Genomic DNA, 144,179 nt, shown 5'->3' on the forward strand with positions numbered 1-144,179 from the left:
AGGTGGGCATTCCAATGCTTAAGTCAGCGAAATGGAGATTTTGAGAGAGCTAGAAAGCTGCAAGAACTAAATTGTGCATACCTTCTCTTAGGAAAATGGTGCTTTTATATAGGTGTGAGGAATTAGAGACCCCCTGTAATAGGTCCTAGATTCCTAAAGATATGTTTCCACTAAGTTAGGAGAGAATATCTCCGTCGGTCATGTAATCTGCTCATAAATCTAAGGTCGAGCGTTATTACTCTGGAGAACTTGGTCTTGATAACGGATCTATGTAATAGGTCGACGAGCACGCCTTGTAGGTCATCACTTATACCCTACTTAACTCAGCCGATTTCCAAAGGAGGTCGCTCCTTAAGCGGAGGTCCTTTAGGTTGGCTAGACTGAGGTACTTTAGGTCGGCCATAGGCGAGGTGCTACTAGTTGACCTGCTGGGGTGATCTGCTTACTCAATGCCAAGGTGTCACTTGGGTGCCACATGTCATGTTGTTATTCAGAGGTAGGTCGTCATGTCTCCAGTAGGTCTTCGGAGGTAGGTCGCTAGGTCTGCGGAGGTAGGTCGTCAGGTCTCTAGTAGGTCTCCAAAGGTAGGTTGCCAGGTTGGTAGAGGTAGGTTGCCAAGCCTCCAGTTGGTCTCCGGAGGTAGGTCGCCAAGTCGGTAGAGGTAGGTCGCCAGGTCTTCATCATTTTGGCTAAGGCAAGTCATCACCTATGTGATGCCGAGGTGTCATCCAACTATTCTGAGATGCCACGTGTCATGATGTCAGTGGAGGGCCAAATCTACCATCATTAGTAATGAACCCTATATGTAAAGACTAAAGAATTGCAATGGTAATGATATAGGAAATGTACGGACTACATTTGACAGTGGAATACTCAGAGCAAGCTTCATTGTCGCCTGGTAATTTGGTCTCCCCGATGGATTGCAAGAGCTTGCTTTGTATGGGATTCTTTTGTGATTAGAATCCGATCTTTGTACATTAGTTCTTTTCAACTGCTTCCACTTTATTTGGGGTTCACATCTGCGCCCCACAAGGGGGCACCCACAACGTCCCATAGCACATCCCTACTATGTATTGGGAACATCTCCCAATGATAGTACAGAAATGATGATGTCATCATCGGGAGATGTTCCCAATACACAGTAGGGATGTGTTGTGGGACGTTGTGGGGCACCCCCTTGTGGGGCATAGATCTGAACTCCTTTATCTGAGGATGCTTCGGTCATGTCAGAAATTCAATAGAGAATAAGGGATATGTTGGAATCCCGCATATCCCCTTCGGTCACACCGGAAAGCGGAGACAGAGGCGGTGATGGAGATGGGGATAGATGGAGCAATGATCTACTTCTTATTCCTGAAAATTTTCATCAGTTGGATTTTATTTTGATAACTTGAAGAATAATTGAGGGCAAATTCGTCATTTTATTTTTTCCGTTAATAATTGTTAGAAACAGTAAAGGTACATAGAGTGAGTTATGAAATTTGCCCTTTCTAAATTTACAATCAATAAACATATAAAACACTAAAAAAAACATTAATACATCGACCATCCGATTGTATGTTTAATGTGGTCAAGGGTTTTGCCACCATGCATCGGGATACCTAGTCCTGGAGTACTGGTAGTACTAGTAGTCCACAAAGCGCGATCTCCGTGGTGAGTTACAAATCATATGATTCAAAGTCTCATCTCATCATATAAAGATTTCTCCTAAATGAGACCCATCTGACGTAGGTCAATTCCAGGTGTCTCAGATTGCCACAAAATCTACACATGTTGTGGTGTTGTTCATGAAATCATGCTAGCGCAACTAACTAATTTAAGAGAATAACCGTCTGCAGTTCCTTTGGCTTTCCTCATTAATCATTGATTATATTCAACTTGGACAAAAAGCTTGGAATGACGATTAGTATAAGAAAGGAAATTCAATATTGTTCAGTATACTCACCGTTAGACATGGCCGGGGGCAAAGGTTTTCCGGTGCTTTCTTTATTTGTCTACGTCTTCACATTGTCCCTACTGCAATATTCCACCATTGCCAAGACGACCGGCTTCAGCTTGGAGCTACTACATAGAGACTCTCCACTCTCTCCTCTGTACCCAGGAAACCTCACTCGGCTCCAACGACTCCAGAGGCTGGTGAAAATTTCCGACGCTCGGATGAACTATTTGAAGTCTGCAATGGCGATTGAAACATCCAATACAACAGTGCAACCCGACATGATCCGTCCAAAGGTTGGAGCTGACACCTACCCTTTCCTCTATGTGGTGCGAATCGGCATCGGCACCCCCTACAAAGGCTACAACTTGATCATGGACACCGGCAGCGAGCTCATTTGGACTCAGTGCCAGCCCTGCAGCTCCTGTTTTGCTCAGAAAGATCCCATTTTCGACCCCAGACAATCCCAGTCCTACCGCAAGCTTCCCTGCCAACACCCTCTCTGTAAGAACCTTCAATGTGTTAATGGAGAATGCATCTACACAAAACAATATGCAAGTGGGTCATCAACCAAGGGAGTTCTCTCTTCTGAAACCTTCACTTTTCTGTCTAGTAATCAGTCACTTGAGGCCAAAAATGGTTTATACTTTGGTTGTAGTAATCAGAACCTTAACTTCAAGTTTGATGGTGGAATTGATGGGATAGTGGGAATGAACAGAGGCGTCGTTTCCTTGGTAGCTCAGCTGCGTGACCAAATCAATCGACGCTTCTCTTACTGTTTGGTAGAATCTGCTCTCTCAATGAAGGTTACCAGCTATCTAAGGTTCGGCAGCGACATAGTCATCAAGGGTGGAAAATTGCAGAAAACCCCATTTCTGCAATACAAGAAGAACCCAAATATGTTCGCACTGGATCTGGTAGATATCACTGTAGGAACCCACCGTATGAATTTCCAGCCGGGAACGTTTGCGTCGAAACCGGATGGCAGTGGCGGCTGCATCATAGACTCTGGCTCTGCCTTCACTTACATTGATCAGAAGCCTTACGACAGCGTGAAGGGGGCATTGATGGATTATTTTGCGAACCAGAAGCTGAAGAGAATTAACCAGAGGCCTTTGGGTTTAGATCTCTGTTATGTTTTGCCGACTAATTTCAATCTTTTTCCCAACTTTATATTCCACTTCCGAGGAGCTGATCTAGAAGTGATACCAGAGAATGCCTTCTACGTTAGTCGAAAAGACAGGTTTTTCTGCCTAGCGATGAAGCCAGACCAAGGGCTTACAACATTGGGGGCAATGCAGCAACAGAATGTGCGGTTCATATATGATGCAAATAGAAATGCACTCTCCTTTGTTAGCGAGGATTGCTCTAAAGATGTATCTTGAAGTGTTTTTCTTTTTTTTTTTTTTGGAATAAATTTCTGGTTAAATCTGGCATTTGAATGCACAAATTTATGTTTTGGGGGTACTGACGAGAGGTTCATTATCATTTAGGTAAAGAGATTTAAAGCAAAAGGAAATGAGGAATGAGAATAGAAAAGGGGAGCTGACGTGGGGCCTAATTGCTTTATAATATTAAGTATTATCAGACCTGTGTAATCCACGGGCTTTGTTAATCAAGAGTGACTCAATTAAGACTTATAAACAAATTAAAAGAATCAAAATAATGGTTCAATCTATTTGACAACAAAATTAAATTAAATTATAATAAAAATGTCCAAAACAAAGCCAATTGCATAGTTTATAGAAATAATCATAAACAATATAATTCATGAAAAAGAAAGTTAATATAATTCATTAATGTTCACATAAATGATAAAGTCAATTAAGCCCTAAATTATTAAAATAATGTTGAACCATTTTAACTCTCATCACTATTGTTGAGTCTGCAACAAAAAATATTGTAGTCATTGTTTTAAAAATATAAATTAAAATAAATAATTAATTAATGCAGATATAATTAATAAATACATTAATTATTAAAATACCGTTAATTATTAAATACTATTAATTAAAATACAATAGTTATTGAAATTACTGTTAATTATTAAATTAATGTTAATTAAGAATACTGTATTGAAATTACGGTTAACTAATACCATTAATTACTAAATACCGTAATTAATAATACAGTAATTGAAAACACTGTTAATAAAATACTGTATTTATTGAAAATACTGTTAATTAATAATACAGTAATTGATTAAATACTGTTAATTAATAATGTTATTAAAATACTGTAATTATTAATACTGCTTTTTAGTAAACACTGTATTTATTAAAATACTGTTAATCATTAAAATACCATTAATTATTAAAAATACTGTTAATTAATAAATACTGTTAATTAATAATATTGTTTTGAAATTACGGTTAATTAATAATATTATTTACTAAATACTGTAATTAATAATACAGTAATTGAAAATACTGTTAGTTAAGAATACAGTAATTGATTAAATACAGTTAATTAATAATGTAATTAAAATACTATTTTTTAATAAATACTGTATTTATTAAAATACTGTTAATTATTAAATACATTATTTTTAATAATGTTATTGAAAATACTGTTAATTAATAAATACAGTAATTATTAAAATACTGTAATTATTAATATGGTTTTGTAATGGATACTGTTAATTAAATAAATTACTGTAAATTAAAAATACCATTAAATACTGTTATGTTTTTAAAAATACTGTAATTATTTTTAATACTGTTTTTTAACAAATACTTTATTTATTAAAATACTGTTAATTATAATTCTCTAATTATTAAAAATATTGTAATTAATAAATACATTATTTTTAGTAATATTGTTCATACTGTTTTTATTAAAAATACTGTTAATTACTTTTAATTATATTGTTTTTTGTTATATTACTCTTAACCATTATTTTTTGGTAATTTTTTAAAATTACCATAATTTTTAAAATTAATGTTAACAGGTAATTACTGTTAATTATAAAATAACCATTGTTTTTGGTAATTAAATACTGTAATTTTAATTTTGAAAAATAATTAATACTGTAATTTTTTGTTATTTTCTTGGCTAAAACTAATTTATGACAGTTTTTGGTAATTAAATGTAATTTTCTGATAACTACATTCATGTTAATTTAAGTATAATTGGTTAAAACAATGGTTAATAATAATAATTTTAAAAAATTAACTATAACTATGAATTATGATTAACTATTATTGTTATGATTATTAATTATAATAATAATATTGTCATCATCATTATCATAATAATAATTATTGTTGTTATTGGACCTGTATTGTGCACGGGTCGAAGTACCCGTACTATACACGAATCGAGGGGACCCATATCATACACGGGTTGGGTCTGTGACGACCTGCCTACCGGTACCTGCAATCGAATTGTCGAAAACGGGTCGTCATAAACCGTTTTGATCGTCTTCTTCGCCCAGATTGTGAAAACGGGTCTTGCGTCGCCAGATTCGTATACAACAATTTTTGGACGCTTTTTCCTTTTATTAAATCCATTTTTCAATTGTTTATACATGTGTTTACAATATAGAAGTGGTTTGAACTCCTACTTGATGTTTGGAAATGTCTGAAAGTTGGAGGAAAATCTGAACTGCTGAAATAGCTACAGTCGGTGCATCCGAAGCATCCCAATAAGAGATTGCAACCTGGAGGATTTGAAACGTCCTAATAAGAGTTTGGAACATTTGTATATCTGAGATGGGAAGAGACTGCAAATGTTTGAAAGAGAAGAGATTGCAAGCGGTCCTGAGATGTATATCTGAGATGGTTTAAAGATTTGAAACCTGAAACATTTGAGAAAGAAAGAAAGAGGATTAAAAGAGAAAGATTTAAATGACAATTAATCTTGAAGCGCACATAACAGAGGTTTCTTTGTGTTCCCAAAGAAACCTTTGGTTTGGAAGACCAAACATATTAAACCTCTCATCATGGAGGCAGCATAGGTGGGCGAGAGACACTTTGGAAGTCCAAATGTCTCTGCCTTCACATTGATTGTTGCTGGAATAATTACATGGATTTAAAAAAAAAATAAGAAAAAAAAAAAGCAGAAAATTAGAGATTTCAAATCAGCCTCCCAAAGATTGCCCCCACAACGTTGCAAAGTACATCCCCGCCGTGTATTAGAAACATCTCTCGATGATATATCAGAAATGATGATATCATCATTGGGAGATGTTCCTAATACACGGCAGGGATGTGCTGTGCGACATTTGTGGGGGGCAATCTAGTGGGGGCTGATTTGAACTCAAAATTAGAATGAATTTCCTGTAAATAGAATTGATATGGCACATTCGCTTTTAGTATATATAGATGTGTATATGTGTAATTTTTTAAATGGGCTTGGACTAGGGGGACTTTTTCTTTTAATAAAAAGCAAAGCCCAATCCAACCCATGAACAAGTCTACTTAGGACATAAAATGGATCCACTTGGATCAAAGCTCCTATCTGAATAACCCATCTTCGATCTAGCTAGATCCCTCCATATACAATATTCCATTTCACTTGGATCATTCCTCCTAAATAGCCCCTTGTTGATACATACAACAACAAGTGAATTACTCCCGATGATAAAGCATAGTGTGTTGATGGATTTAAATTTTGTGTTCCATTTCCATTCTTAGTAAAATTACTTCTTATTTATTATATTTATTTCTATTTAACATGATAAATATTATATTAGAGATGTGCACAATTTTTTACATTTATTTATATTTTCTGTAATTTTGATTTACATTTATTTTTGTTTTTTTTTATAAAACCAAATGGGGCTACACAAGGCAGGGAATAGCATGTCCCCACAAATCGCTAGAACAAATGAAAGCAAAAGGCAATGGAAGCTTACAGAGATTAGTTGAAACAAAATCTGGGTTAGGCGTCTGAGCTTCTGGGCTCTATGAGCCAACCAATCAGCAGTTTGATTTGCTTCGCGGTAGACATGCCTATGGGTGATACATTCCTCACATTTCTCATTCAGCTCCCAACAATCAAGAATGATCCTCCTAAGGTTCCATGGGGCCGTTGTCACACAGTTAAGGCCAAAGATCACGAGCTTGGAATTGCCTTCAATAACTACAGGGAAATCACTGAAATTCATAACCAAGTTATAGGCTTCCCACGCAGCCCATGCCTCAGCCTTATTAATGGATGTAATACCTAGTTTATAAGCTTTGTAATCCAACACCTTACCAAGATGGTTTCTAGTTAGAGTAGCTATGGTGCACAAGCCCCCCATTCCCACATGATGCATCAAAGTTAATCTTAATTGTTCCAATCTGTTTTCATTATATAATTATGACATGATGGGTTGAACACTCGAACCACTTAAAAAGAAAAACAATGATTTCATTTTGGGGCGGTTTTAATTTTCTTTTCCATTGTCATGATTAATTATAAAATAATATTATATATCAAACATGTGCCTAGAAAATTTGATAGTTGTTTTGTATTTTCAATATTTTATTTTATTTTTAAATTTGTATTATTTAGTATCATGGGTTAACCTGCATGACTTGTATGGTTGAACCACTTATCTGCCACTTGGACAAAGTAGAGCAATTTCATCTAAGTCATTTAAACATGTAGGTTATATATCTTTAAAATTATTGGATATGGATTTAATTAATAAGATTTATTGGTGAGAAGGAAATGAAGGAAAGAATGAAAATTAACATTTTAAATATAAGACTTAATAAGAGGGAATTGAATTAAGTGAAAAGTAGTAGTTTGAATTATATTTTCTGCCCTCATAGTTATATAAGGATCAAATTCAAAAGTAGTGATATTTTAGTCAAGAAAAAGTTCACAAAGCTTATTTATTTAGTATACCTTTATTGGAATTTAATGAGAGGGAACAAGAGTTGATATACCCTTTTTTCATTAACACCTTGAACATGTGATTCAATGAAAAAGAACATATGAATTTAAAATAGTTGTTTAAACTACATTTTGTCCTTACCATAAAGAAGGATTACATTCAAAAATAGGCCTATGGTAGTTAAAGAAAAAGTCTATATATATAGGCCTATGGTAGTTAAAGATAGGGTAAATTGCAATATTGCATATTAGTACCTATACTTTGGGCCTAGTCTCACTTTGGTGCCCAAAATTCAAAATGTGTCAATCTGTACTTGAACTCCCAAAACATTCCAATTTAGTCTTTATTGTTAGTTGTATGTTAGTTATTTGTATCACACGATGATATGTGTGACTTTAAACTTTTAAAAATGTCAAAATTACCCTTTAAAATGATACATTGTTCATCATTTTCTTCCTTAGGAATCAAAATTTAACCAAAGCAATGGTAAACACCCACCGCCAATCCAAAGAGATTTGGGCATTTGGATGGTTGATAAAGAAAACTAAATAACATCTGAAGGGCATTTGCATCTAATGAGGGGTAATTTGGTCTGATCAATCATGTTGTGACATGTGGCCTTTGGGGTGACATATCGACATTGAGTAAGCAAACTAGCTCGGCAAGCCAGCTTGGAACACCTCGTCCAGGCCGGCCTCCACCTCGGTAGGACCAAATTGGTTGACCTCGTAAGATTATGACGACCTGTCCTGGGAGCCAGCTGAGTTGTAGGAGTTTATGGCAACCTGTGAGGAAGAGCCTATTGACCCGGTAGTACTTTACCAAGTCGAGATTCCCGAAGTGCTGATACCTTGACCGTTAGATCGACCTACCGCATTGCACGCCACGGAGTTACTTGGGTAGATTGTAACCTTGTGTGGATCTTGTAACTGTACATTAATGTACTTGAACGAAGCAAAAACGGTTCCGTGAGAAGCTCAGGCCCGTTACAAGAGGGCTCTAACCACTAATGCCTATAAAAGGCATTCACTTCTACCTGAAAAAGGTACGCGTGTGATTATACACTCTCTAGCTCTCTCAAGCTCTCAAAAGATTTCACAAAACCTCTTTAACTTAAGCATCGAAGTGCTCTCCCTAGGTAAAGACAATGGGCACTCTAATTCTCTTATTCTTGCAGTATATATCAGCTCGGCCCTGACTAGGAAATATCCAAATCGGAGTCCGAGTCATCAGACACGAGGGAGCTTCCAGATTGCGTGACATCAACATCCTTTTGCATACCTTAATAATTTTGGAGTAAATGGAAACGTTGTGAGAGTTTAGGTACTAGATTAATATGTTTTGAAATTCAGGTAGTAAAATGAGACTAGGCCCAAAGTATATGATATTAATATACAATCAATATAAATACTTTAAGTTGGAATGTGTAGAAAAGAAGGCAAGAAATGGAATCTAATAGTAAATTTTGCCTTTTTCATTTCAAATTACAAGAATGCCACTCTACCAATTCTCTCTCTTTTGTTTTTTTCCTTTCAAATTACAAGAATACCACTCTTTCCTACCAACTCTCTCTCTCTCTCTCTTTCAAATTACAAGAATGCCACACTCTCTCTTTTGTTTTTTTTCTTACAAATTACAAGAATGTCACTCTCTCCTTATAAGTTACAAGAATGCCACTCTCTCTCCAATAGAGAGAAACCTCAGCTCGACATCTTGGTTGCTAGGGGACCTGCAATCAAAGGTAGTTGAGCAGAGCCTGAGCTCGAGCTCTAATTCGAATCAAGCTTGAACTAGACGACACCTCAACCACTAAGGGAGACCTTGGCTTAGCACCTCGACAACTAAGGGAGACCTTAGCTCGACACCTTGCCTGCTAGGGAAACCTCAACTCGACACTTCATCAGTTGAGGGAGACTTTGGCTTGACACCTTAGTTGCTAGGGAGAACTACAATCATAGGGTGTCTCCTCGGCTCCGACATCCTGGTCATTGAGGTAGATCGACTCAGCACCTCAACAATTGAGGGAGACCTCATGCTCGGCACCTCGACAATTGAGGGAGACCTCATCTTAGCACCTTATCAACTAATAGAAGCCTCAACCTGACACCTCGCCTACTAGGGGAACCTTAGCTCGACCTCGATTTGGCACCTTGGCAGTTGAGGGAGACCTTAACTCGACACTTTGGCTGCTTGAGAGACCTACAATCAAATGTAGCCGAGCTCAAACTTCCAAGTTTTTGACTCGAGCCGAGATCGAGTTCGAACTCAAGTCTTTAATTCGAATCGAGCTTGAGCCTGATAGTTTATGAGCAAGCCCAGCAAAGCATGACCCCCTTTGCTAGTTTACCCTTAAAAGAAGGTATTCATTTTAACTCATAAATGGAAGTTGTAAATTTGTAATTGATGTGGACTAAATTTTTGTGTATGTGTGTTGGTCTTTCTTGCATGGCTAATTGCCTTCTAATTTTCACCCATTCACCTGCTCCATCAAAAACTTAATAAGATAGGCAATTGAATGAACCTACGGTGCTTTTACTTGTGAATGAACGTAGAGTGCAGGAAAAAGTGCAGCACGTCTCGTCTCCCCTCATAACCTTAACCCGCCCAAGGCCCAACCGTGGTGATTGCCTGATTGGTGAAGGCGGGAGTCTCAGCTACACTTTTTGTGAGCGTATACATTGTTTTCGTTAATTCCGCGCTCTTTTATCCATTTATCAGTTAGTTCAGGTAAAATCCCTTGGTGTTTAACAAACTGAATTTTCAATGTCGGTCTGAGTCACAGACAATAGAGAACTAAAACGGAAGAACAGAAGAAAAGAAAACAGAAATTCTAATCACGTCGGGAGATGGCAAAACCAGTCAATCGAGAAAAAGACTGGGAATATCACCTCCAATTGTTATCTATTAGTACCAGAGATTCCTCTTCGGCAAATGACCCTGCTTCCGATTCATCTATCCGTGAATCTGTAAGTTTTTACTCTCAGAAAATTTCGATTCTTCCTTCCTTCTCTAAATAGATTGTTCTCCATATGTATGACCATCTATTTATGGGATTCTTTCAGGTGAAAAATCTCCATGAGATGTGTAAGTCTGAGAAATCGGAGGATTTGATAGCTAGGGTGTATCCGCATATAAACAAGCTTTTTCAACGGTCGGTAGCGTCGTTGTCTCAGTCAAGGACATCTAATGGACTCCTCTTGCTGGTATAATTTCATTTTCTTGGCTATTGCTACTGTCATTGTTGTGTGTAACTGGAATTTGATTCTTTTCTGGCTTGAACTTTTAATGGAAGTATTGAGGGTATAATGATCTTGGATCTACCTTGGACGGTTTTTGCTCGAAGCCTGGTTCAATTTGTTTTGTTTTTTATAAACATGTTGTATGAATTTATTAAGAGAAAACGGTGAAAGGCAAATAATTAGGAAACTGAACCTGGATACTATATGAAATGCCTAGGGCATGATCTAAACAGAGGTTACTAGGGTATACAGCTACATGGGGGACATGATCTAAAGAGAGATTACTTTGTGGACTTATAGAGGATTGCTAAGTAAAGTTTTTATAGTTTCATAAGTTATCACTACATTCTGAAGATTATCCTTTTCCTGCCCTTATTCCATTCTCTATTGGGTGCTTTAATGCCACCAAGAATTAATGCTTTAATTGAGCATGTTGTAATCGGGACTCTCACTTATATGGATATCTAAATTTGTTGTCATGACTCATGACTTATATTGCTTTGATTGTCAGATGGTTTCTCTCTTGAGAAAGGATAAAGTCTCACAACCATGTTGCTTTACTAGTACCCACCATTTAGCTTCCAATTTCTCATATGCTGCAAAGTATGCTATTTCTCTTGATATGGATTTTCCAAAACTCATGCCCAATGTTGTAATTGCCACTCATTTGGAAAAAGCTAGTTATAAAGGTGCTCTTTCTGTTTCATGTTGCTTGCACTTACTGGCTTTGATAAAATCCAGTTCACTATCAGTTTTCTCATCTCCAAACATAACATTCCACAACCCTTCTGATAAAATCCAGTCCACCATCAGCTACCCTTTTGGCAGCATGAATCCTACCCCACTGTTGTGCTCTATCAAGAGCTATGTAATACTTCAGTCTTTGTGTTCATATTGGGTTGGCTAAAGGTTTTTATTTTGGCTGTGAACCTGAAACTTCCTTCCTCCTTTATGGCTTTATCTGGGCTTAGGACTGGCAATGTAAAACATGCTACCATTGGTGGAGTTATGTGATACAGTATTTCTCCTGAAAAAAAATCTACCTATGTTAGTGAATTTTAATTTGATTAGGTAATAATTCTAGTGGAAGAAAGCAAAATCCAATTTAGGCCCTAATGGTAATTGGAAAAAGTTTTGGACTGAAAAGTATCTCATAAGTTCTTTCTTGAAAAATAAAGTTTCCTTATTTGGATATGTGTAGATCTAGTTTGGGGTATTTTGATTAAAGTAACTCGAAGGCCTTAAGTCCTGCTATCATTTTTAGCTACTATGTTTTTATCAACCATGATAGCTTAGCTTTGATCAATTTCTGTAAGGTTTATGTTTCACCAAGTATTGTTTTTTTTTGTTTTTTTTTTTTTCTAAACTATGTAGAAGTTTATGTAGTTCTATTTCATATACCTTGACTCTTTGTCTTACTTTTGGCTTTCATAGCTCATTTAATGGAAGGGGTATTGGTTCCACTATCCTTTTCTTTCTCATTTTGTCTTATGTATGGTTTCTCTTTTTATAGTCTAATTGTTTAAGGGATAATCCTTCTTAACACTGTTTCTGCCATACTAAATTTTGATTCGTTCTCACAGCCATGTTTATCAAGTTTTGACCAAGTACTGTCATTTAAAGTTGTGTCTTTTGGTTGCTTGCTTAAATTTCTTTATTTTGGCTCCTATTTTTACGATTTATGTTAATTTAATCAATAATTCTAATTTATTTATATTGCCTATTAGGCCATTCTTCAATTTTTTCTTGACTTTGGGGAGGTGATCCTGCATGATGCTGATCCTAGCCTAAGGACTTTTTTCCGTTCATGTTTAAGCCGGTAATGATACTAAAACATTTTAACAAATTTCCTTGAATGCTTTATCGTTTAAACTGATTGAATTAAAACATCCATCTATATTATGTGCATGCTTGTTGACTTGCAGCTTGGATACATCAAGAGTGAATTACATCAAGTTGAATCTTTTCTTTCACATATAAATAGAAGCTAACATTTCGTTAAGGATGGTATTGGAGAGGTTATTGGCTCTACATGGTTGATAAAATGTGTGTAGCTGAAATGCGATATTGAGATGGATGAGTGGGAAAACCAGAAAGGATAGGATCAGAAATGAACTTATTTGAATGAAATTATGAGTAGCTCCAATAGGTGATAAAATGAAGGAAAGTATACTAAGATGGTTTAGCCACGTACAGAGAAGGCCATCTACAGCACCAGAAAGAAGAATGATCTATTACTAGGGCTGTCAACGGACTCCAAAAGTTCAATACCCAACTCAACATCCGATCTGATTATCCTAGATTTGGATGTTAAAACTTGCATTTTATTAATAATAGGATCAAATGCGGATTTAACGCCATATAACCCAATTAAAATCCAAGTCCATTTAAATATTATAATATATGTAATATAAATATATAATTATGTATATGTTGACATTATATATACAATTATATAAAGTTAATGACTAATTGAATAATTTATATTATATAAATTTATTATGCATGTAACTCTTTTTGAGAAAGGTAAAGTATAATTGGACTTGGATTAAATCCGAATCTGACCTGAGTCTGACATATTGGATTTTGGTTTGGATTTAGATTTATCCGGATCCATTCCAAATCATCTGACCTGATTACAGGGCCCTATCTACTATAAGTTGAAGGGGCTAGAAGAGCTAAGGGCAGACCAAAAAGGACATGTGTTGGAACAGTGAGAAATTTTGTAAGGGTCCATTGTTTAACAATGGATATGGCACTGAATGGAACAGAATGTCAGAACAGGATTCATGTAGCTGCCCCTATATAGTCTGATCAAGGCTTAGATGATGATGATGATTTAAGGGTCCATTTTTTAAGAATGGATATGTCACTTAATGGAATGGAATGGTGGAACAGGATTCATGTAGCTAACCCCATATAGTTAGGTCAAGGCTTAGATTCTGATGAATATGATTGTCTTTATATGGTAAGAAGGTAGGTCTTAGATAATATATGATTATGGTGGAAAGAGATTGTATTGGAGATTAGATATGGTAGTAGGTGCAAGCAAACTTTATAAAATATTTAGTTCTCTGGCCTTTTTATTTTGTAAAGACATAAATTTATATATGTGTACCAGGTTAACCTTCAAGAGAAGAAAGGAGGGTGGGGCAGTCTATGGTATAAGTATATATCAACTTCACTCAAGAAAATACATATTATGCATTTAGGCTAGCCAAAAAAATATTATGCTAAACTAATCAATCAAATAATATTTATATGCCTTTTGGAACCAATGTTGTGTAACCTTTTCAGGATTTCCTACTAACCATTGTTCTTTGTAATTTTCTTAAGTAAACAGAGATCTCATGATCCATATAAAAAAGCAGTTATTTAGTCTCATTGGAAAGGGGACTGCAATCTGGTCAGAGTCATTCCATACTTCAAGGTCTAAGACTAGGTTCCTCTTTGGATTGTTCAAGTTTGAAAGTAGAAGGGGATTCACTGGTGGTGATAGGTTGGTTAAGGGGAGGAAAGGAGGTTTCTTTGATGCACAGACGTGCTGTTAGGGATGCTAGATTCTTGTCTAACAGCATGGAAACCTGCTTCAGATAGGTCAGAATATCTTCTAATGCAATAGCAGATCAACTTGCCATGGGGGGTAGTTGGACACTGTTATACTAGGTAGTTGAACCAGTGTGGTGTGGGTTCCCCTGCTGGTGGGCAGAATCAAAATGAACTTTTGATGGTTGCAGCCTTGGTAATCATGGGGAGTCAGGTTTCAATGACATGTTCAGAAGCCATCCAGGGGATGTAATGCTTTCTTTCTCTGGACCTATTGGTGTTGGGTATTCCATCATGGCCGAATTATTAGCTTCAATGCAAGGTTTGGAACTAGTAAACACAGCAGGCTACTCAAGATTACTAGTAGAAGGGGACTCAAGATCAATTATAAGCTGGCTAAGGGGTGAATCAGAAGGACCATGCACTCTAAAGCACATGATTAAGGAATCAAGACAGCTATGCCACAAGAGCTGCAGTCTTATGGTCAGTTTGGGAGGAAAGAAACAATAGAATCTTTCAAGAAAAAAGTAAATCGAGGGAGGACTTGATTGATTGCATCACTGTCAAGATAGTGCATTGGGTAAAATCTGATGAGTTATTTAAGGAATTCACAGTGGATGATATAAACAGGGGCTGGAATACAGTAGCAAACTCTTCAAGATATAGCCCAACAATTCAAGAGAGTTGGGCAGCCTCTACACAACAAAAAACAAATTTCAGTTTTGATGGAAGCTCCCTTGGTAACCTGGGGCCCTCAGGTGTAGGGGGAGTCTTTAGAGACAGGGCAGGCAGAATTCTAGCTCTATTTTCAGGTCTATAGGAGTGGGTGATTCATTAAGAGCTGAAGTATTAGCACTGCCTGAAGGTCTGAGACTGGCTAAACAGATGGGACTACAACAGATTGAAGTAGAAGGGGATTCAAGATTAGTAATAGACTGGATGAAATCTGGAAGTTTGGGAATCTGGAACCACAGGCAAGTTATGAGAGAAGTCTGGTGCCTTGCAAGGGAAATTGGAGCAAACTTCCAATGGGTTAGAAAAACAGCAAGTGGGGTGGCTGATACTCTAGCCAAACAAGGATCAAAGAGGAGTGAACTTTTCTGGGATGCTTTGTAACAGTGGCTATGAATGTGGGTCAGGAGTTGTAATTATCTTGTTTAACTTCTTAATTTGTTAATGAAAGTGACCATTTCATATCAAAAAAAAAAAAAAAGAAAAAAGAAAAAGAAAGCTAGACAGATATGCTAAAGAGTACAAGCAAAAATTTCTTGGATCCCAAGGTATGCCAACTCTTTGGAAGATTCCCTTGCTCATGAAGGGGTAGGTGGACAGCAACTATGGTGGATGAATACTCTTTGGGTTAATATTATCCTATGTATGGGGTTCTTACCACTAGTTTGTGTTTCTTCTCAAAGTTGTTAAATTACCTCATCTATAAAAAGAGTTATTGAATTACCTCCTAGAAAGGTGCAATAACTCGTAGTGGTAAATTACCTTTCCAGGATGTGAGAATGCACATTCTGGCCAAGAATGCCAACAACAGGGAGCTTGATTGTTTCGCTTCAAAATGTGATGCTAAAAGCTTCTTCAAATTCTGAAAATGACTCCCAACTCCTTGTAATAACAATGCCATCCACAGATCTGAGGGCATTCTCTATGGGAAGAAAGAAACTCTAGGATATTCTCAGAAACTCAGAGAGGAACAGAAGATTTGAGGGCTATCATACATTTTAGGGCGGTACAGTGGCTGAAATCTTTGGAAATATTCACAGATTACACTGTGGATGACATGTTGAGGAAGTGGGGTGAAATTGCAAATTGCATGCAGACCAAGTCAGTAATGAGTGTGGCTTGGACCCCCCCACCTAGTGGATTCTTGAAATTAAACTTTGATGGATGCAGTAGGGGAAACCCGGGACAATCGGGGATTGGGGTGTTTTTAGAGATGAAAATGGGGTCATCTCTGCTATGTTCTCAGGCCCAATTGGAGTGGGTGACTCCCTTAGAGCTGAGATATGTGCAGTTATGGAAGGAGCTCGAAAAGCCAAGGAATTGAACATCAAGAAACTTATAATTGAAGGGGATTCAGAGGTGGTGATAGGGTGGCTGACTAAAGATCAAAATGATTTATGGAAGTATAATAATGAGAAGAGGAAATTCAAATGGTTGGTGCGGGAGATGGAAGTTAAGATATGTTGGATTAGAAGATCAGCTAATTCCCTAGCTGACGGTTTAGCAAAACAAGGGGCAGAAAGGGATTCTTTGTTTTGGGCTAAGCTGTAACGTTAGTGTATTTGTATCTTTGTTTTTTCTTTTTTCATTTCTTGAAGTTCTTTGTGACTCTTGGAAGATAAGTGTGTTTGTCTTCCACTTGTAAATTTTCTACTGATGAATTAATGAAAGTGTTATTGATAAAAAAAAAATAACAATGCCATCCACATAAATTACCAGGGTAGACATATACTTTTACTCTTTAACAGGCAATATGCGATTAGATGGGCATTGTCTAAGTCCTACTTGCTGAACAACTCTATTGATCTTGTTGAACCATGCCTTTGGGGGTTGTTTTTGCTCGTACAAAGGATTTCTTTTAGCAACATAAATTTCCATCATTACCTGGAGGTTGAAATCCCAGTGACTATATTATGTATATTTCTTCTTTAAGTCACCATTCAAGAAGGCATTATTGATGTTTAACTAATGGAGTGGCCATGTAAAAATTGCTACTAAGGATAGAAGAACCATTATAAAGTTTATCTTGGCTACGTGAGCAAATATTTCAGTATAGTCAACCTTGTATATTTGAGTAAATCCCTTTTTTACCAGCCTAACCTTGTATCTCTCCATCGATCCATTAACTCGATGTTTTATAAAAAAGGCGCACTTGCATCCTACTGCCTATTTCCCGCCAAGAAGGTCAATTAGCTCCAACATGTGATTTTTATGTAGATCAGTAATCTCTTCCAACATGTCTTTGTTCCAAATCCAATATTTTAAAAGTCTCTATAACACTTTTAGGAATAGAAATACTATAAATACCAAAAACATAAGCTTGATAAGAAGTATAGGAGGATTAAGATCATTAATAGTAAGGTCAGAGCCTGAGCTGTAGCTCTTATAATAGGTGCTAAGTCTGGCCCAGCCCATGATCATCCCTATCCCTCAATCTTATTATATGGATCCTTGCCACTAACTCAATCCAACTCAACCACAATGTCATCAACTGGCCTTTTTTTCTATTTTTACTTTGTTTCTTTTTGTAAGTAACATGAGATTTTATTAAATAAACATGGTATGTACAAAGTTTTCATACACTCCTTGGAGAGGATACTTTCTACTACCTATCCCAGTCCATACTTTTCACTTCACAATTGATACCTAGTGACCCCTTGCTTGGCTAATGCCTTAACCATACCATTTTCCAATCTTTGTACCCATTTGATTTTTATTTGCTTGTTCCTTGTCAGCCATTTAATCTTCCTTAGTTCATTTTTAGTGGACCATACTGCTTTCTCACTGGTCATCAGCCTTCCAATCACCACCTTAGATCACCTTCAATTTCAGGTTCATGTCTCTTCTCCATTGCATTCCTTGGAGAACATCAAGGAGTTCAGCCCTTGTGGAGTCCCCAACTCCAATTGGGCCTGAAAACATCATCAATAGGCATTGTTCTCTACTTGGACTTATGATGGTCCTATGCCCCAATTATGGAATAATCTCTCTATCATCAATAGTGCAAGCTGAGATAAGCCACCCCTCAATTTGAGAATTTCCACCAGCGTCTGGATGCTCCAAAATTTCAGTATCATTTTCTGTCCTGCTTCCCTCAACTTTTACTTTGAGTTCTGCTTCCCTCAACATATACTTCTGAGTTCTGATGAATTTTCAACAATAGATTTTGTCTCATCTAAAAGTGACCTATCAGCTACTTTGCAGAACAATCTTATCCTACCCTTTATTTTATACATCATAAAGTTCATGTGATTCTTGTAAGATCAGCTCCTCAAAGGCTGCCTTTCACAAAACTTCTAACTTGTATCAACTTCTGACTTTTAATAGACTTAATTCTTTGTGAGGCATCGACATTTTCCTCCCTCTAGTTCCTATGGTTGTCTTATCCTTCATACCTGAAGTTAGCTGCTTAAGAAGCTATTTAACCATCCGTTGTCTCGTGTGCTAGGTTTATTTTGGTGTCAGGGGAAAGGTTTATTGGACACAGATTGAGGGTAGGGGTGCAAGTTGGGCTGAGTTAGGTCAGGTCGAGGTCAACTCTAACGCATCCCAAGTTGTTGAACCCCCAAAACTAACCCAACCTGACTTTTTTGGGTTGGGTTGGGATTGGGTTGGCCCAGTTTCTTCCCTTAGTTTTGCTGAAATGTTCTTATGCTTAAGATTAACGGATCAGGGTTTACTGGTTTTGTCATTATTATATGTACAAGGACAGAGCTATAGCGCTTTACACATTTACATATATTCATGGAGGCCTCAACCCTAAACCAACCCAAAGTTAAAGTCAGATTCATATTTTTCGACCCTAACCTGATCTTCAAACCAACCCAACCCAACCTGACTGTTTTGGGTTGGGTTGAAGCTAACCCAGCCCATGTTGCTTCCCTAGTTAAGGGGAACTGATTATATCCTGCACAGATGAGAGCCTGAGAGGATACTTAAATACATGCTAACTTAGCTGTGCCAATTGTCAATGGCATATCATGATAATAGCTAAATATTATCCTCTGCATCTCAACACCATAAGTTCGTTATTTTTTGTGACGGCTAATTACATGCCAATATTCATGACATTTGCACTGGATAAATTTTAGTTTGTTCATTTTTTTTAAAAGATCTGCATCTCTAAATTTAATAAGAGGAGAAATAATTTAGACTCAAAATGTTATTTTTCTTAATCAAAACAAGAATAAAAGCCATTACCCAATTCAGGTCCTAGGTAGCTATCTGGGGTCTTAGGAGGGGTGGACTTGATACATACCTAACCTTTGGCTTTTTTTTTTTTGGGGGGGGGGGCACAAAATGGCCGCCCCCAGACTTGAACATGCATACTGTGTGCTTGTCAGTCCCCGATTTTACCATTACACCAAGCAATGTATAAAGAAAATGGAGTTTAGAAAGATAAAACTCAACCAAATTGTGCATTATATGAGATGTATTAGTCTAAACTGTCCTCTCCCCTCGTTAGCATTAGCTTGTTTTGCTTGGTTTCTGCTTCATTTTGTCACCTATCTTCTGACTGTCTTTTTTCCCCTTGAGATAAGAACTTGGAAATTTAGGGAATTGAGATATAATAATGCTCACAATGCTAATGTTCTTTTAATAATTTAAAGCTGATGATAAGTAATTGCTGACCTTTTCCGTATGTTGTCACAGTGAGTTTGCAGATCCTACTGTTGCTGAAGCAACCCTTGGTTTTCTAAATATGAACAAGAGAAAACTCCTAAATTCTTTTCCGACCTTGCTCCCGCAGGTATGGTTATTTTGCATGAATGCAAGGGAATATTTTAGTGCCAAACAAGAGTTTCAACTGAACTGAAAAAAGCCTTATTCTAACATGTACGTCGTGAGAAGTTAGGAGAATAGTTGATGATACAATGGGGAAAGGAAAGTTGTATACCATATCTGTCCATGCACTTATGCAGTAACCAGTATGTATATGTGTGACTTATCCTATCTCTGTGGATGTTGAAAGCATGATGAGAAATCGTATTTAACATCTGTATATAAATATGGATGAGGAGATTGTAACTGAGGATTCTAGATTAAGGGTCCGTTTGGTTCACAGCCGGAATCAGAATCGAAATCCTTTGGAATCAGAATCAGAATGGTCCATTCCCATAGTTTGTTTGGATGGGAATTGAAATCAGCAGGAATGAGATTTCATTCCCAATGGAGGGGCAGGGAATGGTCATTCCCTCAAATGGGGGAATGCAATTCCAGCAGAAATGGGAATGGGATTCCAATTCTGCCCAACCAAACAGTTGGAATCGGAATAGCCCATTCCGATTCCGATTCCGATTCCAGATCCCTATTCCTGCGAACCAAACGGGGCCTAAATATGTTTCCTATCGGTCACCATGGTTTTGTGTTGGAGTTGCATATCCTCTAATCAAATAATTGATTAAAACTGCTTGATAGAGTAAGACAAAAAGCATTTATTTTTCTAATTCTGTATCACTCTTAATTTTTTTTGATAAGCTTTATGCATGTTGGTCCTTTCCTGAACTTCCATCATTTATTTACAGTTCTTTCCACTGTTGCTAAAGCTGATAGCATGGAATGGAAAGAGGTAGCTTCTTCTTTGTTGGTTCTTATTCATTATTATATATAATATCATAACCTGATTGTGGTCACTTCATGCGTTCTTTATCCATTGATTGTTTGCATTATCATGCAATCATGAGCAATTGGATTTTGTGTAGCATATTGTATGCACCATTAATACCTCATCTGGTTCCTCAAATTGAGAAGACTCTTTTCTCCACCACTGCTAATGGGGTTTCTGTCGTTTAGATTTTATTGGTCAACTGGTATTTTTATTGATGTTCTCAGAATATATAGTACAGATTTAGAAAAAAAATAATTTTTATAATACATTCATGTATTACTTCGATCCAGCCCATCACTGCTCCCTCCACTCCCAAAAGAGCTCCACAGGGTCAAAAGCATAAACATTTTCTTGACACATTGTAAATTCGTAATTTGTCTAGTAACACCCTCTTGGGCTAATGAGTCAACAAGGAAGTTGCTGAAGAGAATCCATGAGTGTTTTGTCTGTACTGTATGAGCCAATTGCCTTGCTTGTCCTGGTCTTTCCCATTTCAGCCAGCAGATTGTGGTCCTGGAGTCCCTTTCAACAATCAAGCTCTGAAACCTACTGAATTAGCCATCTCAAGTCCCTGAAGTGCAACTTGTTCTGCTCTTAGAGTTTACAGTTCCAATTGGTCCAAGGATACCAATAAAACATCTCCAATATTGTATTCTAAAGGTGCTACCTATACCTGAATCACCAGGTGCAGCCATCAAAATTCATTTTTATTCTTCCTTGAGGGAAATTCCTAACTATGTCACTTCTACCTCTACTTCTAGTGACCTGACATAGTTGCCACCACAGACCATCTTCTGAGAATATCATCTTTAGAGAAGCATGAGAATTCCTCCCTTGATAATTCTGATTTCAATCTAGCTAATTATTGATTCTTTAGACTGATACTTGTTTTGGAAGATCCTACCATTCTGTTATTTATTTATTTATTTTTGCACAGAAATCTTGTTTGGGTCTCAAAAACATGCAATCAAACTCAATTGGTTACAAGCTATGCCTTGAAACAATTCAAAAATAGTATTTCAACAATAGATGGCAATTCATATGGGTTACTGTTGAATAATTATCAAAGGAGATTATGGATTTATTGGATCCAGGATGTAGGGCTGTACACAGGTTGGTTTGGTTCAGTTTCATGTACTTGGACCAACCGAACTGACCCTATCGGGTTATCTATTTAACCAACCAAAATCGACTGAGAAGTTTGTAAAACCGCAAAATCATTTTTGAATGTTTTTTCTCGGTTCAGTCAGTTTAATTGGTTAAACAAAATGGAGATTCAGCGATCAATACTGCCACTGTGTCAGCTTAATAGCCAGTGGGACTCAATGTGATTATGGCATGCTTAGGGAGATGGGACAGTTTTATTAGTCAAACTGTCAAAGTTCATTTGTTATAACATAAAGGTTTGGTGGGACCCACTATCATAATTGGCATTGGGAAACCCATGCCAAATTGCCAACGCATAAAGGGGATTGATTGGGAAGCTTTGTCAACTTATTTATTGTTAGCTGACAGTAAGACCCAGTGGAAGCCAGTGTAATATTGTGAAATGAACTGCCGTTATATCCCACCAATATTTGATGTATTTAAACTACGGTTTGATTTTGGTTTACAACATAATAAACTTCAACCAAACTGAAGAATTGGGTTTTGCATTTTTCAAACCGAGACCAACTGATTTTTCTTGAAAACCAACCATCTCAGGTCAAGTCGGTTTGGTTTGTTGGTTTATAACATTTTCTGAACAGCCCTACCAGGATGTAGCCTTCCAGGACACTTCATCTTGTAAAAAAAAAAAAAATTCCTTCTCTTGATATTTTCTGATGCTTTCTTGAATCCATTATAGCTTATCACGGTGTGATTTTTATCCTGATGTCAGACCTTTATAATTTCATGATTATTGTGATAAATTGCAGTGGGGGGGGGGTCAGTTACCTGATGATTGTTTTTGAGTCATTGTACTTTTAAGCTTTCTGTACTAGTATTCCACTGTTTATTACTTAATAAAATGCTTTTAGTCTTGTTATTCATCAATATGTATGTCTTATGTATGTCTTATGTAAACTCTCTAATGGAATTCTTCAAGGGCCAAAACTGATTCTGATTCATTTCTTATTTCCTTTTATCCGTGCAGATTGGAAAAACCATTTATGAAGGTTTTTCCAGGAATGATGTCTCCTGGATCATTTCTTCCACTTTTTCCATCAATAATTGACTTGCCAAGTGAGTTTCCTTTGATTAATTTTCTTCTCCATGTAATTATTTATTTCCATATTTCCTTAAATGATGCCATGATCTGCTGAACATCTATGGAACCTTTGCCCTTGCTTTTCTGGCTGTGGCCCATATGTGTCTTCCCCCCTCTCTATCTCTTATCAATGCTTCACTATCATTTTCTATTTGTATTTTGGTACTGATTCTCTTTCTTTTCTTTATTTTTCCCTATATATATGAGCTAATTATCTATTTGGTTGTTTTGACCTAAATCATTCATTTTTTAGTCCCCAGAAAAGGGATTAGTGGACTTGGTTGACATATATTGGGTTATGTTCTTCTGACTCACAAACCCACCCTCATTGTCAATATTCAATGTGGATCACCATCTCGTGATTGCCCCTTAGTTATGTATTTCGGGACTTCATAACTTTGAATCGCATCACTAATCAATTATTTGACTAAGCTAACCAAATCCTTCAGATAGGAGGGAATTTCCTTCAAACATATGGCTAGTCTCTCGCTCAGAAAATGAAAAATAAATTTTAATTCAAAAATAAAATATATGCAGAGTGAAGTGGGCCCCACTCTATCTTTCAAATTGTGTTGTTTCCTTCTTCAACTTAAAAAGTTAACTCATCCTTTAATAACAAATCAAATTCTATCTTCAACTTAAAAAGTGGGCCCCACTCTATCGTTGTTGCATTGGTGTAGGTCCATCCCATTCCTCTAGATAAAGTAGTTTTTTCTTTTTTTTTTTTTGGGGTGAGGGAGGTAAGGTATTGTATTAAATATAAACAATAAAAGAAGATACAACTATACTCGTGTACACCCCGGGATCTGTTAAATGTTTCTGTTAAGAAAGAATTAACATTGAAAAGCAAAGTATTCCCTGTCAATAAAGTTATTATAATCCACTCCTTTGAAATGCCTGTGTACACAAATCCAGGAGCATAACTTTCCTTTTGTTAGCACCTCTTGATGATTTGATACTCTATTATCAAATGCCTGAGCATTTCTTTCCTGCCAAACACAGAAAAACACCACCAGCAGGATTAATCTCCACAGTACCTTCACCCTCTTGCTCATCCCTCTTGAATGCCAGCACCTTAGAAAGGATAAAATGGAGAGAGGAAAACATCCTACCCACCCAAAGGTTGCAAGAACTAAAGTCCAAAGCCTTGAAGATTAGCAGATTCTACCTCCCAAGAACAAAAGGCACACTCTACCCCTGCTAAGCTGATTATCCCGAGTGAGACACTTCTCTAAGGCTGCAGACCATACAAAGAATTTTGCTTTGGATCGGGTAGCAGATTTCCACGTTACTGGCCCCTCATTACCTTGGATCAACCTGGAATAAAAGGATTTAATAGAATATACACCACTTCTTTCCCATCTTCACCTCCTACAATCTGCTTGGCCCACCTGAGGAGAGACCTGCTGAATAGTCTGCAAAAGTTCCTTCATTTCATCCAGTTCCCAATCATTTAGATAAAGTAGGTTATTTAATTATAATCAAAACTAAATTAGTTTCCTAAGTCAAAAGGAAAACTCAACCTAAATGTTTTCAAAGTTACTGCTTAGATAGGTCTCAATAAAAATACGAATGACACATTTTTCTCTGTACTGAGTATGGGGTCATTCACTAGTTAATTATGTATTGGAGCCAACCTTTCCTATGTTGGCTATAGGTCATTTGTGGGGTGCTAAGGGATAAGCCCGGGATTCTTTATTTATGTTCTCTTGGTCTGTATCTTACTACCTTATGCCCTGTGATATTATATTATACAACATTTTTTTGATTATTAATAAATTCCACTGATGTTTGTACTGGTAAAAATACCCCTCATCTCCCCAAAGGTTAGATGGACTGGATGGGTGAACTTTTTGAATTATGAGTTGCTGGCTCCAGTTGTAGATGTTTGGTTCAGTTTTTCTTTTTCTTTTTTTTTACCCAGATATTTACAAAGAAAAGGCATGAGGATCCTCTAGGAAATCTCTTTTCCTCGTGCCTCTTTTGCCAGAATTTCTCAAATTTCAATTAGGGTCTCCCAATCCATTTCTTTGGTCTTCGAAATTTATGCCCCATTTTAGACAGTTGATCTGCCATATGTATGTAACCTTAATTTCTTCAAACCGTGTCATTAATGTATTTAACTTTGAAGGTGTTCAAGACTGCGATCAGTCTTGGACACTAAGAAAATTTAGGTTCGAACAGAAGAGAAGGTGAAGAAGAAGAAGAAGAAAGAGTAGTGAGAGAGCAGTAGAACACAGGTTTGAAAAAGGAAGGACAGATTCTCAATGATCTGCCGCCGCCACTTCAATTTAATATTTATATGTTATGCTAGTTACATGAAAGGACATATCTGCCCTTGGTGTTTACATCATAACACTTAACAATATAAAAAAAAATGAAAAGTAAATAACAGAACTAGAATAACAGAATAACATAACAAATAGACTAGATACATTCTACCCTACGGACAGAGTGGCTCCACAGCTGTGGGGCTCACATCAGTTTCTCTACATTCCCCCTCAAGTTGGGAGTAAATGTTTATCATTCCCAACTTGGAGAGATCCGCTTCTAGCTTCTTTCTTGATACATCTTTAGTGAGGATATCTGCTAGTTGCATACTGGATGCGATGTAAGGGAGGCATATTTCTTAAGATGAGACCCTCTCGTACAAAATGTCGGTCAACTTCAATGTGTTTGGTTCTGTCATGCTGAACTGGATTATGTGCTATATTAATGGCTACTTGATTATCACAATACAACATCAAAGGCTTCTCATACTCAATACCCAACTCCTCAAGTAGAGATCTTAGCCATAGGATTTCAGCCACTCCGTTAGCCATGAACCTGTATTCTGCTTCAGCACTAGACCGGGAGACAACAATTTGTTTCTTACTTCTCCAGGAGACAATGTTTCCTCCCACAAGGGCACAATATCCTGAGGTAGACCGTCTGTCATCAACACTCCCAGCCCAATCGGCATCTGTATAGACCTCCACCTTCATGTGGTTATTGTTCTTGAACAGTATACCCCTACCCAGTAATCTCTTCAAGTAGGCTAAAATTCTTTCTGCCGCAAGAAGATGTGTGGTTCTAGGAGAATGCATGTATTGGTTGATAACACTAACAGCATAAGTAATATCCGGCTGAGTGAGGCAGAGATATAGGAGCTTTCCTACTAATCGCTGGAACATAACCTTGTCTTCAAGAAGCTCCCCACTCTCTGCACTAATCCTGTGGTTCTGTTCAATTGGGGTATCTGCAGGCTTGACACCTAACTTTCCAGTTTCTGCCAACAGATCTAGGACATATTTCCTCTGAGAGATAAAAATCCCCTGTTTGGATCTAGCAACCTCAATACCCAAGAAATACCGGAGTACACCAAGGTCTTTCACCTCAAATTCTTGATGAAGGAGTTGTTTAAGTGTCTCAATCTCATGGCTATCATTCCCTGTAACCACAATATCATCAACATATACTGCCAGTAGTGTCAAGGAGGATTCCACCCTCTTGATGAATAGAGTATGATCTGACTGGGCCTGTACATAACCAAACTTCACAAGGGCTAGTCTGAACCTATCGAACCAAGCCCTAGGTGACTGTTTCAAACCATACAAAGCCTTGTTGAGCCAACAAACCTTCTTACCTATTTTTGCATCATAGAATCCAGGAGGCAAATGCATGTAAACCTCTTCCTACAGATCTCCATTCAAAAAAGCATTTTTCACATCCATTTGGTATAAAGGCCAAGTGTGACTTGCTGCAAGGGATAATAGGACTCGAATGGTGGTCATCTTGGCTACTGGGGCAAAGGTCTCCAAATAATCTATGCCACAAGTCCGTGTAAACCCTCTTGCAACTAATCGAGCTTTATACCTCTCAATGGATCCATCTGCATTATGCTTCACAATAAATACCCATCTGCATCCAACTGGTTTCTTTCCTTTGGGCAGATCAACTACCTCCCAGGTGTTATTTTTCAACAGAGCATCCATCTCAACCTGCATTGCATCTTTCCATTCCGGGACGGATAGGGCCTCTTGCACTGTTCTTGGAATAGGGACATTGGAAATGGAACTAAGGTAAGACCTGTAGGTACGAGATAGGCGACCATAGGATAAAAAGTGGGAAATACAGTGGGCTGTAGATGTGGTACAGTGTCGTTTCCCTTTACGGACTACAATCGGAAGATCAAGGTCATCTGTAGGAGGTGAAATGGCAACAATAGAGGAAGTCTCTGTGGGTCCTGGGACTGTAATGCCTGGACCTGGAGCCGTAGATGAGATTGGAGCTGGCCTGGACTGCTGATGATCGGGATCAACCTACCTGTACCGCCTGTGATAGACCCTCAACTCCTGACCCCTCTGACCACCCTCACCATTGCAGCTCCCCCTCAACTTCTGTTCCCTCTGGCCGCCCTCACCATTGCAGCTCCCATCACCCAATGGAATAGGTAAAGGAACTGCCCCGCTCTCACTGCTCTCCCCCTGAGGACAAGGACTTAAACCCCTACTCTCACTACTCTCCCCCTGAGGAGAAACCCAAGGATAATAGGGTGTCTCCTCAAAGAAAGTGACATCCATGGAGACGAACTTCCTCCCTGAGACAGGATCATAGCAGCAATACCCCTTTTGAGTTTGTGCATAACCAAGGAAAATGCATTTGGAGGCCTTGGGTTCAAACTTGGAGTGATGGGGTCTGAGAAGCTGAACAAAGCAGGTACAACCGAATGTTTTAAGGGGAATAGAAAACAACTCCTCATGTGGGTATAGAAGGGAAAAATGAGATCTCAAATCAAGAACCCAGGACGGAATCCGATTAATAAGATATACCGCCGTGAGGATAGCATCACCTCAGAAGCGAATAGGGACATTGGAGGTAAACATAAGACTTCTAGCCACCTCCAAGATGTGCCTATTCTTCCTTTCGGCAACCCCATTCTGCTGAGGTGTATGAGGGCAAGAGCTCTGATGGATAACCCCATGATTAAGAAGGTAAGATGCCAATGGCTTAGCAAAGTATTCCTTTGCATTATCAGATCTAAGAACTTTGATCTTGGCATCAAATTGGGTCAGGATCATTTGGTGAAAGTTTTGGGTTAGGACGGGAAACTCATCTCGTGAACGCATAAGATAAACCCAAGAAAACCGGATATGGTCATCAACAAATAACAAAAAATATCTGTACCCACCCATAGAAGGAATGTGATATGGCCCCCAAACATCCGTATGCACAAGATCAAAAGGACGATTACTCCTTTTATTACTCAATGAATAAGAGTTTCTACAATGTTTAGCAAACTCACAGCTTTCACATTGCAACTGGGACAACTCAACAGACTTAAACAAATTAGGAAATAGACTCTTTAAGGACCGAAAAGACAAATGACCCAATCGGTTATACCAAAGCATAACCGAGCTCACACTCTGGGAAACAAGTGACCTCTTACCCACGGACTCTTCCCGACGAGAACTCTCCCCGAGAAAATAGATCCCATTCGTCTCATGGCCAGTCCCAATCACCTTCTTCGTCTCAAAGTCCTGAAAAACACACCGGTCAGGAAAGAAGGTTACTGAGCAGTTCATGTGTTTGGTAATACTACTGACTGAAAGGAGGTTACTATCAAGCTTAGGAACATGTAAGACAGAAGACAAGGAGATCGTATCTGATAACTTAATGTCCCCCTTCCCAGAAATAGGAACCAGGGAGCCATCAGCAATAGATACTTTATCCCTACCAGATGATAAATGGTAAGTGGTAAATAGTGAAGGTAAGCTAGTCATGTGGTCGGATGCACCTGAATCTATTACCCAACAAGTTTCAGTAGTACCTGGAGCTGAGGCATGGTAGGCTGAAGCTAGAGTACCTGAATTTACGGTTGTAATCTGACCACGCATCTCAGAAACACTACCATAACTGATGTTCCCAAAGCTGCCTTCTGCCTGATTTTTAAACTCCATCTCGGTCAAGTCTTAAAACAGCACTTGGACTACCAATCACAATCAAAAACAGTATAGGCCTGATCTGTATTCACAGTGTATGTGCACAAAACTGGGATAATTCTGATCTGAAATCAACTAGCAACCACAACAGAAGCTGTCCGTAGAGCTCTAACCCCTTAAGAGGGTTCGAAAACCCCAAAAAGCTCTGAAAACAGCTTAGAAGTAGGTCTGATATGCTTGGCAAAATTAGGGTTTTAATCAGTCCTTAAAGTGAATTCTCAGCCGTACACTTCAGATAGTACCGTACAGATAAGGCTTGTATTAGGGTTAATATGAAACCCTAAAACTGATCAATGTTAAGGAGATAACTATTAGGGTTTGCTGCAGTATTAGATCACAAGGTTCAGTCCTGTACTAGGGTTTGCGTAGAGTTAAGACAAACCCTAGAGAATAGAAAGATAAAACCCTAGAGTGGTTCAGCCGCCCTTGCTAGAATCAGTGGCTACAAACTGTTAGAGCCACTATACCAGAAAACAGAATAAAACAAGCAGGTCTGAAATCTGATCTGAAACCAACACAAATCTGATTTGAAACCAACCCAAATCTGATCTGAATTCAATCGCCTATCACAGTATATGCAAGAAATCAACTCAAATCTGATCTGAAATCGATCGGCATGCACAGTGCCAGGCAGCCTGTCACTCTGAGATGCTATTTTCTGAAATCACTACTGTGGGGCCCACTTCTGCGAGAGCAAAATTAGGGTTTTAACTGTAGGTCTGAAATAAGTGCTCAGCTGCACTCTCCAAGCAGTCTGCACAAGTGGGACTTGTCGTAGGGCAATATGAAACCCTAAAAACTAATCATCTCTGAGAGGGGGGGGGGGGTTCGGCCCAACAGTCAAACCCTAGAAACAAACTTAAAACAGTTCGGCCTCTCCTTCTAGATAGGTCCAACCTATCTCGACTGATTGCAGTCTCTGAAACTTAATAAAAAAAACTTATGGATTTCGGTTTACTGCCTTCCAGGGTTACCTAAACCCTATAACCTTCGCTGCTTCTTCCTGATTACCAATTCTCTGCAAGCCGTGGCAAGTCTTCAACTGCTGCGAACCTCTCTTGGTAATCTCCAAGATTCAGCCACCGAATATTTCTTCATAAGCTTCCAGCCCTAGCTAGTCCTCATGTGGTCGGCTGGACTAGACACACATGAGAAGCCCTAGATAGGCTCTGATACCATGAAGGTGTTCAAGACTGTTATCAGTCTTGGACACTAAGAAAATTTAGGTTCGAATAGAAGAGAAAGTGAAGAAGAAGAAGAAAGAGTAGTGAGAGAGCAGTAGAACACAGGTTTGAAAAAAGGACAGATTCTCAATGATCTGCTGCCGTCACTTCAATTTAATATTTATATGTTATGCTAGTTACATGAAAGGACATATCTGCCCTTGGTGTTTACATCATAACACTTAACAATATAAAAAAAACTGAAAAGTAAATAACAGAACTAGAATAACAGAATAACATAACAAATAGACTAGATACATTCTACCCTACGGACAGAGTGGCTCCACAGCTGTCGGGCCCACATCAGTTTCTCTACAAACTTTTTCACCATTTCATCCAATCTTCTATCTTGTGCCTTTTCTTTGTTGATGGCTTCAATTGGGACTTTTTGAGTTTCCTTGAAGGTGTAATCTCTGAATCTTTAGATCCATAGCAAGTTGCACTCCAACCATGGCTGTCCATCCTTCTGACACATATACCAAACATGATCCAATATGTTGTGCTTGAACTACAATGACTTTACCCTTGTGATCTCTGATTATCATTTTGTCTGTTGCTTTCCTCATACATCTCCTTCTTAGTTTGTGTTACTTGTAATATGTCCCGGTTCCTCATTGTTGAACACTTTCTTTTTCTTTTTTATTAGCAACAGGAAAGAATTTAGTGGGAGAGGGGAAAGAAGAAGGATTCTGCTGTAAGGTGGAGTCTTTTGGGAAGGGATTTTTTGAAAGAAGTGTTCAATGAAAATCATCAGCTGGAATGTGAGAGGATTGGGAAGTGAAAGAAAGAGAAGGGCTATTAAAGACTTACTAAGAAGAGAGAAACCGGACATAGTGTTGATATAGGAAACCAGGCTGGTAGAAATGGATAAAAGGTGGGTCAAAAGTGTATGGAGATCAAGAGGAGTTTGTTGGACCTTGGCCCCTTCTTGGGGAGCCTCTGGAGGTCTAGTGACATTATTGAGGGAGGGTGCTGTAGAATCAATGGAGGAGCTAATAGGGAGATTCTCTATGTCTTTAAAGATCAGGAATGTGGGGGATGGATTTACGTGGGTTCTAACCAATGTCTATGGGCCAAACACTTATAGAGAGAGGAATGAGATGTGGGAAGAATTGTATGGAATACGAGGCTTATGGGAGGGTCCTTGGTGTCTTGGGGAGGGATTTCAATGTTATTAGGTTTTGTAATGAATCTAACAACCCCCAAAGAACAGTTGCAACCAGCTTGAGAAAGTTTAATGAATTTATTAGTAATTGTGGTCTAAAGGATTTACCTCTCATACAAACCAATTTTACTTGGTCTAATTTCCAAGAAAACCCCCCTTGTTTGAAATTAGATAGATTCCTCTTTAATGAAGAATGGGAGAGTCATTGGAGGAACCTGATGGCTAGAGCCTTACCCAGAGTCACTTCTGATCAACTGCCCTATCTAGTTAAGTCCTGAAACAATAGCCTCTGGTCCACGTCCATTTAGATTTGAGAATATGTGGTTAACTCACTTGGATTTTGTGCACCTGATTGGGGAGTGATGGAGAGATGATTTAAGAGGGGTGAAGTGGGAGGGAGTGAGATTCCACAAAAAGTTGAAAAGGTTGAGATCCAAAGTCAAGGAGTGGAATGAGGAACAATTTGGAAGAATAGAGGGGCAAAAAATTAATTTGATGTCTAGGATCGAGGAATTAGATTCCAAAGAAGCCCAAAGGATGATGAGTGAGCAAGAAAGGGTTATGAGAAGAAACTTAAAGAAGGATTTGGAAGAGGTCCTTCTGAGAGAGGAAATTTCTTGGAGGCAAAAGTCAAGACACAAATGGATTAAGGAAGGGGATGGGAACACAAAATTTTTCCATGCGTTGGCTAATGGGAGGAGAAGAAAAAATTTCATGGCTAAGTTAAAGGTGAATGGGGAGGAAGTAACAAATCAAGATGAGATAGCAAGGTTGTTTATGGATCATTTCAAATCAATCTATAGGAAACCACAGAATAATAGGCCAACATTGGAAGATTTGAATTGAACTAGGATATCTGAAGAAAAAGTAAACTGGTTAGAAAGGGATTTTAGTGAAGAAGAGATTAGATAGGCTTTTTATCAAGATTGTTGGGATGTGGTTAAAGAAGATCTTGTTGGGGTGTTTCAGGAATTTGCAGATAGAAAAAAGGTAAGCCCCAGAGTTAATGCTACTTTCTTAGCCCTAATCCCAAAGAAGATAGATGCAAAGGACCCTAAGGATTATAGGCCGATTAGTCTGGTGACAAGCATCTATAAAGTCTTGGATAAAGTGTTGTCTATGAGAATTTGAGTAGTACTACGATCCATCTTTAGTCAAGCACAAGGTGCTTTTGTGTAGGGAAGGCAAATAATAGATCAGATCTTAATAGCGAATGAGTGTGTGGAGGACATAAGAAAGTCGGGGAATCAAGGTTTTACGTGTAAGCTAGACTTAGAGAAGGCTTATGATCTTGTGGATTGGAGTTTTTTACTAGAGGTGTAAAGGGCTGTATTAGTTCCTACCATTATTTAGTTTTGGTTAATGGGGTGGTTAAAGACTTTTTCCCAGCTTGTAGAGGCCTTAGACAAGGTGACCCACTCTCCCCGTTTCTTTTCACCTTAGTTGCAGATGTTTTCAGTAGATTAATCTCTAAGGCAGATAGGGAAGAGGAAGTGAGTGGTTGGAGGATAGGAAGGAACAATGTCCGGGTAACCCATCTACAGTTTTCACCTTAGAGCATTGTTACAACACTTTGAGAAGGTTTCCAATTTGAAGATAAACCTGGATAAGAGTTGTGTGGTAGGTGTCAATATGAATGAGGGGATTATTCAGTCTGTGGCAGATTGTCTAGGTTGTCCCGTTTTCTTCTTGGCCCTTGCAGTACCTAGGTCTCCCTCTAGGGGCTAACCCAAAAGAGAGTAGTTTTTGGACCCCGGTTTTGGAAAAGTTTGAGAAAATATTAGCTTCTTTGAAAAGAAATTATATCTCTATAGGGGGTAGAGTGACTTTATTGAGAGCCACCCTAGCAAACCTACCGGTCTATTTTTTATCCATTTTTAGGATTCCTAATAGGGAGGCTAAGAAGTTGGAGAGATTAATGAGAACTTTTCTTTGGGAGCCAGGGGAGAAAAAGAAAGATCATATAATCAACTGGGAAATAGTTTGTAGGAGCAAAGAGGAAGGTGGACTAGGGTTAGGAAGGTTAACTCTCAAGAATAAAGCCCTCTTAGGAAAATGGCTGTGGAGGTGGCCTAGAGAAAGGGAGAGGTTGTGGCATGAAGTGATAGTATACATGGAAGACTGGAAATGGACGGGATGCGGGCGTATCATGTCAAGCAACGTTGGCATCTTCTTGGAAAGCAATCTAGAGTATCCTCCCTCAATTTCTCAACTTTGTCAGGTATGATGTCAATTCTGGTAACTCTGTTTTATTTTGGGAAGACACTTGGTGGGTATTGTTGCTCTTAAGGATCAATTCCCGTCTCTTTATTCTATTTCCCTTTACAAGAAGAAATCTATCTCTCATTTTCTCCCATCTCCTAATTCACCCTCATCCTTAAGTTGGGATTTTGGCTTTCGGAGAGGTTTGAGGGATGATGAACTTAACAGTGTTTCAGATCTGTTGTCTCTTCTTGGTAGTGTCTTTTTGGACCCTCTTAGTGTGGATGTGAGATTATGGTCCCCTCATCCAAAAGGTTACTTCTCTTGTGCTTCCTTTTTTAAGTCCCTTTGCTCTTCCCTGAGACAGTGGTGTTTTCCAACCAAGGAGATTTGGTCTAGACTTGTTTCACCTAAAATTGTTATTTTCTGCTGGGAGGTGTTTTATAGAAAGATTAATACCTTGGATTTCTTGCAAAAGAAAAGGCCTTTCATGTGCTTGTCCCCTAACTGGTGTGTACTTTGCAGGGCTAGTGGTGAGGATTGTTCCCACTTACTTGTATCTTGTTCCTTTTCTAGTGCTATTTGGAGTTGGATTTTTTCTTTGTTTGGGTCTAGGTGGAATCTGTCCACAGGCTGAAGTCAGCTGTTCGATCGTTTCTTTTTTTGTATGGCCTACAAAAAAAGGAAGATTGATGTGGAGATGTATTAGAGCAGTCGCATTGTGGACACAAGGAATTCAAGGATATTCAAGGAAAAGAAAAGAAACATTCAGGCTGTTGAGGATTGTATCTTGACCAGGGCCATTCATTGGTCGAGAACTATGGACTTCTTTCATACTTTTTCCTTTGATGATATTTGGAGAAATTGGATAGCGGTGGCTAACAGCCATACAAGGAAGGACAGGGAATTTGAAGTGTGGATCCCTCCGCCCGAAGGATGGGTAAGCTGAACTTTGATGGCAGCAGCCAAGGAAACCTAGGCCCATCGGGGATAGGAGGGGTGCTTAGAGATACAGAGAACAACATCTTGGCCTTGTTTTCAGGCCCCGTGCGAATAGGAGACTCTAATGGAGCTGAGATTTTAGTGGCGGTACAAGGTATTCAGATTGCAGAACAATTAGGAGTTCAGCACTTGGTAGTTGAAGGAGACTCTCAGATTGTTGTGGGATGGCTGACAGACCCAGCTTCATGTTAGACAGTTTTATATGCCCTTAGCTTCAATCAGAATGATGTACTTTATGAGTTTATTGTAAATGAATAAAAGTGCATATTTGATTCATGTTCCCTTGGTATGTTTCTGTGTAATACCCTTAAACTAGACACTTAATGAGACTCTTGTTAGTTTAGAATGTTCACAGCTAGTGGGTCGGTCTGGGGAGACCTATCCTGATAAGGCTGACACTGTTGTGTCACCAAGTCGGTTGGGGTGGCCTGTCTCAACTGCCAAGGTGAGACCCTAGGCACATACAGTGTAGGATAGATTGAATCTTTGAACTGGACTAGATTTCCAGTATTGCCCTGGACCTTGGAGATTAATGGGCAAAACTGGAATGTTACACCCGACCCCTAGACTCGATTATGATACTGCACTGGGTGTCTGATTGGGCTGTCTTTGATGTACCAATCAGTGAGATCCTTAGCGGGGGTCAAAACCTGGGTATGTTGGGACAGTCTGAGAATTCATCTGAGTGGGTGATCATAGTGACAGGATCAGCCCCTTTGTCGGACAAAGGTAATGATCGGGGATGCACTCTCACTGATGGAAACCAAGACTGCCGGCAGCCGATTTCAATTGTTGAGATTTGTTTTGCAAAGTATATTTTATATAAGATATAAAAGTATATATATTATGGTTTCTAAAAGGTTTGCAAAAAGGTTTCAATTCCCGGGATCCATATAAGCAGAGAGTGCAACACTGTTCCTTGCAGCCGAGAGAGAGGTCTTCTCTTGTCGGGCAGTGTATGATCATTATGGGCTGAGAGGTTAAGTGTAAGGCCATTGAGGATAATACCTGATGGGCTAATCTTGCATCTGCCCACAGTCTCTGGGTGTTATAAGGTGGCTTGGCCCAGGGACCACTTAGGGTAAGTGTTGGGCCCATAGAGCCCATTTGATGGGTTTCAGGGGGTGCACTGTCCATAACAGTGTATTCGGCCAGGCCTTGTAACAAAAGGCTGGGCCGGACCCATGTGGCTGGTGTGTAGATCAATGCTTGGGTCCCATGCCATACAAGGAAGCCCAACTAGGCAACAGTTAGGAAGGTTAAGTGAGCACATAAGCTTAATGGGCCTAAAGCCCATTTCGAACTGGGCTATTTAATTAGTTAATTATGGGGCGAATTCTGAGATGGATTAGCAGACAGGATAGGTCTTGACCCTATCCACTCAGAGAGTCCAGATCTGAGTGCGATTCAGATCTAGAAACCTCCTAATGAGATTAGGAAAAAGCTAATCTAATCTGCAGATAATATAAGGGTTTATCCTTATCACCTAAAGAGAGGGCTGATCCAAATATGATTTGGATAAGCAGCTCCTAATTGGATTAAGAGCTGATCTTTTAGGTTAACAAAAGAAGGAGGGGGCGGCAGCCTTTAGAAGACACATAATCAGATCCTCTTCAGAGCTGAAATCACAGAAGAAAGAATTAAGCAACCCTGTAGAATTCTTTCTTGCCGCCTCCTTGTTCTTGCCGCCCTGTTTGCCAGTTCGATCTCCGGTTGTGGGAGAAGTCAAGATTGGATCTTGACATCAGTTCTTTGAGAAAGAATTGATAGGAAGCTGTGCTCACGTGCCATCCTGCTGTTTTTTGCGAAGGACAGAGTTTTTGGAGAAAAACACTGCTGATTCTGCTCCGTCCTACACTACGCCATCTTCAGTGGGAGTAGTCTTTGGATCCTTCCTTGGGCGTGAACACCTCCATTGGGAGATATTACTTCTCCGTATCAGGTATAATCCTCTCCTATTCCTTTTGGTTCAGATCTGGTTCAGTTTATGGTTCAAGAATGATCATTGAAAATATGATTTTCTAAATAGGGAATGCGATTCTCAGTTGAAGGGAGAGAAAAATTTTTGAAATTCGCCCCCTTATTCCTCAAGATTTGGGCGTCCATACGATGGATCTCTCATCCCTTCACTTCAGCCATGTGGCGACACAGAGACTTATTGAGGAAAGTCAACTGGCTTACAAGAAACATGACCGTTACCTCTCTTTGGGTGGAAAGATCAGCAAATACCTTAGCGGATGGGTTAGCTAAGCAGGGGGCTTCAAGGGAACATTTATTGCCTTATTTTTTCTGAATTAAAAAATTATCTTCATTCATCAAAAAAAAATTTCATTAATTAAAATAACGAGTGTACAATAAAGCTAGGAAGTTCCCCAACCACCCTTTTTTAGTTTTACAAATCCATCCCAATTACAAATCAGCCCAAAACGTATGAGATTATTTTATTGGGATTGTTCTCTCCTCTGCTCCACTTTAGCATCTGCATGTATCCATCCACTACTTCTGCATTCAGATTTCTTTGTATGCAACTCCCTCCACAATTCTTGAATTCTTGAGCATTTGATATACAGATGTTTTCAGGAGCATTCTGATCACATAGCTAGCAGCCTGCTTCTAGAATTACCACAATTGGTTGTAGCCGTACAGCTGTTGGTAACCTGTTCCTTTGGATCTACCATAAGTGAACTTGTATCCTTGGTGGACAGGCAAGCAGTTCCTCGTTAAAGATAAAGGCGCAAATGAGCTGGGTCACCACCTGAAGGTTTTATGAAGTTAAATTTTGATGGTAGCAGTCAGGGCAATCCACGTCATTCCAGGATGGGAGGAGTTATAAGGAATGAAAGTGGCTCTGTAACTCTGTTATATTCAGGCCCATTAGGTGAGGGGGCCTCCATTAGGGCAGAACTGCTTGCTGCCCTTCAAGGGGTAGAGTTTGCTGTACAGCTAGAAGTGGAACAGCTAGTAGTAGGAGACTCCAGGGTGGTTGTGGGGTGGTTACAGAATCCAGAGACAGTAGTTTGGCATTTCAAGAATGAACTTAAAAAATTTAAGTGTTTGACAAGGAATTTGAATGTTAGAATATAATGGGTGGGGAGATCTGCTAATGCTATGGCTGATTGCTTAGCCAAGCAAGGGGCAACTAGGGAACAGTTATATTGGGCACAGTTGTAATCTATTTTAGTTTTTGATGGGTTGGAGAGGTTGCAGCTCATGCCTCTCCAAGTATCTTTTGTAATTGTTATCTGTTTCTATCCTTTTCCCTAATAAAATTTCTCATTTATATAAAAAAAACTCCACTCCATACCTTAGCACTCAATTCCTGTCTTCCTATTGCTCTAGCTCTCAATTTTGCATGCTATTGTATACAATGTGTAGCAGATTTGAGAGTGAACTTTCCATCTTTGCAGTACCACAAGATTGGTTTATCTGCTTCCCCATTTAGAGACATGGGCATGGCATGGATTTGATCAATAATATTACTTGATAGTATTCCAGGCAGGTCATCCAGCTTCCAATAATACCTTGGCACTTGATTCCTGTCTAGTATTTCTGTTTAGTTTTAAATGTTGATAATTGATCATTATCTATTTGAGATTGTTTGATGAAAAAATTCTTTCCAAGGGGTTGATAACTTGATATATTGGTGTTCACACCTTGGAAATTACTTAGGCACATGAAGCTATTCTTAGGCTGATGAAGTTGAATCACTTTGATTGTTAAAGTGATGCTCTTTTACAAATAATGAAATGCCTAATTATTAATTTAGGGTAAGTGATGAGATTTACTTGACTTCATGCTATATGTTGTTTTGACATATTTTCCTTGTATAACCAGTTCTGGTAGTGGCATTGGAAAAGGTGGAACGGAGTTCAGGGTCATTAATTGGGAGTAGCATAGCCTCAATTCAGAAGAGTACGGCTCCTGAGGTTAACTTTAGAACTTCTGAAGCATTTATCCAAGGTTGAAATTTCATACTTACTGTTGGATTAATGATGCTTTTCTTTTGTGTTATTTTGCAGATGCTACTTGCACTCATGGATGAAGCTTATACTGGTTCGACCATTGAAGACAGAGGGGGTGGCTCTGAATCTGATGATAACAATACTATAGATGTTGCAGATTCTGTATTTCTTGACCTCCTTAAGGATGAGAACGATGGGCTTGCTGTATGATCCCATCCATGTTGTCCATATGCATATGCTATATTTCAAACAATGATACAAACAGAGATTTTGGAAATAATAACGATTTATGGTATATTTTGGAGATATTTGTTTTCAGTCCCTTCTGAAGCCAGATGCATCTTGATTCTTGATTGTTCCATGAAATTATAGAAACATCCTTAATTTTTGTAGAACTTGATTGATTTGATAGGCATACTTGCTCCTTACTGTAAACATTTTCTGGACATCTTTTTTCCATATATTCCAATGTAATTTGGCCAATTCTGAACCAACCAAATGATATGACTATTTTATTCTCAATTCAGGCCTTGTGAACTGTTGCTACCTGCATTTATGTTTGGTCCCATTGTTTTAAGCATTTCCATATACTATTGCATTGTACAGACATCCCAGTTCAGTTTTGTGAGTGCATAAATCTTTTGTATTATTCATTGCACATTTATCTCCCTTGTTCTATAAGATAAATATTGCCTGTATAAAAGTCATTATTTTCTTTATCAATCAATCATGTGCTTAATGTTTGATTTATTCCTCTTAGGAGTTTTGTCCAGTATTTTCCTTTTAGATTTGAATCAGATACTAGATCCATTTTGCACTACAGTGTATACTAGATTCAATGAGGATAACATCCGTCCTTTTAACTGCCAGTTGAAATGAGTAATTTATGGTCTAGCTAATGTTGTATTTCAGGAACGCCAATGGACTTCTCCTGGGATGGCCGCAGCATTGCAAGCTGCAATCAACACACCTCAGTCTGAGAGGCTAAAACAAGCATTGAGCATGGCACCACAGCTGCTTGACATGTATTTTGCTGTAGCTTTGCGAGATGTCAATAATTGTATGTTGGTTACTCGATTTTCATTTGTGGATGTCTGATAGCAGTTCTTTGTTGTAAGATCTTCTTAATTTGCATGGTGCCTTTTTGTCCAAATAACTTAAATAAGAATTCTTACATGTATGTGAACTGCTGTTGCAGCACTAATCTGTGCGCTAATTCCACTGCTTATGTCGAGAAATGCAACAATATTTCCTGACAAGGTTTTCTCATATGAGGTGTGTGGTAAACTTTATGTGAAATCAATGTCTAATGAGTGTTCTACAGAAGCTCTTGTCCTTGGCATTGCCAATTTTGTTTCAATTTATAACATAAGTGCACATATAGAATAAACAACTTGTAACTACCTGCAAGTAAATCTTGCCAGAGATTGGACATGTGATTAAAAGGCACCTTAGGATGTATAGTTTGAAAGAAAATTACTTTGTTCTTTTCTCCTTGTATAATATATACATATGATAGTGTGCTACCATTTACTAGTATTTTGCATGACTTTGTAATGCTGATAGCTATACAATTTTTTCCCTTTTTTGATTGGTGGATGCCTATGCGGGTTTACCTTATAGACACCGACAAATGAAAAATTAAATATTTATAGATGCAGTGATTTTTTTTCCTGTCATTCTAACTCAACCTTCTGTTTAATAGCATAGAAGTGCTGATTTATATGTGTACCTTAGTTTTTATAGTTTTAATACAATAAGATATGCCCTGTATCAGGCGTATTGTAGCGTATCTTTGGGTCCCCAATACACCTGTTTACAGCTGTTTTCGGGAACCCATTTCTTTATTAGATAATATAAAAATATGTTTACTACTAAAATTTGAGAAGAAAACTAAAAAAATAAAAGGAGTATGGTTTAAAGTACCGATACACCTCTGCCGATACACAAAGGTGTATCGATACTTTGAACCATGGTTTTAATGGCATTTAAGTACTTGTAATTTACTATCCTTTTAACTTGTCTTGGGTGCAAGGAAGTTATTATTTCTGAGATGGAGAAAGCTGAATCTTAGCCTAGAAGTTCAGTGTAGTGATCTTCTAGGCATTAATACATCACAATTGTTATTTTTTCTGCTAAAAGAAAATGTATTGTATTACTATATGACAAATATCAAGTGAGATCACAAAAGATAAACCCACATCTTCTATACACAAGAGACTGTACACCCACAATAATGACTCATCACCAAAAAAATACTAGATGAGATGAGTCTAGCCTTTTAATTTTATATAATCTTCAATTTTTATGATTCTTTGGATTTTATTTCTATCACATCTGTGTGATATGCTGTTGGATTCTGATTATTCTTTGATGCTTCTCATAATAAATCAATGATCTTGTGAGGCTCGAGTACTTGATGAAGTTAAACTTCTAAGAAGTTGTAAGTATTTGTTGCAGATCCGGAGGAGGCTTTTAGAATTCATGCTAGCTTCATTTCAACGTTCTCCAGATTTCATTGCACTATTAAAGGTATTCTGTTATTAAAATCTAGTTTATGTATTAAAGAAATTTCTTTGTTAATTATCTACATTTTTACACAGGAATAATAATCATGATGTCATATTGGATGATTGGATATTTATCCAAAGTATCAGAAAGAAGTTGTTTCCTTCTTTGGACATTTAGTTCAGTTTTATTCTAATCATGAGAGTTTAAAATAGTATAGCTGAAAATCTAAAATATAATCTATCTCAATCCTTTTATTATATCAAAGATTGCAATTATTTCCAGGGGTCCATTTATCAAAAAAAAAAAAAAAATCCAGGGGTCCATGTAATGATGAGAAGATCAGACCCTGGATTTTATCAGTTATGTTGTTTTGGGTTTTCTGGGTACTGTAGAAGTGAAGATGGTCTTCTTAAATGGGGCATATAACCTTTCTCATCTCAGGCTTATAAATAGTGCTTGTCCTCGGGTATAAGCTTGGCTCTGCCTTGACTGATCTTGGCCAGAACGGATGATGATGTGGGATGCCAAGAAGAGAAGAACATTGAGCTTGCTTGGATGATTTCATCCTGTCTGGTTACATTTTTTTAGTTAGAGGGGCCTCTCCTGGCTGTTTGGTGTTTACCTAGGGTCTGTTAATTACATCGATTTGTTGAGAGTGTAAGGGCATTTATGTCCTTTCATGTTTTTGTATTTGGGCACCTATTCAAGGGCCACTTTGTAATTTTCTTCAATAAGTTAAGTGAAAAGATTTTAGGGTGTGAACAGTAACACACCTGAGTCTCTCGAAAAAACCTCTTCTTCTTCTCTCTGAATATCAGAGCATCGTAAGATCAAGGAGGGCATCAGCCACTGTTTGTGACTCACAGACAAACTTGCTAACATCAGCACGCCACCGCCTGACGTCAGCAGTCCATACAGTCAGCGGCGTCCATATGTGCTTTTGATGCCCGTTGATGTGCCTTGTTTTTAGAGGAATTTTGATATAGCTTTCATGGAGGTTTGGAGCTGTTTTATATTTTTCTTGGATTTTTTGGATGAAAATTGGTGAAAAATCCAGATCTGGAGTTTAAGGCTTGCATGCTCACATGGTGGGTTGGTTGATGCTAAATCCTCTTGCATTTGAATTGTGGTAAATTTCTGAGACTGCAGGAAGTAGTCTCAGATATTTTTGGAGCCCTAAAACATTTTTGGGAAATTTTTTTCTTCCCCTATTTTGCTGCCAACACCTATTTTTTCTTGTTTTATTGTTGTAGTCCATGTTTAGCCTTGAGGGAAAGGTGTTTGGGTGTTCAACTAATGTTGGGATACTGTGGTGTTGGTGAGAAAGGTGTTTTAAAGGGGTGGTGATCGATGGACTCACACAAAGATGTTCGCATACCTACCTATGTCCTCCCGGGAGGTAACGACAATGCTAGAGGGCAGATTGCTACTGTAAAACTTGATGGAGCAAATTTTCTTGAATGGTCTCAATCAGCTAAGCTTACAATTGGAGGAAGAGGTAAGCTTGGATTTATTACCGGTAAGGAAGCTAAGTCGAAGCCTAAAGATCCAAATGATTCCAAATGGGAGCAGGATAATCTACTGGTTATGTCATGGCTTGTATGCTCTATGCAGCCTCACATCGCCCGCAAGTCCGCAACTATATGTTCCTTCCAACAGTTAAGGACATTTGGGATAGGTTAACTGCAACTTATTCTCAAGCAAAGAACACTGCTAGAATCTATCAGTTGTGAAGAGAAGCATGTAATATGTGACAAGGGGAGAAATCGGTGGCATGTATTTCTCTTCCTTATAATCAGTTTGGGAAGAAATGGATCATTTAGAGGCTTTGGAGTGGAAGGATCCTGTTGATGCTGAAATTTCTAGGGGTACATTTATCAAAAAAAAAAAAAAAAATCCAGGGGTCCATGTAATGATGAAAGATCAGACTGTGGATTTTGTCAGTTATATTTTTTTGGATTTTCTAGGTACTGTAGAAGGTGAAGATGGTCTTCTTAAATGGGGCATGTAACCTTTCTCATCTCAGGCTTATGAATAGTGCTTGTCCTCAGGTACAAGCTTGGCTCTGTGTTGACTGATCTTGACCAGAACAGATGATGATGTGGGATGCCAGGTAGAGAAGAAAATTGAACTTGCTTGGCTGATTTCATCCCTTCTGGGTACATTTTATTAGTTGGAGGGGCTTCTCCTGGCTGTTTGGTGTTTACCTAGGGTCTGTCAATTACATTGATTCACAGTGTTGTGTTAGACTGGATTTTGATTTGAAAAACTCCTCTTAATGTAGATGAGGAAAATAAAAAAAATGGAAAATATGATTGAGCATATACTTAAATTTTCTTCAGAATTTTGTTGTGATTTTTCTTTATTCCTCTTTTCATTTTTTCCTCTGAAGCAACTATAAGTTGTGCATTTTATAGGATAAATTATTAATACCTTCCCTGGGGTTTCAGTAAAATACTTAATACTGTCGCTTGGGTTTACCTAATACCCACTTGGACCACAAAACTACAGGTCTGCCAATGGAAGAGACAATTAAAGTGGAAATAGGTATTTTACCAGAGTGCCCTTTAACAACCTTAATAATAAAATTATTAGTTTTGCTTCTAAAATATATATTTTGGAATTGGTAATGGTACCCTCAATTATAAACACTAAATGGAGTTTTAACATCTCAACTTGTATATCATTTTAATATTTTCTTGGAACTGTTTTCAAGTTTTCATCCCATCTTAAGCTATGGAGAGAAAAGTTTGCCCCTCCAAAGAGGTATGGATTTTGTTAGTTTAATATACAAGAAGGTGCCAAAAGGGTAAATGGACTTCTAAATATTTTTATATGTTACCTGAGCACTTTTAGTCACTAAAACTGAGGCATGTTATCCCTCCATTTTTCCCATTCTTTATTTATTCTCTTTTTTCATTTTTTTTTGGGGCAAGGTGCTGTTCTTTGAAAAAAGATGTGGTTGATGCATATAGAGACATTTTATCTTGCAGGAGTACAATGTAATAATAAATAATTGTGTTGGATTTTCCTGGGTAATGGTGCTTAGGTTTCTTTATTATAATACCGGTGTTTTAAATAGCATAAGAGTTTTATGCTTTGAGGCAAGACTCAAGGGAAATACCTTGATGGTCAACCTTGAGGCTCATGCCTGAAAGTATAAGACTCATTCCTCACCTTGAGATGTCTCGTGCATTTGTATATATGTTGTCTAAAGCACACACACAAACACATCATCATCATCATCATCATCATCATCATTGTTTAAGCCTTGTCCCACCTATATGGAGATGGCTTTGTGAATCCTGTTTCGCCGTTCTGTTCTGTTGAGTGCCAATATCCATTGTTAAATTATGAATGCTTAATCATTTCTTACTACTTCAACCCGTGTCCTTTTTGTTCTGCCCCTAGCCCTTCTAGTCCCTTCAACTTGCAACAAATAAAAAAAAAGAAAAAAAACTTGCAACAGATTGCTTCTTCTTACAGGTGCTGTAGATGGTCTTCTATTCATGTGACCAAACCATCTTAGTCTACTTTCTCTCACTTATCACCTATTGGAGCTACTCCTAGGTTCCTTCAAATGACTTCATTCCTGGCGTTATTCCTTTCTCTAGCTTGTTTTTCCATTCATCCATCTTGGCATATTTAAAGACAAAATGTTTTACATTTTAAGCATTCTAACAGTATTATTAAATGGCCTATATAATTTTGGCCTAGATAATTTTATTGACTCTCTAGAGCTTTTGATGTTCTTATATTTATTATTTTTTTGTAATCAGATTTTCATTTATGTACTCTTCCTATATGAAAATGTTCTCCTTTTGTGCATGTTTCCACACTTTTCTCATTTTATTCATGTTTTATTCCTAAAACAGTAGTAACTTGTGAGGCTTATGCCTCATGCATTTTCTCCTTGCTTAATGCGTCCATGTTTTTAAGTGTTGTATGATATTTACATTGATGGTTCACATAAAATCCTTTGCAGAAGCCTATAATTGATAGACTGGGAGAAGCTTATGATAGCCCTGCAAAGGTAAGATTCTTACTGCAATTTTTCTTTTTTACACAAACTGGTGAATGCATTCTTTTGGATAATTAAACCAGTAAATGGATTTAATAGGCAATACACAGTATATGTCTATTGAATCTGTTTAAACAGTACTTGTTCCCATGAATATTTTCTTATGCAGACAGAGTTAGCATTACAACTTTGTTGGGCTATTAGCGAGCATGGAGGTGGTGGTGGTTCTCATAGAGATGCAGCTCGAGAGCTCTTTGAAAGCTTAGAATTGCTCTTGTATGAGAACCTTTCATCTAGGTTAGTATTAAACTAATCTATGCTCCATATAGTTTTCTTTATGGCATTGACCTCTCATAAGCTTTCAATTGTTTTCTTTTATTTGTTTTTGGAAGTCGTCTGGGTCTAAGCCAGGAGTCAGCTCTTAGTTCAAATAGTGCAACTTTCAGAAAATCATCACAGGCTAGGCTTTTGTGTTTCGTTATTACAGCAATTGCGAAGCTTGCTACATACCATCGTGAGTTATTACCAAGGGCACGTGTATCTCTCGCCAAGGTTTGTTTTTGTGCAAAGTTTTCTGAAAGCTAGTCTTCAGATTGTGTACAGAATCAATTAGCATAAGCAACATTGGATTTGTATCACAGGTAGCTCGATCACGGAACTCAGACATGAGGGTTTTGAGGCGGGCTCGTGATTATTTGGGATTAATGAATGAACCAGCAATTTGCTTATCTATTTTGGGACCACCAAGTGGTGTCCTACAGGGTCCAGGCACTGTCAACTGGAATGAAGGTGGCTCAAAGATGATTGCTCATATTCCATTCTATATTCTAAGTGAACAAGAAGGTAAGGGTCTTTCCCAATGATTATGCCAATAAATAGTGTTTTAAATTGCTTGTATGAGGCTATGGGCTTTTATGATGATGCAGTTTGCTCACCTACATGTATGGGTGGTTTCACATGACTTGGTTTACAGTTATTTACTCTATGATCTTATGTTAGTAAATTGTCACTGATGAGACAAATAGTTTGTTGATTTAGAATATCATACTTTACAACAACCTGAACAAGAAGTTATTGCGAAGTGAGATTTGGTGTATAGTTTGAATCTCTTGTTCTACTTTACCACAGAGATCTGCTAGCTCCATGGCTGATCTGCCTGCACAGGAAAGTACTAGGAGGGAGACACTATCCATTTAGTGGTGTCTATTGTATTCTTTTTCACACCTCCCTGCTTAATTTGTATTTCTTTTTTTTTTCTTTGGGGGGGGGGGGCTCTTCTGTGTTGAGACATTTTCTGTGCTTATGTTTTTATTGTCTTTCTAAATTCCAGTTATTATATACAAGCAGTTGGAATATGAAATCTGAGTAATTTTGGAAAACAGTAAGAACAGTTACATAAATACAGCACAGATTTCAATGTGAAATTACAACATGAAATAAAAGTGGGGTTACCATACCAGCACATCAGACAAAAACGAACAAGCATAAATTAAAAAAACAGAATATTGAATTAAGTTGATAAAAAACAGAATATAGAATTAAGGGGATGTATGACCTATTCCAAATTTCTGAAACTATATATTGTTCTTTTCCCCATCTATTATCCTATTTGTTTCTCTTTTCTTTAGTACTAGTAGATTAATATAATAAAAGAAGCTAATAACCACTTATTTAGCAGATATGCATGCTCTTGGTGTAAGGAATAGAGAGGGTCCTCTTCGAGGGAGAACCAACCTCCTAAGGAAGAAGAAGAGTAGGGAGAAGAAGGTGAGAGTAGAGAAATTTGGATTTAATCACTTCTGCCTTCTCTCCTTCTAACTATCTATTTATAATGTCATCATCCTTGAGATCTCATTCTGCTACATTCAAATCATGCATTTTATTCCTCTTCTAACTATCTTGGTGACGTGGCTTCCTCTCATAGACCTAATCAATCAGTCTAGTAGCTGCTTGGGCTGGGATGCCTATTGTATGGGCCTATCATCCCTCCCTCGTTTAGACTAACCTTGTCCTCAAGGTCAGAGTAGGATAGTTTTGTTGGAGCTTGGAGAGGGTTTCTCAGGTAGCATCTTCTACAGGTAAACCAGTCCACTCAATCAAGGCTTCAATTGAGTTCTTTCACCCTTGTAAGACCCATCTGAAATCTACAATCTGCTTGGGCTCAACCACTAACTTGCCTTAGCTTTCTGTAAGAGGTAAGACAGAGCCACCTACTTTAGAATCTTTCAAGTATTTCTTCAACGGAGTTGCATGGAAGATTGGATGTATCTTGGAGGATGCCAGCAGTTTGAGCTTGTAGGTTACTTGGCCAATTCTCTCAAAGATGAAAAAAGGTCCATAATACAGATAAATTGTGGCATGATCGTGTCGCCATGGAAGTTTGCCTGTAAGGCTGTAGCTTAACATAGACCAATTCACCTACTTGGTACTCAACATGTCTACACTTCCGGTCATGAGTTGATTTCATGATCTGCTGTGCTAGTCTTAGATTACCCTTCAGCTCTTATAGAACTTGATCCCGGTTCATTAGATGTTCCTCCACGAAATTTATGGCTGTAGAGTCTAGTTCATAGGGTAGAATGGAGGGGGTGCGTGGCCATAAAGTGCTTGGAAAGGGGTCATACCCACTACAATCTCGAAGGTGGTGTTGTACATAGCTTGGCCCAAGGAAGCCATTTCATCCATTGGCATGGTTGTTCACTGGCAAAGCACCGGAGATAGGTCTCAAGGCAATGGTTAACCACCTCCATCTGCCCATCAGCTACCATGAAGTTTGGCAACATCTCTGATAAATACCTCAGCTACCATGGGTACGCGGTAGGGATGTGGAAAACCTAAGAAGTGCCCATATTTAAGTGATCAACAACAAATAATATAACTGATTTCCCTGCTGATGTATTGTAGGCAACCTAGAAATAAAATCCATAGTGACAGCGTGCCAAACCCATTCTGGAATCTGTAGTGGTTGTAGCAGGTCAGTGGGTGTTTGAGTAGAGTATTTATGTTGCAAGTAGAGCAATAAGCAATGTAATCTTGGACTTGTTTATGTATGCCTTTCCAGAAATAGTGCGAAGCAAGATTTCAGTATGTTCCCATGACACTGGAATTTCCATCCATCACTAAATTATGAAACGGCTACTGTAGCTCAGGTATATGTTCCAACTGGGCTGAGATTACAAACCTGCCATTAGGGTAGAGATCAGAACCAACCTGCTTGTACCTTGGGACTAATACTAAGAGAGGATCCAGGTCTAATTGCTCCCCAGGTCTTGTGAAGTTCTTGGTTGTTCTGGGCCTCAGTTTCAATTCCTCTAAGAGGGAACATGGGCCTTGATATGGTGAGTTATGAAAGCTCTACCCATCTAGAGAGGGCACTAACAACCAGGTTAGATGGGTCGGGCTTGTATTTTTTTTTGGAAAAATAACAAGATTTCATTAAAAAGGTCGGGCTTGTATTCAATCATATAATTGTAGCCGAGAAGTTTGACCACTCATTTCTACTAGTCTTTGGTGAGGACTCTGATCAAGGAGCTGCTCGATGCTCTTTTGGTCAATGTGTATGATAAACCAATTGCCCAACAAATAAGATCGCCATTTCTGTACCGCTAAGAGCATGGCCATGAATTCATTCTCATGGGTTGACTTGGCTTAGGCTAAGATGACAGGGCCTTGCTGAAAAATTCCATGGGCCTCTTTTTCTTGCATCAGTACCACCCTCAGGCCATTACTGGATGTGTCACATTCCACAATAAATGTCTTTGAGAAGTTTGATAAAGTGAAGGTATGTGGAGTGCTTATCACGGCCTTAAGGCCATCAAAGGCTTGTTTGGCCTATTTGGACTAGACAATGCATCTTTCTTGCATACCTGGATGATGGGAGATACAAGCTGCCCATACCCTTTAATAAATTTAGGGTAATAGCCTATGAGGCCCAAGAAGTTTCTCAAATGCTTAACATTAGTGGGCTGAGCGTAGTGAATCATACAGTCTACTTTCTCTGGGTCTATAAATGCTTGGCTTGCTTCCACAAAATGGCTCAAATAATGGACATGGGCCTGGTAAAAAATGCATTTACTCTCCTTGGAGAAGAGATGATATTGGCAGAGCCTTTCAAGGGTGTTAGCGTAGGGGTATTTCTGTCTTTATGCCTTGATTGATGTTGCTAATCTGTAATGTTGTGTTGAAACATGTGCTCTTAACTTAAGTAAGGGCACATAGGTCTTTTCAGTCATGTTTTAATAATAATATAAATACTTACTGGCCGACTGGGAGAAGTCAAGTTGACTCTTTCAGTTCGAACCAGAATTCTCTCTTCTCTCTTTCTCTCTTTCTTTATCACTTTTTCTTCTTCTACATAACTGAACTCAGTCAGGCCGAACTCTAAGGCAGACCTGAATTATAACATGGTATCAGAGCTAGGTTAAATCTGCCTAGATTTCTGCTTGCCTAGGGTTCATTCTCTGCGCACCCTATCTAGGGTTTTCCTCTTTTTTTTCTGTGTTCGATTGGAGATAAGGGAAAGGGTTGAAAAGGAGTGATCACCCTCTTCCCTTGGGGGTCTCTATGCCTCCAGTCAGGTCGTATGTGGTCGGTTGCTGTGATTTCTGAGATCGCCCTCTCCTAGTAGAGGAAGAATTGAGGGCCAAACTGTGTGGGCAGTGGCTGTTGTGTGTGAAGCGGCTGTTGTGTGTGGACTGTTCTCCTGCTCGCATGGGTGTTACTTCAGCAATGAGGTAAGAGATTTCAGTGCATGATATCTGTTATGGATTAAATAGGAGGTGTGTTTCAAACCATTTGCTAGGGTTTCGGCCAGTAAGTGCTAGGGTTTATGCTGGTTTCTTTGTGCATTTTGAAGGAAGAAATATGATCATATAGTGGTGAGATTTCAGGTAGTTGTAGTAGGGTTTGTGGTGTGAGCACACTTTTCAGCAACAAGTGCTGAAATCAGTGTGACAAGTGTGGTCTAGGGTTTGTGGTGTAAAGAGCACACATTCCAGCAACAATTAGTGCTGCAATCAGTGTGACAGGTGTGACCTAGTGGTGTGTAGTGTGCAGATCTCAGTGATAATAGAATTCAGCAAGTGTGCAGAATTGGTGATAACATAATGGGAGACAATAATGATTATAAACCTAGTGTGATGGTGCCTACAGACTACCTGAATGTTCAGATGACCTCCATTAAGTTGAATGGAGAGAATTATGTGCCTTCGGCTAAATCCGTTGAAGTCTTTCTGAAGGCAAAGAAGAAGGTAAAACACATCAGAGAGGAGAAACCCTCCTCTGACTCTCACGAGTATGAAGACTGGGAGCAAGAGGACGCTCAGATCATCACATGGTTGTGGAACAGTATGGAACCCAGGATTAGTGTCAACTTCATGTTCCTTGATACTGCCAAAGATGTGTGGGACCATGAGAAGAAATTGTTTTCGGGGCAGGACAATACAACCAGAGTTTATCAGCTTTATCAAGAGTACTTTAATCTGCAACAGGGCAATCAAAGTCTTGAGGAGTACTATGCCAACATGAGGAACATACGTAATGAGTTGAATGTCTATCATCCTCTCACTTCTGATGTCAAGATTCAGCAACAACAGAGAGAGCAGCTTGATGTGATTAGATTTTTGGTGGGACTAAAGTTTGAATATGAACTAGTACGGGCTCAGATATTAGGGGGATCAGCTCTTCCATCCCTAGAAGAGGTATTTGCTCGACTTTGGAGGATTTCTATCTGATCTACTGAGAACTCTAATATCTCAGATAGATCTGCCTTTGCTGCATCGAGAGGCTGTGGTGGTAGAGGTGGAGCTCGGGGAGCTCAGTCTGGCCATGGTGGTGGTGGTGGTTCTGCATATGGCCGAAGTGGCAATGGTAGGTCTACTCATAATCGTGGTGGTGGTCGTACTGGGAGCAGAGATTCAGTCGGAGCCCGTGGTAGAGGACCTAGCTCAGGCCCGAGGAAGTGCACTCATTGTGGTATGGATGGACATACCATCAACTATTGTTATGATCTACATGGTCCTCCCTCAACCTGGGCCAATCATGCTGCGACCGGTGACTCAAGTTCCAGCTTTAGACAAGAGAATCATTCATCTGACCAGTTGTCTCCTACATCCACAGATGGTCCCATGAAGGAGATGGTGAGTGTTCCCCGTGATGAATATGAGAGGTTTATCCAATCACAGCAGAACACGGCGACTTTTGCTCACTCAGGTATGGCTTGTCTAGCATCTACACCCAATCCCTGGATCATTGACTCTGGAGCCTCCGATCACATGACTGGAACTCAGGTATGGCTTGTGGATGATTTTTCAAGGATGACGTGGCTCTATTTAATGAAAGAAAGAAGTAAATTGTTTACCATTTTTCAAAAATTTTTTGCTGAAATTCGTAACCAATTTGGTACCCACATCAAAGTTTTTCGTTCTGATAATGGCCGCAAATATTTATCCTCATCATTTCAGGAATACCTGGACCAACACGGCATTATACATCAGACCTCGTGTACCTACACCCCACAACAAAACGGGGTGGCTGAGAGAAAGAATCGCCATCTCCTTGAAACAGCAAGATCCCTAATGCATCACATGCATGTTCCCAAACCTTTTTGGAGTGATGTAGTGCTTACCTCTTGTTTTCTGATTAATCGGATGCTCACGTTCATCCTTGATGGTCAATCTCCGTTTTAGGTCTTGTTTCCCACTTTGTCTCCGCTCCCTCGTACGCCGAGAGTTTTTGGGTGTGTCTGTTTTGTCTATAATCTGGGACTCGGGAACGACAAGTTTGATGCCCGTTCTCTCAAGTGCATCTTCCTTGGCTATTCTCGGACCCAGAAAGGGTATAGGTGTTACCATCCTGGTTCTCGACGGTCTTTTGTGTGTGCTGATGTCAGTTTCTTTGAGTCTACTCTGTTCTTTTTGGGGTCTGGTGATGCTTCTTCCTCCTCATCACCTCCTCTTCCACTTCCCGTTGTCAATCCTCCTCTCTTTGTTCCAGTTGTGACCAAATCCTTGTCTCCAGTGCCACCACCTATTGAACCCCCACCTATCCGTCATGTGTATACACATCGCCCACGTGCACCAATTACTACTCCTCCGGCTACATCTCCGTCGACGGATCCGACACCAGACCCCCACTTAGCATCTGAGATTGATCTACCCATTGCTTTGCGGAAAGGTAAACGTACTTGCACCTTTCATCCCATTTCTAATTATGTTTCTCTTACTCACCTTTCCGCTTCCCATCGCCAGTTTGTTACCTTGTTATCATCAGTTATTGTTCTTAAAGATGTCTAGGAAGCCCTTGCCTCTCCAGGGTGGTGCCATGCCATGGAAGAAGAACTCTTAGCCCTTCATCATAGTCATACTTGGGACCTTACTGCTCTTCCTCTTGGGAAGCAAGCTGTTGGTTGTAAGTGGGTTTATACAGTTAAGTATCTGCCTGATGGTAGTGTTGAACGCCTGAAAGTGCGATTAGTTGCAAAAGGGTACTCCCAAACCTATGGCATTGACTACACGGAGACCTTCTCACCGGTTGCTAAGATAGGGTCAGTTCGTGTTGTGATCTCTCTTACAGCCATGTATGAGTGGCCACTATATCAGCTTGATATCAAGAATGCCTTTTTGCATGGTGACTTACTCGAGGAGGTCTACATGGAGCAACCTCCAGGGTTTGTTGCTCAGGGGGAGGATGGTAAGGTGTGCAGACTAAGGAAGGCTATATATGGGCTTAAACAGTCTCCTCGAGCATGGTTTGGTAGGTTCAGTGAGGTGGTAAAGAAGTTTGGCATGAAACAGTGCAAAGTTGACCATTCTATATTTAGTCATGACTCTTCGGGAGGAAAAATACTGTTGGTGGTGTATGTAGATGATATTGTTATTAGTGGGAATGGTAACATTGGTATTGACAGGCTGAAGACTTATCTGCAGGATCACTTTCAGACAAAGGATCTGGGTAAACTGAAATACTTCTTGGGGATAGAGGTAGCGAGATCCAAGTACGGGATTAACCTGTGCCAGAGGAAGTATGTGCTTGATTTGCTGGAAGAAACAGGCTTGTTGGGTGTCAAACCAGCTGAAACACCCATGGACACAAATACCAAGCTAAGCAGTGATATGGGTGAAATGTTTGAAGACCCTTGGCAGATACCGATGACTTGTGGGCAAACTGAACTACCTAACCATTACCAGACCAGACATCTCATTTGCAGTTAGTGTGGTAAGCCAGTTCATGCAAAAACCTCTGATTCCTCATTGGAATGCGGTTCTGAGAATTGTGAAGTATCTAAAAGGGGCCCCGGGTCGCGGTCTAATATACAAGATGTTAGACAGTTGTATGCCCTTAGCTTCAATCAGAATTATGTACATTATGAATTTATTGTAAATGAATAAACTACACATTTGATTCATGTTCCTGTGGTGTGTTTTTGTGTAATACCCTTAAACTGGACACTTAATGAGACTTGTGTTAGTTTAGAATGTTCACAGCCATTGGGTAAGTCTGGGGAGATTTATCCTGCCAAGGCTGACACTGGTGTGCGGCCAACTGTTGGGGTGGCTTGTCTCAGCTACCACGGTGAGACCCGAAGCACATGCAGTGTAGAATTAATAGAACCTTTGAACTGGACCAGATTTCTAGTATTGCCCTGGACCTTGGAGATAGATGGGCAAAACCGGAAAATTACACCTAACCCCTAGACTCGATTATGATACTACACTATATGTCGGATTGGGCTGTCTTTTATGTACCAATCAGTGAGATCCTTAGTGGGGGTCAAAACCTGGGTATGTTGGGACAGCCCGAGAATTCATCTGAGTGGGTGATCATAGTGACAAGATCAGCCCCTTTGTCGGACAAAGGTAATGATCGGGGATGCACTCTCTCTGATGGAAACCAAGACTGCCGACAGCCAATTTCAATTGTAGAGATTTTGTTTTGCAAAATATATTTATATAAAGATATATATATATATATATATATATATATATATATATATGTTATGGTTTCAAAATGATTTGCAAAAGGTTTTAATTCCTGGGATCCATGTAAGCGGAGAGTGCAACACTGTTCCTTGTAGTCGAAGGAGAGGTCCTCCCTTGTCAGGCAGTGTTTGATCATTATGGGCTGAGAGGTTAAGTGTAAGACCATTGAGGATAATACCTAATGGGCTAATCTTGCATCTGCCCACAGTCCCTGGGTGTTACAAGGTGGCTTGGCCTAGGGACCACTTAGGGTAAGTGTTGGGCCCATAGAGCCCACAAGATGGGTTTCAGGGGGTGCACTGCCCATAACAGTGTATTCGGCCAGGCCTTGTAATAAAGGCTGGGCTGAACCCATGTGGCTGATGTGTAGATCAATGTTTGGGTCCCACGCCATACAAGGAAGCCCAACTGGGCAGTAGTTTGGAAGGCTAAGTGAGTACATAACCTTAAATGGGCCTTAAGCCCATTTTGAACTGGGCTGATTTGATCAGTTAATTAAAAGGGGCGAATTCTGAGATGGATCAACTGATAGGATTGGGCCTAGACCCTATCCACTTAGAGAGTCCAAGATCTAAATGAGATTAGATCTGGAAGCCTCCTAATTAGATTAGGAGATGGCTGATCTGATCTGCAGATAAGATAAGGGTTATCCCTTATCACTTAAAGGGACTTCTAATCCAAATATGATTTGGATTAGCAACTCCTAATGGGATTAGGAGCTGATCCCTTTAAGATTATGAAAGGGGAAAGGGGCGGCAACTGTTAGTGATTGATGTTCAATTTTCTTCAGAGTTGAAAATCACAAGAAGAGAGAATTCTGCACCCTGCGAATTCTCTCTTGCCGCCTCCTTCCTGCCGCCGCCATCACCTTCAGTTCGATCTTCAGTTCTTGGGAGAAATCAAGATCTGATCTTGATTCCAATCTTTTGGGAAAAGATTGGTTGGAGCTGTACTCACAAGCCGTCCAGTTGATTCTTGCGAAGGGTCAAGTTCTTTTGGAAGAACATTGCTGATTCTGCTCCATCCTGCACTGCGCCATTTTCAGTGGGAGCAGATTTTGGATCCTTCCTTGGGCGTGAACACCTCCATTGGGAGATATTGCTTCTCTGTATCAGGTACATCATCCCTTCTACTCCTTTTGGTTCAGATTTGGTTTGGTTCTTGATTCAAGATTGATCATTGAAAAACATGTTTTTCTAAATATAGGGAATTCGATTCCCTACAAAGATGGAAGAAATTTTTGAAATTCGCCCTTTCCATTCCGCAAAACTTGGGTGTCCATGTGATGGATATCCCATCCCTTCAGTGGTATCAGAGCCAGGTTCAAATCTTGAATCAATTTAATTTAGATCTGAACCTGCGCAAATGGGCAGAAGGTGTTCTACCCGATTTGTGCAGATATGGGTTTTGGGAAATTTGTTCCCAAATATAATGGGCGAATAATCTGAAATTAATTTTATATAAATCTGATTATTGTTTAGAATAGTTCTTTATGATTTTCTTGATTTATGGGTTGTTTGTACAAGAGGAGATCGAATTCTTGGTTTGCGCAAGGAACCTGCAAGATTTGCAGTTTCTTGATTTACTCATTACATTTGGTTTGTAAATAATTTTTTTTATTTTATTTTTAGACTCAATGTATTAGGTATTCGACCTGATGTAATTATAATAGAAATTAGGTTTTCTATTTATTTTATTTTTGGATCGAAGATGGCAGTGCAAGGAAGGAGATTTCGCAGATGGGACATTCGCTACCTGCGATTTGTAGTTTATGAAACTGCATTCTGTGATCTAACCTCTGTTTTGCAGGATGGATTGTACGAACAGCCCTTGATTGACTGATTCTTGTTTTCTTTTATCAGTTCTTTAATTTCAGATTATTTTCTTGAATTAAAGATTTAATTAAAAATAAAACCCTAGACCCATTCGAACCAAGATTGGTTCAAATTGTTTGGACCGAATCTGGGGTTCGATTAAGGCTGTATATCAGCCCTAATTTTTGTTTAATGGGCCTAAGGATTGATAATTAATTGGATATTTAATTCGGCCCAACCTGTAAGGCCCAATTTTAAATTGTTAAAACTGCCAAAAGCCCACTTCGAAAGAACAAGCTATATGGGCCGAACTAGGTAACCCTAATTCAGCCCATATACCTAGATGATATTAATTGTTAATATTATGGATTAAAATGGGCTTTCACAGATAATTAATTGATTGGATCAATTCCTTCCTGCATGTGATGTATGGATGTGTGATGTGCTACGTTCATGGGCCATAAGTGCTTGGCCCATGCAGATTCGATAGTGGCTCTTGCGCACACCATGGTTGAATGCACATCATTGCCATGGTGTCCCTCCTGGTCATTGGATGACCTCCCTCAATGGTGGGCCCCACATCTCCTAAAGAGGTTACGTGCGGAACCCTAGCCGATTTAGGCCCACCGAAATTTGGCTTTATGAAAGTCAGTGGGAGCCACTTTGGTTTGACCTAAAATAAACTAGGGCGTAATTCTTGTTCCCTCCAGTAAATATGAGTGCACGTGATAGGGAGATTCATGTGATGAACTCTCTAAAGGCCTTCCATCATTAGCATGAGGATGGGTCCTTCAGTGATGAGGAAACGCACCAGAAAATTGGCTATCCATTTGCTGTTGGGCTTGTCTAAGTGTTTCATAAGATGATAGGGGCGTCATAGACCGATGTGGGAGGGGTTTCACCAGAAAATGGGAACTCTCTCACGGTACCTTAGCGTTCACGAATATGATGGGTGAGCACTCACTGGACAGAAAGGTTTACCTAAAAACGGCTCTGAACCTTGTCTGATAGAGGCCAAAGGGAAAACTCATATAATGAGTGGATGTGATCTTTCACAGAAAGGTGGTGGGGTTTTGCAGCTGAAACAGTTGGTTCCATGCACCTTACGTGGTTTCCCACATTTCCAGAGACTAGTCACTGTCTCCGTCCCTGAGCAGGAGGGAAAACTTAGAGATGAACAAATGGGAATGGAACATAGATTAAAATCCATGTCTATGATTTGAACATGAATCAAATAAGGTTGTGGACTGATATTTGCTGTTTTATCAGAAAATGGCAAACGGACAATTTGCAAAGCTTCTTGACGACAACAAGCTTAAGGGCCCAAACTATGCCGACTGGTACCGTAACCTAATGCTGGTTTTGGACAAGTTAGTCAAGTCTCCTGCCCCAGAACGTCCGGGTGATAGGGCTTCTGAAGCCCGTAGGAGAGAATTCCAAGATTGGGAGGATAAAAACTCCCTAGCCCGCTGCTATGTCGTTGCTTCTTTGGACAACTCAATACAGAGGCAGTTCGATCAGATCGAACTCTGTAAGGACATATTGGACAGTCTAAAAACAATATACGAAGAGCAGAACCGTTCTACTCGGCAGAAGGTCTTGAAAATGTTCATGACCGCTCAGATGTCCAAGGGGCAGAAAGTTCACGACCATTGTCTTCGGATGATGGGATACATTAACGAGTTGGAAGCCCTTGGATCCGGGCTTGATCTTGGCATTCAAGTAGATGCCATTCTGAACTCCTTGCCCTCTTCCTTCAATGGGTTCATATTAAACTACAATATGAACAAGCTGAATGTCAGCGTCCAAGAGCTGAGCAATATGTTGCAAAGGGCCGATGACTTACTTAAGAAGGATGAGCCTGTGGTGATGCTTGTTGAAGCTAACAAAACGTGCAAGAAAAAGAGGAAGGCAAAGAAGCCTCAGAAGAAGACTATCAAGCCCAAGAAGCAGAAGAAGGACAAGACAGCAGATGCATGTCACTTCTGCAAACAAACCAGCCACTAGAAGAGGAACTGTCCTCAGTACCTGGAATCCAAGAAAGGTAATTTCGAATCTTGTGTCATGGAAACTAACTTATTGGTGGCTTCTACGTCCTGGTGTATTGACTTCGGAGCTTCAACTCATGCGTGTAACTCACTGCAGGGGTTCAAGGTAAGCAGAAGGCTGAATGATGGAGAAGTGGTGCTCTACTTGGGGACTTCTGCAAGCGTTGTAGCTACGGCAATAGGCACCGTAGAATTAAAATTTAGAAAAGGAAATATTGTACTTAAGGATTGTCTTTTTGTGCAAAATCTAAGAAGAAATTTGATTTCTGTCTCAAAACTGTGTGCGGATGGATATTCTGTCTCTTTCAGTAATACGATTACTATTAAAAGAAACAATAAATTCATCGCATATGGGAACTGGAGAACGGTCTCTATGTTCTACATCCTTCTCTGGAAAGTAACATAGCTGAAACTACGTCGGCCGAAATCCCCAAGAAAAGAGCACGTGATACAGTTAATTCCACGTACCTGTGGCATTACCGACTTGGCCATATTGGTATTGACCGAATCACAAGACTGGTAAAGGATGGTCCTTTGGATTTTCTAACTGTAGAAGATCTTCCCACTTGTGAGCCTTGCCTTCAGGGTAAGATGACAAAGAGGCCATTTAACGGTAAGCCTGAAAGATGTACAGGCACGCTTGACCTTATACATACTGATGTATGTGGTCCCCTGAGTGTTAGGACCCGTAACCAACACGTGTATTTCATTACATTCACCGATGACTATTCTCGGTATGGTTACGTGTACCTAATGAGACATAAGTCTGAATCCTTTGAAAAGTTCAGAGAGTTCAGACAAGAGGTCGAGAAACAGTTAGGGAGAGAAATTAAGTCCCTTCGATCAGATTGAGGCGGCGAATATCTCTCTGACGAATTCAGGGACTACTTAAAGGTAAACGGGATAGTATCACAGTTGGCTCCTCTTGCTACACCACAACTTAACGGTGTTTCAGAAAGGAGGAATAGGACCCTATTAGATATGGTCTGGTCACTTCTCATTCATTCAGAGTTACCCACATCCTTTTGGGGATACGCATTAGAAACTGCGATATATGTGCTGAACCGGGTTCCAACCAAATCGGTTCCTAAGACTCCCTATGAGCTTTGGATCGGAAGGAAACCAAGTGTACGACACTTGAAGATTTGGGGTTGTCCAACTCACGTTAAAAGAACAAATCCGGACAAATTGGAATCCAAGACCAGCCGTTGCCTATTCGTAGGCTACCCAAAGGGCTCAGTGGACTACCTATTCTATGATCCAAGTGAGCAGAAGGTGTTCTGCAGTCGGAATGCACAATTCTTGGAAAATGACTACATCCTGGACTTATAAAATAGACATTATTAAACTAAAATATTCATTGTGTTGTTGAGGTTTTAGACAGTTTTGTGCAGTTTGTAGTGGTAGTTTTTGATTATTTATTATTACTTTAGATAGGAAGTGGGTACCACAACACTCTTGTTGGGTCCTTTTTGAGAAGTCATCTTAAGTGTTTTATGCTGTTTTATGTGTTAGGGCCTATTGGTCTTTGTGCTCTTTATTATTTTAAACTATAAATTATAGTGAAGAGGGCGGCCAGAATTATTGCCCTCTTTTCTCTCTCAAATCTCTTCTCTTCTCTTTCTTCTCTCTTTCCTTCTTCAAGAAATATTCATTTTCTTTGACAGTTTTTTATTTCAGTAGTTTTCTACTTGGTATCAGAGCTTGGCTAGGGTTTCTTGGAGTTCTTCCATGCGGTCCTAGATCAGCCGATTGCACGAAGAGATAAAGGGCTGATCGATCTACTTCAGATTGCCCAGTTCTTGGATTTTTTTGGTGTTTTCTAGTCATCAGGAGGGTGATCTATATTTTGGCATCAAAATCAGGAAGAATTGGAGTGTGGGGAAGAGTCATAGTCAAGTTGGACTCTTCAATTTTGATCTGATCTTGGGTGCTCAGGCCTTGTTGGACTTCTCTAAGTATTCTATAGGGGGTGGTTAGGTTTATGGGAATTGTTGGGCCCTCTATAGTGACCGATTCACATTTCTCTTGGTGGGAGACAATGAGAGGAGAGGGATTTCTCTCCGGATAGGGTTTTCTTCTTCCGAAAAGGTCTGTTACCCTTGTTTGTGAGATCGATTTGATCTTGGAGGCTTTCTACCTAGTTATTTCTTGGTTTTTCATTGTTTAAAGTTAAAATAGGGAGTTGGAGTACTGAGTAGAAGTCCACCGGTAACATGGGTCTGGGTGTTGGAGGTAGTAGTGATATTTTTGGGTTTGGAATTATTACTATAGTGAAATTTGATGGTATAAATTACCTAGAATGGGCACAATCAACCAAGATGGCTATTAGTGCTCGTTGGAAACTGGGGTACATCACTGGGGAGGAGAAGAAACTTGATACAAATTCCTTTCGGTGGGTACAAGAGAATTACATGGTGATGGTCTGGCTTTGTAACTCTATGTTACCTCAAATTGGTAAAAATTTCTTGTGGGCTAATACTACAAAGGAGATTTGGAATGGAGTGACTGAAACCTATTCCTAGAAACAAAATGTAGCTAGAGGCTATCAGTTAAGGAATCAGGTGATTAGTACAAATTAGGGGGATAAACCTCTTGCCATGTATTTCTCCACGCTGAAAACTCTTTGGTAGGAGATAGACCACTTAGAAACTGTGGTTTGGGAGAGTATGAAGGATACAACAACCTATCAGGGGATGGTAGAAAAGAATAGGGTTTTTAAGTTCTTGGTTGTGCTGAATCCTGAATTCCACATTGCTAAGCAACACCTCCTTTCTAGATAAAGTGTGATTCTTTCTTAAGCTTATGCCTTTGTATCTGGAGAGGAGAATAGGAGGAATGTCATGTTGAGACAGCCTAGGATTGATCAGTCAGCTATGATTAGTATAGTTTAATCTAAGCCAAATGGAGACAGGGGGAGTAGTGAGGTTAGAAGGGAAGACAAGGACTTGGTGTGTGACTACTGCAAGAAGACTAAGCATACCAGAGACACTTGTTGGAAGCTTTACCCTCATCTCAAACCAGCTTGGGTCAAGAACAAGAAGGGAAATGCAAATGTGGCAATTATAGGAGACTCTTCGGGAACCCTTTCCCAAGTTGATTTGGAATCCCTTGCAACAACAACAGTGAGAACTGAATTGGAGAAGTATGGACAACTTATGAGTAAGAAGGACAACTTATGAGCAAAGGAATCCTTTGCTCATATAGGTAGTTCATATGCGGTTGTAAATCATGCATCCACCTTAGGTAAGGAGGGACCTCCCTGGATTATAGACTCAGGAGCATCTGAGCACATGACCAATATGTCTACTCTTTTTTATTCTTACCAGTTGTGCTTTGGTAGAGATAGTCTCTACAGCAAATGGTTCCCATATTCCCATTGCTGGTAAAGGGACGATTAGAGTGACTAATGACATTACTTAATCTTCTGTCTTACATGTCCCTAGACTCCTTACTAATCTTCTTTTTGTAAGTTCTTTGATAAAAAATTTGAACCGACCTTCCTTCTTGGTAATTGTGTTTTGTAGGATTTGGAATCAAAGAGTACAATTGGGAGTAGCAACAGTAGTAGTGGATCATGTTAGTAGCAACAGTAGTAGTGGATCAGAGTCAATGAGTCAGATTATGCTCTGGCATAATTGTTTTGGTCATCTTTCTTTCATTTTATTAAGGCCTTTGTTTCCAAAGTTGTTTGAGTCTGTTCAGTTGTCTAGTTTGGAAAGTGAAAGTTGCCAGTTGGGAAAGTATTGTAGACATTCTTTTAAACCAAGTAATAAAAGAAGTTCCTTTGCTTTTGATATTGTTCATAAAAAACCTAGGATATATGTTTTATACCTAAAAAAATTCATCACCGAGGCATGCTTTGCCCAACCTCGCCTTGGCGCCTTGAAAATTATGGTTTACTGTAGGCCTAAATCACCTCACCCTGCCTAGAATAAAGATTCCAGCAACACCAGCCAGCCCTGGATTTCCTAAAGAGTTTCCATGAAAATTTGAGTAATCTCAGCACTGACATTCAATGGGAACTAGGTTAACTGCATACCAAAGGAGATGAGAGGAGACTTTCAGTTTTCTATTAATTTCTTCTACTGAGAGCCCAACAAACTCATCACAAGCTAAAGCCCACAAATTACACAAACTGACCACCCTATCTTCCAACTCTTGATTAGTTCTGCTTTTATTTTCAAATATCTTGAGGTTTCTCTTTTTCCAAATTCCTCACATAAAAGCAAAAAGAATCAAACTACAGTGAACTTTACCTCAGTGATTTAAAAAGCGTGCCTAGGCGCAAAGGTGAGGCACATTTTAGGGTAGGTGCCTCGCCCATGTCCTAGGAGCAGCACTTTCAAAAGGTGAACACATTGTGTGCCTAGGCATGCACCTGATGCGCCTTGGGCGAAATTTCAAAAATTTCTTTACTCTCATCCGGGAATCCTATTCCCAATTTAGAAAACTGCATTTTCAAGGTTCGTTCTTGTAACCAAACCAGACCAAATCTGCACCCAAATTAAGGGAGGGATATACCTGATATGGAATCCACACAAGATGCTCCTCCCAACATAGGTGTTCACGCCGAAAGAGAGTACCAAATCCTCCCTCCACTAAAGATGACACAACTTAGGGTGAGGCAGGATCAACAAGTAGTTTTTCATCAAGAACTAGTGATTCTTCAGCAAGAATCGAATAGGACAGTGAGCACAACTTCTAAATTGTTTCTTCTAGCAAGAAACAATATCAAGATCAAATCTTGATCCAATCCAAGAACTGGAGATCGAACAGGGTAGGGCGACAAGAGCAGGAAGAAAAAGAGTAGAAGGCAAGAGCAGTGTAACTGTGTTGTCTTTTCTCTATATTCAGCGAAATGGGCTTTTAAGGCTCATTAAGCTTTCAGGCTCACTTCCTATTTAATGCTGGCTAGCTTGTTTATCTTTGAATGGCATGGAACCCTATCATTGATCTACACATCAGCTACATGGGTTCAACCTAGCATCTATCACAAGGCCTGGCCGAATTCACTATTGAATACAGTGAACCCCTGAGTCCATCACTATGGGTTCTTAATGGGTCCAACATTTACACTAAATGGTCCTTGGGTCCAACCATCTTATGAAGGCCCAAGGACTATGGGCAGATGCTAGATTAGCCCATCAGGTATAATCCTCAATGGTCTTACACTTAACCTCTCAGCCCATAATAATCAAACACTATGCATCCCCGATCATTCACTTTGTCCGACAAAGGGGCTGATCCTGTCATTATGATTACCCACTCAGATGAATTCTCGGACTGTCCCAACATACCCAGGTTTTGACCCCTCTAAGGATCTCACTGATTGGCATATCAAAGACGGCCCAATCCGACACCTAGTGCAGTATCACAATCAAGTATAGGGGTCAGGTGTAACATTCTAGTTTTGCCCATCTATCTCCAAGGTCCAAGGTAATACTGGAATTTTGGTCCGGTTCAGGGTTTCAAGAAAACCTACACTGCATATACCTCAGGTCTCACCCTGGCAGCTGAGACAAGCCACCCCAATCAACTTGGCAGTACACCAGTGTCAGCCTTGGCAGGATAAATCTCCCCAGACCTATCCAACAGTTGTGAAGATTCTAAACTAACACGAGTCTCATGTGTCCAGTTTAAGGGTATTACACAAAAACACACCATAATAACACAAATCAAATATGTACTTTATTCATTTATAATAAATGTCATAATGTACATCATGCTGATTGGAGCTAAGGGCATACACTGTCTGACAACTCCCACTTGCACTTAGGTCCAATCAGGTATAAGCTGGAGTCCCATATTTTTCACGTATTTCTCAAACACTTTCTGTGTTAGTGGCTTAGTCAATGGGTCTGCTACATTTTCCGCTGATGGTACCTTCTGAATTAGGACGTCCCCTCTTCCAACTACCTCTCATAGTACATGGTACTTCCTCTCGATGTGCTTTGACTTCGAGTGGGCTTGTGGCTCCTTAGCCTGAGCAATGGCTCCTGTGTTGTCACACAACAGTGGAATGGGTGATGTGCTAGATGGAACTACTCCTAATTCCTGAATGAACTTCTTCATCCATACGACTTCCTTGGCAGCTTCACTTGCAGCAATGTACTCGACCTCGGTTGTGGAATCTGCGGTGGACCCTTGTTTGCTGTTTTTCCAGCTAACTGCACAGGACCCACCGGAAAGATGTATCCAGAATTCCAGATGTAGACTTTCTATCATCTGGATCTGACTGGAAATCGGCATCGGTATACCCAAGGATTTGTAGTGAACTACCATCGAATACCAGACAAAACTCTTTTGTCCTTTGAAGGTATTTCAGTATGTTTTTCACAGTTGTCCAATACTCTTGTCCTGGGTTAGATTGGTATCTGCTTACCACACTTACGGCCTGAGCAATGTCTGGCTGAGTGCACAGCATGGCATATATGATGCTCCCTATGGCAGAGGCATAGGGAACTTCCTTCATGCCCTCAATCTCCTCAGGTGTCTTGGGAGACGTACCCTTGGAGAGAGTGACTTTATGCCTGAAAGGAACATTTCCTTTCTTGGAGTTCTCCATACTGTATCTCTTGACTATTTTGTCAATATAAGTTGACTGGAATAATCCTATTATCCTCTTCGATCTATCTCTATAGAGTCGAAGTCCCAAGATATAAGAGGCTTCTCCAAGATCTTTCATGGAGAATTGCTGTGAAAGCCATACTTTCACCATACTCAACATTCCTACATCATTCACAATGAGTAGAATATCGTTTACATACAGAACCAAGAACGTAACCTTATCTTCACTGGTTTTCCTATAAATACAGGGCTCATTCGGATTCTGCTCAAAGTCAAACTATTTGACTGTAGAGTCAAACCGGATGTTCCGGTTTCTAGAAGCTTGCTTAAGTCCATATATGGATCTATTAAGTTTACATACCATGTGTTCCTGACCTGCAACTATGAAACCTTGCAGTTGCTACATATAGATATGTTCAGTAAGATCTCCATTTAGTAACACGGTTTTAACATCCATTTGCCAAATCTCGTAGTCATGGTATGCTGCTACAGCTAGCAGGATTCTAATGAATTTAAGCATGGCCACAGGCAAAAAGGTTTCCTCATAATCGGTTCCTTCTTTTTGAGTGACCCTTTCGCCACAAGACGAGCCTTGTAGGTCTCAACCTTACCATCGGGACCCTTTTTCCTCTTATAGATCCATTTGCAACCAATTGCTTTTACCCCAGGGGGCGGATCTACCAGAGTTCAGACTCCATTGGTCTCCATTGAGTCCATCTCAGTTCTCATGGCATCTACCCACTTCAAGGAATCTATATCCAACATAGCTTCCGTATAAGTCATAGGATCCTCATTGGTCGTGGCTTCCACCAAGTAACTTTCTTGGTCATAGCCGTAACGAACTAGAGGCCTGGATTCCCGGGTAGATCTCCTAGGTTGGTTATTAACTGGAGCTTGTGGGACATTTCCCACTACTCCTGAGCTCTCCTCATCAAGAACTTCCTGACGATGATTGTTCAGGATGTAATCTTCCTCTAAGAAATGGGCATTTCGACTACAGAACACCTTCTGTTCTCCTGGGTCATAGAATATGTTAGAATGCTCGAGTCAGGGGTATTTTGGTCATTCTGGATTATCTACTTGAGAGTGAAAGGTCTATTGTATCTGAGTTTAAGTTATGTGTCCCATCTTCTATGAGGGACAAAATGGTCTTTCCTGTAACTCTATGTTTTTGAATAAATACAAGTGGGTCAGCTAGGGGAGAGTGATTTTGACTCTCTTCTAGTCTGGCCGAACCTTTCTTTCTTCTTCTTCTTCTTCTTCTTCTTCTTTCTCTTTTCTTTCTTCTTCTCTACTTCAACCTAGAATCTGCTAGGGTTTACTAACATGGTATCAGAGCTGTAAGGTCGTATCCTCATTTCTTTCTTGCTGCTGTTCTCTTTCTGGGTTCGCCGCCAACTTTCATAGTCATCTTCTTCCTTTTCGACTGACCTGAGTGGAGGTTCGATAAGGGGCTGAAAAGGAGCTGTCGTTTTGTGGGCCTGGAGGTGAGGATGCCTCCGGTCATTGGAGTGGTATACTAAACCCTCTATTCAGTATCGAAGAGGGCTGAATGTGGACAGGTATGAACACTACTGCTGTTTGTCCAAGGGACTGTGAATGTTTCTTTTTTGTTTCAAAAGTTGGTTGTGGTGGTGGTGCTTAGTGTGACTGATATGCATCTTAGTCGTGTTCCTCTGCATTTCTCTTCGTATGTATGTTGAAAGAAGTGTTGTCGACTGCTGAAGTTCACAACAGCAGTAGATTGGTGGTGGTTGTGTCGTGGTGATTGGTGTATCTATGTTTCAAAATATTTAAAAGTGATCTCCTATACCTTGTGTGTAATCAGTTCTGCAGTGTACAGCCTAAGTGTTTGATGTGAGGACTGAGTGATTTCAGTCTTAGTGTGTTGATGGTGAATGGTTCTGCAGTGTGCAGCCCAGGTGTTTGATGTGAAGACTGAGTGATTTCAGCCTTAGTGTGTGGTGTGTAATGTGTATTTAAAGAAGCTGGAATTGGTGGTGTATAAGTGAGATAAGTCTTGTGAAAGAGTGTGAGGTTGTGTTGTATATTTGAAGGTGAAATAATTAAGATGGCTTCATTTGAAAATGGGAATGATAACAAAACAGGTGTCATGCTTTCCCCAGACTATCTAAGTGTTCAAATGACATCCATCAAGTTGAATGGTGAGAATTATGTACCATGGGCAAAATCTGTGGAGGTGTTCTTGAAGGCCAAGAGAAAGGTAAAACATGTAAGAGAGGAGAAACCTCCCTCTGATTCCCCTGGGTTCAGTGACTGGGAACAAGTAGATGCACAGATAATGACATGGCTCTGGAACAGCATGGAACCAAAGATTAGTGTGAACTTCATGTTCCTAGATACAGCTAAGGAAATCTGGGATCATGCTAAGAAGTTGTACTCTGGACAAGACAATACAACTAGGGTGTATCAGTTGTACCAAGAGTATTTCAATTTGAAGCAAGGGAGTCAAAGCTTAGAAGAGTACTATGCGAGTTTGAGGAACATTCGTAATGAGCTTAATGTGTATCATCCTCTAACATCAGATGTTCAGATCCAACAACAACAACGTGAGCAGCTTGATGTGACAAGGTTTCTTGTGGAGTTGAAGGCTGAGTATGAGCCTGTCAGAGCACAAATATTGGGAGGATCTGCTCTTCCCTCACTTGAAGAAGTTTTTGCTCGTCTTAAGAGGACATCCATTGAGTCGGTAGAACATTCTTCTCTCTCTGACAGATCTGGTTTGGTAGTGACTAAAGGGGGTGGTCGTGGAAATAGAAGTGGTGGTGTCAGGAGTGGACTCCCAAGCAACCGTGGTGGTCACATGTTTAGCAGGGCTAGTGGTTGGACTGGAGATCAACACTTGGGCTACCCATGCTAGGACTAAGGGTAGTGACACAATTACTGAAAGTCAGCAAACTGACCCAATCCCCTCCACATCTACTTGTGCTTCTGAGAAGGAAATGGTGAGTGTACCACGTGCAGTATATGAGCAGTTCATTCAAACATCTCAGCAGAACACCGCTACACTTGCCCATTCAGGTATGGCTTGCTTAGCTTCCAAAGACTCACACTGGATCATTGACGCCGGGGCCTCGGACCATGTGTCTGGGACTCAAGATGTATTTTCTTCCCTTTCCCACTCCTCCACACCTCAAACAGTTACACTTGCTAATGGTTCTACATCTCCTATCTGTGGTGTTGGTGATGTTAATCTCTCCTCCTTGCCTTTATCATCTGTTTTATATGTTCCTAAGTTTCTTTTTAACCTTATGTCTGTCAGTAGATTAACCAAGTCTCTTAATTGTTTTGTAACCTTCTACCCTTCTTCTTGTGTGTTTCAGGATATCAAGACGGAGAGGAAGATTGGTGGAGGGCATGAAGCAGGTGGATTATATTACCTTGATGGTGGTGGTCCTCCAGTAGCTTTTCAGTCATCTCTTACTCCTCTTCAATGGCACTGCAGACTTGGTCATCCTTCTCTCAAGGCCTTGAAGTTATTGGTTCCTTCCTTGAGTCATCTTTCATCATTAGATTGTGAGTCATGTCAATTGGGTAAACATCATAAAGTCTCATTTAGTCCAAGAGTTGATAGTCGTGTCTCAAGTCCTTTCTCTTTAGTTCATTCTGATGTATGGGGTCCAATTAAAGTGGTGTCATACAATGGGTATAAGTATTTTGTAATCTTTGTTGATGACCTTTCAAGGATGACATGGATTCATCTTATGAAAGATCGTAGTGAGTTGTTCCCTATTTTTCAAAAATTTTATGCTGAAATACGCACTCAATTTGGTGTTTATATTAAAATTCTTCGCTCCGATAATGCCAAAGAATACAACTCCTCACCATTTCAGCAATACCTAGAACATCATGGGATCATTCATCAAACTTCTTGTGCCTACACCCCACAACAGAACGGTGTAGCTAAACGAAAAAATCGACATCTTCTTGAAACTGCTCGATCCTTGATGATTAATATGAATGTCCCAAAACATTTTTGGAGTGATGCTGTTCTTACATCCTGTTTTCTGATCAATCGGATGCCCATGTCAATCCTTGGAAGTCAATCCCCTTTGTCCGTGTTGTTTCCCACTTTATCTCCATTTCCTCTTACCCCAAGAATCTTTGGCTGTGTTTGTTTTGTTCAACACTTGGGGCCTGGGTTAGACAAGCTAGATGCTCGAGCTACTAAGTGTATCTTTCTTGGCTACTCAAGGACTCAGAAAGGGTATAAGTGTTATAACCCAAAATCCCATAAATCGTTTGTGTGCTCTGATGTCACCTTCTTTGAGTCAGTTCTGTTCTTCTCAGATGCTGGGATCTCTTCCTCTCCCTCTGTGGTTCCCCTTTCTGTACCTGTTGTGGACATCTTTCCAGTAGCTCCCGTTTCTACTGTAGATGCACATCCTATGCCTGTTACTACTGAGAAGCCGCCAATCACTCAAGTGTATACCCGCAGAAGTGCATCGGGCCCTCCTCCACTTCAGCCCCTGTCGACAGATCTTGCTACTGCTCCTTCTCCTTCAGATCCTGATCTTCCTATTGCTCTGCGAAAAGGTAAACGTACTTGTACTCACCCCATTTCACACTATGTTTCTACTACTCACCTTTCTGCTTCTCATTGCAAATTTATATCATTACTCTCATCTATTCCCATTCCCAAGACTGTCCAGGAAGCTCTTGCCTCCGCAGGGTGGCGGCAAGCCATGGAAGAAGAACTCTCTGCTCTACAACATAATCACACATGGGAACTCACCGTTCTTCCTTCCGGTAAGCACACAGTTGGGTGTAAATGGGTCTACACAGTGAAGTATCTTCCTGATGGCAGTGTGGAGCGATTGAAAGCGAGGTTGGTGGCCAAGGGTTATTCTCAGATGTATGGTGTGGACTATATGGAGACATTTTCTCCTGTGGCTAAGATTGGTTCAGTTCGGGTGCTGATTTCATTAGCTGTTATGTATGATTGGCCTCTTGTACAACTTGACATAAAAAATGCCTTCCTGCATGGTGATCTAGTTGAGGAGGTGTATATGGAGCAACCACCAAGGTTTGTTGCTCAGGGGGAGTCTGGCAAAGTGTGTAGGCTCAGAAAGGCAATTTATTGATTGAAACAATCTCCACGTGCTTGGTTTGGCAGGTTCAGTGAAGTGATGAAAGCCTTTGGGATGAAACAATGTCAGGTTGATCATTCTGTGTTCAGCTATAACTCAAAGGATGGGAAAATCTTACTAGTCGTGTATGTGGATGATATTGTCATAACTGGGAGTGATAGCAATGAAATCAACAAGTTGAAGAAATTCTTATAGGATCACTTCAATACAAAAGATCTGGGGAAGCTGAAATATTTCCTGGGGATAGAGGTTGCGAGGTCAAAACATGGGATCAACCTATGTCAGAGAAAATATGTTCTTGATCTACTTGAAGAAACAGGGTTGTTAGGTGCTAAACCTGCTGAGACTCCTATTGAACTCAATGCCAAGCTAAGTGTTGATGCGGGTGAAGAGTTTAATGATCTTGGAAGATACAGAAGGTTGGTGGGCAAATTGAACTACCTGACCATTACCCGACCAGATATATCATTTGCTGTGAGTGTTGTGAGCCAGTTTATGCAACATCCTCGGGTTCCTCATTGGGAAGCTGCTCTCAGAATTGTTAGGTACCTAAAAGGTGCTCCAGATCGTGGTTTGTTATACCAAAGTGGAGGAACTCTTGAGATAGTAGGGTACACAGATGCTGACTGGGCTGGTTCTATATCAGACAGGAGATCAACTACAGAGTATTGTACCTTCCTCGGTGGCAATCTTGTAACTTGGAAGAGCAAGAAACAAACAGTGGTGGCAAGAAGTAGTGCAGAAGTAGAGTATAGGGCTATGGCCCATATCACATGTGAGCTAGTATGGCTAAAGAACTTACTTCAAGAGATGGGATTCTCAATTGACAAACCCATGAAAATTATACTGTGATAACCAAGCTGCTGTTCACATCTCTTCCAATCCTGTCTTTCATGAGAGAAATAAGCATATCGAGGTTGATTGTCACTTTGTAAGAGATAAAGTAATAAGTGGGGTGATAACCACATCTCATGTGAGCTCAGGAAATCAGTGGGCAGATCTCCTCACAAAGGGATTGTCTCGGGGAAGAATAGATTACATTTGTAACAAGCTGGGACTATATGATATATACTCTCCAGCATGAGGGGAAGTGTTAGAATGCTCGAGTCAGGGGTATTTTGGTCATTCTGGATTATCTGCTTGAGAGTGAAAGGTCTATTGTATCTGAGTTTAAGTTATGTGTCCCATCTTCTATGAGGGACAAAATGGTCTTTCTTGTAACTATGTTTTTGAATAAATACAAGTGGGTCAGCTAGGGGAGAGTGATTTTGACTCTCTTCTAGTCTAGCCGAACCTTTCTTTCTTCTTCTTCTTCTTCTTCTTCTTCTTCTTCTTCTTCTTCTTCTTTCTCTTTTCTTTCTTCTTCTCTACTTCAACCTAGAATCTTTTAAGGTTTACTAACAGAATAAATACTCTACAGAGCCTTTTGGGTAACCTACTAATAGTCAACGGCTGGTCTTAGATTTCAATTTGTCAGTACTTGTTCTTTTAACATGTACTGGACAACCCCAAATCTTCAAGTGTCTTACACTTGGTTTCTTATTGGTCTAAAGCTCATAGGGAGGGAGTCTTCGGAGTGGATTTGGTTGGAACCCGGTTCAGCACGTATATTGTCGTCTCTAATGCGTAATCCCAAAAGAATGTGGGTAATTCTGAGTGTACGAGAAGTGATTAGACCATATCCAATAAAGTCTGGTTTCTCCTTTCTGACGCACCGTTTAACTGTGGTGTAGCAGGAGGAGCTAGTTGTGATACTATCCCATTTCCTTTAAGTAGCCCTTGAATTCATCAGAGAGATATTCGCCTCCTCGATCTGGTCGAAGGGCCTTAATGTGTCTCCCCAACTGTTTCTCGACCTCTTGCCTGAACTCTTTGAACTTTTCAAAGGATTCAGACTTGTATCTCATTAGGTACACGTAACCATACTGAGAGTGGTCATCGGTGAATGTTATAAAATAAACGTGCTGGTTGCGTGTCCTAACATTCAGGGGACCACATACATCAGTATGTATAAGGTCAAGTATACATGTTGACCTTTCAGGCTTACCGTTAAATGGCCGTTTCGTCATCTTACCCTGAAGGCAAGGTTTACAAGTTGGAAGATCTTCTACAGTTAGAAAATCCAAAGGACCATCCTTTACCAACCTTGTGATACGATCTATGTTAATGTGGCCAAGTTGGTAATGCCATAGGCACGTGGGATTAACTGTATCATGGGTTCTTTTCTTAGGGTTATTATCCGACATAGTTTTGGTTATATTTATTTTCAGAGAAGGATGGAGAACATAGAGACCATTCTCAAGTTCACCATATGCGAGGAATTTGTTATTCTTTTTGATAGTAATCACATTATTAAAGAGAACATAATAACCATCCGCACACAGTTTTGAAACATAAATTAAATTTCTTCTCAAATTGGGTACATAAAGACAATCTTTTAATGCATTATTCATTCTCTGAAATACAATTCTACAGTTACTATAACTGTAGCTGCAACGCTTGCAGAAGTCCCCAAGTAACGAATCACTTCACCGTCACTCAGTCTTCTGCTTGTCCTGAACCCCTGCAATGTGTTACATGCATGAGTAGAAGCCCTAGAGTCAATACACCAGGAAGCAGAAGTCACCAATATATTGGTTTCTATGACAAAGGATTCGAAATTACCTTGTTTCTTGGTCTCTAAGCACTAAGGATAGTTCCTCTTCCTGTGGCCGGTCTGTTTGCAGAAGTGACAAGCATCTGATGCCTTGTCCTTCCTCTGCTTTTTAGGCTTGGTAGTTTTCTTCTGAGGTTTTTTCTTTGCCTTCATCTTCTTCTTGCCCGATTTGCCACCTTCAACAAGCATGTCAATGGGCTCATCCTTCTTTATCAGTTCCTCGGCCCTCTGCAACATATTGCGGAGTTTTTGGAGGCTAACATTTAGCTTGTTCATATTGTAATTCATTACGAACTAATTGAAGGAAAGAGGCAAAGAGTTCAGGATGGCATCAACTTTGGTGACATGATCTAGTCTAGATCCAATTTGATTCATGTTATCTACATAGATATGACTCATAATCTATGTTTCATTTCCATTTGTTCATCTACGAGATTTCCCTCGTATCTCAGTGACGGAGACTGTGAACTATGTCTCTAAAAAGGAACCACATAGAGTGCATGGAGCCAATTGTTTCAGTTGCATAACCCCACCACCTTCTGTGAAGGATCACATCCACCCATCTCATGAGCTTTTCCTTTGGCCTTTGTTAGACAAGGTTCATTGCCATTTTAGGTTAAACCTTTTTGTTCAGTGAGTGCTTACCCATCATATTCGTGAACACTAAGGTATCGTGAGAGAGTCTTCCATTTTAGGATAGGCCCCTCCCACATCGGTTTATGACGCCCCTATCATGAAACAATCCAACAGATCCAACAACAAATGGATAGCCCAATTTTATGGTGCATTTCCTCATTACTTAAGGACCCATTTTCATGTTAATGATAGAAGGCCTTTAGAGAGTTCATCATATGAATCTCCCTATCACATGCACTCATATTTCAGTGGAGGGAACGAAATATTACGCCCTAGTTTTATTTAGGTCAAACCAAAGTGGCTCCCACTGACTTTCTCAAATCCAAATTTAAATGGGCCCTAAGCGGCTAGGGTTCCGCACAGTTCCTCTTGGGGAAGAAGCTGATGTGGGGCCCACCAAATTGGAAGATCATCCAATGATCTTATGGACACCATGGCAATGACGTGCGTTCAGCCATGGTGTGTGTAAGAGCCACTATCGAAATAATCACGGGTCAAGTACTTATGGTCCATGTACGTAGCACATCACACATCCATACATCACATGCATGAAATAAATTGATCAAATCAATTAGAATATCTATAAAAACCTTATTTAATTAGATTAAATCTGTATCAGCCCAACAGAGTCCATAATGTTATCATATAACATTATCTGGGTACATGGGCTGTACTGCAAAAAGCAGTTCAGCCCATGTAGCTAATTTAGGGCTGATTCAGTCATTATCATATTAAAATTAGGTTTTACAGAGGTGGGCCGAGTTAAAGATTGAAGTGGGCCATCAACTCTTTGGCCTAAATCGAATTAGGGTTAGAAAATCCAACCCCATTGAACCAACAATTCGGTCCAACCAGTTTGGACCAAATCTGGTGTAAATCGGCCCAAGTTTTGGTGTTCAGTACAAGATTTAATTCAAGAATATTGATATGAAAATAAATTAATTCAAGATAATAAAATTTTCAAGATACTAATATCAGAGGGCTGCACTGTGATTTTCTTGGATATCTTGCAAACCTGCAAACAACAATTAATTGCAGATTGCAGAATCGATATCTGCAAAATCGTAGATCACAGAACTTGTTTATGTGAAAATTTCTTCTCTATTGCGCGCTTCAGTGATCTCCAGATGGAAATAAAATAGAAAAACCAAAATTTTCTATTATTACATCACATCAAATTCCTATAAAATTTGTCTAAAAAAAAATTATTTACAGACCAGAATTGAATAGAAGAGAAATCGCAGGGTGTGCCAATCTTGGCACCATAAAGATTCGATCTCCATCACATGTGCAACCTAAAAATTCAAGAAAAATTCATAGAACAATTCTATAAATTTCAAAGAATAATAAAAATTTATTTTCCAGATCATTTGCCCATAATCCGGGAACCAATTCCTTGAAAAAACACTAATTGCGCAAATCGGGTAGAACGCTTTCTGCCCATTTGCGTAGATTCAAATCTGTCCTAATTTGGTTCAAGACTTGAACATGGCTCTGATACCACTGAAGGGATGGGAGATCTATCATATGGATGGCCGAACCCTGCAGGAAGGTTGGGCAGAATTTCAAAAATTTTTCTACTCCCATCCGGGAATCCTATTCTCAATTTAGAAAACTGCTTTTTCAAGGTTCGTTCTTGTAATCAAACTAGACCAAATCTGAAACCAAATTAAGGGAAGGATATACCTGATACGGAATCCACGCAAGAATGCTCCTCCCAACTTAGGTGTTCATGCCCAAAGAGATTACCAAATCCTCCCTCCACTGAAGATGACACAACTTAGGGTGAGGCAGGATCAACAGGTAGTTTTTCACCAAGAACTAGTGATTCTTCAGCAAGAATCGAATGGGACAGTGAGCACAACTTCTAAATTGTTTATTCTGGCAAGAAACGAGATCAAGATCAAATCTTGATCCAACCCAAGAACTGGAGATCGAATAGGGTAGGGCGGCAAGAGAAGGAAGAAAAGAGCAGAAGGAAAGAGTAGTCTAACTGTGTTGTCTTCTCTCTATATTCAGCGAATGTGTCTTTGGAGGTTCGCCCTGCTCTCTTATTTATAGCCTTAAAGAGAAAATTTCCTAATCCCATTAGGAGTTTCCTAATCCAAATCTTTTATTTGGATCTGGACTCTTTAAGTGATAAGGATAATCCCTTATCCTATTTGCAGATAAAGATCAACCTTCCTAATCAAATTAGGAGTTCCTTTGATCCAAATCTTTATTTGGATCTGGACTCTTTTAAGCGGATAAGGATAATCCCTTATCTTATCTGCTGATCCAAATCCCAGATCTGCCCCTGTTTAATTAATCTAATTAACCCGGTTCGAAATGGGCTTTTAAGGCCCATTAAGCTTTCAGGTTCACTTCCTATTTAATGCTGGCTAGCTTGTTTCTCTTTGAATGGCGTGGGACCCTATCATTGATCTACACATCAGCCACATGGGTTCAGCCTAGCCTCTGTCACAAGGCTTGGCCAAATTCACTGTTGAATACAGTGAACCCCTGAGTCCATCAGTATGGGCTCTTAATGGGCCCAACATTTACACTAAATGGTCCTTGGGTCTAGCCATCTTATGAATGCCCAAGGACTGTGGGCAAATGCTATATTAGCCCATCAGGTATAATCCTCAATGGTCTTACACTTAACTTCTCAGCCCATAATGATCAAACACTGCCCAACAAGAGAGGACATCTCCCTTGGCTGCAAGGTGCAGTGTTGCACTCTCTACTTACATGGATCCCGGGAATTAAAACCTTTTGCAAACATTTTGAAACCATAATATAATATATATATATATATATATATATTTTGCAAAAATGAATTTCAACGGTTGAAATCAACTGGCGGCAGTTTAGGTTTCCATCAGAGAGTGCATCCCCCGATCATTCACTTTGTCCGACAAAGGGGCTGATTTTGTCACAATGATCACCCACTCAGATGAATTCTCGGACTGTCCCAACATACTCAGGTTTTGACCCCTCTAAGGATCTCACTGATTGGCATATCAAAGACAGCCCAGTCCGACACCTAGTGCAGTATCATAATCGAGTCTAGGGGTTAGGTGTAACATTCCAGTTTTGCCCATCTATCTCCAAGGTCCAGGGCAAAACTAGAATTTTGGTCCGGTTCAGGGTTTCAAGAAAACCCACACTGCATATACCTCAGGTCTCACCTTGGCAGCTGAGACAAGCCACCCCAACCAACTTGGTAGTACACCAATGTCAGCCTTGGCAGGATAAATCTCCCCAGACCTATCCAACGGCTATGAAGATTCTAAACTAACACGAGTCTCATATGTGTCCAGTTTAAGGATATTACACAGAAACACACCATAATAAAACGAATCAAATATGTACTTTATTCATTTATAATAAATGTCATAATGTACATCATGCTGATTGGAGCTAATGACATACACTGTCTAATAGTGCCTTAGCCCAAGCCTTTGCCTTTTGAAAATTGTATAGTTTTTTGCCTTTTTTTTAACTCTGAGAACCCCCTATTTTCTAATGTTGTTCATTCATTCATCTTAATAAAATATCTTCTTAAAAGGCAAATAAAATCATAAAATAATTATTTTTGTGTGAGAATTAAGAATTTATGACCCTAAAATGGACTTGTTTGGCTTGCCTTGATGTGCATGGCGCAAAGGTGACTCGTAGAATTAGGAATGTAATATGTTTTACATCACATTAGCTACTTGAAGTAATGCAATTGAATTAAAAAAGAGATTGTGGGCTTTACATGCTTGAAAATGTTTTATATGTTTGATTTTATTTTTAAATTTTCATTTGAATATGTTTTACATGTTATGCTTATGTATTTTAACTTTAGACAATAGTTTTTTTAAAACCATTAATTTTAAAAATTAAGTTTATATTTCTTATTAATATTATGTTTACTATTTTTGATTTTTTGTTTGTATTTTTTGAATTCTTTGGCTTTTTTTTGAAATTTATGTCATTTTTTTTATTTTTTTAGCAATTTCTTTTTTGTATTTTTGTGCCTTGCTTTAAAAAGGCGTGTGCCTCGCCTTGCACCTCTCGCCTCGGGTGCAAATTGGCCCTTGCGCCTTGCGCTTTTAAAACACTGCTTTACCTCTTAAACCAGGCCTCCACAACTCCATTGCCACAGCCGCTCACTCACATGCTTTGGAATTATCAATGCCAACCCAAGTAGCTTGCAAAATGCTGCCATATTTTAGTGCTCACTAAATAGTGAAACAAAAGTCATCTATCACCGGTATTGGGTGAGGGTCTTTGACCATGATGTGGTTGAGGGCCCTATAGTTTACACAAAATCTCCAGGACCCATCTGTTTTCCTAACCAGTGCGACTAGAGAGGAGTAATGACTGTTGCCGGGTTGGATCATCATTTTGTGTAGAAGCTCTTTCACTAGTCGTTCAGTCTCCTGTTTTTGGTAGGGGGCAGGGGTATTTGTAAGGCCTAACATTGGCTAGAGGAGCTCTAGGTGTAATGGGGATTTTGTGGTCATGGCAATATGTTGGTGCCAAACCTATGGTCTCCATATAAAGACATCATGATACTCAAATAAGAACTCCAGTGTGTATCCCCATGGTAGAGGATGATATTGGGCTTGGATGATTTGGCCCAATTGCATGAAGACAGATCCCCCTTCAGCTTGGCTGCATTTGATAAGGGATTTGAGGTTATAGCTCTGATAGAATCAGGCCTAAGCCCATTCAAGTGCACCTTATTCCTTTCCTCCACTTTGAAGTCTATAGTAAGTTGGCCCCAACCACAGATGATAGGGCCCAGTTGCTGAAGCCACTGAATGCTCAACACTATATGAGCCCCACTAGGTTGAGTTGGTGGAGGTCCACATAGAATAGATGATTTTGGATTTTTCACGGACAAGTTCTTATAGAGTCCTTCACAATTTAAATGGTTGTCATTTTCCATGTGTACTTTAAACAGAGTGATGTATTGGCAGGCAAGCATGTGGATCACAAAATTCAGGGTGCTCCCACTATTGATGAGTGTTTCAACTGCTGCTACAGTAACCCGAACCAGCAAGAGGAAGAAGAAGAAGAAGAAGAAGCAGAAGAAGAAGAAGAAGAAGAGAAGAAGAAGGAAAATGAAGGGACTGTTGAATCTGATGGGTTAACCCTATTAGTCGGCCCCTTAATAGTAATTAGTCTCTAATTACTTGTACAAAGACTAAACTGCCCTTAACAAAGACAAGTTGACTAAACTACCCTTATTCAGCTCACTCTAACATCCCCCTCAAGCTGGAGAATATATGTCATATAATCCTAGCTTGTTACATAGATAGTTCACTTTCCCTGAGCTTAGAGCTTTTGTAGAAAATCCGCCCACTGATCACCCGAGCCCACATGTTCTGTGTTTATCTCTCCAGCAAGAACCTTCTCCCTCACAAAGTGGCAATCAACCTCTATGTGCTTCGTTCTCTCATGAAAAACAGGGTTGGATGAGATATGGAGTGCAGTTTGATTGTCAAATTACAATTTCATAGGTTTATCCATGTGGAACCCAATTTCTTGTAGGAGATTCCTCAACCACACTAATTCACAGGTAGTGTGTGCCATGGCCCTATACTCGGCTTTAGCACTGCTTCTAGCCACAACCATCTGCTTTTTACTCTTCCACGTCACAAGATTTCCTCCAAGAAATGTGCAATAGCCTGTAGTAGATCTGAGCCTGCCCAGTTTGCATCTGTGTACCCAACTACTTCAAGTTTTCCTCCTGGCTTATACATTAGCCCACGGCCCGGAGCTCCCTTCAGATATCTTACAATTCTAAGAACTGCATCCCAGTGAGGTATACGAGGGTTCTGCATGAATTGGCTCACCACACTGATTGCAAAGGAGTTGTCTGGTCTCGTGATAGTCAGATAGTTCAACTTCCCCATAAATTGCCTTCTTCAGTCTGCACACCTTACCATCCTCCCCCTGAGCAACAAACCTAGGTGGTTGCTCCATATATACCTCCTCCACAAGGTCACCATGAAGGCAGGCATTTTTTATGTCAAGCTAAAACAGAGGCCAATCATACATAACTGCCAGGGAAATTAACACACGAACAGAGCCAATCTTAGCTACCGGAGAGAATGTCTCCATGTTGTCCACTCCATACAACTGTGAGTAACCTTTAGCAACGAGTTTGGCCTTCAGACGCTCCACACTACCATCTGGTAAGTATTTAACAGTATACACCCATTTACAGCCCATAACATGCTTACCAGGTGGGGGAGTAGTGAGCTCCCACGTTTGAGTATGTTGAAGAGCAGAGAGTTCCTCCTCCATTGCCTGCCCCCACCCAGGTGAACTAAGAGCTTCTTGGACATTGTTAGGTATGGAAATAGATGACAAAAGTGAAACAAACTGACGATGTGAGGCGGAAAGGCGAGATAATGAAACAAAATTAGAAATGGGATGGAGAGTAGAACTATGTTTACCTTTCCGTAAGGCAATGGGTAGGTCAAGTTCAGAGGGTTCAGCAACAGGAGCCATGACAGGATCCGCAGATAAGGTAGAAGCTGGAGGAGGGGCCAGTGTTGTTCGACGTGTATACACTTGCCGGATCAGTGGTCGTTCAGTAGTGATCTGCACTAGATGAGGTGATGTGTCTACTCCAACAGGAACATCCGGAACTGGATCATTGACAGGAAGAGGAAGAGGAAGTAAGGGTGGAGACGAAGGTACTTCAGGTCCTGAGAAGAAGGGGACAGACTAAAAAAAGGTGACATTAGGACAGACATAGCACTTCCGAGTAATGGGATTATAACACTTGTACCCTTTTTGAGTCTGAGAGTAGCCAAGAAAGACACATTTAATGAAGCGTGCATCTAACTTGTCTATTCCAGGACTCAGATTGTGAACAAAGCACACGCAGCCAAAGACACGAGGAGTTAATGGAAATGGAGATAAAGTGGGGAACAAGATAGAGAAGGGGGACCGACCATTAAGAATGAAGGAGGGCATCCGATTAATGAGGAAACATGCAGTGAGTATAGCATCACTCCAAAACCGTTTAGGAACACTCATATGATGAAGAATAGATCGAACAGTTTCGAGGAGCTGACGGTTCTTTCGTTCAGCCACCCCATTTTGTTGAGGAGTGGATGCACATGAGGTGTGATGAATAATGCCATGCTGTTCTAAATACTGTTGAAACGAAGTAAGAAAGTATTCACGACCATTATCTGAACGAAGAACTTTGATTGGAACACCAAATTGTGTACGCATTTCAGCATGGAATTTTTGAAAAATGGAGAATAATTCACTTCTTTCTTTCATTAAGTAAATCCATGTCATCCTTGAACAATCATCAATAAAAGAGACAAAATACTTGTACCCATTATAAGACTATCTTGATCGGGCCCCAAACATCTGAATGAACCAAAGAAAAAGGACTCAACATATGACTTTCAACTCTAGGACTGAAGGGAACACGACGATGTTTTCCAAACTGACATGACTCACACTGTAAAATTGACAAATGACTCAAAGACGGAGCTAATGTCTTGAGTGCCTTGAGAGAAGGATGTCCTAGTCGACAATGCCACTGTAGAGGAGTAAGTGAAGTCTGAAGAGCAATTGAGGATTCACCACCGTCAAGATAATACAATCCACCAGCTTCATGCCCCCCACCAGTCTTCTTCCCCGTCTTGAGATCCTGAAAAACACAAGAGGAAGGAAAGAAGGTAACAAAACAGTTAAGAGTTTTGGTTAATTTACTAATAGACATAAGATTGAAGGGAAACCTAGGTACATATAGAACATATGATAAAGAAAGTGAAGCCATGTCAACATTACCAACACCACAGATGGGAGACGAAGAACCATTGGCAAGTGTAACAGTTTGTGATGTGGAAGTTTCAGAAAGAGAAGAGAACACACCTGGAGTCCCGGTCATGTGATCAGAGGCTCTAGAGTCAATAATCCAGGGAGAGGTTTTAGATGACATGCAAGCAATACCTGAGTGGGCCAGAGTAGCAGTGGTATGCTGTGAAGTGGTTTGAAGGAACCGTTCATACTCATCACGCGGTACACTTACCATTTCCCTCTCAGAAGCAGATGTAGATGTGGAGGGAGTTAGGTCTGCCAGTTTACTATCATTGATATCAACCTCACCAGCTACAGCATGATTAGCCCATTTAGAGGGAGGGCCATGTAGATCATAACAGAAATTCACCGAGTGTCCTTCCCTGCCACAATGGGTACATTTCCTTGCAGAGTTACTCTTTCCTTTGCCACGGCCTCCCCCTGAGTCACGACCACCACCCCGGCCAAACATGGAACTACCACGGCCTCCTCGGGAGGCATGTCCTCCCCCTCTTGTACCACATCCACCTCCTCTGGCTGTTACAAGTGTTGATCTATCAGACTGTGTGGGATTCTCTGTATGTCCCAAAGAAATCCTACGAAGCCGTGCAAATGCTTCCTCAAGTGTAGGAAGAGTAGAGCTCCCTAATATTTGGGCTCTAACTGGTTCATACTCCGATTTCAACCCCACTAAGAATCTTGTAACATCTAGTTGTTCCCTGTATTGTTGTTGAACTTTAACATATGGAGTGAGGGGATGATAGACATTGAGTTCATTTATGAGATTCTTCATGCTGGCATAGTACTCTTCTAGGGTTTTGTTTCCTTGTTGCAAATCAAAGTATTCCTGACAAAGTTTGTTTCTACTGTAGCTACAGTAGTCCGAACCAGTAAGGAGAAGAAGAAAGAGAAGGAGAAGAAGAAGAAGAGAAGAAGAAGAAGATGAAAGAACTGTCGAACCTGATAGCTAAACCCTATCAGTCGACCTCTTAATAGTGATTAGGCTTTTAATTAAATGTACAAGGACTAAACTGCCCCTACTTAAGTATGGGACAGAGAACCTCTAATAAGACTGCCACATAAGCTCATAACTTAACCAAGGTGAGTTAACTAATCTACCCTTATTCGGCTAACTCTAACACTCCCCCTCAAGCTGGAGAATATATGTCATATAATCCCAGTTTGTTACATATATAGTTCACTCTCCCTGAGCTTAAGGCTTTTGTAAACAAATCTGCCTACTGATCACCTGAGCTTACATGTTCTGTGCTTATCTCTCCAGTAAGAACCTTCTCCCTCACAAAGTGGCAATCAATCTCTATGTGCTTTGTTCTTTCATGAAAAACAGGGTTGGATGAGATATGGAGCGTAGCTTGATTGTCACAGTACAACTTCATAGGTTTATCCATGTGGAACCCGATTTCTTGTAGGAGATTCCTCAACCACACTAATTCACATGTAGTGTGTGCCATGGCTCTGTACTCGGCTTCAGCACTGCTTCTAGCCACAACCGTCTGCTTTTTACTCTTCCACGTCACAAGATTTCCTCCAAGTAATGTGCAGTAACCTGTAGTAGATCTTCTATCAGACACAGTACCCGCCCAATCTGCATTTGTGTACCCAACTACTTCAAGTTTTCCTCCTGGTTTATACAATAGCCCACGACCCGGAGCTCCCTTCAAATATCTTACAATTCTAAGAACTGCATCCCAGTGAGATATACGAGGGTTCTGCATAAATTGGCTCACCACACTGACTGCAAAGGAGATGTCTAATCTCGTGATAGTCAAATAGTTCAGCTTCCCCACTAGTCGTTTATACCTTCCAAGATCATCAAATATTTCCCCTGTATCACTGCTCAACTTAACATTTGGTTCCATAGGAGTCTCAGCCGGTTTTGCACCTAATAGTCCTGTTTCGTCCAATAGATTGAGAACATATTTTCTTTGGCACAGGTTTACACCTTGTCTGATCTAGCAACTTCTATACCCAAGAAATACTTCAATGTCCTAAGGTCTTTTGTTTGAAAATGATTTTGCAGAAGACCTTGAGTTTGTCGATCCCCAATTTGTCACTGCCAGTTATGATAATATCATCCACATAGACCACTAATAAAATCTTTCCAGTTTCTGAGTCATAGCTGAACACTGAGTGATCAACCTGGCATTGTTTCATTCCAAAATTCTTCACCACTTCACTTAACTTCCCGAACCAAGCACGAGGCGATTGTTTCAACCCATAAATTGCCTTTTTCAGTCTGCACACCTTACCAGCCTCCCCCTGAGCAACAAACCTAGGTGGTTGCTCCATATATACCTCCTCTATAAGGTCACCATGAAGGAAGGCATTTTTTATGTCAAGTTGAAATAAGGGCCAATCATACATAACTGCCAGGGAAATTAACACACGGACAGAGCTAATCTTAGCCACTGGAGAGAAGGTCTCCATATAGTCCACTCCATACAACTGTGAATACCCTTTAGCAACAAGTCTGGTTTTCAGACGCTCCACACTACCATCTGGCAAGTATTTAATAGTATACACCCATTTACAACCCACAACATGCTTACCAGGAGGAAGAGTAGTGAGCTCCCACGTGTGAGTATGCTGAAGAGCAGAGAGTTCCTCCTCCATTGCCTGCCTCCACCCAGGTGAACTAAGAGCCTCTTGGACATTGTTAGGTATGGAAATAGATGACAATAGTGAAACAAACTGGCGATGTGAGGCGGAAAGGCGAGATACTGAAACAAAATTGGAAATGGGATAGAGTAGAACTACGTTTACCTTTCCGTAAGGCAATGGGTAGGTCAAGTCCTGAAGGTTCAACAACAGGAGCAACGACAGGATCCGCGGACAAGGTAGAAGCTGGAGGAGGGGCCGGTGTCGTTCGACGTGTATACACTTGCCGAATTGGTGGTTGTTCAGTAGGGATCTGCACTGGATGAGGTGACGAGTCAACTCCAACAGGAACACCCGGAACGGGATCACTGACCGGAAGAGGAAGAGGAAGTAAAGGTGGAGACGAAGATGCTTCAGTTCCTGAGAAGAAGGGAACAGACTCAAAAAAGGTGACATCAGGACAGACATAGCACTTCCGAGTAATGGGATTGTAACACTTGTACCCTTTTTGAATCCGAGAGTAGCCAAGAAAGACACACTTAATGGAGCGTGCATCCAACTTGTCTATTCCAGGACTCAGATTGTGAACAAAGCACACATAGCCAAAGATACGAGGTGTTAATGGAAAGGGAGACAAGGTGAGGAACAAGGTAGAGAAGGGAGACCAACCATGAAGAATAAAAGAGGGCATCCGATTAATGAGGAAACACACAGTAAGTACATCACTCCAAAACCGTTTAGGAACACTCATATGATGAAGAATAGACCGAGCTGTTTCAAGGAGATGACGGTTCTTCCATTCAGCCACCCCATTTTGTTGAGGAGTGGATGCACAAGAAGTTTGATGAATGATGCCATGCTGTTCTAAATACTGTTGAAAGGAAGTTAGAAAATATTCACAACCATTATCTGAACGAAGAACTTTGATTGGAACACCAAATTGTGTACGTATTTCAGCATGGAATTTTTGAAAAATGGAAAATAATTCACTCCTTTCTTTCATTAAATAAATCCATGTCATTCTTGAACAATCATCAATAAAAGTGACAAAATACTTGTAACCATTATAAGACTCTCTTTTGATCGGGCCCCAAACATCTGAATGAACCAAAGCAAAATGACTCAACATACGACTTTCAACTCTAGGACTGAAGGAAACACGACGATGTTTCCCAAACTGACACGACTCACACTGTAACACTGACAAATGACTCAAAGACGGAACTAGTATCTTGAGTGCCTTGAGAGAAGGATGTCCCAGTCGACAATGCCACTGTAGAGGAGTGAGTGAAGTCTGAAGTGCAACTGACGATCCACCATTGTCAAGGTAATACAATCTACCATCTTCATGCCCCCCACCAATCTTCTTCCCCGTCCTGAGATTCTGAAAAACACAAGAGGAAGGGAAAAAAGTAACAGAGCAGTTAAGAGTCTTGGTTAATTTACTAACAGACATAAGATTGAATGGAAACTTAGGGACATATAGAAAAGATGATAAAGAAAGAGAAGCCATGTCAACATTGCCAACACCACAGATGGGAGAGGAGGAACCATTGGCAAGGGTAACAGTTTGAGATGTGGAAGTTTTAGAGAGAGAAGAGAACACACCTGGAGTCCCGGTCATGTGATCAGAGGCTCCAGAGTCAATAATCCAAGGAGAGGTTTTAGATGACAGGCAAGCTATACCTGAGTGGGCAAGAGTAGCAGTAGTGTGCTGTGAAGTGGACTGAAGGAACCGCTCATACTCATCACGCGGTACACTCACCATCTCCCTTTCGGAAACAGATGTAGATGTGGAAGGAGTTAGGTCTGCCTGTTGATTATCACTGACATCAACCCCACCAGCAACAACATGATTGGTCCATTTAGAGGGAGGGCGACCATGAAGATCATAACAGAAATTTACGGAATGTCCTTCCCTGCCACAGTGGGTACACTTCCTTCTAGAGCTGCCTTTTTCTTTGCCACGGCCTCCTCCTGAGTCACGATCACCACCACGGCCAAATATGGAACCACCACGACCTCCTCGAGAGGCATGTCCTCCCCCTTTCGTACCACGTCCACCTCCTCTGGTTGTCACAAAAGCTGATCTATCAGACTGTGTGGGATTCTTTGTCTGTCCCAAACAAATCCTACGAAGCCAAGCAAACACTTCCTCAAGTGTAGGAAGGGTAGAGCCCCCCAATATTTGGGCCCTAACTGGTTCATACTCTGATTTCAACCCCACTAAGAACCTTGTGACATCTAGTTGTTCCCTCTGTTGTTGCTGAAACTTAACATCTGGAGTGAGGGGATGATAGACATTGAGTTCATTTCTGAGGTTCTTCATACTGGCATAGTACTCTTCTAGGGTTTTATTTCCTTGTTGCAGACCAAAGTACTCCTGATAGAGCTGGTATACCCTTGTAGTATTATCTTGCCCAGAATACAGCTTCTTGGCATGTTCCCATATGTCCTTAGTTGTATCTAAGAACATGAAGTTGGCACTTATTTTGGGTTCCATACTGTTCCATAGCCATGTCATGATTTGAGCATCCTCCTGTTCCCAATCATCAAACCCTAGAGAGTCAGCTGGTGGTTTATCTTCTTTCACATGCTTCACTTTTCTCTTTGCCTTGAGAAAAACTTCCACCGACTTGGCCCATGGAACATAGTTCTCACCATTCAGTTTAATTGAGGTCATCTGTACACCTAGATAGTCAGAGGAAACCACCACACTAGGTTTCTGATCACTACAGCCATCTCCCATTGCTGCCATGATACTCTTTCAATGCTGCCTCTAATCTGAATTCCCAATCACCAACTAAGTGCTGCTGTCAAGAGTTTGATGTTCCAGAACCTACAGCAGTCCCTAAACACAATGATAGATACACACGCCTTTGTTCTTATCCACACCACTACTGATTTCACAAAAAAAAACACAGACTACACCGACATTAATTCAGCACTTACTAACCACATACAAGCTCTCTTACAACTACTCAACAGAGTTTGTGCATCACAAGCACCACCACACAGCCATAGCTGTCACACACAATACAAATCTGCTTTAATGCTTTTAAGAGGGCACCACAAGACCAACAAAAACTCAACTAGTACCATTGCATTACACCTTGCACCATTCGGCCACCTACAGTAGCAGCCCTTACACCATTTGGTCACTGTAAACACAGCCTGTTCTTGGAATTTTTCCAAGAACCAGGGCAACAACCAACCTAGTTCTCTAAGTTTTGATCAGTCCTCTCAAGTTCTTGAAGATTTTCAACCCAGAAATACCAACAGCACACAGAGGAGAGATAACCAACCTTCGTTTGAGAGCTTCAGCCAACCATTCACTACTGAAGTTGTTTTCTTAGGAAAGGAGGTTCTGTGCACCAGAAAAAAGAAGAGCTGTGATGTTTCAGGCTTGGGACGAACCACTTTTCTCCATTGACAGCCCAGAGAAGAAAAGGAGAGAACTGAAGCACGAACTGAAGTTGTCACGAACTGAAACAGGTCACGAACTGAAGTTGTCACGCTCTGATACCATGTTTCTACTGTAGCTACAGTAGTCCGAACCAATAAGGAGAAGAAGAAAGAGAAGGAGAAGAAGAAGAAGATGAAAGAACTGTCGAACCTGATAGCTAAACCCTATCAGTCGACATCTTAATAGTGATTAGGCTTCTAATTAAATGTACAAGGACTAAACTGCCCCTACTTAAGTATGGGACAGAGAACCTCTAATAAGACTGCCACATAAGCTCATAACTTAACCAAGGTGAGTTGACTAATCTACCCTTATTCGGCTAACTCTAACAAAGTTGATATACCCTTGTAATATTATCTTGTCCAGAATACAGCTTCTTAGCATGTTCTCATATATCCTTAGCCGTATCTAGGAACATGAAGTTGGCACTAATTTTTGGTTCCATACTATTCCATAGCCAGGTCATGATTTGAGCATCCTCTTATTCCCAATCATCAAACCCTGGAGAGTCAGTCGGTGGTTTATCTTCTTTTACATGCTTCACTTTCCTCTTTGCCTTGAGGAAAACTTCCACTGATTCATGGAACTTAGTTCTCACCATTCAGTTTAATTGAGGTCATCTGTACACCTAGATAATCAGAGGGAACTACCACACTAGGTTTCTGATCATTATACGCATCTCCCATTGCTGCCATGATACTCTTTCACCGCTGCTTCTAACCTGAATTCCCAGCTACCAACTGCGTGCTGTTATTAGGAGTTTGATGTTCCAGCACCAATAGCAGTCCCTAAGCACAATAATAGGTACACAAGCCTTGTTCTTGTTCACACCACTACTGATTTCACAACACCGCGAACCACATAAACATCAATTCAACACTTACTAATCACATGCAAGCCCTCTTACAACCACTCAACAAAGATTGTGCATCACAAGCACCACCACATAGTCATATCTGTTACACCCGGTACAGACCTGTTTAACACCTTTAAGAGGGCACTACACGACCACAAAGAACTCAGCTAGGTCACTGCATTACACTTCGCACAATTCGGCTACTTACAGCAGCCCTTACACCATTCAGCCACTTACAGCAGCCCTTACACCATTCGGCTACTGTAAACACAGTCCGTTCTTGGGATTTTCTCCAAGAACTAGGGCAACAATAAACCTAGTTCTCTAGGTTCTGATCAGTACTCGCATGTTCTTGAAGGTTTTCTACCCAGAAATACCAGCAGCACAAGGAGAAGAAATAACCGACCTTCTTTTGAGAGTTTCAACCAACCATTCACTGCTGAAGTCATTTTCTTAATGAAGAAGGTTATGCGCAGCAGAGAGAGACGAGCTGAGATGTTTCAGACCTAGGACGAACCAGTTTTCTCCATTGACAGCCCAGAAACGAAGAAAGAGAGGTCACGAATACTGCTGAGATGTTCATGAACTGAAGTAGGTCAGGAACCTTGTTCTGATACCATGTTTCGACTGCTGCTACAGTAACCCGAACCAGCAAGAGGAAGAAGAAGAAGAAGAAGAAGAAGAAGAGAAGAAGAAGAAGGAAAATGAAGGGACTGTCGAATCTGATGGGTTAACCTTATCAGTCGACCCATTAATAGTAATTAGTCTCTAATTACTTGTACAAAGACTAAACTGCCCTTACTTAAGTGTGGGGCAGTGTCTCTAATAAAACTGCCACATAAGCATACAACTTAACAAAGACAAGTTGACTAAACTACCCTTATTCGGCTCACTCTAACAATGAGGATGACACTTGTTGGCCTGCTAGTTGACCTTTAACTCTCATGGTCTGAGGGGATGTTAGACCGGTCAAGACCTGCAAAGATATCTCTGGGGCCTCAGTGTCATAGGCCCCCTCTGGTAGGCCTGTAATCGGATCATACTCGGGTCATATTCATCTAAATCTGAGTTCGATTCGACAGGATGTTAGCTGCATCCGACTCCGATCCAAAATCCAATTGGATTGTGTGCAGGGCATCCGAGTTCAAATCTGATTGCATTTTTTGGGTTTTAATCCGACTCCGACTGATGCTACTGTAGATAAAACAAAAGTAAAACTATTCTATAATCTGTGATTTTTACTCAAAATTTGAAACAATTCTGTAATCCGTGAAACATAAATTTTTATTTCAAAAGTTTTGAAATAAAACAGTTCTTTACTTGAAACAAAAGTAATTTATTCAGAATAAATGAAAAGATAATCTGTAATCTATAATTTATTCAGAACAAACAAGAATACAAGATCAAATTAAACCTGTAATCTGTAATTTAAACATGTAACTTGCAAGGCGACAGCGAGCGTTGTCTTGTTCTTGTTGGTTGTTGCAGAGAGTGAGAGTTGAGAGAGGAGAGAACGACAAGGTGACAGCGAGAGTTGTAGTCTTGTTCTTGTTGGTTGTTGCATAGAGAGTCGAGAGAGGGGAGAACGGCAAGGCGATGGCGAGAGAGAAGAAAACCTGGGCTGAGAAGAAAATGTCGAGTAATTTAGGGTTTAGGGCTGGCCAACTGAGGGTTTGAGGAACAGATTTCCTCATTTACCCCTAAGAGATTTTATTTATTACATTAATGTATAAAAATATAACATATATATATATATATATATATATATATATATCAGACTCGGATTTTTATCGGATCGGATATCAGATCGGGCCATGGGTTTACAGATATTGTTGACAGGCATATCCTCTGGGTTGGCACTGCCTTCCACAGTAGTATTTGGTCCCTCTTTGCCACCAGGCCCATCAGATTGTAGAATGAACACTTGTTAGGTGTTACATTTATGTCCTTGGTTGAACTTCTCATCAAAATCGTAAAATAGGCCCTTTTCTCTTCAGGCCTGTATTTCAGTCTTGGTTAGCTTCTTATAAGGGATGTTGGGTGTTGTAGTGGGGTTAGTGGATTGGGGGGATTTAAGTATAAGTCCGATCGGTCAGCTTATCTTCCTGAGCTGGCTCAACTTCTCTTCTTGCAGTCTAGCTAGTCCCACCGTGGCCAGAATTGTCAACTGGCTAGAGGGCCTTGACCTCAATACAGATTTCCTCCGTAAGACCTCTGTTAGAATAAATAGTTTTATGTGCTGTAGGTGCCACAAGGGGCAAGTATGTCTTTTTGGTTGTTTGAAGTGTCGCCCTATATATATTAATAAATTCTGGCACCACCAGAACTGTGTTTTGGATTGCAACTCTTTCTTCTTCTTTGTTTTTTCTACTGTCTTACTTCTAATATGGTGTCAGAGAAAAATGACTGGGATTAAGAACAGATCGATCAAATTTTCTCTTCTTCTTGCCGTCTTCTTCAGATTGAGATCAAAAGGACCAACTCTCGACTGATACAGCAGAACTCTTTACCTCTTTCTTCTCCCCCTTGGTCGTGTACCACGAAAAAACAGAAACTGAAGTTGCTGAATGCTGTGAGGAAGTGTGTATTTGGTTTCAAACCTTTTTTTCTGTGGATCGTGTGATCCTTATACCTAAGAATGGGAATTCTGTAGGTCACAAATGATCTGTTTTTTGACTGGCAGCATTGCTTGTGGTCCCTCCTGGTGGTTGAGGTGATAACATGGTCTGGAAGTGTGGACTGTGACTGTGGAGTCTGTAGTGGACTGTTTCAGCCATAAAAATAACCTAATTTTTTTTTGGAAAAAAAAATAGTTGGTTTGTGTCCAGACTGCAGTGGGTGTATGTTGACTGTAGTTCTAGTGTGTTTGTAGGACTGATTTGTGTCAGGAGAGACCCTTGGGTGTGTACTTGGAGCTGAATAGTGAACAGAATTGTGTCCTCTGAAAATTTTGCAACTTCAAGTGTGTGTAGATCAAAACGGAATGAGTGGGGGGATGGATATGGGTTTCCCTATGGCTGTGATTCCCTTTGATGGACTCAATAACCTTGAGTGGTCCGGAGGAATTAAGCTCAACACTACTGCCAAGGGTTGGAAGTGCTTTACATGACAAATAGTAAGGTGAAGGAACCAAAGGTTGGAAGTGCTGAACATGACAAATGGGATCAAGAGAATAGTATAGTGATGTCGTGGTTCTTAGTGTCCATGCTGCCACAAGTGAGGAAAACTTTTATGTGGGCTGAAACAGTTTGTGAAATTTGGGAACAAGCAAAATCTACCTATTCAGAACAAAGACACTATGCAAAGATCTACCAATTGCAAGCTGAATCATCCACTTGTAAGCAAGGGAAGAGGAGTCTCTCAGTATATTACTCAGATTTGACATCAATTTGGAAGGAGTTGGATCATTATCGAAGTGAATTGGAAGTGTGATGAAGATGCAAAGGCTTACATGTCCCTTGTCTCCTAGTAGAAGGTATTTGCTTTCATTTGGGGCCAAATCCTATATATGAGTCTATCAGAGTACAGATCTTGGGAAGCAAGGACTTACCTTTAGTTTAGGTTGTACTATGCCTTAGTCCAGTTGAGGAGAGTAGAAGTGTGATGAATTGTTTAGAGGGGGAACCAATTGCCTTGATAGTCAAGGGAAGTACAGGTGGAAATGGTAGTTCTTTTAAGAAGGGTGACTTCCAAAAGCTAGTGGATATTAAAGACAAACTTTGGTGCACACATTGTTAGAAGTCCAGAAATACTAGAGGCACATGTTGGGATCTCCATGGGAAGTCTAAGTGGGCTCAGGAATTAAGTTAAAAATCAGCATCTTATTAGGGAAAAAAGCCAATTCAGCAGAATCAGAAGAACTATAATTCAGCAAATGTGGCCTCCCAAGAAACTATTCCCGTAGTAACTCAGGAATGTCCCTTTGGTTCTAATTCCAAGGTAGAGATTATCAATTCTTTTCGTGACCATTTTGACCTATATGGTAGGACATTTTGTCAGGTAGATTCTGGCCCTACTCCTACTTCCTTTGCGTTTACATCAGGTAACTCTACCATTGCCTTCCATGTGTCATCTCATACATCTGAGTCTCCTTGGATAATTGACTCTAGAGCTGCAAATCACACGACTGGTAAGTTAAATTTGTTTCAGACATATAACCTCCTCTTTGGGAGAGATAAGGTGAGAGTGATTGATGGTTCATTCTCTACCATAGCCAATCAATGAACCATCTCCCTTCCATTTGGCCTTACCCTCTCTAATGTGTTGCATGTTCCAAAATTTCCTATCAATTACTTTCAATCAACAGTATTACTCATTCTTTAAATTACTTAGTAACCTTCTTTTCTTCTTCTTGTGTGTTCTAGGATTTGACCTCAAAGAGGACGATTGGTAGAGGAAGTATGGTGGATGGTCTCTACATGGAGAATCAAACTATTCTTGTGGTTACAAAGTCTTCGAGTCTATCTAGTGAGAGTCAAGCCTACTTATGGCATAGTTGTCTTGGCCATTTTTCTTTTGATTCATTAAAGGTTATGTTTCTAGAGTTATTTAAGTATTTGTCATTAAATGAGTTGCAGTGTTAGACGTGTCAATTGAGTAAACATTGTAGAAGTTCTTTTCCTTTAAGAAATAAAAGATCTGAATTTCCTTTTCACATTGTTTATTCCGATGTTTGGGGACCTATTGCTCTACCTTCTGAAACTGGTTATAAGTATTTCATTACTTTAATTGATGAGGTGCCAAAGATTGTTAAAGATTTTCGATGCATGATTTTACTCAATTCCAGATTGAGATTCATATTTTCTAGTTGGACAATGCAAAGGAGTATTGTCATCTCACAGAGTTCTATGCTTTGTGTGGATCCCTTCACTGAAGCTCCTGTGCTAAGACACCTCAACAAAACAGTGTTTTTGAGAGGAAAAACCGTCATCTTCTTGAAGTTGCTCGTGGGTTTTTACTACATATGTATGCTCTAAAATGCTTTTGGATGGATGCTGTTATGTGTGTTGCATATATCAATTGTATGCCATCTTGGTTGCTAGAGTATAAGGCCCCGCATAAGCTTTTGTTTCCTAAGGCCCTTTTGTTCTCTATTCCAATGCGTCTCTTTAGATGTCGTTACTTCATTCATGACCTGTCCCCTACTCATGGTAAGCTTGACCCTCGTGCTATCCCTTGTGTTTTTCTAGGTTACCCTTTGTCTCAAAAGGGCTACCAATGCTATGATCCAATTTCACACAAGTATTTTGTCTCCATGGATGCATCCTTTTTTGAGGGTCAACATTTTTTCCCGATTTCTTGTTAGGGAGGAGTAGGGTTGAAGAGAAACACACTCAGGTTCAATTACCTCCTCTTCCCGATCCTCTTTCATTCTAAATCTTTGTCACCACAAAGGCCAGTAGAGTTCCAAGAGCCATGGAATTTGAAACTGCAAACATCATCAAACTCTCTAGAGGTAGATCCCCCTCAGCTAGGTACACTTGTTCCTATTGATATGCCTGATCCTCTTGATATTAATCCTCCTGTTATTGTTGACCTTGATGTTCCTATTGCTAAGAGAAAGGGTGTTAGATCTTGTACTACTAATCATCATGTCTCTCACTTTGTGTCTTATGATCACATTTCACCTTCATATTGTGCTTTTCTTTTCTCCATTAACAACATTTTTGTTCCTAAGAATGTTGTAGAAGCTTTATCCGTACTCGAATGGACAGATGCCTGGAAGGAAGAAATTAATGCCTTGCACAAGAATGGCACTTTGTGTCTTATGATTACATTTCACCTTCATATTGTGCTTTTCTTTTCTCCATTGACAACATTTTTGTTCCTAAGAATGTTGTAGAAGCTTTATCCGTACTCGAATGGACAGATGCAATGAAGGAAGAAATTAATGCCTTGCACAAGAATGGCACTTGGGAGTTGGTAGATGTTCCTAAAGGAAAAGAACCAGTAGGATGTAAGTGGGTGTTCACGGTAAAGCATAAGGCTGATGGTATTGTAGAAAGGTATAAAGCCAGATTGGTGGCAAAAGGGTTTACATAGGTGTGTGGAGTGGACTATGTAGAGACCTTTACTTTAGTAGCCAAGATGAACTCTATCAGAATCCTCCTTTCACTGGCAGCTAATCTTGACTGGGAACTTCACCAATTGGGTGTAAAAAATGCATTCTTGAATGGTGACCTAGAGGAGGAAGTGTACATGAGTTAGTTGTCGGAGTTTGTGCCAAAGGTAGTGAGTAGAAGGTGTGCAGGTTAAAAAATCATTATATGGGTTGAAGTAGTCACCTTGGGCTTGGTTTAGCAAGTTTCACATGGCATTACAACAGATGGGGTTTAAACAATGTCAGTCAAATCATACCCTGTTTGTGAAGAAAGGTGAAGGAAAATTTGCAGTTCTAATAGTGTATGTTGATGACATAGTGGTCATAGGAGATTAGAAAACTAAAATATAGAAGTTGAAATTCTTAGCCATTCAATTCGAAGTGAAAGATTTGGGTCCCTTACATTATTTCCTTAGGATTGAAGTTGCCCACTCTGAAAAGGGCATCTTTATTTCTCAAAGGAAATACATCCTAGATCTATTAGAGGACACAAGAGTTAAGAGTGAAGCCAATTGATTCACCCATTGACCCTAATCATCACTTGGGTGATATTCAAGGGGAGTCTATGAAAGATGTGAAGAAGTTCTAGAGACTTGTAGGGAGACTCTTATCTATCCATGACCAGAACTGACACTTCTTATGTTGTGGGTGTCCTTAGTCAATTCATTCATAATCCCAAGACTATCCCCTTTGAGGTTGCAAAAAGGATTCTTAGATGCCTCAAGAAGTTCCCAAGGGCTGGTTTGTTATTTCATAAGCATGGACATCTAAAAGTTGAAGTGTATATAGATGCTGACTAGGTAGGGGTAGTTGATGATAGAAAGTCTACCAGTGGGTATTGTATGTTTGTGAGAGGAAACCTAGTCACTTGGAGAAGTAAGAAACAAAGTGTGGTGGCCAGGTCCAGTGCTGAAGAAGAATACAGAGCTATGTCTCATGGAGTTGCTGAAATCATGTGGATAAAAATCCTATTAGCTTTGTAGTTAACAATCCTATGTCACTCTATTATGACAACAAAGCTGCTATCAACATTGTATCCAACCCAATCCTCCATGATAGGACAAAACATATTGAAGTGGACAAGCATTTTATTAAGGAAAAACTTGTCAATGGAGAAGTGTGCACTCCCTATGTCAGCTCAAAAGAACAACTTACAGATATACCAAGGATCTCCATCAGTTGTGGCCCAATGCTTTATGTGACAAGTTGGTCATGATTTACATCTATGTCCCAACTTGAGGGGGAGTGTTAGAATAAATAGTTTTATGTGTCATAGGTGCCGCAAGGGGCAAATATGTCTTTTTGGTTGTTTTACATGTCGCCCTATATATTAATAAGCCGCCAGAACTGTTTTTTGGATTGTAACTCTTTCTTCTCTCTTCTTCTTCTTCTTTGTTTTTTCTACTGTTTTACTTCTAATAACCTCCAATGAAACACCCCACCAATGCTTTCTCTAGCCATCCATGAACTCATGTGGCCAATCATTCAAATTCAATCTAATACTCACGTACAGATTCAGTTTGTTTTAAGTTTTGACAGTTCCTCATCATAATTCTTATAGGATGTTGGTCCAAATCTAATGCATAGGTCCTTTCTAAAATCAGTCCAGGTAACCCGAGGATGGGATTTTTGGTACCACAAGATGGCTTCACTATCTTAGTGAATCGAAGCAATGGCCACTCTCTGGTGGCTGGGGGTTTCATGGTACTCAAAGTACCTTTCTATCTTATAGATCTAGGGTCAACTTAGGCTGTTAGAATCTTTGTATATTTTTTTGTTCATCATCATCATCATGACCATTTTGTTCTGTTCAGTTTGTATATTTTGCTGTTGATGCAATAAAATTATCTTTACTGTTGCTTATTGAAAAAAGGAAGAAAATGTTCACTTTAGAACAATTACTAGGAGCTACATGAATCCCGTTCCACCATTCCACTCTTCAGTGTCTTGTCTATTGTTAAACTATGGGCCCTCAATCATTTATCACTACTTCAATCCATCTCTGTTAATCTGTTTTGGGCTGACCCTATCTCTGGCCCATCAGCATGCAATAGGAATTATATATTACAATTTTTTTGTTACTTGAAGATTAAAGTAGACTTGTGTATTTACATGCTTAGGTTCAATCATTCACAAGGAGCTTTTAAGAAGGGGTGGTGATACTGGACATTGCAAATTCTTAATAAATGATGCGCACCCCTAACTAGTAGCAAAAACCAAGAAAAAGAAAAAAAAAAAGTATTCTTTGGGCTGAAACTGTAACTGAATTGGAACATGCTTATTCCTAACGGCTTTGCTCTTAACCAAGATTAAATTTCCATTTCGATGGGTGTATCTTTATATGTAATTTAAAAAAAATTTTGACATGTGCTTCTATGACATATACTGTTACAGGTCCACCGTTTCATGATTTTCTATTCTCCGATATACTTCAAAGCTGATAAACAGAGCCAATACAGAAAAAAAAAAGGTATATATTTGAGTTTCCAGGTAAGGTTGTAGTGCTCTCTGATGTGCTCCATTGAGATGGCAATAGTCAATAAGTTAAAGCAGATACCCTAAATTGATTAATTCGACCTCCCATTCCAGTTGCCAGATGTGATATTTTTTTGTTAACAAATCTGGACTTTTGCTTTCTCTGCTTATTCATCCAAATTCTTACGCTTGAAAGTGCTTGACTTGGAGAAAAATAAAATGACATCTGGATTTCGTGGCGTATGGAGTATTTGTTTTGTAAACTGGCAAGTAAAATGTTTTTTTTGTTTTTTCTAATTGCATTTCTTTGCAATGATTTTTTCCTCCACCCTTTCCCTATTTTGTGGCAATCTCCTTGTTGAATTCATTGTTTTCTATAGCATTTCATGTGTTTGTGTGTATGTGTTAGAGAGAGAGAGGAGGGCTTCATATTCATAGTTCTTTCTTATTAGTGATTAGTTGGTTCAAGATCTGGAGTCTATACTCTGATATAAAGTTTTGCATGGCCAACCGTGCTTCACAAACCGGTACAATGCTGGAAAAGTTGGGTGAAAATTTTCAGAAATGCGTGAGAGTGTATATAGGCCGAGTGTAAGTTCGGTTTATTTTTGCTTCAGATTAGAGTTTGTTTTATTTGTTTTATTATAAGTAAAATAGGAAGTAAAATGATGTGGTTCACAACCTTACATGAAAGAGAATGGAGGTGGGAGGGTTATTTGTTTGGGAGTGAGGTAAGAAGCAAGATGATGTTGTATTGCTGTCTTCACTTAATATGACAGAGAAATGGATGAAAGTGGTGTAAGTTTTTATTAGTTTTTGGGATGCAAAATTTGCAGTCAGTGAGTGCAAATGAAATAAAGGCTCAGTTTGGAAGGACTACATGTACAATGCAAACGCATACAAAATAATACAAAATACATGAATTTGCTCTCTACACATTTGTATTTATACTCCTTCCAAACTGAGCCAAAAGAACATATTTTATACCAGGGAAGAATTCAAATTAGAGTTACAAACAAATGCATGCAAAACTGAACTGTGTGAAAAGTTTCTATCCGATTCATATTTAAACTGCAAACAGAGAGAACTTAAGTACAAATTATTTCAATAGTGAAAATCTGCTAATTGCTGCGCTAGAGAAGTCTCCTCCCACTGCCCTCGTTCGATCCGGTCCATTACGAATGACTGGGTTTGGATTTTTTTTTAATCTGGATCATCCAATAGACTGCAGAGCTGGGACATAGATGTAAGTCATCATTCGTAATGACTGGGTTTGGTAAGAATTCAAATTAGATTTTTTTTTAATCTGGATTTTTTTTAATCCGGTCCATCACAATTCGTGTACATATGACACCATGTGACCTATAAATTCTTTTTCTTAACCCAATATTAGCCTTTTGTTTATATGTTTCACAGTTCAAATGATTTGTTCAGGCATTGGATCTCTTTGATTTGGCAAATAGACAAATTTACCCTACTTTCAATTCTCAAAAGAAAGGCGAAGTATAATTTTCTACCCATGTATTCACATTCAATGGCACCTCCAATCAAGGTTCAAAGTATTGACATGTATTGGCCAATACGTATCGTTTTGGAAGATCCCCGATATGCCTCTATAGGGGGTTTATCGGGTTCTGACCGGTTCAGGGGGTGGAGGAGCCTTAAACTGTCCCCCCTGAACTGATTTTGAAAAAAAATAAAAAAAAAAAGTATAAAACAAAGTACCAATATGGCCTGATACGCCCCTACCGACATATCAGGCGTATTGATATTTTGAACCTTGCCTCCAAGGGCTTCGCGTTGTTGTGGAAGGCAAAGTCAATAAGATTCTTCGACTTCTGCTTTATATACCATATTAACGATATCTTTGAATGTAGGTTTTAGATTAATAGGATTTTCAATCCAAACATCGTAGATGAAAGAGAGACAGGTGTTGGGCGGCCTCCATTGATGAGAGGCTCTTTAACGGAATCGATGAGTTGACTAGAGGTGTAAATTGGGTCGTGCCGACACGACTTTGGACCGGCCCAGCTTGGCATGGCACGATAGCCCGTGGGTCGTGCCAAGCCCGTCACAATGGTCCGTGTTGTGCTAGGCTTGGGGTTCGTAATCCATGGGTTAGCATGGCCTAGCTCGCGACATGGCTCGCAGGGCCCATAGCAGGCTACGCTTAGTCCGTTTGAATTTTTACATAAATACCCCCTAATAGCTATAAATAGCTATATAAGGGGGTATTTATGTATTTTGCTTATGGGGGTAGAAAAAATGACACAAATGCCCCCAACAACTATATAACAACTAGTTTAAGGGGTTTTTTGGGTAAAGTTATAAATAACTTTACAATGACCAAAATACCCCTCTCAACAACTAAAAAATAGCTAATTTTTAGGGTATTTTGGGTAATTGAATTATTTTCAATTCCCTTCAATAGCCCTATCCTCCACCATTCTCATCACACCAATTCAACAATTTTCTTAATCTCTTCTCTCTCTCTTTCATACATTCTTTGCAATTTGAGTGAACTCTAATAGTCTGATTGGTTGATGGTTTGATTCTCCAATTCTGAACTTTATTGAAGTTTCAACAAGAAGAAGGTTTGCTCAACTAGTTCAAGTATCTCAAGTTAGCAATTTAGGAGGCTTGGATGTTGAAAGGCTTTAACCGTTGAAATCAATTTGGGATTCTGAACCGACAATCCGGGTAAGTCTCAATTATATTAATTTTAATTTTTTTTAGAATTTAAAAAAATGGCCAGCTCTTCCCAAAATCAATTCTCTAACATGTTCATTGTTGATGATATTCAGTCGCATCATGATAGTGTTAGGATTGATGCTATTAATATTGATGGAACTTTCACCCCTAGTACTGATACTAGGGGAAAGAAAAAGAGGGCCTCTAAGTTGAGTAGCCCGGTTTGGAAAATATTTAAAGTAGAGAATGTTGAGGGGAAGGGAAAAAGAACAGTTTGCCAAAAATGTAGAAAAGACCTTAGCTATTGTAGCAAAGGTGGTACTGGCTATTTAAGCATACATTTGCTCATACGTGAGAAGGAAGAAGAAGAAGAAGGGAGAGAAACAATACAAACACAAATTGGGAGAGGGGTTTTTGGTACATTTAAATATTCACAAGAAAAAATAAGACAAGAATTAGAAAAATACATTGTACATGCAAAACAATCATTTTTGTTAACTGAAGATATAAACTTGAAAAATGGTTACGTAATTCTGTAAATCCACAATATAAAAAAGTTTCTAGCTATTAGATCAAATATTTTAAAAATTTTTTATTCATACAAACAAAATTTAATTTATTTGTTATCAAATCTTAATTCTAAAGTTGCAATTACTTCTGATGTTTGGATTTCTAAATTTAACATGTTATATTTGTATTACCGACCATTTTATTGATGAAAATTGGCTCTTAAATAAAAGAATTTTAAGTTTTACTAAGCTTGAATGGCCACATACTAGCCCAGCTATTGTTGCAAGCATTTTAAATACTTTACATGCTTATGGAGTTGAGAATAAATTATTTTCTATTAGTTTTGATAATGCTAGCAATAATGATTCTACAATAAATATTTTAAAATCTCAATTAAAACCATGTTTAAACGGTAAATTATTTCATATCAGATGTGCATGTCACATCTTAAATTTATGTATTTAGGATGTTTTAAATATTATTTCTATTCATATTTCTAAAATTATAAATTGTATTATATATATTAAAAGTTTAGGGGCAAGAAAACAAGAATTTAAATATTTATGTCAAAATTATGGTTTAAAATATAAACATTTTATATTAGATGTTAAACATAAATGGAATTCTACCTATGTAATGTTAGAAAGTTGTACTTCTCATAAATAAATTCTTACTGATTTTTATAATGCAAAAATGCCTAATAATATTATATTTGAGGAAGACTGGGAAATGGTAGTTTGTATAAGAGATTTTTTAAAACATTTTTATGATGCAACTAATGAATTATAAGGTATTTATTTTCCAATTAGTTGTAATTTACCTTATCAATTAATAGTGATTAGTGATTGTTTTTCAAATTATATAAATAATTCACAATTAAATGTATTATTGAAATAATGGAAAATATTTTAATATTGGGAGAATGTTTTTCCTCTTTATTGCTTAGCTACAATATTAGATCGTAGGATTAGGAAAAATGGTTTAGGCATTTTACTTGAAATATATTGTGAAAATATGAATAGTGAAATTAGAAATAAAAAAGAAGAAATTAATAATTTATTATTTGGAATGTATAGTTTATATGAATCTGAAGTAGTAGGAAATAATCCTACAACTTGTACAACATCTTCTACTTCTGATCTTGAGCCCAGTAGTAGAAGAGAAAAACTTTTTTATTTAATAAGTAGAAGGTAGAAATCTGCTACTTCTACAACTAGTTCATTTAATGAACTTAATTTTTATTTACAAACAAATTTTCTAGTTTAGGTGAGGGAACAAATAATTTTGATTTTTTAGCCTGGTGCAGTGAACATTCAAAAAATTATCCAGTTTTCGCCGCCATGGCACATGATCTACTACCTCCTCCGGTGTCTATAATTCCAATAGTCTTGTTTTAGTGTAGGTACCAGGGTGTTGGACGACAAGAGAAGCTGTTTGAATGATGAAAATATAGAGATGTGCATATGTTTTAAGGATTGGCTAGATGTAGAAGATAGATTATAAGATAAAGGAAGGCATGACACTACACCGGATATTTCACTTGAAATAGATGAAATTCATGATTCATGAACAATAGTTGACTAGTATAGAATTTTTTATTTTTTTTTCAAATTTTTGTAAATTTGGTTTTAATTTTATTTAATTTATTTGCTATTTTTTTATTGTAACTATATTGTATTTTTTATATTTTGTTAATTTATTCCATTTTCATATTTCATTTATCCAAGTATCCAACCATTGTATGCTTTATAATTTGTATCATTCAAATTTAAATGAAATAAAATTTCTATTTTTCTTCCAATTTGTTATTCCGTCATTCTTATTTGGTTAAGTATTTTTTTTCAGTTATGTGTTAGGTTTCTCATTTCTCATTTCTTAATTTTTCAAATAGTTCTCAAAGCTCAAAGGAAAGTTAAATATTTTAGTTTTACACTTTTACTTAGAAAAGAAATAAAAAATTTCAAAAAAGAAAAATCAGTCTAGCTTGATTCGACCCAGGCCCAAGACCCGCCCTGTGGTCCAGCCCAGTACGGCCAAACTTGTGGCACAACACGGGCATGCATGGGCCTAGACCGTGGGCCATACCGGGCCGACCCCTAAATTTTTCACCAAAGAGGGCGGCACGGCCCATAACGACTTGCAAGCCAATACGACATGAACCACACTTTGCACGACCCGCCCGTCATGCCATGCCAGGAGTCTCGAGATGATCGATGTTCTAGACTTTGAGGAATGATAAAACTGTGAATAAGTGATGCATTGGAAACACCAATTCGGGCTGCCAACTGGCTTTGACTGGGTTGGTTCCACCAGAAGGCAAGTGGGGACTCTACGCCTGCATCGTACTGCAGGCATCCCATCTACAATTTGCGCTCACTGTTCACCTAGCTTTGGATTCTGAGATGAAGCTTGGGGCTTTCGGATTTTCTTCTCCTTCAGTTTTTTTTCTTGGCATAGGGCTTAAGTGGCAGAAAATGGTTGGTTGACGGAATCGTTTCCTTGGGTTAAACCTCAACTGTATTCTTCGTGGGCACCATTGTCATCTTCCTTTCTTGGAGTTAAACCTCAATTGACGAAATCGTCGCTGCAGCTACTGCCGGCTACGTTCATCGAGAAGAGAACGGTTGGGCCAGTTGCGTCGTCCCCTGTTCCACCGTCCACCAGTGACGAGTATAACCTCCCTGCCTCCGCCCTCCCCTGTTCCACCGTCCACTAGCGAAGAGTATAATCTCTCTTCCTCTCTCCCTTCTCCTGTTCCTGTTCCTGTTCTACAGTAAACCGATCAAACCGATTAACCCGGTTCGATCCAATCTGAATCGGCAGGTTTTTCTTCAGTACCAGTCAGTTTTGAGTTATAAAAAAACAAAAATCGATGGTTTTGGTTTCGGTTTTGGTTTTCATGTGTGAAAATCGAAACCGAATCGACCTGACTTACATATATTATATATATTATATAATATATTATATATGATATATTTCAGTTTTATTATATATATATATATTTCAGTTTTATTTCAAAAATATACATATTATATATAAAATTTCAGCTTTAATCCATCAAATCATTTTTAATTTTCAGACATCAGGCCTTCATTTCTTAGACTTGAATTCTTTACCGTTTACATCGAAAGAATCATTCACAAAACCGACCCAAACTGACTCAAACCGATCAGGTCAATTTTACTTAGTGTAGGGTCGATTTCGATTTCATTTCTATGTAAACCGACCAGGTTGGATCGGTTGGAAAAATACCAGTAAACCGATTCAACCTGACCCATGAACAGTCCTATCCATAGTTCACCACGGTTGCATTGTTGATAAACACTCTCGGATTCTCTCCCTCTCTCAATCTGTACTCTCTCATTTTGAAAATTTAAAGGAGAATAATGAATAAAATAGTTTTTGTCTTTTCTTCTAAAACAACATGCAAATATTAAGAATGCAATTAGTCAATTAACTAAATCGTAAGAATAGTTTAAGAAATTTTGCCTCAATGTTAAAATTTTGAGTATTAATATTTTCTCCCTGCTTAAGAAAGGCGTAATATGTGGGAATTGAAAGTTAAGAAAGGCTTAATAGGTGGGAATTGAAAGTAGAGTTGCAAGTTGGGTTATTGGTATGGCCATTCAAGGTCCATAACCTTAGGTTTTGTGTTGATTTGGTTTGGACTTGGGGTGACTTCATCCTAAAAATCTGAGTTTATCTTCATTCTTGGGTATCCTAGACCTACCCAAGCCCAAAAAATTCGGTATCCGAGTGCAGCAAATCAAAAGCGTGGCCTGTATGAAGGTTGCCTAGATTGATTATATCATAGTTTTTTTTTTTTTTGATAATTGAATACCCATTTTTTGGATATGGGTGGGCTATGACCTAGATTGACTATAGGGTTGTAAATATATTGGATCAATATCTAAATTTGATTTTGATGTTGCGTAATTTGGAAGTTCCTTCGTGTCTAGTGATTAGGACTCCAACTTGGATGTCTACCTGGCTGCTGGGCCGAGCTGAAGTATGACCAAGCTAATGTTTGGATGACCGAACTGATGTATGCTACAAAGAGAAGAAGGTGAGAGTGCCCGGGTGTCTTTTACCTGAAGAGGGTACTTCGATGCTTAAGTCAGAGAGTGCTTGAGAGTTCTTTGAGAGATTGAGAGATCTCTAGAGTACTTAGTGCGCATACCTTTTCAAGTGGGAATAGGTGCCTTTTATAAGCATTGATGCTCAGGGCCCTCTTGGTAATGGGCCTGAGCTCTTCGTGGAGCTATTTCTGTTTTATCTGGCACACTAATGCGTCAGTTGCGAGATCCCCGCAGAGGTTACGATTTGCTCGAGTGAAGTCGAAGCGCACAACACGGTGAATCATTCTAACGGTCAGGGCATCAACGCTCTTGGCGACGTACTGCGAGGAGTGGTTAGTGAGCTCTCCCTCACAGGTCATCTTGAATCTCTACGGCTCGACCGGCTCCTAGGACAAGTCGCTGCAATCTTATGGGGTCTGCTAGTTCGGTCTTATCGAAGTGGAGGTTGGCTTGGACAAGGCGCTCCGAACTAATTTGCCGAATTGGACTAATGACTCAATGTCGAGGTGTCGACCGGAGGCCACGTGTTGCTATCTTAATTGGGAGGACCAAATTACTCCTCATCAGATTTGTTTATATTCAAATTTGAATCAGATCATATCCATTGAATATCTAGCGTATTTGAATTATAATTGTTAAAAAACTTTGGGGTACTCTAAGACAATATATAAACAATAAGGATAGAATTAGTTAATTAGCTAAACCATAAGGATAGTTTAAGAAATTTGCCCTAAATATTAAATTTTTGAGTATAAGGGTCAGTTTGATTTGAAGGAATAGAAATTTGGAATCGAAATCGGAATGATTTATTCTCATTCTGAATGTTTAGTTAAACGGAATGAAAATCCCATTCCCATTCTAGGTGGAATGGGATTCCCCCATATAAGGGAATGCCCATTCCCTACCCCACCTCAAGGAATGCCATTCCCATTCCGGGGGTGCCATTCCAATGTTGTGTTTCATGCTACCAAAATGTCATACACACCCGCAATGGAACACGACATTCCCACATATGGCTATACGGGGTAAGTATTAACTCCACATGGTAAGTATTTGTAGTTGCAAAGAGCTAGTGGTATTGGACCTGTACAGCCAACGGTTCCTCTCCCCATTTTGCAGTTAATACTTACCATGTGGTACTTACTACGAGACAAGATAGGCCCCACTTAATAGACACCTCTTAATAGAATTTTTTTATGCATTTTTCTGCAAAATTTCAACATTTTTTTTTTGCAATTTCTGCAAAATTTGAGTATTTTCATGCATTTTTCTGAATTTTTTACAAAATTATTGTAATTTTTACATTTTTTGCAAAATTTCTGCATTTTTGGTATTTTCATGCATTTTCTGCTTTTTTATTTTTATTAGGGGCAAAATTGAAAATCATATCTGATTCCGATTCCAACCTCTTAATGAACCAAACAGCATAAATCAGAATCCGATTTCAATTCCGGTCTGAACCAAACAACCAAGCAAAATAGGCCATTCTGATTCTGATCATGAACCAAACGGACCCTAAATACTTTCTCGCTGCTTAATAAAGGTTTAATATGTGGGAATTGAAAGTAGAGCCGCAAGTTAGGCCAGCGAAGGTTTAATACTTTCTCCACAACCTTACGTTTTGTGCCGATTTGGTTTGCATATCCGAATTTGATTTATAATTCAAATTTGAATTAGATCATATCCATTGGATATCTAGTAGATTCGAATTATAGTTGGATATGAAAGAATATAAATAAATTAAAATAAAATTGATCAAAATAGTTTGTATTATTAATAAATGAGCTAAAATGACTTTAATATTATATTTTATGACAAATAAATTAAAACTTGAACCTATCGCAATTTAATGAAAATACAACATTAAATTAGGGATTTTTGCATATTAAATGACCAAATTTGGTCATTTGACAAATTCAGTCATGTTTTCAAAATAATTGTAAAAACATGAGTGGGAGAAGGTTTTTAACTTTTTAGGACCAAATTGTTCTTCATTTAAAACCACCCATAAGACCATATTCTTCTCTCTACCCAATCTCTCATTTTCTCTCCCTTCTCACTCTCTCTTCATCTTCTCATTCTTATGGCTCTTCTTCTTGCTTATGCAAGTTTCCTTCTCCATCTTTGAATGCGAGTTTTTCTCTCACATTTGTGAGGTTCTCTATTTTCTTCTTATTGGTATCTTATGGTGAAGTCCTCGTAGATCATTTGGAAGGGAGTCTTTCATTTTCGAATGGTGCAAAGGAAGTATTGGGAGATTTATTACAATTTAAGTCTGAGGACTTTGCTCATCTGGGTAGTCCTTATGACCAGAGATAATATTTTGGCTTAAACTATATAGGAGATGGATGTGCATTTTTTTTTTCTAATGGGGCAACTTTTTCATTCATTGCCTTGGTGTGTGCAGATGGGATCATTGGGGGTCGTGCCATTCGTTTTCCTAGTGATGCTTTTCTAGTTGCTGTTGAACCCGGAGTCCATGAAGCTGCTACTAGTGTTGGCCAATATTTGATTTGAATTTCAAGCCACTCTGCTCATGATGGTTTCACGTGCCTTCTTTTCTCTTTAAGCCTAACGATGGATACATCGTGCAACTGTTTTGGTATAGTTGGAAGATTATATGGCAATGATAATTGACTGTTTATTGATTGGTTAATTGTTTCATAGTTTCAACAAGGGATGAGTTTGATGTTACTGAATTCATCATCGCAATTGGAAAAGATAATTTTTTGGATGCCCTATTTCTTGATGTTTCTTTTTTTGCGGACCTTAAACCGAGTGTCACCATAGGTGTAATTTGTGTCCATCTCTTTATTGTGGGAATGAAATAAAACTACTAACAATGGCTCGTAATGAACCTTAATGGATTAAGCAAAAGAAAAGTTTGTAAAAACCACCCATTTACAAACTTAATGCCGTCTACGTTTGTAAAACATTATCCAATCTATTCAATACTGTATGGATTGTGCACTTATGAGAATTATATAGAACCATGTAAATGGGTGATAAATGTTTACAACTATAATTGATAACTCAAAATTACAAGCAACCATCCATTTTGTTTAATGATGGATGGTGTTTAAGGCGGCGTTTGATAAATCTAAAATCTAAAAACTTGAAAAGTTAAAAAGATATTATTTGTGTCTGAAATCTACTATATCGGATGGCCTGTACACTTGTAAGAATTATATACAACATTTTGGTTTATTGGGTTTTAAATGAATTTAGGGTGTATCTATTATTTTATCACCTGTGTAATTGATGAATCAAAATTGTAAGTAATCATCTGACCTATGTAATGCTAGATATTTTTTAAGTTTGTAAACCACCATCCGGTCTTCCCCATACTGGATGGTCTATACACTTATTTGAATCATATATAACCTTATGGTTTGTTTGGGATTTAGATGAATTTGAAGGCGTAAATACTATTTTATCACTTTAGTGGTAGATATTTGCAATTGCAATTGATGATTCAAAACTATAATAAACCATCCGGGCTTGGTGATGGTGGACGGTTTCTAAGTCTATAAAACACCATCCAGTCTACCCTATATTGAATGGTCTATACACATTTGAGAATCATATAAAACCATGTAGTTTATTGGGCTATAGATGCATTTGATGGTATAACTACAAATAGATCATGTGAGGGATAGATGTTTGCAACTATAAGTGATACTTCAAAATTGCAAGTAATCATCTAGTTTGTTTAGTCCCGGATGGTTTCTAAGTTACAACCATCATCTATTCGGCATTATACAGACCGGATGGTTCCTTGCACATCTAAATTACCAACTGTAATGGTTAAGATATTTTGTTAATGTTGCACATACAACCAAATATTAGATAGAGCATTATTGATATTTAAATAAAACAAGTTGGTTCTTAGTATGAATCACAACATCTCAATCTCGTTAATTTTTTCATAAACCTGGTTCCTTGTTTTGATCTAAACTCGGCCTTAGAAGTCAATACATAAAAAGAAAGAAAAAAAAAGCACTTGAACAATAACTCAGCCTTTGTGTGTGTATGTGAGAGAGAGAGACTTACATATGTATGGAGATAAGAGAAGATAGCGACTTAGACGATGAAGACAATGAGAAAAGGAGAAGGGAGAATAAGATTGAAAAAAGAAAATGAAAATCGTGTTTCATTGGGTCACTTTTTTTAGTTAAGATCATTTTGGTCATAAAAAATAAAAAATTCTCCCACTCACTCTTTTTGCAAGAAGTTTGAAAATATAACTGATTTTGTTAATTTGACAAACTTTTTCAATTTTCTTGCAAAAAACCCTTTAAATTAAATTAGATCAGATTGTAGATCCGTAGTATTTGATCCAATTATAAACGGATTCAAATTTCAGCTCTATTTGGTAAGGCATAGGGGATACAATATGATATTTTTAAGGGGTGGGGAGAGCAACGTGCACATGGTATTCACTAAATTTATTACAGAGAAACTGTGTGTAGGTTAGATCCCGTGTCTCCGTATTTGGAGAGATGCCAAGTAGCCATCTCCGTTAATGGGTCATCCACATTTTCCCCGACTGGATGCAGAATAATTGTTTTGGGGTCTGGACACTTGGGACAATCTGTAAGAGAAATCAATTATTCAAGGGAGATTGGGGTTTCTTTTAGATGGATCAAAAGATCAGCGAATAATTTAGCTTTCTTGAGCTAAACGAGGGGCTTCATTCTAGGGAGAATTTGTTTTGGGCTGTGTTGTAATCTGTTTGCCATGGGGTCAATACCTAGCTAGTTCTGGGGAGATCATTTTGGTGTGTGGAAAAAACAGTCTGGGCTATTTTGAGAGCCTCTGCACATGATACCTTAGCTAATTTATTTGTTTTGGATTGTGTTGTAATCTGTTTGTCATGGGGTCAATACCTAGCTAGTTCTGGGGAGATCATTTTGATGTGTGGAAAAAACAGTCTGGGCTATTTTGAGAGCCTCTGCACATGATACCTTAGCTAATTTAGGTCCTCATTTGTCTTTTCAGTTAAAAGAATGTTAAGTGTAAATATTATTTTATCTACATTAGATGTCATTCACACAGGCTCCCAAAACAGTCCGGACTATTTTTTCAAACAGCCAAAGTTTTTTCAGTTCTGGATGTTTGACAGGAATTCACATCTGTGCCCCATACAGGGCGCCCCACAAATGCCCCTAACAGTGTAATGGGAACATCTCCCATTGATAACTTCGGGAGATGTTCCCAATGCACGCTGAGATTTGCATGTGGGGCGCCCTCTGTGGGGCACAGATGTGATCTCGTTTGATAGTTGTATTTCTTTAAGCTCAGTTGTTATATGGAGAAAATAACAGTTATTTTATGGAAATTATGGAAGAGTAGAAATAAAAAAGCACTCAACAATTAGGGGTGTAAATAGATCGAATTCGAAAAGAATCAGACAGTATTTGAATTCAAATTCGATTAGAAAATCCAATATCCAAATTCGATTCAATATCTGATAGATATTGAAAATTAATATATGAATTTGAATTCGATTAAATATTCGAACATTTGATTCGATTCGAATTTGACCAATTAATTATTTTAGGTAAGTAATAACTATATAAAATAAGTATTTTATTTATATAAAGTATATAAATATATAAATTATTTATATAATTTAATTATTTTATATATAAATTATATAAAACATTTAAATTATTCAAATTCGGATAATTGAATCGAATTCGGATAATCAAGTCAAATCAGGTCATATCCGAATTCAATTCCGATTATCTATTTGATATGACTAGGATATCCAAATTCGATTGATTAGATATTCAAATTATCCGAATTAGATTTGATTATGTCGAATCTTAAATTTAAAATCGAATTTTCGAATACCATTGACACCCCTATCAACAACAAGGATCTTCCAGTAGAGAATATGCTTGAATTCCAAAACAAGGGAAAGTCGTATTTGCAAATTAGATGGAAACCTCCTTAAGTGAGAGTTGCCAAGGTAAACTTTTGGGGTAAAATGGAATTAATCAGGTGACCAATTCCCGGTTTTTCCGATTTTACTGTCCGGTCTGATCTGATTTTGAAAAACTGGTATTTATTGTTTTGCTGATAGCTAACGATGTGCTACACTCGTGTTGTGTAGCTCCTTCCGTTTTTCAACAAAAAAAAGGGTTTAAGTGAAAATTCATAGGGATTAGAGAAGTTTGGGGAAACTTTCGAGTATTGTATGTTCAGTTGACATCTTCGCAAAAAAGTTAGGAAACTAAGCGCAATAACAAAATTTTTAATGAAACTTTATGAATAAGTTTAAGAAAGTGGATTTTATCAGCCTGGTTCAAAATATTTTAATTTACAATTTGAATCATGAGTCATACATGTTTTGGTTCAAATTCTATGATTGAATTTTTTTTTTTTTTTTTTGGAGAGATTATTAACAAGGTTGCCTTTCCAAATCTTTTTTTTTTTCCGCCAATAGTGAATCATCTCATGCAATCCAATATTACAAACCTCAAAGTATTCATGAATGACGATTATTGGTAGTGGCACATTTCCTTTTCTCACAATTACAGACATCCTTTTATCCATGCTTACAGGAAATACCTATAACCATAATTACAGTTAATTAATTTTCCAACCTGTACAGAATGCCATACCCAGGAATTTGCTCAATTTAGATCTGTCTGTTTCAGTTGCAATAAAAACTGGTTAAATTGAAACTTCGTTGTACTGGAAAGTCTATTCATTCTCATAGATCTCCATGCAGGGTGTGTTTAATTAGTGAGGCTTGCAGTTGTATTAATAACTATATTAATAGGATGTCATACTTCACTAACAACTTGGCCCCTTAAACAAGTGATGCAATGATTGCTATCTATTTATCTATCTATATATATATAATAGGATTGGGATGCTTTCTCCATACAGACGAATAGATTTTTACGTGAGAGCAACCTATTTCTTATTAATTATATAAATATTGTTAGATAAATATATAATGGTATTATATATAATTATAAATATTGTTATTATAATTATCTAATTATTCTTTATAAAATTATTTAATTATATAAATATATAATAGTTATTATAAATATTGTTAATAAATAGATACTGAACCATTCGAACAGTTTTGACTATTTTTCATTTATTTTTATTTTTTTGTCAGAACGGGCTGATTGTTTGACTCGGTAACCAGACCCCTGACCGGTTCAGTCTCCAGATTGATTTTAAAAACCATGATGTTATGTCATTCGAGTGTGTCTTATACGACCCGAAAATGGAACTGTTCTGACCACCGGTTTTCGGGTCGACGATTCGACCGTTCGGATCGAACGGACATCCCGTTCTGACAACAAAAATAAAAAAAAAAACAGCCAAAAACCATTGAACGGGTCAATGGGTCATTGTCTGATTCAACGGTTTTTGGCCAGGGATCGGGATTGGGGTAAAACGGAACTGGTTGCCTGGACGGTTCCCAATTAAAAAAATAAAAAAATGGATGACCCGTTCTGACAACAAATATTACAGGCAAAAAATTGAGTGTGATGTCCATTAAGCAGTACGTCAATACTATATGTGTTATGTCATTCGAGCGTGTGACTCATACGACTTGAAAATGGAATCGTTCTGGCCACCAATTTTCGGGTCGATGGTTTGACTGTTTGGTTCGAACGGATGACCCGTTATGACAATAAAAATTAAAAAAAAAATAAAAAAAACAACCAAAAATCATTGAACAGGTCAATGGGTCGTTGACCGATTCAATGCTTTTTGGCCAACGACCAAGATTATGATAAAACGGAACTAGTTGTCTGGATGGTTCCCAATTAAAAAAATAAAAAACAGCAAAAAACCATTTTACGGGTCAACGGGTCGATGGTTCGACTGTTTGGGTCAATAGGTCATTAACTTATTCAACGGTTTTTGGCCAAGGACTGAATGAATGGGTCAACAGGTCAACAATTCCATTCCAACCCCTGCAAAGCAGGGCCCCTCCGCTAGTATTTATTATAGCATCTTGTCCAGTCGAATTCACACCCAATTCAAGTGGCTCCATGAGAAACTATGTAATGAATAGAGAGAGGAAATGAATATCCACTACATAAATTTTTTCTTTCCCCCTATCAACTTCTCACTTTTGGTAGCAATTGTTTCAAATGATTTGAATGTTTAAATATGTGGACGACAGGTAAACTCACCAAATATGGGGTACCCAACACTTGGGAACCAATAGAAGCCAAGTGTTCAATGTTTGATCAGATTTATGCCTACGCCATTTTAGAATCTACTAGAGAAAGAATACAATTATTAATCCATTCTCTTCATAAATTAAGGGCTTGTTACTGTAATGTGGATGAGAAATTGGTGGCATTGTGGTAGGGACTAGGGATCAAGGTTCAAAATATCGATACATCCGATACATCGGTAGAGGCGTATTGGGTTGCATTGGTAGTTTCTTTTTTTTTTAGTTTCTTTTTTTCAAATTTGGTTCAAAGGAGCCGGTTTAAAGGTCCATCCACTCCCTGAACCATTCAAAACCCCGATACACCCTCTATAGGGGCATATTGGGAAGCCCCCGATATGATACGTATTGGCCGGCACATATCGATACTTTGAACCTTGGTAGGGATCAATTTACACACCACAATCCACAATTGTTCTGAACTGTTAATAGATTGTGTCAATTGAACCAGTCCACATCCATAATAACATTCTGTAGGTGTAGCGTGCACTGGTCCACCCCATATATTTTGATTCCATGCATTTCACATACAGTTTATGAAATGATCTATAGTTTTTTACACTTTATATCCAAAATAAATTGGAAAAAACATCAATAAATTCATATTAACCAATAAATATTTATTTTATGAAAAATGGTGATAAAACAATTAAAAATAAAATAAAAATATAATTTAAAAAATTATTAAACTATTTAAAACTAAAAAAATAAAAATATTAAATAATTCTTCCCTTACAGTGGAGCACAACAGCGGAGTAGAAGAGCTACGATAAAAATATGTAGGGCAACAAAAGTAGAGGTGTGATGTACTGTATCAATAGAAAACTGTAAATTGGGTGTGGACCAAGTGCAACCACAAGAAAATACTGTATCAATAGACACCAATCCTGTCCCCACCACAGAACACACTATTCATCCTATGTAGTGGATCGAAATGGTCCATCCATAAGATGAACACAGTTTCGAACACCCTCAAAGTTGGTTTATGTATATAGAGTCCAAATTACAAACCACAAATCAAGGTTGTATCCTATATGTTGTTTGTAGTTCTAGATTATTGTTTCAATAGAAACAAAGAACCCAACGCACTACTAGGGGCTGTTTCACCACTGTATTATTTTGTTTTTGAAATTGCCACATCCCTTAGAACCCCTATCCCCATCCCAAAATAAGGAAAAAGAAAATGAGAGAAAGAGAGAGAGAGAGAGCCTTATTGTCTTCCAAGAAAAACCGCATAATTGCAGTTTGAACTGTTTGCCAGTTAGGGATACAATGGACATGTCATCGTTGCTAGTCATGTGTTATACCTCTACCAAGTGAAGCTGGAGGTTTCATTTTATATAAATAATATTGGACCTGGATTTTTGAGTGAGAGAGAGGGGAACCATCGAAGGAACTCCTTTCTCAATTTCAAGTTCTATATTTGTATATTCATTTTTTTTTCTATTTTTAAATTTATGCAAAATCTATGATGCATGCAGCAAAAGATGTGATTGGTTGAATGTAAAGACAAATGCATCTTATTAAATGTGAATATACAGCGTATTTTATAAAATGTGAACCAATGAAAAATAAGCTAATTTTTTAATGTGATTGATTGAAATCTGAATTTAACGTGCAGCCGATATTAGTGAGTGCATGTCAGTTGAACTCTTAAGTCTAATAGGTGATATCTCTATTCTCCAATAAAATATATTACAGACATTTGGAGAACCTTCTCTGCTCCCTTTAGTTACGGTCAAATTCTCATATCATCCCTTTAAATTTACCAAATAACCTATACCCCCTTTGACCATGAAACTAATGGGGTTTGTTAATAAAAGAGACATAAATAAATGCTTTACCAAAATGTTGTTAATAATTAATTAAACATTTGCTTCTAAAATATATATTTTTTGAAATTGATAAAAATACCCTCATTTAAATACTGAATACAGTTTTGATATTTTTATTTTTCTAAAATTTCAAATTTTCATTCTCATCTTAACCTCAATGTTTTTGTCCATATAATATACAAGGTGTAAAAACGAGTAAAATGCACCTTTGAAAAATTTGAACATTATCTAAGCAATTTCCTCACTATGATTAACTGCATATTATTGCAGGGGTGGAATAAGTTTTTTTTGGTAAGAGTGGTGGAATAAGTTACTTAGCCCTAATCTATCAAAAAAACAAGCTGTACTTAGCCTAAAATTACCACAAGGGATGATTAATCCATCCCTGTTCAGTATTGTTCACAGTAGATCCCTGTTGAGTAAATTTGATGGTAGGTTTTAGTATTTAACAAAAGTCTCAAAAAAAAAGAACAAAAATCTCAAGGATGGTATAAATAATTTACGGTAAAAAGACAATAAAATGAAGGGAGAATGACGGTTCAGCCTAGGGTCAGAATTTTTAGGCCCAAAGTACAAATGGGGTAGGTGCCAGGTCGGAATTGATGTCAACTCACGGGCGGGCATTGGTGTATAGAGTGGGGGGTATTTGACATTTTGAATGTTTATAGGTCTGCAGTAGAACTCAGAAATCTGCATTGGGCTTATCTGTGCTTTTCTATAAAATGAATAATGCTCCTTAGCATTGCATATCCACGTCCACTGTTACATCATTGATCGGCCACGTATGCAGACCACTATAATGCTTAAAATCATATTAGCTAATACCTGTGGCAATGCATCCAATCCAACTCGTCAGGAAAAAAACTAGATATAGATAGTAGAATAGCATAGACAAAGACTCGCTGTGTATTTCAAAATTCATTAAACTGGATTTTAAAATTCATTTGTTAAGTGAAAGCTAAACAATAGAAGCACATAAGAGTATATAATTGTTTTATATTTTAACTTTTTAATTAATTAATAATTAGTTATATTTTATATACTACTTTTAATATTTTTTTATAATACAAAAATAACAATAATTAATTTCAGCTAGGATTGTGTTCATCAAACCGATGAAACCAACCAACCGACCAACTTGACCCAACTCGATCCTACTTGGTCAGTTTTCTAGTATTTCTGGTGGGTTTCGGTTCAGCAATTTCCCAATTTGATCAGGTCGGGTCAGTTTTAGTTTGGCCATTTGTAAATCGACCAAGACCAAACTAACCCGACCATATATATTAAATATAATATTTTTAATATGAGAAAGTGGGAAATTCCCATATTTCTTACTCCAAAATGTTTTATATTGTAAATTTAAAATTTATTTTTTAATAATACCATTGTAACTTTTAAATTTAAATTTTTAAGTTTCAATCTTTTGAATTAAAAGACCAAACCGAAAATTGACGCAAACCAATACAACCAAAGTTGATTGGTTTTCACTAATGGTCAGTTGGTTTTGGGTGACTAATTCCCCAACTTGACTAGGTCAGTTTGGTTGGCCAAACAACCTACAACTGAACCAAACCAACTCATGAACACTCCTAATTTCAACTAAACTAATAGTCTAATATCTAATAAATAACGATAGTTTAATCTCCAATAATTATTGAAAATTTTCTAAAATAGATTCATACATAATTATTGAAAATATATTTATCACAAAAATGCAATGAGCAATTACTAAAAATACAATAAATATAAATTTTAGTACATATAAATATATAATAAATATAGATTAAGATTTTAAAATTATTATTATTAAATATCAAACTTCGAAAAAGTTATTTTCTAGAATTATTAATTGATATAAGTGAAATAATGTTTTTATTATTAGTACATTAATAAACACAATTATTATTCTATTTTTTAATATCTATTAAAAACATTTTTTTTGAAAGTTATTACCTATTTTTGTTATTTTAAAGCTTCAATACCTCTATGAAATTCATAAATAAAATTTATAATTTCATTAGGAATTTCATAAAATATAAAATTATTAATAATATGAATATTATTAAATATATTATAATTATTTTTTGTGTTTTTCATAAATAATTCAAAATTATTACATAATTCTATTATAATATTTAAGTAATTCTTAATTTTTTAATTCAAATTTTCTATAAATAGATATAGATGAAAAGTGGGGAAGAGGATAAATAGGAATTATAGATAGTTTAGGAGAAAGTGGGGGATAGTGGTGCCACATTAGATTAGATTTTGGTAGAAAGAGATTTTAGGAATAGTTTTAGGAGGGGATTCCAAAAGGATAAACATAGAGGAAAGAGGGATGAAGTGGGCATGCTGAGATGTCGAGAGAGGGAGATGAGACTGATGAGGTGGCTTCTCTCCGTTGGGGTAAGGAAGTCTCCTACCTTTCTCTATATAAGTTGTAATCTGGTTATCAATAGCACTACTGGCCTTATCTGAAATCTAGACACTGTTCTCAAATTTGTCATTACACCTACGGTTTTGTTTAATTCCTCAAATATGCCTACTGTATTAAATTTCAATTATTCTATATATGGCTTCCCTGTCCACGAAGGAAAACTAGCCATGATTTTCGTATTGCTACCACACTGGCTTGCCATAATAAACACGAAAGGCAGTGCAGCACTGATCACCAACCACAAATTCTCTGTATGTAAAATCATCCTTCAAATTACTTTCACAGGGTTTTTTTGCAGAACATCTTATGAGAAGATATGTGGTTGAGACATTAGTTGTAGTCTATCTTTCATGAGCTTCTCCCCAGAAAATTAAAGGATGCTGATTTGAAAAGCTTAATTGTCGGATCAGTACAGTGTTCAATGCTCGCTCGAATCAATCAAACCCATCTTATATACTCAAGCAAAAACTGTTTAATTATCTTTTCTTGCATCTCTCTGAAGCCTTTAAAAAAGAATTTTAGATGCATGTGAAGAAAACAAAGTGTTTCGACAACAGCAAAAATAAGAAGATGAAGAAGAGGTGGAACCCATATAATCCAAAACCATATATATATATATATATATGTTCTTCTCATCATCTGACTCGTTCAATGAATCCGCTCGTCCTGCTGGCATTGCCAACCTGATCTTTTACACGGTTACAGGTATACTTTCTTTACTGTACAAGAGTTATTATTTTTTCTTTGGATTTATTTATGGAGCAATTAAATAGCTATGATACTTGACTCTTAAAATCATAGCCCAGTACTTTAAGCGCAACAGCCAAGCTGAGGCCTTGATAACATCGTCAAAGCTGGATCACATTGCTGTCAACCAAGACAGAGTTGAATTGTGGTACTATGTCAACAACCCCATTAGCTTTTTCGTTTATATCCATCACATCCACCATGGGCATCAGATACAGGTAAGCCATTAATGGTCTGAGCTTCTTAGGTGCTTAGTGTTTGTTGTTTTATCTATTTCCCTTAAAATTAAACTGAATAACATAGTTGATTTCAGCCGGACAACAGGGTAAGCTAGCGTTTGCATCGTGAACGAGTATATAATAGGTGTGAGCGGCCGGATCAGTGGGACACTGGGAGTAATTGAGTGACCATGCCAACGAAGAGTGTGACATCAGAGACATTCTTATTCATGGCGTGGGATTGAAAAGTAGAAGATCTACAGAGACCCAAATGTTTGATTTGAAGCTTCCAATCAATCCAATATTCCATTCTTGATACAAGGCATCATTGGGATTGGGCTAGGAACCAACAAAAGAAAATAGGCCAAACCTAGATAGCTAATTTAATGGGATCTTATATTGAAGACACTATTATCAAAGACAGAAACAAATGTTTGCCACTAGTACTGGTTCGACTCCAATCACCAGACGCTTCAAAACCACACGGAATTGGAGAAGACAAAAGGATACAAGAGAACAGACACAGTCGAAGCAAAAGATCAAGATTCGTAAGTCAAAACCCTAACTCTATGGATCAAACTACAGTAATTAGTATCTTTTCTGACTCCGTTTTGGCGAAGTCAATACCCGAACCATTTCCCTTGCGAGGTGATGATGATTGTGCCCCAGCCGTTTTGTCATACGGTACCCAAGTAAACGCCACCACGGGTCGGGTAAGGTTCGCTCTTGACTTCAATCCGTCATTCAAAATCCACAGTTCCATACCCACCTCCATTGACTCCCTTCTCTTTGGTTCTTCTATCTTTTATTCCACTCTGCTCTGCAACAACAACAATACCAACACGAAAAAGTGAGAGCAGAACAATTTCCTAGGTCATTAGGTCCGGTCGGTGGTAACTGGTAAATTGCATTTAATGCATGGGGGAGAACTGCTACAAACAAGACTTGTACAGCGTGTTCGCACTTGATTGGCTTGTGGTATCCCGTTGTACACGCCTTATTTGTAGCCAGATCCGGAGTTGAAATCCCTCCCGCCTGTTCTTCCTTTTAGTAGGGTTTCTTACTTCCCCATAAAAAGAGAGAAATACGACACTGATCGAAAGCACGCCGAGACGTGAAGTGAAACCCTAGCTGTCAGCTCTTTTAGTTTTGAAACCCTCGAAAGGACTGATCGAAACACATTTTTTTAAAACCCCATTGAAAGCTCTCGATCAATCTTTAGTTTTTAGTTTTTACCCACCAGATTATGATCATCAGATAGAGAAGTTAAAAATATCAATGTCGGTAAAGAACTTTGACTCACCGACGATTCGGTAGCCATTTTGGGTTCATGCGTTCTCACATGAAACTGCAGCCTTGATCCTATCAACAGTGCAAGCGATGAGGCTGTTAACGGTAGCAACTGATCCGAGAGAGAGTTTAGCAGTCGGGACTGAATCAACCAATATCTGAAATGCAACAGTCAGAAGAGATCCACCAGAGCCAACCCCACCAATTCCTGCATGAACTGTTGACCCATCAGGCAGTATGGCAAATCCTGAAGGCAGGAGAGCTACATAGTCTGGGTCTCCGCCATTGAGAACCACATTCATTGCAACAATATCCACAGGAGCATAGATCACAAAAGACCCTGTCAAGTCAGTACAGCTCTCCTGTAATATCAACATGTTGCTCTGGCTTGAATTTGCACTCTGCAAATTAATATGACAACTAATTAGTCAGTTTAACGTCAGAGGCAGGTTGAAACAGATGATGATGAATTAGATCGATAACACATGCATCCGAAACTTACATTAACTCTCAACAGGGAGACACAGTTGCCTGGATCACGGCCATTAGCAATATGCGCCATTTCTTGAACAACACCTCCGTTTGAAAGGATGTCCCACTGTGATTTTGAGACAGACATGAAAAACAGCTCAGTTAGAGATAAATGAAAATTCAGGCAAGTGATGGATGCATCTAGAAATAGGTTTCTTGTTTCATTAGTAGACAGCTGTGGAATCAAATTCGACGTGACAACTAACCAGAATACTTGTGTTTGGATGGAGAATTGGTTTTAGTGTTCAAGCTACTTGTGTAAAGTGCATGTAGTGCTGCATTTGGGCTGTTTTTGGTATGAATTTCCATCTACTTTCTATTTCTCTTTTATTTTCCATCATCATACATAGACTTAGGTCTGCAGCCTGATACAGCATGCACAAGCAAAACACTCCTGCATATTCATGTTCGTTGCCCATGTGTTAATTAAAGCTAATTCCGTGACTGGTATATATACTATATTGATCATCTGCAATTAAGCAACCAGCTATAGTTATAGTTTGACTTTATGGCGCCCCAAAAATGAGCACAGCCACTTTTTTATAACCAACAGAAACGTTAGAGTATTTTGATTAGGGTTACAGATTTCAAACCTAATGTATGACTCTTAAATAAGGTCCTATGTTAGTTTATGAATACTACAAATTAGATTTATGTTCTGTGTTAGGTTATACTCTTCCATACTAATTATGATGTTTCTCTGTGATTTTGTTTTACTCAATAAGGTATTAATTTATTCTGTGAATTGATATAAATTAATTATGCATCCCACAATAATATGGTTATTGTTTGTGGAAATAAAGATTTCCAGTACTCTAATTCATTTCTGTGTGTGATGACAAAACTGGAAGATAAAAGGCTTCAAAGTTTTAGATACCTCACTTCGGGAGTTCTCATCACGCAGGAAGTCAAAAACTCTCTTTGGTGGGACTGGAAGCCAGAAGGAAGTGGCAGCACTCAGCACAATACCAGGAGGCCTGCCTGGATCATCTATGCTCTTTCTGGTCATGACTCTTACATCTTCAGCGCCACTTCCAGATAATGTAGTCCATGTGTGAGAAGTAGAAGCACTCACCCCAGAACAAAAACTTATCACCATCCTTTCAGCCAGCTTCAACATGCTCTTTCTCCCATCTGGACTTGTTATGACTGTAAAGAATAAGTGAAATACTAATAAGTGAATAAGATTAAAAGAAGATTGATTCATGATTTCTGAATTCCTTGTAATTTCAGATGCTGCAGTAGGAAATGAATTATGTATTACCACCAATATCTCCAGAAGGAATATTAGTTGCCATTACACTTGCAAGGCGTTCACACTGTCGATCTAAAGTAGCAATCCAACGCTTCGCGCCAAATGCAAGATAACAATTAACTAGCCCTCTGTACATGCTGTGAACACCTCTATCATCCACCTCTACATGTTCGACCCATATAACCTTTTAAGAAATTTGCAACCATCGAACAGATTAGTTGGGAAATCCTGCATTAAAAGAAAAAATACATTAATCTAGCTTAGAAGGTTTGGAGAAGTTTGCTCACCTTCGAATATCCATTTGGCATTTCTTGGATTAGACAGCCTGAAGGCCTTCTTCTGCACCTTAACACAGGTCCAGGGCGTAAATGATCCAAGGAAACATCGACCACCGCCCAAGTCCCATCAGCATGCTGTTTACAATACCTAACAAAGTAACTCTCTCTAGTCGGAACCAGTGGTGTAGGGACTTGGAATTCTGCTGTCATCTGTGAAATCGAAAAATGTTCTACTTCTCAGAAGCCAAGTTGATTGGGATTAATATGGAAGTTGGGTTTTTCTTAAACCCATGAAATAAGTAACTCCTGCTGATCAGTACGAAAAATAGAGAGATTTGTAGATTACCACTTGCAAGGCTCCATTGTAGTTTCCTGCTACTCCGGTTGACAGAACTTCTAGTGTCATGGCCCTTGAGACAATGCCAGAAAACACACTCGACCACTGGTTCTGATAATCAAAAAGGGAAAATTTTGGTTACACCCAAAAGAAAAATCACGTCTGTTTGTTTTCAATTCACGCAAAGAAGATGCACTTACCACATCCATAAGCATTTCAACAAGGTTAACATGGTTGATGATAACAATAGCAGTTTCCCTAGAAGCTTCAGTCTTGAATGTAGAGGGTTTTGGTCCGATTCCCCTTGGAAACGTTCTGATGTATTCATCTTCGGACAGGATCTCAGTAGAATTGTCCATTGAAGGCACCCACAAGGGTTCGCCTAGTTGGGCCATCCTGATGAGTTCCTCCATTGCTGCTACAGCAAGTTCAATAATCATAGGCTTATCAGCCTCGATAGGCCCAGATACAGATCTAAGGAGATCGCCTGCTCCATACATTTCCCCTCCAACACCGGGCTGCGCCCCGAAGTTTCCACCACCCAAGTCAAGGGAGCGGGGAGGAATGGGGGGAGAGATAAGAGGGTAGGAGACCAAAGGCTTGCCCACATATTTTGCAGCAATTCCCGAGATCTTGTCGATCTGCAAACAAAAGAGAACAGTACTTAAGTTCAAATCAAAACAACCTCCCAGGCTCTGAAAAAGCAGAAGATAGAACAAACTCTCTGCTGAGTCCTGATACCTCTTCTCTTAACCGAGCATTTTCAAGCCTCAACTGATGCTCGTCGAATGACATTTCGCCAAGGGCAGTAGGGCCACCGCAGTTAGGACATGATGCATTACTCAGGGCTTCTTTGTATCTCATGTTCTCCGCCCGTAGTTTCTCGTTCTCGGTTCTCAGATGTGTGTTCTCATGACGCTCATGCTGGGTCTGTACAAGGATAGATTTACGAGCAGCTAAAATTAGAAAACTGAAGCTAAGGAGTGTTATCAAAAGCATGCCACTCTCTCCAACCATAATATACGTCTAGGTATAGTAACCGATACAAAAAGAAAGAAAGAGAAAGTTATATATAAATACTGTTTTTATATAGAAAACGTATACACCGCCTGTAATGCAGTCCATGCAGAAGGCTTTTTAGGTTTTTTACCTTCATTTGGGTGCGCTTGTTCTGGAACCAAAATTTGACCTGCAAAGGCTCTAACCCTAATTCACGGCTCAGCTCCTTCCTTTGCTTGTCATCTGGGTGAGGGCACTCCTTGAAGAAACTGATAAGAAATGGAAGAAACAAAGCTTACACTTAGAGATCACCATAGGGTTTCTATTTCTTATTTTCCAGTTTTAGAAAATTTGAAGAGCTTACGCTTCCATTTCCTGGATTTGGTGCTGAGTATGACGATGATAACGCTTCTTTCTTGGACGCTGGCTAGGATCTTGTTCGTCACCGGAGCCACCTCCTTCGATGTTTTCGCTGCCGGACTTGCTCTCGAACTCATCATCTCTGATCTTCGCCATCTCGTTTTCGGGTGTGGTCTGGGTCATCTCGAGCTGGTGTTGCTGACCATCCAACATGTTTGCTGCCTGGAACATATTTATAGATCCTTAAGATTCCCAAGCTATTGTTTTTCAATCTACCAACAGAATGCCAGGTAACCACTGAATACCCAGAAAGCCCAAAGGAAAATAAAACTGAGAAAAGGAGAAAATATTTAGTAAATGAAAAAAATAAAGTAGAAAAGTAAAACCTATGTTTCTGTAGAAGGTGGATTTGTACTTAGCAAAATCACATAGGTCAAGAGATCTTTCTTAGTTTCTCTCCACCATCTCAACTCTCAAGGAAAGAAGACGATGTTGAAACTTGAAGTACATGCACAAAGAAGCACAAATTTATAGGGAAGAAACTCTCTCTCTCTCTCTGCAAGAGAAGACCTTACGCGTTTCTCGAATATCGAGAACAATTTGGATTGAAACGGCTTAATACACTTTTTCTACTAACAACGGTCTAATACCTTTGTTCAAACCAAAACCCATTGTACCATAAAACTGTAGCGATCTGTTAGCAGTATATAGGTAGAAGAAGGAGAATAAGTAACTGTCAAATGGAAGGAAAAGGAAAAAAAAAGCAAGAAAGAAAACAAAATAAGCCAAACGATGGCTGAATTGATCTACAGCGCATGAACATGAAATTAAGTACATGAAAATGTCATGAGCAACTAAAAAAGCAAAAGAAAATTAAAAAAAAAAAACAAAATAAGCTCAATAAGCACAAATGAAAGCAGGGATTCAAAGGTGAGACAAAGAGATCATAGATAGCGCTAACCTGACCGAGCGTAAGCCCAGAAGACGAACTAAATCCAGCGACCTTTCCGTTCATTCCCATCAATGGCGGCACATGTCTTGGTGGAATCATGATTCCGGAAGGCATACTTCACTAACGGAAAACCCTAATAGCTATAGAACTCCTTCACTCTACAATAACAAGTCAAGCGCTCTCTCCATAGCTCTACTTCTCTATGGTCTGGATAACTGGATTGGGGTCTTATATAGAGTTTACTTTTTTTTCCCCTGGAGGGAAAGCGTTTACTAGATTCTGTGCTGCAGTCTGAGAAGGCTAATCAGATTTTTACAAGTAGTACACGGGCAGAAAAGACTAAGATTTGAATTTCAGACAAGGGTAGCTCCAGACTATGTATTTGTTCATACGTGCCAAGCAACGAGAACAAGAGGAACAAGTAGTAAGAAGTCGAAGCTTTTGAAGAATGGACTTTGACAACTAATTTCACCAGGCTAAAAAACAAAATAAAATAACGCTCACGGAGATCTCGGAGCATCCAACTTCATCTTTATCTGTCTCGTTCTATCTGCAGAGAGGAAGGAGGCAAAGTGTAATAAAGTTAGAAAAAGTGACCAAGTGAGAGAGAAAAACATCCATTGCATACAGAAGGAATAATGGTGATTTTGCGAATCTGTGTTTCTTAGAAACGGCTTAAAAAAGGAGCAGTTGGGTCATCGGATCATACTTACAGTCGTGAAGTGATCCATGACTTAGAGAAAAACAAGCTTTCTGGAGCTCTTAAGAAGCCCATATGAGACGTGGATCAGATCTGTTCATCAGACTGTTCGGTAGCCGGAAAACCACTGTTTAGGTTTTTGCAGTAGTTTTCAGGAGTTTTTGACTGAGACTGCTTCGGGGTTGGTAAACGAGAGAGCAAGAAGCATAGAAGATAGAAAAGGAGATAGAAAATATTAGAAAGAGAGAAGGAAAAGAGACAGGAAAAGGAGGAGGGAGATAGAAGCGATAGAGATGGAGCTTTGGAGATGAAGAGAAGGGAAGGAGAAAGGGGAACAGGTGGAGGAGATGTGGCAGCGAAGAGTAATTGCAGAGCGTATAGAGAGGGTGCAATAGCATTTATGGAGGGAGAGGTGTAATTGCGGAGAGAGAGAGAGAGAGAGAGGATATCTAATGCTTTATTTTTCCTCAAGGAGCATGGTGAAACGAATGACGGCTACCAAACAGCAATGCTTTGAAAACATTTCACTGCCATAAATTTTGAATTCTATTATCTCCTCTTACTTACATCTTCTTAAGTTTAAGTTCAGTCTCCATTTTTTTTCTTGTAAAAGTTGAGATCATGTAACTCTTGAAAAAAATAAAGAAAAAGAGAAATTTTGCATGTAATATGTATTTTCATCGTTTGCATTATGATTTGAAATGTCTGGCATGATACTTAATTATACTACGTGAATTGCAAAATGATCAAATATCTAGGGCTCCCATTCTTGTTTGGATAAGGTACTTTTAAGAAAATTTTGCATAATTTAATGTTGATCTATATAATATGATTATCTGAGCATTTATGAATGAAACTTGCTGTTTTAGGCGTCGAATACAAATAATTTGGATATATATTTAAATGTCAAATACAAATAATTTGGATAAGCAAGTTATTGTAACAGTTATTTATCCAAGAGCAATACTTATTGTATGTAAAAGGAGGAAGCAAGTAGAAAAAAAAAATGAAGAGACAAAATAAAAACAAACTTTTCTTATGATCATTGGCATTAAACTTTTGTTAATTAAAATCTGAGGAATTCCTGAACTTCTGCCAAAATTTTCAGCCCAGGTGTAAAGATAATAATAATAATAATAAAACAACATTTCCCTTTATGGAGTTTGATCAGCAGGTCATATTGGTAAAATAAATTAAAGATCACTGGCATGTTTAAGGTGATTATTAAATTATTTAGTTAGCTTGTGAAAATAATAAACACAGTATTATTTATTTACTATGATGTTATATCTTTTTATTTTCCAAACTCAACAGCATTATAATTTTGGATATGATTAGTTTGATTTGTTACTGACCAATGGAAGGGGGTGCTTTGCCAATACGTGTGGTTTTAATTATGGAGCTTAAATTATGAAAATCCAAATTTCCAACTCAAAAATTCGATATAGTGAAGATTGAAGAAATCAGACTACATTTCAGCACCATGTTTGTGTGTATTTATTTATTTATACTCGTGTGTTTGTGTGCCAGAGAGAGAGAGATGATATATAGGTTTTACTTTTTTTTTGTTGGGAGGGAAGGGGTAGCAGGATTTGAAATTAAATGTGTTGATTTCCTTGTATTGAAACCACATCTCCGCCCCACTGCACATTCCCGCCGTATATTTAGAACATCTCTCAATGATGAAACCAGAACTGATGATGTCATCATCTAGAGATGCTCTTAATACACGGCGAGAATGTACTGTAGGGCGAAGATGTAAACTCCCTTGTATTAGGGTTTATGCAACCTTCACTGAGTAATGAGTATGCGACTGTACATGGGAGGCCCGTTTCCTTGTATCAGAGACGGGGTGTTTGCGTTGTTACAGCTCAGGATAGTTATTTTGGGAGTGGGCCTCTCCCCTCTTGGGATTCCTCCTCCAATTCACCCCAACCACGCCCTCTTCTCTCTCCTCTCTCTCTCTCATTAAATGAGTCTGATCCACGCAGGCCCTGCATGGGGAAGGCCATTTACTACGTTCATGCTTTACCCTCCCTCACGCGGCTTTAGAATTTTCCTTTTCTCTCTCTCTCCCTCTCTTTTTTTTGTTTTTATGCTTTTCTACTTCTACTTGGATTTCTCTTTCTCTTTTGTTTCCATTCCCACCGCAAATCGGCCGTTACGATCCAATTCCAAGTCAACACACCTCCGATCCGGTCTCGTGGTCTTGGGCCTCTTGCTGTATTGATGGGCCCCACGATATTCTATTTTTAAACCACAGAAATTCTCCCACCCCTGGCCTCATTCAATGCCATTGTTATCTTAAGCTTCTTTTGCTCCTCAGTTCGTTTTCACTCTCACGCTAATAGCCCACTCCTCGTCAAATGGGCCTTACTCCTTTCTAAATACTGAGCCCATTTTCGTCATTTGAAGCTTGGAACGTTGACCTGGGTCTATTTTCTTACACCATCGTCGTCATCCATCATCTGCAGAGAAAAAGAAAATGGCTAGCACCTAGCAGTAGTAGCATACGACAAATGGGCCCATTGGTGGCCCATCATTTTGACCGGGCCCTACCCATCATGGATTAAACGTGGCTTTAGTAACTGATTTGCGGAAGGTTGTGTCAGTGGCCTGTAATGAGATATTTCGAATGGTTATACACTTAAGGTAAAGGGGCATAAAAGTTAGTACCCCAATCAGACGGTGTGTGTGAGCTTAAATCCATGAACCAACTTTATACCAGAGCAGTAACTAGTTTACTATTGACCTTTAACTGGAGTCAAAGAGAGTTGACCGATTTACCACAGTTAAATAATGGAGTGAGGGCTCCAGCCTCCAGTACATTGAGATTGAGATGGTTGCAGTTTCCTTCTATTTTCTAAATGCCGCAGAAAGAATTAATAATGTGAAGAGCACAGCACTCTATCAAGGAGATAGGTTTGAACTTGTTCCCCCTCACCTTCTTCTGTTGACGTGGTAATGTTAGCCCCACACAGCTGCTGACACATGGCAATATGACAGGGTGTCTTCAGGCAAGATATATAGATTAAAGTTGTGTACCTTCGTTGGTTAGAATCATTTTGGAAATAAATTCAATGCACAGTGGAGATACGGCCCAAGCTAGGGTAGATAGCACATTGCCAGATTGTCCATCTAGTGGGCCCCTTATTAGATGCACCATTTTAATTTGCCATGTCATCTAAGATATATAGGTAGTGTAGGGGATAACTCCATACCCCACCGATTTGAAAGCAAACTCTCAAAATAACTAAAGAACAAGTCGGGAATCTATCCCCAAAGGTGAGCCAGCCATTTGGGGGAAGCCCTTCTGCGCTACCATCAAAAGCAGCTATCATGAGGAAAATTCTATGGTTTCTTAAATCCTTTTTCTTAGCTTAAAGGGATGTGGCAACAAAATGATTGCCACATCGGCGTGTATATAATCAATAGTTATTGCTGATGTGGCAACTGTTTTTTTTTTTTTTTGTTTGAGAAACAAAATCATACATATTGGTGAAACGCCTCTTAATCTCTAGCAAAGTTCCCATAATAGTAGGAAGATAGATTGCATTTTCATAATGGATTGGTTTTAAATCTTGTTCCTACATGGCATTTACATATAACAGCTGGCAATATAAAATGAAACGGCCCGTTTCCTCATATCACCCCATTTATTTGACAAGTTTCAACTTTCAAGCAGCTAATCATTTACAAAAAGGCAAAAATTATTTTCTTCAACATTAGGGGAATTGTCTAAAACTCACCCTGAGTTTTCAGCATTTCTCTTAAACTCACCACAACTTTTCAAAATGTTTAAAACTCACCATGTCACTAACTTGACATTAAACAGACTAACGGGTGTCAATATATTATTATCATTTTAACCTTTACAGAAAAATATAAAATATATACAAAACAAATTAACAGGTGTTAATATATTACCATTTTAATATTTAGACATGAAAAAATGGAAGAAGTTCAAAAAATATTTTCAAATATAAAATACATAAAAACAAAGAAATTACAAAAAATAAAAAATTATAGAAATTATAAACAAAATAAAAAATTATTTAAAAATTATAGAAACTATAGAAATTGAAAAACAAAATCAGAAAATAAAAATTGTAGAAAAAACACCAAAAAATATAGAAAAATATAGAAATTACAAATAAATAACAAAAATGCAAGAAAATTTATAGATGGTAGAAAATAGAAAATGTAAAAAAAAAACAGAAATTAAAAAAACATTGGAAACTATAACAAAACACTAAAAATGCAAAAACAAAAAAATTGAAAGCTGAAAAAGACCATTTTCCTCTAACTCACAATTCAAGGGTAATTTGGTCATAGAAATTGTTATTTATGCTGACATGGACACCTCTATCAAGAAGAATTAACGGTGCCCTAACGGAATGTGAGTTTTGGAAAATAAAAACTTACTGACATAGTGAGTTTTAGACATTTTGAAAAGTTGTGGTGAGTTTAAGGGAAAGGTTGAAAACTCATGGTGAGTTTTAGACAATTTCCCTCAACATTATTTACTCACTCCGGATGTCCTGACAAACTGTTCCGACATCCATACCTACAAGACACTACCCTATGTAATGGAAGCATCTTCCTATGAATGACAAAGGAAATATTCTCAATGCATGCCTATGGTGTCCTATGGGTAGGGGTGTCAATGGATATGTTTTGGGTTGGAACCTATCCAAATCAAAATCAATTTGGACGGATTGAAAGGACCAATAAGACATTAAATTGGACCAGTCCAGAATTAATGGTCCAAATATTTATTGGATTGTATTGGACCTCATCCATCTATAATTGGTTTTATTAGATTGGTTGGACTGAACCAATATCCAATCCATTGAAAAAAGATAAGGACACAAGTGTCAATGGACCAGGTTTGGATTGAAAGAACTAGTCTAAATTAAAACCAATTTGAACAAATTGGACGATTTAAACATTGAATTAGACTGGTCCATAATACTTATTAGGTTGAATTGGACCTGATCCATTTTAAGTGGATTCATATTGAACTGAATCGGATTTGACCAAATCCAGTCTAATTGACACCCCTACGCCATGGGAACAGTTTATGGGTAGGAGATCCGAGATTACATTATTTAGCATAAAATAAGGCAACTCACAGTCCTATTTATGCACATAAATATTTCTCACGCATATATGGTAGTGTGATTGCAAAATGGCTCAATTGGTTCATGTTATCCTTTTCCATCGTCAAATTATAATCATAATAATATCCTCTTTGACATAGCAAGTAGATTACTTTCTAACTTTTATTTGTTTGGAAATTAAAAGAAAACAAAGATTTTTAAAGAGCAATTAATCTGACCAAAGAAAGGCAAAATACTATGCCATAAACGGCTAATATATGTTGAAAATTGAATTATGGCAATACATGCACTAGTCACCAAGCTAACCTAAAAGTTACGTTCCATATCAGATATGATTGACCACCTGAACTTATCACTTATCAGTTATCATGTTAACACTTCAGACTTCACATGGCAACCCTCAAAGCTTGCAATAAAACAATAGCTTTACAAATTCATTCTTGGGAGTCAAGGTGGAAAGAGAGTCTCATTACTTTAGGCTGTGTTTGGTTGCAGTGCAATTTTATTTGTACTAGTATAAATGCATGTTAGTGCAAATGAAAAAAAATATGTAAATCTTCGTTTAGTTTTGTTTTAGGTTTTACTTTTTTCTGTTCCATGTCTTAATTTACTTTATTTGTACTGCACACAAATAAAATATGCTAAACTTTTGAAATAAGAATAAATCAAAATTTACACTCAAATCATTTGTACTACCATAGTTTTATATTAGTGCAAATTTATTTGCATTACAACTAAACACAGCCTTAATTTTCCAAAGGCAGCTAATACGAGGATTAAAGGCTATTAATCCTAATTCCTTGAAAGACAATTTCATCCATCCAATTTGGTAGTATAATTAATTGCTGATTTTCCTCCAAGGTTTTGCCTTTTTATGTACTTCTGCTTTAAATGCCACCTTATTTATTAATATAATAATTGATCTTGATGTATTTGTGTTATACTTTTGTTCCAAGAAAAATAGGAAATGCTATTGTTTATAAGGCTAGGTTGAAAAGAGTATAAATGTAAATATGTACAATATAAATACATATAAAATAATATACAATACAAGGTTTTGCAACTTTATAATTTTTGGCTCAGTTTGGGAAGAGTATAAATACAAAAATGTACAGTGTAAAACATTGTATTTTGATTTTAAACCTTATAGCTATGTTTGGTTTGAATGAAAAGGTTTATATTTGTACTCTTTTCCCTACTTTTCCCTACCTTTCCCTACATTTTCCTTCAAACCAAAGACAGCCTATATTTACATGCACTGTACATATTTGTATTTATACACTTTTCCACACTCAACCTATTTTATTTGATGTGCAATTCTAGAGTATATACAAAATTTGCACCTGGTTAAGTTCTGAATTCGTTTATTAATTTGTAATCATGGTTTGCATTTCTATAAGATGCAAAATTTTCACCTTTTCTTTATCTCATTGGCATTCATCGGCCGTGCAAATTTTGCATCTCAGGCTCAATTGGGAAGGAATACAAATACAAATGTATAGAGTGCAAACCTTGTATTTTATATATATTTGTATTATGTACTTATTTGTATTTGTTAGCTTTCCAAACTGAACCTCCAAAACTTACCAAAATTTGTACCAACTCTCTCCTATCTTAATTTCTTAATTCTCTATGATGTGAAGTGCGGACCACAATGCCACATGGTTTTACTTCATGCCTTACTTCCTCCCCAAACAAACAATCTTACTGCTACAGCTTCTCTTATTTTTCATATAAAGTGGGGACCAAATCATTTTTGCTACCATGTTGCATGAGAACTCCAATGAAATGCAAACACATTACATTAGAAGTGAAAAAATCAGATGAGATGCGTTGAATTTATTGCATGTTCTCATTTTGTTGAGGGGTCTGGTTGTCCTGCGACCACATTTCTTTACAAATTAATAAACAAAATAAAGTCAAATCAAATGCAAAGTAAACCACAATTTACACTCAACCCATTTGCATTCTTTGAAACCAGTGCAATTGAAATTCACAATGCAAACAAACAGAACATAAGTCCATCTTTTTCTTACATATTTTAATTCTGGAAAATAACTATTTTTTATAATTAAAAAAAAATTATAGTAAGATGATATCAAAATGATGAAGTAACTACAGCGTGTGGATTCATATATAAAAGCCTTCTTTTTCCTCTTTCTGATAATTTAAAGATACAGATAGCTTTAGATATCTTATTAGATATGATTTAGGGCTTCAAGCAAAATAAGAAAATGCCATTGAAGCAAATTATTTGTTGCTGTTTTTGGCAATAGAAATAAATCAAGAATGATAATTCATCGTGGATTGCATTTTCTACTCCTAACTTTGTGCTATTATAGTCTATAATATGTTGCATTAAAGGGTGTGGCGCTATGAATGCCTCGGTTGTCCAAGCTTTTTGGGTTTCATCTATGAAAGGAACACGACCTGTTCTACTCAGGTCAGTTACGGCCCGAATCTGCTATACACGAACTGCTTTTTGCTTTTTACATCTTTATCCACGAGATATTAGAGTTGTCCATTGGGAATATCTCCTTTGTCATTCATGAAAAATGTTTATAATACAAGGTCATGATGCTCGGGGGGAGGAATGACGATAGGGGTGGAGCAAAGTGCGTCCTAGCTAGCCTCCCCCACCCCACTCCACAAAAAAAAAAAAGGTCCCATTAAAATAAATATTAAGGAGTGTTCTTTAACTCTCTAATTTTATTTTTCTTTGATAATGCCCCTATCTATTTTCTATCTCATTTTCTTCGTTTTGCCAAAAAAACAGACCATAGGAAAAATAAGCCAATCATGTAAGTAGTACTTCCAGGATTCGGGAGTTGCATATAACCAACAAATATAGAAGTCCTCTCACCCTTAATATTATTTATGTATTTCTGACTTTCTGCAGTGATATTTGTGTTGTTTATGTTTATGTTGCAAATCTATATAATGTAATTGATTTAGCATAATTTTTTCATTACCATAAATCAGAAAAAATGTCTATATAACTTGGCCCCCCAAAAGAAAATTCTTGGTTCCGCCACTGGACGAGGGAACAATTTGTAAGTAGCAAATCTAGAGTGGATCAGTGAAAGGTGTAAACTATATAGGCAACTCCAAGTGAGTTGTATTGGAGACCAAGAATAATATTGCCAAGGTTCAAAATTTCGCAACATATCGGCCAATACATATTGTATCTTTAAGGCTGCGTTTGGAAATGATGCAAAAAGAGTGTCAATCTCGGTTCAGGGTAAATTTGCACTCTGGTTCACTTTTGCCTGTGCTTTGCGACATTACATTTTTGCATTGAAAAATGACAAACTAATGCATATTATATTATAATAAGGTGTAAAAGTACATCAATAAAAAAGAAGTAAACTTTCATTCAAGTGGGATTTATATGTTTTAATGGAATTCCTGTTTGCATCCATTACAACTAAAGGTCTTTTTGGTAAAAAGGTAAATTTGCCAGTGCAAAACTAACCCAACTTTGCAATTTATATGAACTGCTTTACACTCTACATATATTTGCATTCACACTTATTTGCATAGTTTCCAAATGCAGCCTAAGGGGACGGCACGGGAAACGATACAAAATCATTTGTATCGTGTCTTTTTGTCATGCCAACCCCGTATTGTGACCGTATCAGGGCATATTGGACTTGTATCGGGGCGTATAAAGGTGTTTCAGTCAATACAATACGATTTCTTGTAGGAAAAAAACAAATTAATAATTTTTGAGAAAAAAGGATTCTAACTCTCTCTCCCAAAAGCATTCTTTCTCTCCCAAACTCACCAAATGATTCCTATACATTCTTGGATTGTAAAATCTTAAAAAAAAAAGCAAAACTAACCTCCAAAACTCAAGACTTTTGAGTTTATTTTTTCAAATTTTTACAAAAATTGCAAAAATAAATACTTTTTTATTTCAATTTATTTGATAGTATGTTACAATATTTTGTGTTTTTTAATGCTTGAAAATGCTTTTATATATATACTCTCCTTTTTTTAACAATCCTATATTTTTGTGCTTTAAATATATCTATTTAATTTTTTGTAGAAAATTTAGAAAATATATAATTTTATATTTTTGGTGTAATATGCCCATGAAGAATAATTTTGTTATATATTTATGGGTGACCTACCATATCCATAGATCTATTGAAATTTCTAAAATATTCATTTTTTATTTTTTTTTTGTAATCTTTTTAATAAAAATATGTATTTTTTAAATTTTTAGTATGAAAAAATATTTATTTTTTGTAAAATAAAAAATATATAATTTTTAAACTTTTTGTAATTTTAAAAAATATTTATTGTAAAATATTTTAAAATATTTATTTTTTTCTAATCTTTGGTGTGATCTAATCATAATATTTACCATGTTGCAAGTCTATGGATGATCTGCCACACATCCATAAAACTATTTTTCTGTTACATTTATTTATTAATTTTTGTAATAAAAAAATAAATTAATTGTTCAAATATGAAATAAATAATTGTTTAAAAAATTATAGAAAGTGTTTCATTAAATAATTATTAAGCTTATATTTTGTAGTTTATAACCTTATTAAAGAATACCCTTATGTTTTCGTATGTTGGTTATGACATATTTTTCATAAAAATCACTTAAGGCTATGATTTTTATGTATATATAGCTCATTTAGGCCATATATTTAATGTTATTGATGTATATTTATGATTTATTGGAGTAATTACAGTGTTTCCATGCATTTCCATGTGTATCTTAATTGTTCGTCCATAACCACGCATATCCTGATACGTCTCTTAAATTTGTTTTTCCAACATACATATATATATATATATATATATATATATGTTAATTTGCATGCATATTTACATATATATATATATACATATTTGTATATATATACATTTGGATACATATTTACCTATTTACATACATACATACATACATAATTTTAGAGTGAGTTCATTGACCAATCCGAGTTCATCAAATTACAGTGTGGCTTGTGCTTGGGTTGAGAAAATTGGGCTTGACCTCAAGCACAGCCCTTAAGTCCAAATTTTAGGGTCGGGCCTGGGTTGATTATAAACCCGGCCCAACCCGCCCAACTTGCACCCCTAGCTCCACCTCACCTTGATGACCTGCGTGAATTGGACTAAAATGTTAAGATCACTCTCTAATGCTCCTCCAATTCCTAAAATTAAAATTTTTGTTTATTGTTTTTAACTTATAATAGATCCAAAACCTTCTAACCCCATTTCTGTACAAACCCTACCTCTTCTACTTTTTATCTCATTTTCTTGTTTAACTTCCCCCCTCCACCATGGTATGCTTCTTAACGTAGGAAAAGGATCAAAACTCAACTGCTAGAAGATGTAATTACAAGTCGCACAATAACGAACAGGGGGAGCAAATTTGCCAAAATAAATAAATCTGTTAAAAATAATTAGGAAGTAATAGTTTTTATTTTTTTATTTTCTAAGGAAAATACAAACAACGCCCGATTTTTTTTTTTGTTAATTTCTTACTTACATATTTTACTGTAAAATAAAGTTTTAGCCTTTTTTGTTGTAAAATAGAAGTCTAATTTCAAAGATTACTTTGAGGAGGTTTAACAAGTAACAACTAACAGATGTCATACTTCACTAACAACTTGGCCCCTTAATTAAACAAGTGATGCAATGGATTGCTATATATATCAAGTGATGTTTACAACATTCAATCCCAACATGCAATGAATGCTATATATATCTAGTTTTTGGGTGGACTTGGAATAAAAATGATATATATCAAGTGATGTTTACAACATTCAATCCCAACCGTACGTCAAATTGAAAAAATTAATTAACCTCATAATATATGAGGTTATTTAATACCAAGTCCACCCAAAAGCTAGAGCCTATAATAAATCGTTTCATCCCAATAAATGGAGCACTTGGCCTATTTAAATTGGTTACTATTTACTATCATAAGCAATATTAATTAAAGTATCAATATTGTTGATTGAAGCTTCTGATTGAAAAGTTGGCGTCACCAATTCACCATTGATTTGCACACCTTACCTAATCTCTATAATGCCGCGGTTCATAATTGCAGTTTCAATTGAACTTTGACAGGAGAGCCCCGGTGGGCTCTTTCCTGACGTTAGATTGGGATCTGCTAAGCTTCATAAAGTCCCATCTGACACTAATCCACTCTGATTGCAGCCATGGACATCCTTTTCATGGGAAGATAAAGGGTATATATATATCATTATTTATCACTTCCAATAAATTGTAGCAATATACATGGCCGGAGGTAATAATATAAGCATTTAATTGAGTCTCCTATCTTATTATAATTATTATTGAACTAAAAGCATTGACGTGAGATCTCATTGAATATTTGAATTCCAATTCCACTCATGTTGTTATAACTGTTTTCTTATGATATGGTTGAATAGATCTCTTTCAGGTAACAATTCTTCCCACCAAGAAGCAAAGTGAATTAATTCACACTTCTTTCACTACAAGAATAATAAGGGTTAGCAACCATTAAATAAGGTGGGAGTTTTGACGGCAATCTATATACTACTTCTAAGAAGAAACCCATGTTTGGACCAATGGGTCAACACCATTCATTTTGGGACCCACGATAAAAAAACAATGATTAATTGGTGGATTAAAAAGACTGGTGCTTTCATTTGAGTCCAGATCTCCTACCCACAACGATTCTGTTCACGTCCACCCACATAATAACGCAGCCGCATATGGAGAATATCGTATCCTCCTACATAATATTATGATATTCTTAATGCACGGAGATAGTATGCTGTAGGTAGATGTGAATAAGGTTCTTGTGGATAGAAAGATCGGGAGTCCTTTCATCTATCTTTGAATGACTCCGTGTTTTGGACCTACAATACCGTACATGGGTCTTGGGCCCTTGCAGTGTTAGGTTGAATATCAGGTTGGTCGATAGTCGTAATTGATAGCTGCTGAGTGATGATGATATTTGAATTTTTTTATTTTTTTTTCTGATTTGTAGAAGGGCTATATAAGCTAGTCAGGAAGAAAATTAAATAGGTAGTATGGAATTCATCCATTGCTAGCTGCACAAAATGCGGTACAAGTTTTTCTCAAAACAGTAGAGAGATCTGAGACTCGATCTCCATCTGAAACCCTAACCCTAATCAATAAAAATGCCCCAAGTGAGATCAAAGAACATCGGAGAAAGGAGGAACATCTATAAAGTTTCCGCCAAATGACAAGCTTTTCTTAGTTCGGTGGAGAGACCTAGACTGAAGTTTCAGTTGAAACCTTGATCAGTGCAATATTACCTAAGCTTGTAGATCCAGATTTCTTTTATCCTCCCTCCCATCCACAAGACCAAACAAAAATCTCTCTCTCTCTCTCTCTCTGTGTTTGAGAGAGAGAGATCCTGTGACACAGCACTCCTTCACACCAATTTCAGAGTATGTCTCAGCCATACATAGAAATAGGGGTGTCAATTGGACTGGATTTGGTTAAATCCGGTCCAGTCCAATGAATATTTTGGACCACTTTGGACCGGTCCAGAGACTGTTCAATCTATTCAAATTCCTGTTAATTTAGATTGGTTTCAACTCAAACCTGGTCCATTGACACCTATGTTCTTATCTTTTATCAATGGAGCAGATATTGGACCAATTCAATATAAATTTATTATGGACAGACTAGGTCCAATCCAATATATCATATTGGTCCGTCCAATCCGTCCAAATTCAATATGTTTTATCAGTCCGTCCAATCCGTCCAAATGGATTTTGATTTGGATGGAATCCAATCCAAAACTGGTCCATTGACACCCCTACATAGAAAACATTTCCCCTAGTATATGTTTGGCATTGATGTTGTATATACAGCAACATTTTCTGTGTGGGTTGAAAGCACCGTTTTTGAGAAAACGGTGTTTTTTTTTTTTTTTTGAAACGTTGCTGTCAAGTAAAACCATGGTTTTCAAAACCAATCCGGAAAATCGGGAACCGATCACCTGACCGGTTCCATTTTCCCTGGAAACTGGATTTCCCCCCAAAATCGTTGATTTTGGTCAGCGAACCGCTGAACCAGGTGGTTAACCGTTCAAAAGGTTTTGACCATTTTTTATTTTTTTGTTAGAATGGGCTGAGCGTTTGGTTCAAACGGTCAGATCGTTCGACCCGATAACCGGACCCCTAACCGGTTTAGTCACCGGTTTGGTTTTAAAAACCTTGGGTAAAATATTTCCTAGGGCAACAACAACACCTTTTCTTTGGTACTAGTGCTCCATGTCTATTTTCAGCACTGGTTCCCATTATAGGAAGTCCATGCCACTACCATATTATGTCCTCGTTGGCAGTAAAGAGCTCTAAATTGAACAGGACTACGCCTTCTCGATTTCCAAAGCATGGTTTGAAGCACCATTTTTTATGGAATAACGGTTCCAAACATGTTATTATTTTCTGGAGCACTGATTTTTCCAATGTAGCACTGATGTTCACTGTTTCTGGAGCAATGGCATTGATGCCAAACACCCCCCTAATTATATCTTACTATTCATAAGAAATGTTCCCAATACACGATGGAATATGGCTGTGAGGTCAAAGAGAGGAGTAGATCCCAATTCTTTCCATGTTGGATTATTTTTCTCCTCTCGCCCCGTCATTTCCATCCCTTTTGATACCTCTACCTAGGGGTGATCATTTCAGCCCGGCCCAGCCCGGGTTTTGTGTTCAGGCTGGGCCCAGGCCTGAGCCCACATCAAACCCACAAATTTTAGGGTTGGGCTTGGGCTTAATACTTCAAACCCGACCCACATATATTTAAACTTACACATTTTGTGTATAATGTATACATAATATATGCATGTTATTTTACATTAGATTATATATTTTATATATAAATATTATAACATGACATGTATAATTTATATTATATGTAATATTTTATATTATATAGTGTATAAAATAAGTTTATATGCATGTTATGTCATTTAATATAAAATATTATAGATATGTAATGTTTTATATATGAAAGACATTGGCCCAAAATTAGGCCTAGCCCGGCCCGGGCCCATGTAGACTTGGGCTAGGGCTTATCTTTCAGGCTCGGAACCCTGGGCCAGGCCAGGCTTGGGCCTAAGCTATAGCCCTTATCATAAGTGCAAAGTCACAAGCCCGACCCATGGTCACCCCTACCTCTGCCTCCATCTCCATTGTGATAATAGTGGGATGTGTTTTTTTTTTAATGAAAAGTTAAATAATTAAAATAGGCATCCATATCTATGCACGAATGAATTCCATATCATGGGATGTTCCTCCCCAATATCGAGTGAGAAGAGTACCAACTTGAATACATAGAGAAAACAAACAATTACATCCTTATATATTTATTACTATTCCGGTGGTGTCTTAGTTAGCTGAAGCTGCCACGTGTGAGACCGGATTTGCTCCTCACACTTGGTGCCTCACACACACATCCTATCATGCATTGAGAACATCTCCCATACTTATTGGTTATTATTCACGGGAGATGTTCCCAATGCATGGTGGATGTGCCTGTGAGGCGCCCATTTGTGAGGAGCAGATCCTGTCACGCCACGTGTTGACTTTCATGGCCAATGTTTTCAGACTATGTCAGCACATGTTTTTGCAACTATGTCACGGAAAGGTATCATGAGGAATCAAAGTCCCACATGGACAAGGAGATTTGCCCCCATTGGGGAGAATGGGGCCTCTCGAGAACCTTAGTGGGCAGCTTCATCCTAACAATCCTGTGGACCCCATCCTACTATATAACGGATACTCGGCTATTTAAAGGCATCTCCCTCTCGAGGTAAAGGGCTTTTGCTCTTCAACAGTCTGCTCTCATACCCATCTCTTCGGTTCGGACTATCTCGCCCTCAACATCTCATCCCAACCACTCTTAATCCCATGTTACTGACTTGAGCAACGAAGTGGCTTCTTAGAGAACAATTCCTTAAGCCTCTGATCATCTTTGTGGTTGCAAATTACCTCGATGCACAACTTCCTCCTTCCACCTCGGCAAAGTCTAGTTGGCAAGGATTTATTTGATTTCATCCTCAATTCAATACACCTTCAAGTAGACAACATCAATTATTATAATAGTGTTTGGTATCAATGTTATTTTTTGGAGCAATGAGACAAGTTCATTTGATTGAGTTGTCTATTAGATAAACATTTCTCTCGATTTACTTAGTCGCTTATAAAAAAAAAATACCAAAACTGACACTTTTCATTTTCAAGGGCATTTTTTTACCATTCGGCACATGTGACGCTTGGTGGTGCTAAACTTTTGTAAAAACATTTAAAACAGGTTTAGTCCCAATTTTTAGAACAATATCGTACAAAGCATTTATCAAATAAACACTATCAATACCAAACATCCCCTGTATAAAACATACACACCACATGTTTTACACAAAATATCTCTTTTACCGTATAACAAAATGAATCAATCAGTGGATAAACATAAACAAATATGAATAATTGCTCTAGTTTTATTATCAATTAGTTAAAGTTACAATAATACATCCCATTCTTTTACAAATTAGTGTCATATTGCCATTGAGTTTGGATTTCGTCCTCTCAAAATCCATCCTCACACCGTCCTTACAACCCTTGCATCAGAAGTGCATTGTAAACATCAAATTAGTTTTCATAACCATCGTTTTCACAGCCTTTTGCAGTCGTATATTGAAAATATTTCCTTTATTTATGGGGAGATATTCGCAATGTATAATTGCAAGCAACTGTGAGGAATAAGAATAGTGTGAATACAGTTATAACAAATTTTGTGAGAAAAAAATATGAATTCATGAGTCTTTTGACAATAAAAATACAAAAAAAGAAAAGGAAGAGAATGTGATAGGACAGGCTAAGAGTTTTAAGTCAAAGTAAGGGAGTCTGTTGACCCAAATGAAAAAAAAAATTAAGTTATCGGGGGGGACGGGGGCGCTACTAATAGTAGGAGGGGCTGTAATTCAGAATTCTGAGGTGGAGGAGATTTTATTATTCAATCCCACCCCTACAAATTTTAGCCCCACTTTATAGATGGGATAAATTCTAACCCTGGATCAATGCTAACTCCATGGGCGGGATGTGGTTGGTGGGGGGGAGGGGCTACTAGTAGACTAAGAGGGAACTATAATTTGAGGTGGAGTACAGTCTATTTATCCCATAAAACCCAATAAGGAACACTTAGGGTTTTCAGGACCAAGTCAATCGGAGTTAAGGACAGTCATTTCCAATGATCAGAATTGGAATTGAAATCAGAACCAGAGTGGTCTATTTCTATAATTTGTTTGGTCCAAACGAGAATCGGAGTTGATATCATCTCAAGGAAAGGGGAGGGAAATGGTCATTCCCTCTAATAGGAGAATGCCATTCTACCATCAGGATTTCAATTCCACCCAACCAACAAAGAGTTGGAATTAGAACGAATCATTTTAATTCCAAACCCCTAGTCCCACGGCCCAAATGGACCCACTTATACTAGCATGTGAAAATCATAGGGTTCAGGAAAAGTTTAACCATACATTTCATGGGAACTGATGTCATCAATTGGGAATCAGGATCATAATGTAACGAGCATACCAATACAAGGGGGGATGTATAATCACAATTTGTTGTCATAACTTACAATGGATAACATTTTTTACATACTAGCATTTGTCTTTTATTTTATTTTTATTTAAAGGTAGCCCTAGGGCAGCATTCGTTCATTAAAAGATTAGTTCAAAATTAAAGGTAAATAGAGAGTCTACAGAACTTTATGTCATGTTTGGAGTCCATCGCCAGCTCTAATTGTGCCTGAACAGCTAATCTGCAACTGCCTGCAACGTGTCTTGTGTTCTACATGGATTGTAGGGTTAGCATTCTCTTATCCAGTATGTTTTGGCCCACTTAATTTGCGTCACAACTGGCGGTTGGCCCAGCAAGCTCGGATCTGCTGACTACGGCACATTATTGGTCACGTGCATCCTTCCATAGGTCATCGGAACAGGTGAATCAAGTCGAATTGGGATTTTCTTCCAATAAAAACATGTTCCAACCCTCTACCAACTTGATTTAACACCGCACATGTTAAATTGGTAGAGAGTTAGAACTTGAAACGTATTTTGTTTACAGATGATCCGAATTCAATCAAACCCAAGCTGGGCGGATTAAAAATGTCAAGTCTTTGTCAATCCATATCAAACCCAAATTTTTTGGACCTAGTCTCAATTCAAGAGCAATCTTCGACTCCTCAAGGTGCACCACATGCCAATCTCATAATACATCATCTTAAATTCTTAAGTGTTCATTAGAAACATCTTCTCATGAATAATAATATCAAGTATGGACAAAGTTCTCATTGGTATGGCTGGAAACACTATAAAATTGGAGACAAGTGCAATCTGTGGGGAGCAAATCGGAAAATAAGTTCCAACCCCATCTGGGCTGGGTCATGGTGATGATTCCTAAAGCCCAACGTCAGTTCAGTTGGTGTAATAGGGATGGATCGTGTTTGGATGAATTAGAATGGGTTTGCCTTTGAGAATTGAGAATTAAGATACAATGTTATTAGTCTTTTCAGCCGAACTCAACTGAGATCACTTGAATCTTACCAGACCCAACATCTAGGTTGGGATTTGATTGTAACAAAACAAAACTACATACACCTAGGGTAAAAAAAATGGAGCCCTACATACATCTTGAAGAGAATGGACAGATTTATTTACCACGCAAATTCAGCCTATGAATCCAGCTTCTACATTAAAGCTATATTGATATTAGAGGCTAATCTGGAACACATTCCACCTTGATTCTTTGGTTATCATAACTTACTCCAAGAACACAATGAAACGAAGTTGTCGGCCCCGTTTGGTTTACAGGAATAGGGGTCTGGAATCAGAATTGAAATGGGCTATCTTAATTTCAACTGTTTGGTCAGGCGGAATCGAAATCACATTCTCATTCCTGTTAGAATGGTATTCTCCTATTTGAGGGAATGGCCATTTCCTGCCTCTCTCTTGAGAATGAAATCTCATTCCTACTGATTTCAATTTTCATTCACATTCCTATCTAAACCAAACAAACTATGAGAATAGATTATTTCAATTCCGATTCCAATTCCAACTGCAAACCAAACGGACCCTTCACCTTCCAGCTTTAACTCGATTCTGTCAATTATCCTATCTTACTAGAGATCAAATCAGCCCCCACAAGATTGCCCCCCACAGCACATTCCCGCTGTGTATCGAGAACATTTCCCGATGATAATACCAAAAATGATGATGTTATCATCGGAAAATATTTCCAATACATGGTGGGGATGTGCTGTGAGACGGGGGGCTGATTTGAACTCATCTTACTAAGTGTTCATTAACTTCTCGACAAGACCTGTTAAGGATGGGTACTGACCAGCTATACTTTTGGACTAGGGGTTCACACAGGCTGGGTTTGGGCCGGGCTGAGAGTGATTTTAAATGGGCCTATGGTTAGTACGGCTAAAACTGCAGCTTTGTTTTGGCCCTAAAATAATTTATAAAGCCCGGGCCTGACCTAGTAAAGACCATACCGGGCCAATCAAATAAAAGTTAATTCTTTCTTTTTGTAATTTTATCCTTTTTTGTTATAAAATATAATAACATGCTTTTGTACAAACAATGTTATACGATGATGAACCTGTTCTATCATGTTAAACAGGATTCTGATGAAGAGGTCGCAGCTTACTTAGGCAAATTGATACTTGCATGCGTAGCTAATCCCAGCAAGTCCATCCATAGGGGCTGGGAGCCTCCCCTAGAAGGTTTTGTTAAAGGTTAGCACTGATGCAACTTTTAAGACTCCAACTAGGGTGTGCCAATTGGTGACTGGATTTGGTCCAATCTGATACAGTTCAATGTGAGTCTATTACAAATGGACTAGATCTAATTTAATTCAATGAATATTTTGGATCATGTTGGATTTCCGATTCAATGTTTAGACTATTCAATCCGTTCAAAATTGTTTTAATTTAGATTAATTCTAACCCAAACCTGGTCCATTGATATCTATATTTTTATCTTCTATTAATGGATTAGATATTGGCTCAATTCAACCCAATCAAAGCCTAATTTGACCCTTTTAACAAATGGGCCTAAAATTTAGGCTCATGTCTAGTTGGGATGATAAAAAATGCAGCAAAGCTCAGCTCATGGTCAAGCTCAGATAACCAAACAATGTCCAAGCTGAAAAAGAAAAAGGAAAATAACTCTTTTAGGGGGCATTCATTTTTGGGATTTTGAGAGGAGGGAAATTTGGTCAATGGGATTTACAATCCTATTGACCAGGAAACCTATGTTCTTTTTTCAAATTTATGTGAGACCAGAGAAAGTTTATTTTCCTGGGTACGGGTAAGTGATACCCATCTCCTAAGTGAATAAACTTTCTTATATTAGAGAAAGTTGCCAATACTTTGATGGGACAAAAATGCCCCTTTTGATAATGAAATTTAATGGCTAAAATGATCATTATATCATTTATCTGGAAAATAAAAGAACACGGGTAAATGCACTTACTTGATTAAATATTTCTTAGGAAACACTTACTCGGATAAATGCATTTACCCCGATAAATAACTTACTAAAAAGTGAACGGAGCCTTAAGGACACCCAAAAATCTCTGTATAATAAAACATGCATTTTGTATTCTTGAATGGAATAATAGGTGGCTCTTAGAATGATGATATTTGTAGTAGTAGTAGTACAAGAATCTGTTTCTGCAGTGTATTAGAATGTTTTTTGCCGCAATGTTATAATCCTATGTGATAATTTCAGTTGTGAGACTACCACATCGCTTAATTTGTATTTTCTTTTCTGTTCTGTAGAAGTGATACTAATGAAAAAAGTGTCATATTATTTCCTTGAGAGTTTGTTTAAGCTGTATTTGATTGGAAGGGAAAAGTAGGGAAAAGAAAGGAAAAATAAGAAAAACTTTACAAATTTTGTATAGGTTTTCCCACCTTAATTTTCCTTCCTTTTCCTTCAAACCAAATATGGCCTTAGGTTATGATGCTGGATTTTCTCCACACATGCCTATAGAATCTGGGTTAGCAGCTGATAATGTCCCTACCTTTTCTTTTCTTAACTTGTGTAGCAGGCTGTGCATGAAACCAATGATAATGTCCCACACCAGTGAAAAAATATGTAGGATTCATACACTGAGAGATTAAATGGTCGTGGGCTGTATGTATTTTATGACTGATGTGGAGTGTTATTATTTATTCCATAACCTGCCCCATAACACATCCCA

The 144,179-nt window shown here is 38.4% G+C and overlaps 3 protein-coding genes across 9 annotated transcripts; 2 read left to right on the forward strand and 1 right to left on the reverse strand.

Moving 5' to 3' along the window:
* The first annotated feature begins 1,953 nt into the window (after window positions 1-1,953).
* LOC104604983 (aspartic proteinase nepenthesin-1-like) lies at window positions 1,954-3,367 on the forward strand. The gene has a single exon (XM_010269575.2). The coding sequence runs from the start codon at window positions 1,954-1,956 to the stop codon at window positions 3,319-3,321; it is 1,368 nt and encodes a 455-aa protein (XP_010267877.1). The 3' UTR covers window positions 3,322-3,367.
* A 6,916-nt stretch (window positions 3,368-10,283) lies between these two features.
* LOC104604865 (AP-5 complex subunit zeta-1) lies at window positions 10,284-96,641 on the forward strand. Of its 6 annotated transcripts, XM_088903654.1 has the most exons (18): window positions 10,284-10,431; window positions 10,549-10,732; window positions 10,829-10,969; window positions 12,733-12,824; window positions 19,937-20,033; window positions 20,809-20,852; window positions 23,026-23,114; window positions 38,547-38,638; window positions 38,732-38,878; window positions 39,587-39,734; window positions 39,873-39,949; window positions 41,135-41,206; window positions 45,171-45,218; window positions 45,376-45,503; window positions 45,599-45,758; window positions 45,848-46,049; window positions 46,885-46,973; window positions 96,264-96,587. In XM_088903654.1, the coding sequence occupies exons 2-18, from the start codon at window positions 10,613-10,615 to the stop codon at window positions 96,369-96,371; spliced, it is 1,854 nt and encodes a 617-aa protein (XP_088759780.1). In that variant the 5' UTR covers window positions 10,284-10,431; window positions 10,549-10,612; the 3' UTR covers window positions 96,372-96,587. The 6 variants fall into 6 exon arrangements, 5 of the variants coding, with proteins under 5 accessions (XP_088759780.1, XP_010267733.1, XP_088759777.1 ...); XM_010269431.3 differs by lacking the exon at window positions 46,885-46,973 and having other exon boundaries at window positions 96,264-96,641; XM_088903651.1 differs by lacking the exon at window positions 10,284-10,431 and having other exon boundaries at window positions 10,477-10,732.
* A 20,646-nt stretch (window positions 96,642-117,287) lies between these two features.
* LOC104604866 (homeobox-leucine zipper protein HDG2-like) lies at window positions 117,288-124,154 on the reverse strand. Of its 2 annotated transcripts, XM_019199011.2 has the most exons (13): window positions 123,798-124,154; window positions 123,094-123,634; window positions 122,137-122,354; window positions 121,924-122,041; window positions 121,515-121,703; window positions 120,974-121,414; window positions 120,783-120,884; window positions 120,446-120,646; window positions 120,168-120,342; window positions 119,781-120,052; window positions 118,875-118,970; window positions 118,386-118,773; window positions 117,288-117,902 (listed from the first exon to the last, which is right to left on the reverse strand). In XM_019199011.2, exons 2-12 carry the CDS (start codon window positions 123,196-123,198, stop codon window positions 118,411-118,413), a joined length of 2,280 nt encoding a protein of 759 aa, XP_019054556.1. In that variant the 5' UTR covers window positions 123,199-123,634; window positions 123,798-124,154; the 3' UTR covers window positions 117,288-117,902; window positions 118,386-118,410. The 2 variants fall into 2 exon arrangements, with proteins under 2 accessions (XP_019054556.1, XP_010267735.1); XM_010269433.3 differs by lacking the exons at window positions 123,094-123,634; window positions 123,798-124,154 and adding an exon at window positions 122,519-122,654.
* Window positions 124,155-144,179: the final 20,025 nt, after the last annotated feature.

This window comes from Nelumbo nucifera, chromosome 1, assembly GCF_055504915.1.
Source record: "Nelumbo nucifera cultivar China Antique chromosome 1, China Antique-T2T, whole genome shotgun sequence".
NCBI classification, from domain to species: Eukaryota; Viridiplantae; Streptophyta; class Magnoliopsida; order Proteales; family Nelumbonaceae; genus Nelumbo; species Nelumbo nucifera.

Coding starts and splice junctions, on each gene's coding strand:
- LOC104604983 (XM_010269575.2), top strand. CDS start 1,954: ATGGCCGGGGGCAAAGGTTTTCCGGTGCTTTCTTTATTTGTCTACGTC.
- LOC104604865 (XM_088903654.1), top strand. CDS start 10,613: ATGGCAAAACCAGTCAATCGAGAAAAAGACTGGGAATATCACCTCCAA. Junction 20,853..23,025: donor ATAGCATGGAATGGAAAGAG/GTAGCTTCTTCT, acceptor TTATCCGTGCAG/ATTGGAAAAACCATTTATGA. Junction 45,504..45,598: donor TATGAGAACCTTTCATCTAG/GTTAGTATTAAA, acceptor TGTTTTTGGAAG/TCGTCTGGGTCTAAGCCAGG.
- LOC104604866 (XM_019199011.2), bottom strand. CDS start 123,198: ATGCCTTCCGGAATCATGATTCCACCAAGACATGTGCCGCCATTGATG. Junction 121,704..121,923: donor ACAAGCGCACCCAAATGAAG/GTAAAAAACCTA, acceptor ATCCTTGTACAG/ACCCAGCATGAGCGTCATGA. Junction 118,971..119,780: donor ATGAGAACTCCCGAAGTGAG/GTATCTAAAACT, acceptor TCAAAATCACAG/TGGGACATCCTTTCAAACGG.